This window comes from Nelumbo nucifera, chromosome 8 (genome assembly GCF_055504915.1).
Source record: "Nelumbo nucifera cultivar China Antique chromosome 8, China Antique-T2T, whole genome shotgun sequence".
Lineage (NCBI taxonomy): Eukaryota > Viridiplantae > Streptophyta > Magnoliopsida > Proteales > Nelumbonaceae > Nelumbo > Nelumbo nucifera.
Window position 1 is genome coordinate 37,675,848 of NC_142656.1, and position 144,179 is coordinate 37,820,026.

At 41.3% G+C, this 144,179-nt stretch overlaps 2 protein-coding genes across 5 annotated transcripts; one reads left to right on the forward strand and one right to left on the reverse strand.

The window, feature by feature from the left end:
- The first annotated feature begins 4,295 nt into the window (after positions 1–4,295).
- On the forward strand, positions 4,296–74,108 carry LOC104589922 (centromere protein O). Of its 4 annotated transcripts, none has more exons than XM_010248400.3 (13): positions 4,296–4,788; positions 6,527–6,574; positions 15,673–15,721; positions 15,820–15,868; positions 27,186–27,256; positions 30,446–30,504; positions 32,165–32,263; positions 38,587–38,644; positions 55,164–55,300; positions 55,429–55,485; positions 67,059–67,156; positions 73,309–73,517; positions 73,707–74,108. In XM_010248400.3, exons 1-13 carry the CDS (start codon positions 4,711–4,713, stop codon positions 73,775–73,777), a joined length of 1,083 nt encoding a protein of 360 aa, XP_010246702.1. In that variant the 5' UTR covers positions 4,296–4,710; the 3' UTR covers positions 73,778–74,108. The 4 variants fall into 4 exon arrangements, with proteins under 4 accessions (XP_010246702.1, XP_010246700.1, XP_010246701.1 ...); XM_010248398.3 differs by having other exon boundaries at positions 4,334–4,788; positions 30,434–30,504; XM_010248399.3 differs by having other exon boundaries at positions 4,334–4,788; positions 6,527–6,571; positions 30,434–30,504.
- Positions 74,109–98,368: 24,260 nt separating this feature from the next.
- Positions 98,369–100,110, reverse strand: LOC104589927 (uncharacterized). Its single transcript, XM_088893799.1, has 5 exons — positions 100,106–100,110; positions 99,154–99,386; positions 98,786–99,039; positions 98,591–98,698; positions 98,369–98,527 (listed from the first exon to the last, which is right to left on the reverse strand). Exons 1-5 carry the CDS (start codon positions 100,108–100,110, stop codon positions 98,369–98,371), a joined length of 759 nt encoding a protein of 252 aa, XP_088749925.1.
- Between the last annotated feature and the right edge of the window lie 44,069 nt (positions 100,111–144,179).

Sequence of the window (144,179 nt, forward strand, 5' to 3'; positions counted from 1 at the left end):
TCATACCTCAAGATGGCAGCGCAACAGCAAAGAATGGCCAAGTACTACAACTCTAAAGTCTGAAGAAAGTTCAAAACCAGTGACCTCGTTCTTCGCAAAGTCATAGTACCTGCGCCATTAGAGGGAAAGCTCGAACCGAACTAGGAAGGACTATATAGAGTCACCAAAGTGCTCGAACCTAGTACCTACAGGCTAGAAGACCTTGACGGAAGGCCCATATCGAGGAGTTGGAATACCAGGAACCTAAGAATGTACTACCACTAATTCCATATAAATAAAGACAATCTTCTTCATGTTCAGTTGTAAAAAACACACTACACGGCACGTGCTACACAAGCGCACATTCCACGGCACACACTGCACAACACACCACACAAAGCATGCCTCGCAACATGCATCCCCTAGCTGACCCTTAACTGCTGGCCCATCTACACATTGACTTGGCCGACCTACAACGGCCAGAGCCTGCAATGCATAGTCCCATGTTAGCCCAACAATGCATAGCAGACCAATCCAGCTGACTCGGTCATTGACGGCTAGAGCCCAAAGTAGGGAAGAACGCTCCCACCTCAGAAGGCCTGAGGGTGGTCATTGAACTCCACACTCCCTACTAACGAAGCATCAGATCAGAACTAGCTAAGGAACGAGCAGCCCATAAGAGCGCAAATCTCCTTGAGACCAAGTGCCATTGAGCATCCCCCAAGTGATGAGAGCTCGAAAAGCACTTCAGCCAGGAAATCTAAAGACTGAAGATCTCGGCTACCCCGGACCTCGGCTAGGATAAGACCGAGGCTTACAACTAGGTTCAACAAAAAAAGGGAGAATGAGATACACAAGCTCAGAACAAAAAAAAGTGTTTTTCATTAACTTCATAAATATTTACAAGTGTAAAGCTTGGCATACCAAGCTGAATACATCAACAAAAAGAAAAAGAGAAAAAAAGAAAGAACACTAACAGGGCAAGACAAGAATGAAAACAACAGCAGCAGCGGCATGCCCAATTCACTCCTCGACAGGGTGCTCCTCAACCTCCTCAGGCACTTTAAGGGCACCGACGTCGCCCTTGGTATGTGTATCAGGATTGTACAAGCTTAAACCTTGAACGACCTCAACAGTATCGGGGAGCCGACGTAGAACTTTGTCTTGGTAGAGGTAGAACCCCGTCTCCTAGGAGTGCGAGGCAAAGTCATCCATCTCGTGTTGGTATTCCTGGGAGGCCTTAAACTGGTAACCCCTCATCCTCGGCTCGAGCCACTCGCTCGGTGGCCTCCTTCTTCAGTGCCTCCCGCTTGCCCTTGAGGTCGGTGACACGACCCTTTAGCTTGCAGATAATGTTAGACCACTCCTCAATGTTGCGCTTCAGTTCGACATTCTTGCCCTTGAGCTCGACCAGTCGAGCCTTTGCAGCCTCTAGCTCGGCTGTTGAAGCCCTTGAGTGCTCCACTTCAAGCCGAATGTTCCACCGGAGTGGGTGGGCGCCCTCTGGCACATTGCCTTGCGGCAAAGGGGAGTGGGCGGCTTGAGCACTCTCCTCGGCGTCAACCACCACAACCTCCTCATCGGTCTGCCTCGACCTCTTCTGGTGTCGAGGAGCACACTTTGCAGACCTTGGCTGCACCTCTTCAGGAAGGGGTTGGGTCCCTTGAGCTCCTCTGGACCGTTTCCTATCAGCTTCGGCCCTCATGCGGCAAGTGATCTCCTCCTTGCTTGCAATTCGAGCACCTGCACAAGATAAATGACTGATCAGTACAAGTAAAAGAGCTCAAAAAAGAAGATATCGGCAAATCCAGATCAACAAACAGACCGGCCTCCTCACTCATCAACCCAACATTGATCAACTTCGAGAAGGATGTGTAATCCATCACATTGACCTCCTCGATCATCCCTATCGATGACCTCTCTTCCTTGGTGAGTTGGGCCAGCTCGAGCTGCTTCACCTTTGTCCTTGGTTTTTGGAGCCTGACCGACAGAGGCGAGCCTCCAAGACAACACACAAAAAATAACTTACCATTCTAGTGCTTCACCAAAGATGGGGTCCCAACCAACACTTTGATGCGTTGTTGAGCCGATAAGTAATAGTATCCTTGCTAGTGGTGCTTCAGGTGAAGGAAATAAGAAACCATCCCCAGGGTAATCTCGAGGCTGTGGTTGAAGTAGTAGGGCAGAAGGCCGATCAAAAACCTAAAGGAGTTTGACATCAGTTGAATAGGTAGTACCCGATACCACCTGAACATGTCGATGACCCCCTCACTCAATGGAAATCTCAACCCAACCATCAGGCTGTGCTCATACACATAGAGCTCGCCTAGGCGAGCATTTGTGGGCCTCTCACTAGTTCGGACACCTAACTTCGTACTCATTGGGAACACAGTACAGAGATTGGATCCGAGCTATGTCCCCATGTGTTAGACAACATGGCGTGGTCCTAAACCGACGACCAACACACGCAGGAAGGTCGACCTCCCTAGTTGACGGCCCCGTCTCAGCCTCCTCAGCTTCGGCCACCCACTCAGGATGGAATCCCTTAAAGTCCTCGGCCACGGCCCCTGGTCATCAGCCTCACGAACATCGAGCATGACAGCCTCGGTGAAAGACCCCGGCCCAGACTCAAAACAAGAAGATGAAGCATAGGAAGAAGCGAAAGAAGTGAAAGAACACGAAGAGTCAAAAGATGAGGAAGACATCTTACTGAACTCTGTAGTAGTGGATCGCAGAACTGAAGCAACAACTGAGCCGAAGACTACTTCTCGCTAAGCTCCGCAAGCACTTCCTTCGCAAATGACAAAGTATGAATGCTCTTCACCCCCTTTTTTAGGACTCCCAGTGATCTAGATCAAGGCAAATCAACGGCATAGATTAAGTACTATCCTCTAACAGCTTGGGAAGACAAAATGATGCCACCGCCCTTTGCATGCATGAAGCCTCAGAGAACAAAACAATGCTCTTCGAAGGCGGTATGAACATTGAACCAGCCGGTTCACTCAGAAAAATAGGTCCAACCCCTCACCACTCCGTCTAAACGACACACTAAACTAAACTTCAACTTCAAGTTCCTCAGCCAAGAACCAAAGAACTCTTCCACGCCACATCTTGACTAAGCACTACACTCCTCAACTTTGGAACTGGGGGAGTGGTGTTCGGGTTATGGTTGAGTTGGCCACGGGTGCCACATGTCATCTCTGTAGTCACCTTATCACCTCAATCATGTCGACACCACGTCATGTGGGTAAGGCACTTCGGCCACATCAGCACCACGTCACGCGAATAAGCACAACCAAGACAGGAGAAGCATCGTACGAATGAGGACAACTTCGCTAGGGATTAAGTCTTATCATGAAGACTTTGGCGGGTAACCTCATCTTGACAACCCCAGAAGCCTCATCTGATTAGGACACTGATCTTTAGCTATAAAAAAGGTAGCTCCCGCTCAAGGTAAGGGATCCAACTTTTGACTCCTGTATTGTTACTCTACTTGGACCAACGTTGTTCTCTAACTGCTTGGCCCAACCATCCATTGTTCTCGACTGACTTGAGCATCGGAGTACCTACTCAGGGATAACTCCTCGGGCCTCTAACCACTTTCTTGGTTTCAGATCTTGGAGCACGACTTCATCCTTCTACCTCGGCTCCACTCATTTGGCAGAATTATCTGATTGCAACATCGATTCAAAAACTACCTTGTCGAGCAGCATCAGTAACTAGTAAATTACTTATTTTACTATTAATTAACATTAATTATAGATTAACAATAGTTATGATTTAATTAACCTTAAATTAATAATAACTATACATTTATTATTTTATTGTGAATTACTTTCTTTCTATCTTATTATTTGGTTTTCAAGTTTTCTCATGCATCATATAGACCCGGTCCTCACTACTATTTTAAAACTTTCCTTTATTTTAAGTAAATTTATTTTTTAAATTGGGGTTGAGGATGGAAGACAACCTTTTATCCCAGCAGAGATCGAGGACAGGGATTCAAAATCGGGTTGGGAACGGGACAAAGAATATGATCCTGTCCCCGTTGCCATTAAAAATGATGGGAACATTAGGCCCCGTTGGGTATTATTCCGTCAAAACGTTTCTCGCGTAGGCATTTATGACAAAAAGTGGTTTATTCCAAGATAGGAATGCCTTCCCAAAATACGTCGTTAGGAAATGAGGCTTAACAACACGCCTTTAGAGGCTGTTTTAGGAGCCTCTGTGGAGATAAATAGATAGTGACTGTGGGCAAAATAGTATTTACACTCAACATTTTTTAGTTGAAAAGACAGATGAGGAAATGAGGAACTGAATTAGAACTTTAGAAGTGTCAAGCGTAGAGGCTCCCAAAGCAGCGCAGGGCTGTTTTTGCCAAACAGTGATCTCGTCCCGCCTACAGTTGTCCTGAAAAATGGTTCTCACTCTCATCGCCATTGTCGAGGGTTTGCCTTCAACCAAGCACATTCCAACACTGCCGTTTTGTGTTCCGATGCTTGTCGCCGTCCAGAGCCAGTCCGACTATACATCTTTGCAAAATTGATTAGACTTTTTAACCCTGCTTTTCAAGCTAAATTCTCTATTCTTCTCGATTATCTCCCTTCGTTCTTCTTTAATAAAGGAGGGCCTCTCTCTCTCTCTCTCTCTCTCTATCTCGTTCTCAGAAAAGTCTTCTTGTTCATGTTTTCTTCCCCCAGCGTTTAATCGCTGCAGATACTCTTACTGGGAATGGAGAGCGACATGGAAGAATCCTCAATGAAGAAGGGTATCAGAAAAAAGTCAGTCCCAGGCGACCATGCCCGCAAGGTAGGTCAATCCTTTCTGCTTCCCTATTCTCAATATTTACCAGAAAATTTCTGCGACTTTCGGATATTCTATTCTGAACACTATTGAAATTCCAGTAACGCTGGTTTTTGATTGTAATTCGTTATAATCCGTAGTTCAATTTGACGGTTCCATATTCTGTTAACTGATGCTAGAATTTCTGCCTATTATGTGGAGTCACTTGGTTTGTCAAGATAGATTATTGTCTTTTACTAACAAAGAAACATAAGTTTTTATTCCAAAATCTCTGAGGGACATTTATTTATCAGTTTGTTATTTTTGCCGAACTCATAGAACTTATAATTTCAAAAGTTCAACTATTGATAGGAGAATAGCACTTAGGCCAAAAGCAAAATTTTACAAATTGGTCATCAGGCCAGCAAAGAACAGAACAGAACAGAGTGTGAGAACAGGATTAATGTAATTTATCCCATATGGTTGGGACAAGGCTTATGTGATGATGATGATGATATTTTTAACTATTGATTCTGATTTCGGAATATGTTTCAGATGAACTTATAAGTGAAATTTCAGAATATTTGATGTAATTATATCTTATTATTTGGAAATTTCAATGCAATAAGGTAGTATAAAACACTTTTGGCATTTTGGCTGAAATATTATCATATATATACATATATCTCAAAAATTTTGGAGAAAATATTTAATATACACAACTTTTTGATACTAAAGACAAAACTTTATTAAATGAATATATACATAATTTAAGGGGTTCTTTTGATTTTTGTTTTGTTTTTTCGTTTTTTTGATAGGAAACAGTAATTCATTAAATTTGGAATATCTTTGAAGAATACACAGGTCCAGTCCCTTATATTAGAGATTCCGACCCCCAACAGGTTTACAATTGCAGTTCAGCCCAGAATAAATCTCCTCTATTTGTCCCTTGTTTGGCTAGATAGTCAGCCAAATCAGTTGCTGATCTTCTAACCCATCTAAACACCACTCCAAACTCTCAGAGGCTTGTAATCACCCTCAAGTTCTTTTGGATTTTGGTGAAGCGATTGCATGTTAAACATGAAAAGTGGGGCAGTATTGGTAATCTACAAATTGGGGCATGCTTGGTGGTTGGTATTTCAGAATATGGAGTCAGGTATATGTGAAACTGATGGGAGTGTTTATGTCATTGTGCATTTGTCATTAACAGTTCTCTTTTTAAGTTCTGACTAGACAGGTAATTGTAATTTCAGAAAATTGGGGTGGGTATCTGATATTGTCAGAAAACTCAAATGGGGTCACAGGTCACTGTAATTTACCCCTCAACTTTATTATGAATCAAGTCCTTTGGAGAAGTAATTATAAGGTACATAAAAGTTTGGCATGTAATGCCTTCTATGTCTCCTCCATAGACAAAACTTTCCACCTTCTAGTTCAGGGGTTTAATAGATTTTGGTTGGAGTAATTTTGTTAGCCAATGAAATAATAAAAATTTCATGGCACATTCAAATATATATTTTTTTAATCGTTGTTGTTTTGACTATCTGTAATAATCAAACTACTGCTTACAAGGTTAGTAAGGGTGTTGGTTGGGGGTATGTTTGTTTCTTTTCTTCTCTCAGGTGATTCCTTATCACCTTTCTTGTACTCTCTTTGTTTTCATTTTAATAAATTTTATTTTACTATTAAAAAAACTTTTGTTTTGTAGTTTCTAATATTATATGCTATGATGTATTGACATTTTCATATTGTATGCAACTTGCAGCAATTGGAACATCTCAAGGGACGGACATATGCAATAACAGGAGAGGTGGTAAGGAGAAATATGATCTACTTAACACTATCTGTTCAAGAAATGCTGTAGATTCTTTATATTTGTTCTTGTTTTCTACTCTAGTCACCTGTTTCTTTTTGCAATTATCGTTGTTATTGTTGCTGCTGTTATTATTATTGTTGTGAGTACTACTGTTTATTATTGCTTGTGGATCTGTTTACTTTGCAAATATCAAGTGTAAATTCTTGAATCTCAAATTTTTATTCTTATCACATGAGTTTATATCTGTTTTCTCTTTGTATCAGAGCTGATCTATATAATATTTATTCTTATCACCTGAGTTTGCAAGTCTCAAGTGTAGTGTCTTTTGACGTATTCATCTCTTTCTCCATTGCTGTCATCATTAAATGATAGCATAAAGTGCTTTCTATGAAACTTACTAGTCCAAACACCTTGAGTTCTGACCAAGTCCTCTATATTTTCTATGTTCTTCATACCAGAAATTTGACTGATTAATATTCAACCTTGAATTGCCTCAGAACATAATAACGAACAATGTAATAAGCATAGCTGTTCATAGACAATTATACCAAAGAAGAATTCAATTTGCTTAAAGGGTGATAAGGCACTGGGACTGGATGGTTTCACTTACTTTTCTACAAGAAATGTTGGGAAATTGTGAAGCTGGACGTGTTGAATATGTTAAGGGAATTTCATGAAAGGGGTGCTCTAGAAAGAAGTTTAAATCACACATTCATCACTCAAATTCCAAAGAAGAAAGGGGCAGTGGAGTTGGCTGATTTCAGATCAATCAACCTTATCAGTAGCTTATATAAGATATTAGCTAAACTGTTGGCTAATAAAATGGCTAAGGTGATGTCAAATCTGATTGCAAAATCTCAAGGGGCATTCAGAGGAAGGGTGCTAGTAGATGGGGTCCTCATAGCTAATGAGTTAGTAGATTCAAGGAGAAGAAGTGGACAAGCGGGATTATTGCGTAAGGTGGATATGCTGAAGGGATTAAACTGGAACTTATTGGACTACATGCTGAAGGGATTGAGTTCTTTGTAATCCACACAAAACCTCCAAGTACTGTCTTGCTTCGGTACCAATAAAACTGACGAAGAGAAGGGGGAGCGGCTGGGGCGGATGATCCCTTGTTTCAACATGTCCGCACACTGCTTCTCTATCTCGTCCTTTTGCAGATGTGGGTAGCGATACGGCCGGACGACGACCGGTTCTGAACCTGTTATCAGAGGAATCCGATGGTCACACGATTGGGCAGGTGGAAGTCCCTTGGGTTCTTGAAATACATCCGAGAAGTCGGTGAGGAGTCTTTCCATATCTGCTATGTGCATGGTTTTGCCTTGGAGTGTATGCACTTGCGTTTTCTTTGCCTTCACTTTGGTTCCCTGCCAAGTAACTTGTTTTCCATTCAGGTGGAATGACATTGTTAGGGCGCTGAAATCCCATAGGATAGGGCCTAGAGTAATCAACTACTTAACTCCAAGTACTATATCAAACTCGTCCAAGGGTAGCACAAATAAATCAATAGAGAAGGGTTCGGATTCGACCTGTATTTGGATGTTCTTACAGATCCCAGGGTTGTGAACTCTCTCTCCATTTGCGACGGCTACCTGTAGTTGCGGTCTACTTTCCACGGGTAGTTTCAGTTGAAGGGCAGCTTGCTCACTTACAAAATTGTGCGTGCTTCCCGAGTCTACAAGGATACGTATTGGTTTCCCTGCCACCTGTGCCCGTAGCTGCATGGTTTGAGAGGTCTTTATCTCGGTGATGGCGTGGAGGGAGATCTCGGGTTCTAGTGCTGCGGGTTCGTCCTCGTCTTCCTCCAGTTTGTCTACTAGGAGGCAGAATAGCCTCTTGCATTGGTGCCCTGCTGAATACAGCTCATCGCAGTTGAAGCATTGCCCTCTTGCCCGGCGCTCCGCCATCTCAGCTCTAGATAAGCGTTTGATGGGAGGTGCCATCATGCTGCTTCCTATGCTAGGTGCCGGTCTGGGAGTGATACCTGTGTGAAGCTTTTGTTCCCTGCTGGCTACCGAAGAAGGGGCCACCCTGGTTGGCTTCGGGGGTGTCCATGATGTCGCTGATCGTCCCATGCTGAAGGATCCTCGGCTGATCTGTAGCTTGCGCTCGAAAGCGCGAGCTAGGTTCATGGCGGTGACCAGGTTGGGAGGATGCTGCATTTTCACATCTCCTCTCAGGGGCTCATCTAATCCAGCAGTGAACATATCCACTTGCTGATCTGGGCATAACGAGGCGGCTTTGGCGAGAAGGGCTTGAAATTGGCGCTGGTATTCAGCCACGATGCTTGTCTGCTTGAGGTTGATTAACTCACCTAGTGGGTTGCTCGTCAATGGGGGTCTGAACTTGAGGAGGCAGTAGGACTTGAATTGGTCCCAGCTGAGCCCTGGTTCCTCCTTCTCTAGTCGGTAGAACCAGAGTATGCTGATTGTGAAAGAATTGTTCACAGCGGTATAGCCATCCTAGTGGATCTCCGCTGCCGCTGTACGAAGGGAACTCTAGCCTACTATACTTGGGGATGACTGCTGCTGTTGGGGCGGCGATCTGTCGTTCGCCGGATGATTCCGCCAAGTCCGGTCGACGGCTGTTGGTGGTTGCCGTCCCTTCAGGGCTCCTCTCCCTGGTGGAGAAATACGACTCTAGTAGGCGACAAATCTCCCAGACATCTTCCTTGACTTCTCGTATTTTTGTGTGGTTCTCCACGAGTCGGTGTTCCAATTCGTGGACCTTGGATGACAGTTTCTCCATATCGCCCATGACGTTCGGCTCTAGCTTCCCCTTGCCCCTCCCTTTGTGTGTAGACCCTATTGTGGCGACCTAAGGGGTGATTTGTCCAAGTGATCACCCTAACTCTCCTCAACTCTTCTCTTGACTGAAAATTGGATGCCTTTATTCTCAAATCGCAGCTCCTTAAATAGGAGATTACAAGAGGTGAGAGTCCTCCTTGTAGGAAGACTCCTTGTTGCATTCGACTGCTTACAGATAAGACTCCTACTTGGGAAGGATAAGGCCTCCCTAAGATAAATCAAACTCCTACTACTCTTCTAATAGATAAAGTAAGAACAGGTAAGAACAGATAAGAGAGACTGCTAAGGATAAGATAAGATAAGATAAGCTGCTGGCTAAGGAGCTGATAAGATAAGCTGCTGCCATGTGGGCCCCTCTTCACTGCTGTTGCCGGCGGTGGTGAAGGGTTGAGAGATCCATCGTATGGACGCCCAAAGATTGCGGAATAAGGGGGCGAATTTCAAAAATTTTTCTCTCCCTTCAACTGGGAATCACATTCCCTATTTAGAAAATCATATTTTCAAGGATCATTCTTGAACCTTAAACTGAACCAGATCTGAACCAAAGGGAGTAGGAGAGAATTATACCTGATACGGAGAAGTAGTATCTCCCAATGGAGGTGTTCACGCCCAAGGAAGGATCCAAAGACTGCTCCCACTGAAGATGGCGCAGTGCAGGATGGAGCAGAATCAATAGTGTTCTTCTCCAAGAACTTTGTCCTTCGCAAGAATCAGCAGGATGGTACGTGAGCACAGCTTCCTTTCAATCTTTTCTCAAAGAACTGATGTCAAGATCCAATCTTGACTTCTCCCACAACTGGAGATCGAACTGGCAAACAAGGCGGCAAGAACATTGAGGCGGCAAGAGAGTATTCGTAGGGTGCAGAATTCTCTCTTCTTGTTTTCAACACTAAAGGAAATCTGATGTGTGTCTTAGGCTGCCGCCCCCTTTTTTTGTTAATCTAAAAGATCAGCTCCTAATCCAATTAGGAGCAGTTTATCCAAATCATATTTGGATAAGACTTCTCTTTAGGTGATAGGGATAAACCCTTATCTTATCTGCAGATTAGATTAGCTTTCTCCTAATCTCATTAGGAGGATTCTAGATTTGAATCATATTCAGATCTGGACTCTCTGAGTGGATAGGATTAAGACCCTATCCTATCTGCTAATCCATCTCAGAATTCGCCCCTTTAATTAACTAAATGAATAGCCCAGTTCGAAATGGGCTTTTAGGCCCATTAAGCTTATGTGCTCACTTAACCTTCCTAACTGCTGCCCAGTTGGGCTTCCTTGTATGGCGTGGGACCCAAGCATTGATCTACACATCAGCCACATGGGTTCGGCCCAGCCTTTGTGACAAGGCCTGACCGAATACACCGTTAAAGACAGTGCACCCCCTGAAACCCATCGAATGGGCTCTATGGGCCCAACACTTACCCTAAGTGGTCCCTGGGCCAAGCCACCTTGTAACACCCAGGGATTGTGGGCAGATGCAAGATTAGCCCATCAGGTATTATCCTCAATGGTCTTACACTTAACCTCTCAGCCCATAATGATCATACACTACCCGACAAGAGAGGACCTCTCCTTCGGCTGCAAGGAACAGTGTTGCACTCTCTGCTTATATGGATCCCGGGAATTAAAACCCTTTTGCAAACATTTTAGAAACCATAATATATACTTTTATATCTCATATAAAATATACTTTGCAAAACAAATCTCAATGGTTGAAATCGGCTGTCGGCAGTCTTGGTTTCTATCAGTGAGAGTGCATCCCCAATCATTACCTTTGTCCGACAAAGGGGCTGATCCTGTCACTATGATCACCCACTCAGATGAATTCTCGGACTGTCCCAACTTACCCAGGTTTTGACCCCCGCTAAGGATCTCATTGATTGGTACATCAAAGACAGCCCGATCCGACACCTAGTGCAGTATTCATAATCGAGTCTAGGGGTCGGGTGTAACTTTCCAGTTTTGCCCATCAATCTCCAAGGTCCAGGGCAATACTGGAAATCTGGTCCAGTTCATAGATTCAATTAATCCTACACTGTATGTGCCTAGGGTCTCACCCTGGCAGCTGAGACAGGCCACCCCAACCGACTTGGTGGCATCACAGTGACAGCTTTGTCAGGATAGGTCTCCCCAGACCGACCCATTGGCTGTGAACATTCTAAACTAACACGAGTCTCATTAAGTGTCCAGTTTAAGGGTATTACACAGAAACATACCAAGGGAACATGAATCAAATATGCACTTTTATTCATTTACAATAAACTCATAAAGTACATCATTCTGATTGAAGCTAAGGGCATACAAAACTGTCTAACAGGTGGTTCGTCCACCCCACGAACGCATCCACAACAGAGTCCCTCAAATGACTCCTTCATCAAGAGTTTGAGGTGAAAGATCTTGGTGCACTACGATACTTTTTGGGTATTGAGGTTGCTAGATCTAAACATGGGATCTTTATTTCTCAAAGGAAGTATGTTCTAGATTTGTTAGCAGAAATTGGAAAGTTAGGTGTCAAGCCTACAGATACCCATTGAACAGAATCACAAGATCAGTGCAGAGGGTGGAGAGCCTTTTGAAGACAAAGCTATGTCCCAACGGTTGGTTGGAAAACTCCTATATCTTTGTCTCACACGACCAGACATCAGTTATGCAGTCAGTGTTGTCAGCAAGTACATGCATATTTGAAGAGAATATTAGCATATTTGAAGAGATGTCCAGGTAGAAGTATATTGTTCAAGAATAATGATCACATGAAGGTAGAGGTCTATGCAGATGCTGATTGGGCTGGGAGTGTTGATGATAGGAGGTCTACCTCTGGATATTGTGCCTTTGTAGGAGGTAACCTTGTCTCTTGGAGGAGTAAGAAACAAAGTGTTGTTTCTCGTTCTTGTGCTGAAGTTGAATACAGATCGATGGCTAATGGAGTGGCTGAAATCCTATGGCTGAAGTCACTACTTGAAGAGTTGGGTATTGATTTTGAGAAGCCCTTGATGCTGTATTGTGATAATCAGGCGGCTATTAATATAGCTCACAATCCAGTGCAGCATGAAAGAACTAAACACATCGAAGTTGATTGACATTTTGTCAGAGAAATGGTCTCATCTCAAGAAGTGTGTCTCCTGTATATTACCTCCAACATGCAGCTCGCAGATCTTCTCACCAAGGCTGTTCCAAGGAAGAAGTTAGAGGCAGACCTATGCAAGTTGGGAATGACAAATATCTATTCCCAACTTGAGGGGGAGTGTAGAGAACACTGATGTGGGCCCCATGGCTGTGGTCCCTACTGTGTTCGTATGACAGCACATGTAATCTTTGTTAGTTATATCAGTGTTAGTTGGTAGTTATTTCAGATAGCTTGTTATTTCAGCTTATTATTGTTTTATTTGCCATGTAAGCATTAAGGGCAATTCTGCCTTTTTCTACAATTAGTGAACATAACATATAAATATTAAGAGTGGGGCGGCAGATTCAATCTAACTGTCCCTTTCCTTTCTAAACCCTTGTGTACTTCTGCTTCTCCTCCTTTTCTCCTTCTTTTCTTCTTCTTCTTTTCTCCATCCGAAACCTTTTTGGATTCAAGACTGACTGTAATCTTGATCGACTACTGGATACATGCATGCTGAGGTGGAAGGGGACTCAAAAGTAGTCATTATCCTGGGCAGCAAACAACAGCAATACTCAGTGGACGTTTAAACATGTGATTAGGGAAGTGGAGACAATTGCAAAGGAGGTTGAGGCTGAATTTAATGGGTCCGAAGGAGTGCAAATGGGCTAGCTGATTGTTTTGAAAGACAAGGGGCATTGAGAAAACAATTATTTTGGGCTGCACTGAAATGAGGGATAGAAAAGAGGGATTAAAGGGATCATCAGTCCTGTCACCAAGTTGTATAAACTGTTTACAATCCGAAATTTAAATAAAATACATGCTTACTGATAAAAAAAAAAGATTCAAGTGGATAATTCAAGATATGGAAGTGCAGTTCAGTTGGGTTAAAAGAGCAGCAAATAGTTTTGCTGATGTTTTAGCAAAACAAGGGGTGGGGAGGAATCAGTTGTTTTGGTCACAGCTGTAACAGTGTTGTTGTTTGTGGAGAGTTAAGATAGTTTACCTCTCCCTATCTTGTCATTCTTAATATTTCTAATGAAATGCTGTTATTGATAAAAAGAAATCTTCCTTGCTTGGATGGAGGTGGATCCCCCGCCAATGTTCAAAGGCTGTTTGACCCTACCTTTGTTATTTGGCAAAAGAAGAGGGGAAAAACCTTATGGAGATGCTCAAGGGCTCCAGTTTGCTGGACTGTTTGGGAAGAGAGAAATCAAAGGCTGCTTGAAGGCAAAGAAAGAAGTATAGACGCCCTAATTGAAGTCATTACTCATTACAGTTAGGGTGACAAGAGCTTCAACTTGGAAGGCTATTCATGACATTCTGCCTTCTTTACTGCCTCATATCTGGTATAATCCTTGTTATGGTAACTTTGTAAAATTTGGGGATCATGTCATCCCACCTGCACCTTCTTTTCTGCCTCATATCAGGTATAATCCTTGTTTCTGGAAAAGATTACTTCTGAACTGCCATCACTCATTAATCTCCTACCTCCTGTTGTGTAGTCCTTCAAAAGAAATAAAAAAAAATCTGCCTAGGGTTGGAGGTTTCTGCTGTGAAGTGTTTCTGGAAAAGATTACTTATGACCTGCCATCACTCATTAATCTCCTACCCCTTCGTATCTTCAATTTGGGATTGGTTTCTTTCCTTGTTTGTGTGTAGGTGCAACCCCTGTCAAATATACAAAGCCTGTTTGATCCCTCCTTTGTTAGCTAGCTGAAGAAGAGGGGATGAACTTTATGGAGGTGTATTAGGGGTGTAGTGTGTTGGACAATATGGGAAGAGAGAAATTAGAGATTCTTTGTGGAAAAAGAGGACTAGGGATGCTCTAATTGAAGTCATCACGGTTAGAGTGATCAATTGGGTGAAACCTTAAAATTATTTGAGGATTTTTTTTGTTGCAGATTTGTTGAGAAGTTGGAAGGTAGTGGATGATTCTGCCCTTAATAAGGTTGTATCAACGCCAAGCTGGTCTCCTTAAACCAGTGGTTTTATTAAGCTGAATTTCAATGGCAGCAGTGAAGGAAATCTGGGCCCTTTAGGAATTAGAGGAGTTTTCAGAAATGGGGAAGGTAGAATAGTTGGCCTTTTTTCAGGACCGATTGGTGGGGGAGACTCTTTGAGGGCTGAAACTCTAGCTGCTTTGCAAGGGGCTCAAAAAGCTAAGGGGATGAATATTTGAAAACTGATAATTGAAGGGGATTCAAAGTTGGTTGTCAGCTGCAAAAGGAAGAGGATCTGGGTTGGTGGGACTACATTAATGAAAATAGAAGGTTTAAATGGTTAACAGAGGGAATGGAAGTGAATCTGATTTGGGTGAAAAGAGATGCCAACTATTTTGCCGATGTACTAGCCAAACAAGGGGTGGGAAGAAGCCAATTATTTTAGGCTATATTGTAACATTCTGAGATTGTTTGAGGAGAGTTAAGAGAGTTCATCTCTCCCTTCTCTTTGTACTTCTCTACTTTATTTTAATTAATGAATGGTTTTTCAGTTATTCATAAAAAAAGAATATAAAAAGACTAAACCATTCTTGCACCCCATTCTCTTTAGATTAACAACATTTCTAATAGTGCCATGGCCTCTCATGGGCTGGGATTCCAGTCAATCAAATTTTTGTTTCACCACATTTTCCAGGAGGCCTGCCTTCCTTTCTACCACTGATAGGAATGACAAGAGTATGCTAGTTGGTTCCAATTTCTCAGTGTGCCACATTTCTTGAATAGGTATGAATTGGTGCCCAATGTGCCACTATGACTGTAATTTCAATCAATTATTTTCTTCATTTTGAAAGAACGGAACACTTCCACATTATTTTCTTCATTTTGAAAGAACGGAACACTTCCACATTATTTTCTTCATTTTGAAAGGGCCCAATCCCAACGAAGTTAGAACTCATTCCTGTTGGCTGCAGTTATGGTTTCAGTATCATGAACTGAGTGACATTCAATATTTCAATGCATAGATAATTTCCTAACTGTCTATGTGACTCCGGGGCCAGGGAGGTGCAACCTTTCTTTCTTAACCATAGATCCTCAAAACATTATTTACATTCTTCAAAGTAGTTCCCTGGTCATAGATCGGTAAAGCACTTTTTCTTTCTCTATTACTTCTAGTATTGCAAAAGTAGTGTGTTTATTTCTTTCTCTGTTTTGATTGTAATCATGTGTCCTATTGTACTACAGAAGTTTATTCAAGAAGAAGACATCCGGTTGGAGACAACACGAACTAGATGTATGTCCTATTGGAAGTGCACCGTGTTTGTTGTTTATGTTAAATTTGTTCATTTCATTGAGACTTTTCAGAGGCTTAAAACTGCTTTATTTTCTCAGTGTCAAATGTCCTCAAAAGGCATGAAGAATTGAAGGAGCGTCTTACTAGGTAGCCTCTTCTCAAGAAACTGTTAATATCATGCAACCTACCCAATTTGTTAATTGCTTGTTAATTATATGGAGAATATATATTGTACTTGAATTAAAAACAGAAAGAACTTCTATCTTTTGAATGTAGATGGTGCTAGAAAGGGCATAGAAGGGATGATTTAGTTGTTCCTTATACTTGCTGTAGAATTATTCCTCCTGTTTTAATGTCTCCTACAAACAGTTGAACACCTGATAGCTGGTTGACATATGAAGGGTTTAATCAGGAAGAGACAACTCATGTGGATTTATTGGAGAAAGAAACAGAAGAGTTTTTGAAGGAAAGGAAACCGATTGAGCAGAAGTTACAAAGAATGCAGATGCACAACCTTTTTCATGGGTAGGAGGAGAAGCTCTAGCGTGGTGGGCTTGAGGAACAGGGGGGTTGAAAATGGAGGAAAGGATGTTTCAGCAGACTGAGGTTTGAAGAAGATCTCTAAGGGTGGAAGCAAAGCAGTTCCTATTTGAAAGTTACAAGGTGAAAGGGAAGAAAGCTTTAAAAATCAGAGAAATTAATATGGCCATGGTGTTGCTGGTAGGGGAAGAAGCATTGGTGTGGATTCAGATTTTCATGGAAGATGCTGTTCAGGTGAGTAGGAAGTCTGAATACAACAATTCTGTTAGTGTTGACTAAAGAAGGGTAGAATAGTCATTTGAGTTTTATTAATGTGGTGTTGTGTCTTTTAGTGAGTGCTGATGTGTCCCTACTTAAAAAGGGGCATAAAAGACTTTTTCTATTCATTTTAGTAATCTATATATCCTGGCCGACAAAGAGAGAATTTGAACTATTGTCTTCTCTTGGGTTCGAACAGGTTTTCTTCTTCTTTGATTTCTTCTCTTCTTCTCTACCCCCCTCTCTCTCTTTTACTTCTCTTCTACATCAAGTTAAGATCTGAAACTGAAATCGTCACATGGTATCAGAGCCAGGTTAAGCCAGTCCAGATCTGTTCTGTTCGTAATCTCTCATTTTTCTTCTCTTTTTTTTGAGTTTTGTAAAAGGGCTGAAAAGGAGTTGCCGTATCTTCATTCTGGAGTTTTTAATGTGTTTGGTTGGGTGTGAAGTTGTGGTTTCAGGTGATTGGTAGAGAACCCTCTACTCGATGGAATGAAGAGGGCTGCAACAGTAGGTTTCGTGGTAGGTGCAGATGTGTGGTTCAGATTAGTATCAGTCATATGGTGCAGATGTGTGGTAGGTGCAGCTTAGTATCAGTCTTATGGTGGCAGGTTTAGATGTGTCGTAGGTTCAGATGTATGGTACTCTTGTATGTGATGTGTTTGTGAGGTGCCGAAAGTGACAATAGTAGAGGTTAACATTACTGAAACCTGTGACAGTGTACGTTTCAGCAATGGTCAGTCGTATGGTGGTGAGTGATTAACTTGAGGAGTGAAGTACAGTGCTGTTGAAGTGCAGTGTAGTGATTACTGGGTAAGGCAGGTTGAAACAAGAAAAAAAATATTTACAGCCATGGGAGATAATGAACATAAGTCGGTTATGATCCCTCAAGACTACTTGAATGTACAAATGACCAATTAAATTAAATGGAGAAAATTATGTACCTTGGGCCAAATCTGTTGAAGTGTTTCTCAGAGCCAAGAAGAAAGCAAAGCATATAAGAGAAGAAAAACTCCCAGTTCATTCCCAGGAGTATGGTGATCGGGAGTAAGAAGATGCACAGATTATGACTTGGCTGTGGAACAGTATAGAACCTAAGATTAGTGTAAACTTTATGTTCTTAGACACAGCCAAGGAAATTTGGGATCATGCAAGGAAGCTTTATTCAGGACAGGATAACACCACCAGAGTATATCAGCTCTATCAAGAGTATTTTAGTCTGAAGCAAGGTAACCAGAGTCTTGAAGAGTATTATGCTAGTCTGAGAAATTTGAGGAATGAGTTGAGTGTGTATCACCTCCTTACATCTGATGTTAAAATTCAGCAACAACAGAGAGAGTAGCTTGATGTAACCAGATTTCTGGTGGGACTGAAGCCTAAATATGAACGGATGAGGGCTCAAATACTGGGTGGGTCTGCCCTCCCCTCTTTCGAGGAGGTGTTTGCCCGTCTCTGGAGGATTTCTGTTGACTCTCCATAGAACCCCACCATATCCGATAGAACTGCCCTTGTGGTGGCTAAAGGGGATGGCCGTGGTGGTAGAGGACTAGCTCATCAAGGCCAGCCAGGCTGTGGTGGTAGAGGTGGACACATGTATAATCATGGTGGTGGGCGTGTTGGCGGTCGAGATTCAGGGGAAGCTCGTGGTAGAGGACATAATCATGGTCTGAGAAAGTGTGCGCATTGTAATATAGATGGGCACACTATTAATTTTTGCTATGATCTACATGGCCCACCGTCATCCTGGGCAAATCATGCAGTGGCAAGTGGTGATATGGAGCAAGGGAGTCAACAGACTGGTCCGACACCTTCAGCTATAGATGCCTCCGGACAGGAGATGCTGAGTAGTTCTCGTACTAAATATGAGCTGTAGATCTAGGCTACTTCTCAGCTGAGTATAACTACGCTTGCCCCCTTAGGTATGGCTTGTCTGGCATCCAAATCCTCCCACTGGATCATTGATTCTGGAGCTTCCGATCACATGACTGGGACTCCAGGTGTGTTCTCTTCACTTTCTTCATCCTCTACAACCAACACTATCACTCTTGCTAATGGTTCCACTTCTTCCATAAGTGGTATTGGTGATGTTAAAACTGGTTCATTATCTTTGTCTTTAGTTCTGTATGTACCCAAATTTCCTTTTAATCTTATGTTTGTTAGTAAATTGACAAAGTCTCTTAATTGCTCTATCACCTTTTACCCTTCATCTTGTGTATTTCAGGATCTCAAGACGGGGATGAAGATTGGTGGAGGGCATGAAGCTGGTGGGCTGTATTACCTTGATGGTGGTGGTGGTGGTTCTTCAACAGCTCTTCAGTCGTCTCTCACCCCTCTCCAGTGGCATTGCAGACTTGGACACCCGTCTCTTAAAGCACTTAAGCTACTTGTTCCAGCATTGAGTCGTCTTTTTACTTTGGATTGTGAGTCGTGTCAGTATGGGAAACATCATCGGGTTTCCTTCAGTCCTAGAGTCGATTATCGTATGTCAAGTCCTTTTTCTTTGGTCCATTCGGACATTTGGGGTCCAAATAAAGTAGTATCACACAATGGATACAAGTACTTTGCTATTTTTGTTGATGACTATTCAAGGATGACATGGCTTTATCTTATGAAAGAAAGAAGTGAATTATTTTCTATTTTCCAAAAGTTTCATGCTGAAATCCGCACTCAATTTGGTATTCACATTAAGATCCTATGTTTAGATAATGGCCGAGAATATTTTATACACCCTTTCAGCAATATTTAGAACAACATGGTATTATTCATCAAACCTCTTGCTCTTGCACCCCCCAACAAAATGGGGTAGATGAACGGAAAAATCGCCATCCCTTAGAAACCACTTGATCCCTGTTGCACCATATGAATGTACCCAAACGTTTCTGGAGTAATGCTGTGCTTACATCTTGCTTTCTTATTAACAGAATGCCTATGTCCATCCTTGATGGTCAGTCTCCCTTCATTGTTCTGCTTCCTACGTTGTCTCCTTTTCCTCTTACTCGGGTTTTTGGGTGTGTGTGCTTTGTTCATAATCTTTGGTCCCGGACTAAATAAATTAGATGCAGGATCTACGAAGTGTGTCTTTCTTGGCTATTTTAGGACCCAAAAGGGTACAAGTGTTATAATCCCAGTTCCCAACGTTGTTTTGTGTGTCCCGATGTTAGCTTCTTTGAGTCGGTTCCGTTCTTTTTTAGCTTAGATGTCTCTTCCCCTTCTTTCCTTTCGCTTCCAGTTCCTGTTGCGGACCCCATTCCTCTTGTTCTAGTTGCGCCTAAGTCTTCACCTCCGGTGCCACTTCCTTCTACATGGCCACCTATCCATCAAGTGTATACGCATCGACATGCATCGGCCCCTCCAACTTCTTCACCGTCGACGGATCCAAAAGTGACTTTCGCAGCACCATCACCCCCTGTTTCTGACCTTGATCTTTCCATTGCCCTGCAGAAAGGTAAATGTAGTTGTACCCTTCATCCTATCTCCAATTATGTTTTTGTTTCTCACCTATCTCCTTCCCATCGACAATTTGTTTTGTTGTTACCTTCTGTTTCTGTTCCTAAGGATGTCCATGAAGCCCTTATCTCTTCAGGTTGGCATCAAGCAATGGAAGAACTCTCTGCTCTAGCTCATAATCATACATGGGACCTCACCACTCTTTCCCCGGGTAAGCATACTATAGAATGTAAGTGTGTATATATGGTCAAGCATTTGCCTGATGGTAGTGTTGAGAGATTGAAAGCTCGGTTGGTTGCCAAGGGTTATTCACAGTTATATGGTATTGACTACACAGAGACCTTCTCTCTTGTTGCCAAGATTTGCCTGATGGTAGTGTTGAGAGATTGAAAGCTCGGTTGGTTGCCAAGGGTTATTCACAGTTATATGGTATTGACTACACAGAGACCTTCTCTCTTGTTGCCAAGATTGGTTCTGTTCGTGTTTTGATCTCCCTAGCTGCTATACATGATTGGCCCTTGTTTCAGCTTAATATTAAGAACACTTTTTTGCATGGTGATCTTCTTGAAGAGGTGTATATGGAGCAACCACCCGGGTTTATTGCTCAGGGGGAGGATGGTAAGGTGTGTAGGCTCAAGAAAACTATTTATGGACTTAAATAGTCCCCTCGTGCTTGGTTTGGCAGATTCCGTGAAGTCGTAAAGAAGTTTGGCATGAAACAGTGTCAGGTTGACCATTCAGTATTCAGCTATGACTTTGATGCGGGGAAGATTTTGTTAGTGGTTTATGTTGATGATATTGTTATTACTGGTAGTGACAGGCCTGGGATTGACAGGTTGAGAACATTTCTGCATGATCATTTTCAAACAATAGACCTTGGCAAATTGAAATACTTCTTAGGGATAGAAGTGGCAAGGTCCAAGTATGGTATTAATTTGTGCCAGAGGAAATATGTTCTTGATCTATTGGAGGAGACAAGCTTATTGGGTACCAAACCAGCGGAAACACCCATGGAATTGAATGTCAAGTTGAGTAGTGATACAGGTGAGGAGTTTGAAGATCCAGGAAGGTACAGAAGGTTGGTGGGCAAGCTAAACTATTTAACTATCACTCGGCCAGATATCTCATTTGCAGTGAGTGTGGTGAGTCAATTTATGTAGAATCCTCGGGTTCTACATTGGGACGCGGCCCTAAGGATTGTAAGGTATTTGAAGGGAGCTCCTAGTCGTGGCTTGCTATATAAGAGTGGTGGACATATTGAAATAGAGGGATATACAGATGCTGATTGGGCCGGATCTATATCTGACAGAAGGTCTACTACAGGTTATTGTACTTCCCTTAGGGGTAACTTGGTGACATGGAAGAGCAAGAAGCAGACCATGGTGGCAAGAAGTAGTGCAGAAGCTGAATACAGAGCCATGACACATACAACTAGTGAACTAGTGTGGCTGAGAAATCTCCTATAGGAAAAGAGTGGATTACATATGTAACAAGTTGGGACATTATGATATATACTCTCTAGCTTGAGGGGGAGTGTTAGTGTTGACTAAAGAAGGGTAGAATAGTCATTTGAGTTTTATTAATATGGTGTTGTGTCTTTTAGTGAGGGCTGATATGTCCCAACTTAAATAGGGGCATAAAAGACTTTTTCTATTCATTTTAGTAATCTATATATCCTGGCCAACCTAAGAGAGAATTTGAACTATTCTCTTCTCTTGGGTTCGAACAGGTTTTCTTCTTCTTCGATTTCTCCTCTTCTTCTCTCCCTCTCTCTCTTTTACTTCTCTTCTACATCAAGTTAAGATCTGAAACTGAAATCATCACAGGTTCAATTGAGATTAATGGCAAGAGGTATATAGCAGAAAGAAGGGAGAATCCTAAAGGAAGGTACGTGGTGCTTATGGAATTCTTTGGGGAAGGAAAAAAGTAGATGGTCTGCTTCCCTGAAGGTAAGAAGCGGAATGGCTGGGAAGAAGTTTCAGTGATTTTGAAGGACTTCATTACATGGGAGGAAGCTAGAGAAGAAAGTAGAAGGGAGCTAGTAGATGAAACACAGGGTGTTTATGGAGACTCTACAGTGAGGGAGCAGAAGAAACTGCCAGAAGAGGTAACAGAAATGCAGCTCATGGCTCAAGCATCAAAGGACTGTAGAATGATTTGCAACATGCACAAGAATGACTGGGAGCAGAAATTTATTGTTACCTTAACAGCCCCACCAAAAGGACTGGAAGAGAATTGCTGAAGAGTTACTAAAGAAGCTGAAGTTAAACAGTACTATTATTTTAACCCCCTTTGAAAAGTGTAAGGCCCTTCTAGAGTTAGTAGAAGAGAAAATGGAACTCCAGGCTATGCATTGTCAATTGGAGTCAGCCTCTGTGACTGTTTCAAAATGGACTCCTCAATCTAAGGATTTGCACTCAAGGGACAAAGTAATTGTTTGAATCTTGGGGCTATTGTTTCACCTATGGATTTCAGATGTTTTTGTCTCAATAGCAACTTTGTGCAAAGCAAGGTTAGAGGGCTTTTTGGTTAAAAACCTCCATTCAGCTGCAGTATGTTTGAGTAATGTAAACTTGGAAGATATCCCACGTTCAGTAAAGGTACTGGTTGATGGAACCTTTTATTCAGTCTGGCTAGTTACAGCCATTGAAGTTGAGCTATGGAGGGAGGGAAGAAGGGAAGAAGATGAGAAGGTACAAGAAGAATGGTTACACGGGAGAAGTCAATTGGATGCAGGAAAGGAGAAAGGAAATTACACTGAAATGGCAAAGCAAAATCTGGGGAGAGGAAAAGATGAACTAAAAAAGGAAGAAGTTTATAAGGCAAGGAAAGAAAGGGATGAGACACACGGCTGGTCTTATGCTGAGGCTCTGACTAATGGACCTCGACGTGTGAATCAATCCCAAATTCAAATTTCAAAAGAAGGGGTGGGTTAGCCAGCTGCTGTATCAAACTTGAACATAACTGAGCTATTAGGGTCAAAGATTAATAAAACATCATGTGGCACTTCAAGTAATCACGTGATGGGTAATAAGAAAAATGGGCCTGGGCTTTTGACATAGGGCCTGGGTACCTTGAAACATACTTTGGGCCCAGCTGTTGGGCCTCAAAGGGCAGCGACACATGACATACTTAAAGGGCACGTGAGCGGTGAATCCTAAGGACAGCCCATTGATGGACGATGATTTTGGTTCATCTTCTTCCTCTTTGATCAAGTTAGTGACAAAAGGAAACTGAAAGTATCAGAGGTAGTGTTCGTTGATGATTTGGGTACAGAGTAAAGGGAAAAATCTTCTGGTTTCTCCTGAAAAGCGAAAACCAAAATTTAATAGATGCGATGGTAAAGGTAAGGAGAAGGTGCAGGACCTAGGACCTGATGGTTTCACGATGGCTTTTTATCAAGACTTCTAGGAGATAATTAAGGTTGACATTCAAAGTGTGTTCTCAGAATTCTTTGAAAGAGGGGTGATAAATCCAGGTCTAAACTTTACTTTTATTGCCTTAATCCCCAAAAGGGAGGGAGCTTTCCACCCTAAAGAGTTCAGACCCATCAGTTTGGTCAATAGCCTTTATAAGATCATTGCTAAGGTTCTTTCTCGAATAATTAGAGAGGTGCTTCCAACAATCATTTCCCCTAATCAAGGTGCCTTTGTGAAGAATAGACAAATTGTGGATCAAATCTTGATAGCAAACCAGAGTGTGGAAGATCTAAAAAGAAGTGGGAAGAAAGGGTTGGTGTGCAAATTGGATCTAGAAAAGGCTTATGACTTGGTTGATTGTTCTCTGCTGTTGGAAATTCTAGGGTCTTTTGGTTTTTGGCAGAGGTGGTGTAAGTGGATAAAAGGGTGCATCATAACATGCCACTATTCCATTCTGGTGAATGGTAGGACGGTAGATCATTTTCTAGCTACTAGAGGCATTAGGCAAGGGGACCCCCTCTCCCCCTTCCTCTTTACCCTGATTGCCGAAGTTATAGGGAGGATTATTGAGAGGGCAGATTCTAGGGGTTTGGTAAGTGGTTGGAGAATTGGGAGGGATGGGGTTTTGGTCACTCATTTACAGTTTGTGGATGACACAATTCTATTTTGTGGAGGGGATGAGATTAGGTGGGTTAGTAACTTAAAACAGGTGATTAATGTGTTTGAACAAGTGACTAACCTCAAAGTCAACTTTGATAAGAGTTGTGTGATGGCATTAGTATGAGTGCTAGAGAGGTGGAAGAAAGGGCTCAAATATTGGGATGCGAGATTGCTCAGTGGCCAGTGAAATATTTGGGGCTTCCTCTAGGGGATAATCCTAGCAAAAGAAGCTTTTGGAATCCGGTGATTGAGAGATTCACAAAAAGGTTAACCTCATGGAAGAAAAACTACCTCTCTTTGGGTGGTAGGATAACTTTGATTAAATCAACCTTGGCAAACCTCCCTGTTTACTTTTTGCCTGTGTTTAAAATTCCTGAGGGAGTGTGTAGGGTGCTGGAGAAACTTATGAGAGATTTCCTATGGGAACCAGGGGAGGAGAAAAGGGATCATAGAGTTAGGTGGGATTTGGTTACCAAAGCTAAAAGTGATGGTGGCCTTTGTTTGGGTAATTTGCAGAAGAAGAATGAAGCTCTATTGGGGAAATGGTTATGGAGACTATTCATAAAAAAATGGTTATGGAGACTGACAAAGGAAAGGGATAATCTGTGGGCTCAAGTATTCCTAAGTATTCATGGGCAAGAGACAGATGGCTGGGATACGGGTGTTTCATCTAGGGCCACAAGAGCTTTTCCCTGGAAGTCTATTCATGCTATCCTGCCTTCCTTCATCCCTTTTATCAGGTACGACCTTTGCTTTGGTAATCTGTGAAGTTTTGGGAACATATTTGGGTGGGTGACACTCTATTGAAAGAGCAGTTCCCTTCTTTGTTTTCTCTCTCAAGGTTTAAAAATGAGCCTATAGCCACCTTCCTAACTTTTTCTAATTCTGCTCCTGATTGGAATCTGGGCTTTAGAAGGGCTCTTAGAGACTCTGTATTGGACTCCATTTCTAATTTGCTTAAGATTCTGGATGAGGTAGTTATTGACCCCTCTAGATTGAACAGTAGGATCTGGGCTCCTAATCCCTCGGGTATCTTTTCTTGCTCTTCTTTTTTCAAAGAATTAACCCATTCCCACTTGGCCCTTGATTTTCCCTTCCCAGTATTGGAGCTTTGGGGTAGACCAATTTCTCCCAGAGTAGGTGCTTTCTGTTGGGAAGCTATCCTAGGAAAGTGTTACACTTGTGACATGCTTCAAAAGAAAAGGCCTAATTGGTGTTTATCCCCACACTGGTACATCTTATGCAAGAAGAATAGTGAGCGCTGTTATCACTTATTAGTTTCCTGTCCTTTTGTATCAGAAATCTAGTGTTGGTTTTCTCTCTTTTTGGTTGCAGGTGGCCCACCCCCCCAAGTGTGCACAGCTTGTTTAACTCTACTTCAGTGAGGGGTTTAAAAAAGAGAGGTAAAGTTTTGTGGAGATGTGTGAGAGCAGCTGTATGCTGGACAGTGTGAGAGGAATGAAACCAACGAACTTTCCATGAAAAAGAAAAAAACAAGGAAGCCATTATTGATTTAATCTATGTTAGGGTGGTTCATTGGGTCAAGACTATGAAGCTCTTTGAAGGTTATTCAGTAGGAGATATCATTAGAAAATGGAAAGAAGTAGTTTGGTCTGCTCGCTTGATTACTTCCCCTGTTCCAGCTTGGACTCGTCCAACTCTGGGGTTCACTAAATTGAATTTTGATGTTAGCAGTGAAGGAAACTCAGGCCCTTTAGGTTTAGGTGGAGTGTTCAGGGATGAAGAAGGTCGAATTATTGCCATGTTCTCAGGCCCTATAGGTTGGGGAGATTCTCTGAGAGCTGAAATTTTAGCAGTTTTGGAAGGGATAAAAAGAGCTCAACAGCTGAATATTAGAAAACTGCTGGTGGAGGGCGACTCTAGGTTGGCTATTAACTGGATACAGAAGGAAAATTTCAGTTTGTGGAAGTTCTTGAATGAAAAAAAGAAGATTAACCAGCTCATTCAAAACATGCAAATTCAGTTTCAGTGGTCCAAGAGGAGTGCTAATTCTTTGGCAGACTCTTTGGCCAAACAAGGCGTGGGAAGAGCTAGTTTCTTTTGGGCAATGTTGTAATTTGATGTCTACTTTTAGGGAGGGTTAAGAGATTTTACCCCTCCCTCCTGTTGTATTTTTCTACCATTTCTTTTTCTTAATAAAAGTTTCTGTTATTGATAAAAAAAGAGATACACACATGGCCCTTGCAGAAAGGGTGCTATGTTATTTTAAGGGAACTCCCGAGAAGGGCATACTCTTTGCCAAGCATGGTCATATGAAGTTAGAGACCTATATAGGTGCTGACTGGGCAAGTAATATAAATGATAGGAGATCAACATTAGGTTGTTGTGCTATGGTAGTTGGAAATATTGTTTCCTGGAGGAGTAAGAGTAGTCAGTGGTAGCTAGGTCTTCGGTTGGAGTAGAGTATAGGGCTATGGTCCATGGGGTTTCAGAGTTGTTATTGGCTCAGATATCTCCTAAATGATATGGGTATTGATTATGATAAACCCCTGGTGTTGTATTGTGATAATTAGGCTACCATTAGGCATTAGTATTGCTCATAACCCCGTTCAGCATGATAGAACTAAGCACATTGTAGTGACAGACACTTCATATGAGAGAGAGTGGCCTCAGGGGAAGTGTGTCTTCCTTTCATTGCTTTAGAAGAATAGTTACCAGATATTTTGACCAAGGGATTTCCTAAGGTTAAGCTACAACACTATGTAAGCAAGCTAGTCATGCTTGACATCTATGCTTAGCTTGAGGGGGAGGGTAGACACTAGAGAGATAGGACCGAATGGGCCTTGGTTTTATTTATTTATTAGTAGCTTTCTTCTGTAGTGGGCTTTCTTTATGGGGCTCAATACTTGTTCTCTTTTATGTTCTTTTGAGTCAGCCACCCAACTAAGGGCACTCATGTAACTTTCCATCTTTTATAATTCAGTCAGCACATATTTAATCCAATTGAGGGACACAGAGATTCGATCAGCTCGCTTACTCTTCCCTTTTCTTCCATTCTCTCTTCCTTCTTCTAAATCTCTATCAGAACTTCTCTTTCTTTCATTTTTCATTTTTCTTTATTCTATTTTTCAGATTTATTTCGGCTGTGATTTGCAACTGACTTTAAATTATTTCTCTAGGGATTCTGACAGGATGATTTTTGAGCGTCTACAGAAAGAATTTGAAGCTGCTCGTGCTGCTCAAACTGAAGGTAACTAACTTTTCTTTTACTCATTTCTTTGAACAAACTGTTTGTTACAGTTAGATTGCTTGGTGCTTCTAAGTGATTGGGCTGGACTTTGTTTTTATGCTGCATTTAGTCGTGTTGGTAAAGTTGGTTCTATCAATGTCACTCGGTTGCTAGAGATATGATGGTTACTTTTTTTTTGAAAGTTTTTGATTTCTTGCCTCAAATTTTCTGATGATAAGTTCTTTGAGTTTATGAGACATTAGCCTGGACAAAGAGAGTGATAAATTCTTTAAGTTTTTTGAGTATCTAAAAATGTTAAGAGGTTAGTTTAAGTAAAATAAATTCTGGTTATTGTTTGAGGTGCTATCCTAAAACGTTTGTAACACCAATTTTGGGATAAACCTTTTCTAGAGGTAGTGACTGACTGGATAGGGCCATGAACAGTTTATTTATTTGATACCCTGGTTGATGCTACCTTCTCTTTCCCCCTTTTGTCCAGGTTTCTCTCATATGGTTTTTGGGCATATTGTTTGAACATATTTTTGTTGTGTATCTATTGTGACTACACAGATCTATTAATGACTCATTTCTCAATATCTATGACTAGTTAGCTGGCCATATATGAATATATGATTCTGAACATGGGAGGTTAAGACTTGGAGATTATTCCTACGTTGACAAGAAAATTTATGTAGAATTCTATGTCTAGAATGTAACACTAGCCACCCTTTCTCATCATGGTTACATAGAAAAAACATTCATGTTATTAATAAAGGAGATGAAACATAATGTTTCAATGGAGGGCATATCCTTCATAAAGTTAGGTTGAGTTTGACCATATTCCTATGCTGACATAAAAATTTGAGGAATTCTATGTCTGGGATATGACACTACCGCCCCTTTCCTGTTGTTGTAGCTGCATAGAAAAAATTATTCATGTGATAAACAAAGGGAATGAAATGTAATGTTTCAGTTGAGAGCATTATCATTCATAAAATTCAGTGCTAGAATGCAACAAAAAATTAGTCAATATAATAGAGTTATCTAGTTGAAGGGATGAGGATGCTTTGATGACAGTTTCACTACAACTCAGCAGCTATAGAAGGTTTAAAATGTCAGTGTTGGTGGAAATATTGGTCATCCAAATATAATGTTGGAAATGTCGTCAATATTATAAACATTATAGACATGGTGGAAACATTGTAAAATATGTTATTATAGGATGATTTTTTATTAAATGATAAGAGAAGCAAGGCACATTTTTTAAACTAGTAAGCATGCATGCGTTTTTCACGTGGCACTTCTAGATAATGATAATCATGGTAGTAATGTATCTAAGAATTTCTATAAATATGTATTTTTATTTTCTTTTTATATTTTTTATTATTAATCGGATGCAGGTTGCAAAATCCAAATCTGATTACATAAATACCTCATCCAAATATCTGATAATCGGATCAAGTTGTGAAGTTTCAAGTATCATTGACAGGCCTACTTGCTTGGCTAGATTCTTCTTTTTGAATGTTTTATTTTTTTGGTGTATTCTTTTTTGTTCATTTATTAAATAAATATAAGATTTAAATAGAGGGAATTGAATGAGGTGAAAAGTAGTAGTTCAATTTACAATTTCAACCTCACAATTAAATAGGGACTAAATTTAAAAATGAGTATTTTAGTAAAAAGAAAGTTCTACAATCTTATTAATATTTTTTAATAGTAGTTTAAATATAGAATTATAGATATGTTCAGTTTTTTTTTTTTCTATATGTTTTGTATTTCTATGTGTAAAAATAATTTTGATATGTTACACTTATATTTTGTATAGTATGATAATTGTATGTGCTTGATTGTTTTTTTTTTGCAAAATTTATGTATTTTTTTCATTTTATATTTTACTAATTTTCATTATTTATTTATCACATTAAATGTTAATACATTTGACCCCAAAGTTGAAGTGTTGACCTTTTCCAAACAGTAAATTAATTTCATTTTGGTCAGTTCTAAATTATGTATTTAATTTTCATTATCAATAAAAATAATTCTTGTTTATTACACCTATTTTTTTTTTTTTTTTTAACTTGATTAACAAAAATATCATAAATGTGCCTAATGTTTTCTACATTTTTGTAATTTTCTATATTTATTTCTATTTTTAAAATTTTTGTTACCTAATAGGTTGATCAATTTGATTCGGATGATTAAATTGCTTAGCCATGAGTTGGATAAAAAATGGTTTTGTTTTTGAGTTAGTTATAAAATATATAGGTTTATATTGTTTAAAATATTGACATAGATCTAATTAGTAGCATTTATTAGTAAAAATAACTTTATATAGGTTTTAGTAAGAAAAAATGGGAGTTAATTCCATAAGTATAAGACTTAATGAGAGGGGATTAAATGAGGTGGAAAGTAATATTTGAAGTTATATTTTCAACTTTACAATTAGAGTTGGACTAAATAGACAAATACGAGCATTTTAGTAGCCATTAGAGCTGACATTAAAGCTGTAATAAAATGACTTTTGTACCCTTTCTCAAACAAAGAAATAGAGGGTAATTTTAGTCCAAAAAAACTTCCACTCTACATCCACACTTTTATATATAGTATAGATTATTATTTTGTTTCAAATCATTAAATAAAGCTATGAAATTAAGGTTATAGACAAAATAAAACATTGTGAATTTGTCTTGTGAACCTTGAGATTCAAAACAACATGGCAGAATGGGTTCAAATACTATTTTGTAAACCTTAGGAAGACGATAATATTGCTACTCCACATATCTACAATATTGTCACCGATTCATGTCATAATACAATCTTGTGTACTCATGGTGCTGGTAGTGTTCACTGGGAATATGCTGGTTCTAGTAAAGTTTCATGTTACTACCCATGGAAATGGAAACATGCCCTTGAAGTATTAGGAAATTTTTTGGACATCTAAACCATGATTAACAAGATAGACAAGCAAGTTTCATTGTTTTGTCAAATGAATTCCTTTGAATTTTATATTGTTGATCTTGGAATGCTTTTGGTGCATATGGTGCCTTTTTTACTTTTTAATAGACATTCATGATTGTGGGAAGGTTAATTTTCTCAAATGCTTTATCTATTTTGTTCATTTATACTTTCTAATTTTTATGCAGCTCTTTCCTATTTGCATCATTCAACTTTATTATTACATTCCTAATTAAAGATTAGCTTGTTTTGCAGAAATATGTTTGGATGGTGAACAATGGAATGATGGGCTGTTAGCTACAATTAGGGAGCGTGTATTGTTCTTTCCATTTTAAGTGATTAGTTTTCCTTTTACTGTTGTTTCTTTAGGCCAAACATTGATGTAGGGCTGCATATGGTATCCATTTGTCCAAATTCATATTTGAAGCTGATCAGGTTAAGGGTAATCCAAATTCAATATGTTTGTAATTGGATTGAATTGAATGCACCATTATCTGATCTGATCTGATAATATTTGGAAATGTATGCCCATGTATCTGCTATCTACATTAAATTTATATTGTATATCTTAGTAGAATTGTTTTAATTTTGTATGCTTACTAAATAGTCATAAGCTAACCTGTCGTAGAAGTTATTTTCAATTCATTTATATTGTATATCTTAGTAGAATTGTTTTAATTCTGAATCTGATGAATAAGGATGAATTTTTATCCAAATAATTTTTTTGACAAGTGATGGGGTAAAAATATTTGTTCCAACTCCAAGCTGCACATGGAGTATACAGACAAAAAGGTGTACAACACTGGGTCTCCCAAGAGAGGCCACTCACAAATGACAACAGAACAAAAACAAAAGACAAAAAAGCAAATGGCAACATTACAATATAGCAGCTGGTCCTGGGCAAACAATATTTCCCAACCCCAGCCTTAGCTAGAGAATCAGCGAACATGTTGGCACTCCTAGGCACCCATTTGAAAGAGTCATTCAAATCAGCACCTAGAGCTTGAGCCATTCTGACTAAAGGTCTGAAATTCCAAGGAATTTGGTCTTGCTTGGTCATCCAGCAGAAAACACTTGACAATCATCCTCAACTTCCACATTCCTTAAATCCTGCCTAACCAACAACTTCAAACCCTGAACCAAGGCCAAAAGTTCAGCTCTTGAAGAATTCCCTTGTCCCACTGGACCTGAAAAGCTTAGAATGATACTGCCCCCATGGTCTCTAACAACTCCCCCACCCCTGAGGGCCCCGGGTTTCCAAGGTTGCAACCGTCAAAGTTGAATTTGAGCACTTCTAACTCAGTAGGGGACCAATCAACCATCCTTTGTTGTCATCTCTGCTGAAATTCTGTCATCACCTGCCACTCCCTAAGCGGGTCATTGATAGAAACACCTTGAAAAGCCCCACAAATCACAGTCCAATGAGCTACCCTTACTTTTGTAAGTTCAGACGCTTCCTCCACAGGTTTGCACTTTTCTTAAAAAATCCTTGCATTTCTTTCACACCATAAGCTCCATAGCACCACCTCGCGAATACATTGTCAAGCAATCTTTTGTCTTTGTGTAGAGCCTTCAAAGACATAAGATTTGAATAGATCTATTACTGCACCTGGTGCCACCCAAGTTTTTCCAAACAGTGAGAGGAAAAGCTGCCACAAACTAGAACCATAGGGACAATGTAACAGAAGATGGTTAGTATTTTCCCCACTCTTCAAGCAAAGAACACACACATGAGGAGAGAGAGCCCAATGTTTCCATTTCCTTTGGAGCCTTTCATGGGTGTTGATGATTTGGTTAACAGCCTCCCAACAAGAAGCCTTTATACAAATATTAATGAATAAAACTTGGGTCTAGGTGCATCTGATTCAATCCGATCCATTTTCAGCCCTACTTTAGTAACTATTCTCTTTTGGATCCATATTGTATGTTGACTGCACTAAATTATGCTAATTAACCTTGAATTTCATATATCAGGTTCACATGGAAGCAGATAGAAAATCAATGCCAGGGGATACAAGCATGTTACCAGATCCTCATTTCCATGGGAAGACTACTTACAGAGTTGGAAATAAGGTACTAATTTCTCTGATGCAGTATATTTTGAGTGGGTGGACTACTGGCACATGTGAAAAACTCTTCGATGTCTCTAAGAAAATTTTCTACTCCTTATTGTTCCCTAAAACTGGTATCCATTTAATAAACTAGGAATATTTGCAGATAATACATTTTTTGTTGGTTCAGGACTATTGAACAACCTACTGCAGTGCTTTCCTTGGTATATACTGAATAACCCATAGGTTCCTCTGCCTGGCAATAGGGATCAGAATCAGGAAGTTCTGTACCTCATATATAAGTGGTTGCCTATGTAGGTCAGTTTGAGAGCTTTCCTACAGGACATACCATACTATGTGAAGGAACACTTTTCGCCAGTCCAGATTCCAGACTGCTGATCTGATAAATTGTTCATGTGTCAAATCCTAGAGCCCAAATCTGCTCTATTCCAACCTTGGATTGCAGTTTTGTTGATTTAGCAATAACCCTCTAATTTTTCAATTTCTTATTTTAAAAGTTATCTATAGAGGAAGCTTGTATCTAGAGAAAGCATATGATAGGGTTCCTAGAGAGATAATTTGGTAGGTCCTAGAAAGAAAGAGGTTCAAAACAGGTATATAGACCTAATTAAAGATATGCATGAGGATGCAACAACCATGTCGGAACACCTGTAGGGGAACATCAGATTTTATAGTTACGATGGGTTTTGACAAAGGTTCAGCGCTGAGCCATAATTTATTTGCACTGATCATAGATGAATTGACTAAATGTATTCAGGAGGAGGTTCCATGATGCATCTTGTTTACTTATGACATTGTTTTATTTGATTAAACTAATGAAGGATTAAATGCAAAATTAAGCTTATGGACAAATACTTTAGAAACGAGAGGCTTTAAAATAAGTAGTACTAAAACAGAATATATGATATTTAAGTTTAATAATAATAGAAGTGAAAATCAGGGTACACTTGGGATTGGAGACCGAGAGATAATTCAGTGTGACCTTTTCTGGTACCTTGGTTTGATAGTTCATAACTAGGGGGAGAATGAGAGATTGAGGAGGATGTTGCCCATAGAACTAGAGTTGGATGGGCAAAATGGAGGGGTACATCTGGAATTTAATGTGATAGGTGAATACCACTTATAGATGGTGCCAAGTACACAAATGCCAAGCAATTGGATGGAGCAAGAAGGTTTTAAGAGTGCAATCGGATGGAGAAGAATGCTGAAAATTGAAACCAAGACATTTGTAATTGGGGAAATGATGGTAAGAGGACTTCCAACTTTGAAGATAAGGGAGTTGAGGATGGCAACAGTTCTGCTGATAGGGGAAGCAATCAAGTGGTTTAATGGTTTTATAGATGGGGCAATTTTTTTCCAAAAGAAACCTGGACTGGAAGGAAATGCTGGAAGCAAGGGGAAGGAGGTGCTGCACTGAATGAAGAAATGGGAAAGATTGGCACCCAACTTTCATTGAGTTTTTTGGATAGGGTTCAAATGGGTTATTTGCCCCAGAAGAAAAGAAAGCACAAGGATGGTTTTAAGTGTTAAGGTTGGTTCAAAAATACCTGGTCATTGCAGCTGGAGGACTTAGAATACTTAGTTAATACGAGATAGAGATTAGAAGAGGAGTTTTGCAGGGGAAAATTCCAGAGTAGAGATAAAAGAGAATGAGGGGGCAGAAGAAGAACTTGATCAGTTTCAGATGGCTGGTTAAGTTGTTATGCAGAAACTTCAAAGCTGTCTATAATCCAGAGTAAAGGTGAATGGGAGCAATGTCTGGTGATATTGGCCAAGGAAGATGTGCAGAACTGGAGCAAAGTGGGTGAAGCTATATGGAGGAACCTAAAATTGGAAGTAACTCATGCTAATCCCTTTTGATAAAGGCAAAGCGTTGTTGGATCTACTTGGTGATTCGCTAGAGATCAATGCAGTTTTCGTGGAAACTGAAGAAGGGCAAATGTTGATATCAAGATGGGTGCCCTTTGTCAAACTTAAAGTCTTAATAACAGGGAAGGTGTAGTATAAGGATTTTATGGCTATCGTTCCATCTCTGGTCAAAGTCTACTATGAGAGTGATAGCTAACTTATGTGGAGGGGTCCTTGTGGGTCTAGTCCTGGGTGATTTGTATTCAACGACCACTAGAGTTCTAGGAGCAAGGTATGAAGGTTTACAGTGTCTTAATAAACGTGGTGCTGTAGGAATGGGGTGTTCAATTTACAGGTTTGATAAATCATGTGGGCTGGGTCCAGGATTGCAAAAGAGGGGCTTGGGCTGAACCATGTTTGAAGATTGCATGAGTCATTAAATTATATTGGGTGAATATGTGAGCAAATGCTGTTTTGATAGATAGCACACGAGCAGATGTTACATGTGATAGAGGTCTTAGGTTCACCTACTTTGCCAAAGTTTGGACTAAAAAGTTGTGGGCCTTTAGCAACTCTTGTTAGTGGATTGGTTTGAACTGATGTACTTGAACCAGTTAGGTGTGAACTGACAGATGTGATTTTAAGTAATCATGTGAGGGGGCAGGGAGGTGGGCCTAACTTAAAACAAATTGAGTTTGGTTGGGTTGGACTTTCAGATGCAGGTCCAAGAGTTATTCTTCTTAATATAAAAGTTTTTTATTAAAAATAAAGAAAAAATGAGATCCCCCCTTCCTCTTCATCCTCCTCCCCTTCCTCCTCCTACCCCTCCTCTTAAGGAGGCTTACGCCTCCTTGTGTTCGGGAGGCTTACGCCTCTTCCGTTCTAAACTATGCCTCATGCCTCTAGGTAGTGGAACGCCTCGCGTCACGCCTCCGCGTTTTAAAACATTGGTTCAAAGATTGTGTAATGCTACTAATAGATAACGAATTAATAGGCAACTTTGGAACATGTAAAACATTTGACAGAGGTAGGCCAAATGGCAAAGATATAGATATGGATCCTCGACCAACAAAGGAGGAGAATGATCCATTAGCTAACCTCACTTTATCTCTGCTAGAAAGAAGGGTGTATGATTGGAAAAAGGTTGACTTACCAGTCATGTGATTGGAAGCACCCGAATCAATAATCCATAGAGATTAGGAGGTATCTGTAGACACATGCAATGCATAAGCTAAGTTACCTGAGGAAGAAGTAAAAGAGGTGGAAGGAGTGGGTCCAAAATCTGCTTGTGTGAGAGCACTATCATATTGCTCCAACTGGTCACAAAAGGCATTGATAATATTTTCCTTGAGATCAGAACTAGGGGGGCAATCCTAGGGATTCGCAGTATTACATCCACTCTGTGGTTCATGAGAGGCCAAGTTAGCCGAGGTGAACTTCTTCAGAGTTAGTTTCTTATTCTGCTCTTGTGCTGATCTCTTGCTTAGGTCTTGTGCCCACTTCGACTTTCCATGCAATTCCCAACATGTCTCCCGTGTGTGTCGGGATTTCTGACAATGAATGCACCACAGCTTATCTTTATCATCAACCCTCTTCTGACCATCTCCCTTTCTTCCTGAATTAGTATTACCTTTTATGGCTAAAGCAATGGTCTCCCCCTTAGGAGGATCCATGGAAGATTTTCTACTTTCCTCAGATTGGACCAATGCATGCACCTCTTGGACAGATGGAAGATCCTTGCTGCCCAAAATCTGAACTCGAATGGGCTCATACATGGGATTAAGCCCTGGGAAAAACACAAGCACCCGCTGCTGTGAAACTAACTGTTTGTAAGCTTTGGCATCCTTCTCTCTCCTAGTTAATGTTTTGATAGCAATCTAACTCTTTCCAGATAGATGTGAGGGCAGAATAGTAGGTGAATAGGCTTCTTTCCCCTTGTTTACATGTTGCGGACTCGGCTTGCAGTTGATAAATTCTAGCATAGTGTCTCTGCTCGGAGTAAATTGACTTTGCTTGTTCTCATATTTCTGTAGCTGTCTCAGCCCACATAAAATTCTGCTTAGCCGGTGGTAGCATAGTAGTCAGAAGCCATGACATAATCATGCAGTTCTCCTGGTCCCACTTATCATTGTTCAGCAGTACCATCCTTAGGCTCCTTTACTTTCCCATTCATGTACCCTGCCTTTCCTCGGGCAGTGATGTACAGTTGCATCTCCTTAGACCATGTCAAATAATTTCTGCCATCTAAGGGGCTGATAGTTGTTGGAAAACTCATGGAGTCCTGATTACTATTCATTCCTCCTTGATTGAAGGAGGTTCCAGAAGTTGCAGAGTCCTCAGAGGCCATAGCAAAGAGTGGTTATCAGAAGGTTCAGACCTACAAACCTCCTCCTGTAGTCCACACACCAAAAAACACGGCCCTCACTTCAAGTGTTAAAAAATATTGTAAAACAGCACACTGTGTTTGCTGTCACAGGTTCACAAGTCTAACCGACCTCAGACGAGCTAGTTTAGGCCACATATGGCATCTACAGCACCTGCCATCACAGATTCACAGGTCTAACTGACCTCACAAAGGCTAGTTTGAGTCACATATAACATCTATAGATCTCCTGTTGTATCTTTTTATCTGAACCAGGTCATACATGACCTACACAGGTTCTTCACCCACACAGATTTGGATCACCGACCCACAGGGACCAATTTAACTACATTCGGCTGAGGCAAACTTTAGTATGTTCTTGGTAACAGTACCAAGAACCAATAAAAAAGACTTCAGTCTATATTTCTGATCAGTTAGACTGACTTCTGGAAGTTAAAGTCCAGAGAAGAATGGAAGAGATGAAGAAAGGGCAACCACCGACCTCTAAGAAGACCTCAGACAATCATCAGTTGCTGTATGGAAGTGTTTGTTCAAGAATTAATGGAACGGGATCAGCTGAACAGTTCTCACGGCAAGGTCGAAGGTATCTTCCTCATTCTCAATCCAGACATGCGATGGGAGAGCTTTGATCAGTCAAGGAAACTTTTACAAAGCCCTGTCCTGCTCTGATACCATGATATCGATCAGAAACAGAACATAGAAGAGTGGAGAAGGAGAAGGGAGAAGAGAAGAAGAAAGAAGAGAGAATTGAAAGTCCAAAAAAATCTGGGCTGGTGGTGCCAGTCCTATTTATATGTTAGGGCAACCATTATGATAAGAAAGAAGTAAAAGAGAATAGTGCCCTTGTGGCACATAACCAAGATTACATCAATATTCTTAAATTTTTTGAGATTATAATAGTAAAACATACACTATTAAACTAAAATATTCAGTCTGTGTTTAAATACTAGTCCTTTAATATTATTATCTTATTTGGTAGGGTACAATCAACATGTATGCTGTTTTGAACCTGAAGAGACTTCAAAACCTAAACTGTTATGAAAGAAAGAACTCAAAGTTTTTTTCATCCTTTTTTTCCTTCTTTTCCTGGGACAAAAATAGGGGCTCCGCCCCTCTATTTTTCTGAAATTTCCTTTCTTCCATTTTTTTGTGAATATGTTGATTTTCTATGTTTTATATGATGTTTATACATCTTTTATGAGAGTTGGCAATTACTAGTGAAAGGTGGTTGCTACTTTTTTTTGGAACATGGTAATTACCCTAGGATTCATAGTTTTTATTCAAAAAGATTCATTGCCTAGGTGACGCCCAAGTGCCTGTCTAGGTGACTAGAGTGACAAGGAGCCTCCCTGTTGCCTAGCCTTGCCTTGGCTCCTTGAAAATTATGTCCCTGGGTTTTGCAAAAAACACATTGAATCTAGGGGATTTTATTATTCAGTCCACGTCATAAATTTTCATGAGTTTGTACAGTTGGGTGCGGGTGGGGGAATCCATCACAATTCAAGGGGGGGGGGGGAGGTGGGGGTTTGGTAAAATACATATAAAATAAAAATTTCTGAGGGGGAGTAGACCATAAATTTCCTTGAATCTAAGCTTTACAGACTTGATAGAGGGCAGAATACTTGGCACACCAATCATTGCCTATTACTAGATCTTATAATGGACTAAAACCTTCCTACACATTTTATGGAGAAATCCATGAAATCATTAATTATTAGACTAACTTTGATAGTGCTTCTCAACATGATGCTTTCGTTTGTAGCAGAAGTGGAAATAAGCCAGATTCAAATGAAACTAAATCTGTTCAATTGGGGGGGGGGGGGGGGGGGGGGTATATGCTGCAGGGAGGTGAATAGGGAGCCTGGAATGGTCCTGATTCTTATTGGTGAAGCCACGAGAGATAATAAATTCTTGACTCTCTACCATGGCTTTTCATAAGATACACGTGGGGATCCATGTCTTTTTTGTTGGAGCATCTTAAAAGGTGTTGATTTTTCATCTGTATTGCTTAACAAAAATGACTAATGAAATGTATGTTGAATTATTTCTTAGCATAACAAGATGAATTATGTTTTCTTTTTTCTTGCAAACAGGTGATCTGTTGTCTAGAAGGGGCAAGGATTGGCATACAATATGAGACTTTTTTTGCTGGTAAGTGTTGACAGTGTCAGCTCTCTCTCCATCTCTCTAACAATAATCATGTTGAAGATTGCAATATGCAGAAGATATCTATAAGGAAGGTAAAGAAAGAGGAAGAAGGAGAGGCAAAACAGAAAAGAAAGAAAAAGAGGAAGAAGGCAAAGCTTCTTCAAAATGATAGCATGCAACCCTCTCTTTCCTATACAAAACTGCTAAACATTAAGACCATCCCCTTACTACACAGTTAGGTTGTGACAATAAAAAATTCAAGTCCACTCAATACAATATAAGTCACAAGCTAATTATAGAAAAATAATGTCTTCCCACAAGCAGTGCCAATGCAATTCAAGGAAATCCCCTTGCATCCCCAAGATTCTCCAGCAACAACCTTCCACAACTCACTGCAGTGTTCCCTTCTTCACAACTGACTTTTGGTTGAACCAACTTGATTACACCTTTGAAAGTGTTGATAGATGCCTGTTTATGGACACTTTCATCTTTTTTTGTTTTATTCTAATCTAGGTATTTGTGTAATCTTTTACATTAGTATAAAACCTAATGAAGTAACTCATGGTGGAATTAAATGGCTTTCTTGTTGTTGTTGTTGTTGTTCTTCTTCTTCTCTAAATGGCATTCCATCGCAATTTACACTTACAACTTGGTATCAGAGCAATATTCTGATCAAGAAATGGCTGCTGCACATCTTTCAGACTGCTGATGTCAGCATACTGCTTGGTTGGCCATTGCCAAGAACATGGAAACCCTTGAATCTGGTGAAGCTCAATTTTAGATATGTTTTGGTACAGTTTTTATCTTGTTTTGAAGCTGTTATGATATTTTTAAGGATTTTCTCTTGAAAAAATTGAAAAAAACAAGATCCAGATCGACACTAAACCTTTACTATGCTGTGTAACTGTGAGTCTTACCTAGTTTACTATTTCTAGACTTGAAGGTAGTAACTTCTTGGAGTGGACATAGTAGGTGAAGCTCTTTGTTGGAGGTCATTGGATGATGGGATCTTATGGGCAGAGAGAAGAAACCCTGGCTTGATGATCCCTCTTTTCCTATGTGGAAGCAGCAGGATCAATGGTAAGAATACTGCCGTGGTATATAATTTGCGTAGAGCCGTAGAGAGGTGAGCAGTATAAAATAGGGTGTTAGGAGAGAAGTTTGTCGCTATGTACTTTTCTTCTGTTTATACCTTGTTGCAATAAATAGACCACTTGGTGGCTATTGGGAGGAGAGATCCATTTGATGGTGAACAATATAGAAAGCACAAAGTATATGGAGATGTATTAGGGCAGCAGTTTGTGGGTCTCTAAGGGAAGAAAGAAATTTATGATTTTTCTCAGAAAAGGAGAGAACTATTGAAAACTTATTGGAATTGATACACTTAAGAGTGGTATACTGGCTGACATCCTTGGACTTATTTTCAGACTTCTCCTTAGTGACTTGCTGAGGAATTGGAAGGAGATAGCTAACTCTGCCAAGGTCAAAAGCGTTTGTAATCCCTCTTGTACCCCTCCTCTCACTGGGTTTATAAAACTAAAATTTGATGGCAGCAGCATTAGAAACCCAGGACTGTCTGGTATTGGTGGAGTTTTCAGGAATGAGGAGGGGCTTGTTTTAGCCATGTTCTCAGGTCCTATTGGGGAAGGAGACTCTCTTAGGGTTGAGATCCTTGCAGCCCTGGAAGGTGCCCAAAGAGCAAGGGAGTTGAACATCAGAAGACTAGTTATTGAGGGTGACTCAGAGGTGGTGGAGAGATGGCATAGGGAAGGCAGCTTGGGTATGTGGAATTACAACAATGAAAAGAAAAAACTTGAGTGGCTGACTAGGGACAGTGAGGTTAAATACAGTTGGGTAAAGAGAACTGCTAATTCACTTGTTGGCGGGTTATCCAAGCAAGGGGTGAATAGGGGTTCCTTTGTTTGGGCTCGTTTCTAAATTTGTTTCTTTTTTACGCTGTTGGGGGAGTTACAACAATTTACCTCCCTCTCTGTTTTGTAATTAAAGCTTTACTGTTTTAATAAAATTTGCTGTTATTGATCATAAAAAAAAGAGAAAAAGGAAAAACACAGTGTTTGGCTTTTTAGCTGGATCCAACTCTGATTTTGACTTCACGAGACAACATATTTTAAGCAATGATGTTTCTTATGCTTGCCATGGTGACAGGTGATGTACCTGGGAACTTTGCCTTGACCACTACTAATCTAAAGCAAAGTGGCAGCTCTAGAGGTACATAGGTGAGGGGGTGGATGATCTAGTGTGTCAGGGTTAGAACCTATTATAAGGACTATAGGGCTAGGGGGGCCTGCCTGCCCGGGCCTGAGCCTGACTCCGGGCCTATGATATGTGCATAAAATTTATTTTATACTATATATAATATAAAATGTTGGGATAAGGCTTGGGTGATAATGAAATGGTGATTATTTAAAATAAAATATTACATAATATGTATTTTTGTTGTCATTTTATAATATTTATATATAAAATATAAAATATAACATAAATAACATATATACATATGTATAAATAATATATGTAAATCTTGGGTCCCAAGCTGGGAACTTCTGGGCTGGGGCAGGCCAGGCTGAAAATGATCACTCCTTATTGATTATTGCGAGAAGCTGAAACACACCTGGGGGTGATGTTGGAAGCTACAACTTGAGTTGAAACCAGAAAAGCTTGAGGAAAACAAAGAAGAACAATGCTCTTGTGGTTCTCAATATTGATACAGGCCGATATGCCCCAACTGACGAATCGGCCTGTATCATTGGGTGCTTTTCTTTTTTCTTGTTTTTTTAAACCGGTTCAGGGAGGTTGGTTTAAGGCCCTGAAATACCTATTGTAGGGGTGTATTGGAGGGTCACCAATACGATACGTATTGGCTGATATGCCCCTATATGTTGTGAAATTCAAATCCTTGACTATAGCAATGTGGATGTCTTGGCAGCCAAGACTTAAGCTTCTCCCCTTAAGTCTATTCTACATGTTCCCCAGCTTCACAATAATCTTTTATCTGTAAGTTCCCTTACAAAATCCTTTCTCCATTGCATGACCTTTTATCCCGATCATTGTGTTTTTTCAGGGCTTTAACATTGGGGTGATGATTAGAAGTGGTTGGGAGGTTAATGATGTATATCTTTTGATCTAAGCACCAAGATACTTGTTGATTTGCCCTTCTCACAGCGATCATGATTATGAGTCCTTTAGCCCAATAAAATTATGGCATAGTCACCTTTGCCAGGTTTCTTTTCCTTCTTTGAAGTCCATGTTTCCACATTTTTTTCAGTTAGTGTTTGTGTCCACACTTAAGTATTCAAAGTATTATAGAGTGAATTATTTTCGAAGTAATAAAAAATATTCTGTTCCTTTCCATCTTGTACATATTGATGTGTGGGGCCCTTATTCTATGGCCTACATGGGCGGTTACAAATATTTTATATTCACCTGCTTACACAGGTAGAGAAGTTCCTCAAGTCATTAAGAATTTATAACCTAGTGGAAATGCAATTTGAAAAAAAAAGGATTAAAATATTTAGATCTTACGATGCCAAGGAGTATTTTGAAAAAACAAAACTGACATTATTGTTGGAAGAGAAAAGGGTAATTCATCAGTTTTCTTGTGTGGCTCCCTCTCTACAAAATGGTGTAGTTGAGAAAAAAATAGACATGTGGTTAAAGTTGTTAGGGAATTAATTTTTCAGATGAATGTTTCCATCTGTTTTTGTGGAGATGCTTTTATTATTTCAGTCAATTACAACAAAAAAAAATGAAAGTTATTACTGCAGTCTACTTGATTAATAGATTGCCTTCCAGTGTGCTCCAATTGAAGTCCCCATATTTAGCTATTTTACAATGATGACTCATCCTTTAAACTTGCATTCCCGGTCATTGGCTGTGTTTACTTTTCTCATGATTTAAATCTGTCCTGAATTAAATTTGATCTGAAAGCAACAAGTGTGCCTTCCTTGGGTACTTCACTACTAAATGGGGTTTAAGTGTCTTCATCCTGCCTCTAGTGAGTGAATGGTATCTAAGGATGTTACTTATTCTGAGGCCTCGTTCGTTTACCACTATCTTACTTGGGTAAATTCACTTACCCAGGTAAGTGTTTCCTAGGTAAGTTTATTTACCCATGTTCTTTTTGTTGAAATTTACCCAAGTAAATGAGGCACTCCAACTTACCCATGTTCTTTTGTCTCACCAACTTTCCTGGGTAAGAGGCCCATATATTACACTATTGCCAACATTACCCTTTTGGCCTAAATGATTTTTTTTTTTGGAGGTTTTGTTTTATAAACCTGTGTAATAGGTCCATGCCATATCAAAAGGAACCCAATCAATCACAAATCAACACTAGACACAGCCCTATGTGTCCATTACCGTTTGCCCCATCGAAATTGAGTTTCAACTCATTCACATTTGGCTTGGTCCAAATTACCATCCGATGACCATCAACATATAGATTATAAAACCCCACTTACACGTAGAGAGTGAGTGAAAATAGGGCTGAATCCATGGAAAACTCTCAGAATGAATGCATTAAATAATGAAGAAAGAGTAGATGGTCAAAGGGAAATAAAGGGAACTCAAGAAGAATCCTTATAAAGTGAGCAAATCATGTAAGTTTGCTTTCTTAATACCACTAATCATAGAAAGATCTGAACTTCAAAACAAACTAGAGGTTTATCCTGTCAAATCAATAAGTAAAACTTGCTATGTTAAAACAAAAAAAGAAGAAGAAAAGATAATATATTTTTGTTTTCTATTTATTAACTATATGTTTTATGATAATCAAAATACTAAAAACGACAACTATTGTTCTATTGAGTTACTAATCAGAGAGGAGGTAAGAGAAAATGTATGCATTTCTAAAGTCAGGTGGTAGGCTAAAAAAGTATTCAACCTCTCCCATGTCACTTATTAACTTTTTACTCACTTTGATCATCTCATCTGAACTTAAACCAGGGATCTTCTTTATCTCTTCAAACACTTTCATTCTCATCTCCCTACCCTCCTTATCCACATTCAACGCATCTGTCACTTGTGTAACCCTATCACTGTATTTCAACAAACCGTTGTTCAACCCTATCTCTTCTAAAAGCACCTTAACCAACGGGTCGTCATCCACGCAACTCCTTGACCTCTTACTTGCTCTATGAGGGCGAGAGGTTGATGAACCTATTGGAGGTTGAGTGGATGGTGGTTGTGTGGCAAATTGGGAAGTCATGTTATCCTCTTGAAAAACTCTAACCCAACTTGTTGAGCTTCTCCTTCATTAGTTAGTTCATCTTCCATGGATTGGTAACTAGATTGTTGTTCCCTATCAACAACTTCTACACTATCAGTACGGGTTCCTGCATGCTCCCTAGTGGCTTTGTCTCTTCCAAAGATGATAGAAAGTTCATCAAGAAATGGAAAATGCTTGTTCCTTAATCCTCTGGCATATGGATGGCTTTACATTTATCAAAACAAAAATATATTAATAAATTGGATGCCATGCCATGTAAAACATATGTATACATTTGTCTAAAATATAAAATACAATAATCCACAATTACCTTAACCCACCCATTGAAGACTTATTCCTCACATGTAATGCATTTCTTGATGTCATCGCACTCAAATCCTAAATAACTAGGGCCTAACATCTCACATATGGCCCCATATTGTCTCTTCATATGCTTCACCCGAGATTCTATATGAGGTGTTTCCTTCAATCCACATCCAGGGAGATTTTCTTCCATGTACTTTTCTAATTGTACCAAGTACCTTGCCTTGAATGTCCCATTATCTGCTCTCTAAATTCCAGTTTGAGCCAACATCATTAAGCCCCCAGCCAATTTTTCATCCTCTGCCTTTGTCCAAACTCTATTTTGCCTATTTGGTTGTTTCTTATCCTTATCCTTCCCAACCATTTCTAATAACAAGTAATGGATAGATACAATGAAGGCATAGACAAATAAGTAAACAGTTGTTACAAATAACTCACGTGTTATCTATTTCTAATAACAAATAATAGATGAACACAAGGAATGCAAACATAAATAAGTGAATAATTGTTACAAACAATTCAAATTTGATTGAACAACACATAAAAGTAAAATATATTATTCTCATAATAAACATAATAAAGATCTAGTAAATTTGATACAATAGCTTAAATAAGAAACTGCATTACTTAATGTCTAAATTGTTGCCACATCTGATTTGCCAAGTTGTCTCTAAATGCAGCCCATTCACTACTACTCTCTAGACTTGTGATTTGTTCATCAACCTTTGCTACACTTTGTGAACCTCCTTTAGTGGCTAAGAAATTTTCAATTCTTGATTCCATGGGGTCAATAGACATATTTTTCCTTATATAGTTGTGTAAGAGGCAACATGCACTGATGGTCCTATACTGGGTCTTTATTGGATACCAAGTTGAAGTCCTAAGTAATGCCCACCTTATTTTTAAGAGGCCAAATGTCCTCTTATCTACATTCCTAGCTGCAGAATGCCTCATGTTGAATATCTCAACTGGGGTGCTCGGTTGGTGCTTTTAAGCCATTTGCTCTAGTGTCCTAATTCTCATGGTTCATTTTTTACCTTGTGGTACTTTTAAGTCATTTCTCCTTGAAATGGAATCACGAAGGACTCTGGTGTCATGAGCAGATCCCTTCCAGCCAGGTAAGATGTAAATGAACTGCATATCCAGAGAGCAAATGTCCAATACATTTGTTGCAATTTCATTCTTCCTTGTTTGATATCTAGGCTTATCCTTTTTAGACACTCGGACCCTAATATATATTCCATCTAAAGCCACTAAACAACCCTATACAATAAAATAAAATAAGAGAGATAAAATTAAAAATTCTAACCTTTAAAGGTTTGTTATTTGTAATGAAAAAGAAAAAATAAATAAAAAATGGGCACACCTTGAACCACTTCCATTTCTCATTAGTTGAGTTTGCAGGCACAGGTTCAGGCTTTTTGAGAAGGATTTCATGTAGGCGTAACACTGCATTCAAGACTATATTGAATTTCTTGCTTAAGGTGGACCCAGACCTCCTAAAGTGCCATTTTTGCTCCCTAATCTTGACATCATGTGATAGAATGCTTAGGAAGCTTGCAACCATTTCTTCCACTCCCACATGTTTACTACCTCTTAATTTTCCTACACTCCTTAGTAACTCTAATAGCCTCAAATAACTAGTCCTATCCATTTGTATTTGTTCTATACATGATTGATTTGATTCCATGACCATAGACTTAATGTTTGAAAATCTAATTACAAGCCTTTCCTTCCATGATTCCCTACCAATCCCCTTTTCATCATAACTACTCAATATCCTAGAGACCATCATCCTTTTCCTGATTGCAATGATAATAGCAATCAAAATGAAGGGAAGGGCGACCCATCATATGGATGGCTGAACCATGCAGGGTGGCTGGGCAAAATTTCAAAAAATTTCTCTCCCTTTTGGGAATCCTATTCCCTATTTTAGAAAAGCTGCATTTTTCAATGTTTGTTCTTGAAACAAGCCGAACCAAATCTGAAACCAAGAATAAGGGAGGGTTATACCTAATACGGAATCCACACAAGTAGCTCCTAACGTAGGTGTTCACGCCCAAAGAGGGTACCAAATCCTACCTCCATTGAAAATGACACAGCTTAGGGTGAGGTAGGGTCAACAAAGCAATTCTTCAGTAAGAATTGCAATCCTTCAATGAGGATCACGCAGGGATGTGAGTTCTTTGATCCAAATCTTTATTTGGATTAGAACTCTTAAGTGGATAAGAAATATCTTATCCTCTTTTTGATCTAGAAGCAGATCTGATCTCAAATTCGCCTATAATTAATTAATCTAATTAGCCCAGTTCGAAATGGGCTTTAGGTCCATTAAGTTATCAGGCTCACTTCCCCTTTAATTTGCTAGCTAGCTTGGCTCTCTTTGTATGGCGTGGGAACTTAACATTGATCTCCACAAAAGCCATATGGGTTCAACCTAGCCTTTGTTATAAGGCGTGGCCGAATTCACTGCTAGAAACACTGAACCCCTGAGCCCATCAGTATGGGCTCTTAGTAGGCCCAACATTTACACTAAATGGTCATTGGGTCCAGCCACCTTATGAAGGCCCAAGGACTATGGACTTAAGTGAGATTAGCCCATCAGGTAAAAGCCCTAAATGGTCTTACACTTAACCTCTCAGCCCATAATGATCAAACACTATCCAATAAGAGATGACATCTCCCTTGGCTGCAAGGTATAGTGTTGCACTCTCTGCTTACATGTATCCTGGGAATTAAAACCTTTTGCAAATATTTTGTGAAACCATAATATATATGTATATCTTTATATAAATATATTTTGTAAAAACAAATCTCAACAAGTTTGAAATCAACTGCCGGAAGTTTAGGTTTCCATCAGAGAGAGTGCATTCCCCGATCTTTCACTTTGTTCGACAAAGGGGCTGATTCTGTCACTATGATTACCCTCTCAGATGAATTCTCGGACTGTCCCAACACACCCAGGTTTTGACCCCCTCTAAGGATCTCACTGATTGGCATATCAAAGACAGTCCAATCCGACACCTAGTGCAGTATCATAGTCGAGTCTAGGGGTTAGGTGTAATATTCCAGTTTTGCCCATCTATCTCCAAGGTCCAGGGCAATACTGGAATTTTGGTTCGGTTCAGGGTTTCAAGAAAACCCACACTGCATGTACCTCAGGTCTCACCTTGGCAGCTGAGACAAGCCACCCCAAACCAACTTGGTGGCACATCAGTGTCAGCCTTGGCAGGATAAATCTCCCCAGATCTATCCAACGACTATGAAGATTCTAAACTAACACGAGTTTCATAAGTGTCCAGTTTAAGGGTATTATACATAAACACAACACAATGACATGAATCAATTATGTCATTTATTCATTTACAATAAATGCGAAAATGTGCATCAATCTGATTGGAGATAAGGGCGTACACTGTCTAACACAAAATACATAAATAAGCATACTGCATCATCATTTCATAATGAATAGACATAGCAATTGCAGTCAACTTTTTCTTTTGATTCTTATTTAGTGGTGATCGAGGCATGTTAATGCAAAACATCATTACATTCAATTACATAAAATATAGTGATGACCAAGGCATGTTTTTCAAATAATACATGCAAGAAATTATTAGAATAAAAACAACTTAAGATGGAAAGAAATTCAAACTAGTTGAATTAGGTTGGAAATATATGTGCCAAAAAAAATTAAAAAAAATGCATAAATGCTAACAAAATTTCTAAAGTAAATTGCAGAGCAGCTCAAACTGAAGCTAGAACATATTGAACTATGCTTCCTAGTAGTTCATTTTCTTTTTTCAAAATATAACTTTGAGATGTAAACCAGTCCTCAAAAATAGGTGTAAACTTGAAAAATTAGAGAGAAAAAAGGAAGAAGAAAAGTAAAAGCAACAGTACAAGAGAAGAAGATGGAGAAAAGAGGAGGAAGAAGAAGAAAGGTTTTAACAATCCTTCCCTTTCTTCTCTAATCCTTTTTACTAAAAATTAATGTTAAAATAATTACAAGTATGCCCTTAAGTGTGCGGCCAGCTAGGTAGTAACATACAAAGATCAAACAAAAGGAAATAATAGGCCCATTAAGAGAGGCCCATTAGCTAACAAGAAAAATAAAAAATATTACAAGAGAAGATACTAGGACCCATTTTGCCTAGTCTCTTTACACTCCCCCTCAAGCTGAGCATAGATGTCAATCATGCCCAACTTGCTTATATAGTGTGTTATTTTCCCTCTCGGAACTCCCTTGGTCAAGATATCAGCCAATTGTTCGTCTGATGTGATGAATGGCAAACAAACTTCTCCTGAGGAAAGTCTTTCCCGTATAAAATGTCTATCATCCTTAATGTGCTTAGTTCCGTCATGTTGAACAGGATTATGTGAAATATTGATAGCTGCTTGGTTATCACAGTAGAGCATCATTGGCTTCTCATAGTCAACCCCCAATTCTTCTAAAAGGGATCGTAGCCACAGTAATTCAAACACACCATGTGCCATTGCCCTGTATTCTGCTTCAGTTGAGGATCTAGCAACTACAGACTGTTTCTTACTCCTCCATGACACAATGTTCCTAGCGACCAGAGCACAATAACTTGAGGTGGATCTCCTATCATCAATACATCCTGCCCAGTCAGCATCAGTGAAAGCTTCCAGCTTCATGTGTCCATGTTTGGCAAATAGAATACCTTTCCTTGGAGTACCTTTCAAGTAACACAGAACCCTTTCTGTAGCAGCTAAATGAGTATCTCTGGGAGAATGCATAAATTGACTAATAACACTTACTGCATAGGAAATGTCCGGCCGAGTCATGCAAAGATATAACAACTTCCCAAGCAGTCTTTGAAACACCCCCTTATCAGATAGAATGTCACCATCTATAGCAGAAAGCTTATGATTGGGATCAATAGGAGTGGAGATTGGTTTAGCTCCAAGTTTACCAGTCTCAACAAGGAGGTCAAGGACATATTTGCATTGAGAAATGAAGATACCATCCTTAGACCTAGCAACTTCAATGCCCAAAAAATACCGAAGATCTCCCAAATCCTTGATCTCAAATTCAGAGTTAAGAAATCTTTTTAGTTTACTGATCTCTTGAGTGTCATTACCCGTGACCATAATATCATCAACATAAACTATCAAAAAGGTCACCAGAGAGCCATTTCTCTTCAAGAACAGGGTATGATCAGATTGAGTTTGTGTGTAACCAAAGGAGACAAGAGCAGCCCTGAACTTCTCAAACCAAGCCTGAGGAGACTGTTTGAGACCATAAATAGATTTCTACAGTTTACACACCTTGCCTTACATTTCTCCATTCAAAAAGGCATTTTTAACACCAAACTGGTGTAGGGGCCAATCAAAAGTAGCGGCTAGAGATAACAAAATCTGGACTGAGGTTATCTTAGCTATAGGAGAAACTGTCTCAAGATAGTCAATACTATACATCTGAGTGTAGCCTTTAGCAACCAGCCTAGCCTTAAACCTCTCAATAGATCCATCGGAGTGATATTTAATGGTAAACACCCATTTACAACCCACTGGTTCCTTCTTTTCAGGCAAGTCAACAATATCCCAGGTATGTTTCTTATGCAAAGCATCCGGTTCAGCCATCATAGCATCCCTCCATTCAGGTTTAGATAAGGCTTCCGGTACGGACCTGGGTATCGCATGGAAAGAAATAGAAGCAAGAAAAGAGTAGTAGGAAGGAGAGAGAAGGCTGTAAGACAGGTGTTTGGAGATACAATGGGTTGTATACTTCCGCTTGCCCTTGCGGAGAGCAATAGGAAGGTCAAGGTCTGGGAAAGATGTAGATGGGTCAGAGGAAGGCTGACCAGTTACCTCAGTAATGATGGGAGGAGCAAGAGGCTCTTCTGTAGGAGTGGAAACAACTTGCCCATGTCTGAATCTGTGCCTTTGGTACCACCTTTGGAGAACAGGATGAGGAGGAATTATAGGAGAATGAGGTGGAGGAGGAGGAGGAACAGGAATATCGTGAAGGGATGAGAGATCCATCATATGGATGGCCGAACCTTGCAGGAAGGTTAGGCGAAATTTCAAAAATTTCTCTCTCTCCCATCTGGGAATCGCATTCTCTATTTTAGAAAACTACATTTTCAAGGATCAATCTTGAAATAAACCAGACCAGATCTGAAACAAAAGGGAGGAGAGGGATAATACTTGATACGGAGTAATAATAACTCCCAACGAAAGTATTCACGCCCAAGGAGAAAACCAAAATCTGCTCCCACTGAAAATGACACAGTGTGATGTGAAGCAGAATCAGCAGGTCGACTCTTCAGCAAGAGCTGAATTCTTCAGCAAGAATGTAGTAAAGGGCTGGTGAGCACAACTTCAGATTGCCTCTTCTAGCAAGAAGCAATATCAAGAACGGTTCTTGATCACTCCCACTGGTGGAGATCGAACTAGGTAGGGGCAGCAAGAACATGAAGAAAAGAGCAGAAGACAGGAGCAGTCAAACTATGTTGTCTTCTCTCTTAATTCAGCAGACTGTGAGTGTGTTTGGAGGTTCGCTCTGCTCTCCTATTTATAGCCTTAAAGGGAGGTTCTCCTAATTCCATTAGGTGTTTCCTAATCCAAATCTTATATTTGGATCTGGACTCTCTTTAAGAAATAAGGATAATCCCTTATCTTATCTGCAGATAAAGATCAACCTTCCTAATCTAATTAGGAGTTTCCTGATCCAAATCTTTATTTGGATTTGGACTCTTTGAGTGGATAAGGATAATCCCTTATCCCTAGAACCACCCCTTATTTAATTAATCTTATTTAAGCCAGTTCGAATGGGCTTTAGGCCCATTAAGTTTATGTGCTCACTTAACCACTTAACCTACTGCCCAGTTGGCTATCCTTGTATGGCGTGGGACCCTAACATTGATCTACACATCGGCCACATAGGTTCAGCCCAACCTTTGTTACAAGGCTTGACCGAATTCACTGTAGGAGACGGTGAACCCCTGAGTCCATCACCATGTGCTCTTAATTGGCCCAACATCTACACTAAATAGTCCTTGGGTCCAGCGACCTTATGAAATCCCAAGGACTGTGGGCAGATGCAAGATTAGCCCATCAGGTATTACCCTCAATGGTCTTACACTTAACCTCTCAGTCCTTAATGATCAAACACTACCCGACAAGAGAGGACCTCTCCCTCGGCTGCAAGGTACAGTACTGCACTCTCTACTCACATGGATCCCTGGAAATAAAACCTTTTGCAAACATTTTGAAACCATAATATATATGTATATCTTTATATAAATATATTTTGCAAAAACAAATTTCAACGGTTGAAATCAACTGCCGACAGTTTAGGTTTCAATCAGAGAGAGTGCATCCTCGATCATTCACTTTGTTCGACAAAGGAGCTGATGTTGTCACTATGATTACCCACTCAGATGAATTCTCGGACTGTCCCAACACACCCAGGTTTTGACCCCCTCTAAGGATCTCACTGATTGGCATATCAAAGACAACTCAATCCGACACCTAGTGCAGTATCATAATCGAGTCTAGGGGTTGGGTGTAACATTCCAGTTTTGCCCATCTATCTCCAAGGTCCAAGGCAATACTAGAATTTTGGTCCGGTTCAGGGTTTCAAGAAAACCCACACTGCATGTACCTCAGGTCTCACCTTGGCAGCTGAGACAAGCCACCCCAACCAACTTGGCGGCACATCAGTGTCATCTTTGGCAAGATGAATCTCCTCAGATCTATCCAACGGCTGTGAAGATTCTAAACTAACACGAGTCTCATTAACTGTCCAGTTTAAGGGTATTACACAAAAACACACCACAATGACATGAATCAATTTAGTACTTTTATTCATTTACAATAAATGTCAAAAAGGTACATCAATCTGATTGGAGCTAAAGGGCATAACTGTCTAACATATCGGAGGTAGGTCCGGTGGGAGAAGTGGACACCTCATGAGAGGACTCAAGAGGAATGGGAAGAGGAACAGCTGGAGACATAGCAAAGGGTTTTTCCGATTTCTCCCCATCAGGAGAAATACTAAAGAAAGGAGTCAACTCAGCAAATGTGACATCCCGAGATACAAAGCGGGTGCCACTAATTGGATCAAAACAACAATATCCCTTCTGTGTGGAGGCATATCCCAGAAAAACACATTTACGAGCCTTAGGTTCAAATTTGTGCCTTTGATGGCTGTGAATATGCACATAGCAAGTTTACCCAAAAACACGAAGAGGAAGAGAAAAAATATCCTCATCCGGGAAGAGAAGGCTAAAGGGGGTTTTGAAGTTAAGAACTCGGGAGGGCATACGGTTGATCAAAAAGGTAGTAGTAAGAAGAACATCTCCTCAAAATTTTATAGGAACATGGGATGCAAATAGGAGGGATTTGACAACTTCAACCACGTGTCGGTTCTTCCTTTCCGCCACTCCGTTTTGTTGTGGAGTGTAGGAACAAGAACTTTGATGAATAATCCCAAAAGTTTCAAAATAAGCGGAGAGGGTTTTCTCAAAATACTCCTTAGCATTATCAGAACGGAATATTTTGATCCGAGTGTTAAACTGGGTGAGGATGAGTTCATGAAATTTTTGCACAATAGCTGGTACTTCAACCCTGGATTTCATGAGATAAATCCAAGTGTAACGAGAGTAGTCATCAATAAAAAGGATAAAGTACCTGTAACCCCCCATAGTTGGCAAATGATATGGCAAGGAGAAAGATATCTTTTACTACTTACTGAATAAGAATGTCTACAATGCTTTGCCAGTTCACACGACTCACAATGAAGACTCGATAAAGACACTCCCTTAAACATATCTGGAAACAAATGACTCAAAGTAGAAAAAGACAAATGACCAAACCGAAAGTGACATAAAAAGACTTTGTCAATAGACTCTGACAAGACCGACTCTAAGGCAACTCCATGAGGTGGTCCAAAAGCTCTATCTAGTGTGTCTAGCAAGTATATTCTGTTCGCCTCATGGCCACTCCCAATCATCCTCTGAGATTGCAGGTCCTGAAAAACACAATGAGTGGGAAAAAATGTTATGCTACAATTCATGGATTTAGTTAATTTGTTAACAGATAAAAGGTTTGTATTAAGTTTAGGGACATGAAGGACAAAGGATAAATAAAGGGTGTCAAAGGTCTTTATATCCCCTTTACCAGAAATGGGAGCAAGAGACCCATCAGCAAGGGATATTTTCTCTTTACCAGAGAGAAGGTCGTATGAGCAGAAGAGATTAGACAGGCTGGTCATATGGTCTGATGCACTGGAATCAATAATCCAAGGGATTTTATGATTACCTGAAACTGAAGCATGATTTGCAGAAGCACAAATACCTGAGTGAGCAAATGTAGATGAAGATAATGTGTTGCTGGAAGAGTGAGATGAAGAAACGGTAGTTTCCAAGTGATTTAGCAGCCTCCCATACTTTTCAAAATCCGCCTTCATTGCTGCCAACCGCTCAATGGTTGATTTTTCTTCACTCTCCTTATTTCCTCCATGTACTATAGCAACATTAGCTGTCTTAGGCTTTCCTACTTGCCTGCCCTTCTTAGAGCTGTTGTTATTCTTAAACCTATCAAGAAGAAGATCAGGATGAAGCTTCCAACAAGTGTCCTTTGTATGCCTCAGTTTCTTGCAATATTCACATATCTGCTCCTTTTTCTCAATAGGGCCCTTTGATATTATTCCAGCATGTGCAAAGTATTCTGTAGGTGGACTCTGTAACTGAACCTTCCGCCTACTCTCCTCACTGCTTATCGTAGCGTATGCCTGGGAAAGAGTAACCTCATCTTTGACCAGGATATTTTGCCTAATGATGTCAAACTCATGGTTAAGTCCAGGTTTACACTAGATATTGACTGTTATTTTTGTCTTATATTGACCTAAAGTAGGTTTAATAGACGAATTATGATTTTCTTTGTTTCTTTTTTATTTCACTTTTTGGTTCTTTGAATGGGTTGAGTGGTCAATGTACATTATCAGATCATTGTACCTTTGACGAGCCTCAGTGTCTTGATGTTTGGTCTTGGTTTCTACCTGTGACCCAAAGGATGGGATTCAGTCATAGTTGTCAAGGCGATGCTTAGGTGACAAGGCGCCCTTTGAGGCTCGCCTCGCCTAATCGCCTAGCAGTTTTGTACTATGTATTGTAAAATACTTTTTTATTCTTTATTTTTTGACATTATAATTATAACATAGGCACTATTAAACTAAAATACTCATTTTGTGTGTTTATATACTAATTTGTTTTTATTATTTTCTTATTTGTTAGGATTTAATCAATACAAACATTGCTAAATGCTGTATTGAACCCTCAAAGACTTTAAAACCTGAACCAATAAGTAAGGAAGAACTTGAAATTTTGTCTAATCAATAAGTAAGGAAGAACTTTAAAACCTGAACCAATAACAAAAATAAGGGTTCAGACCCTATAGTTTTTGAATTTTCTTTTCCTTCTCTTTTTTCTTCTTCTCATGAATATGTTTATTTTCTATACTTTAACATGAACTCTATACTTTTCTTATGAAAACTATGAATAATTTTTAAGGAAATATGGCTATGGTACCTAGGGAACTACCCTAGGATCTATATTTTCTATATAAAAAAGTTCATCGCCTAGGCGACGCCTAGGTGCTCGCTTAGGTGCCTAGGCGACAAGGCGCCCCCCTGATGCCCAGCCTTGCCTTGGTGCCTTGAAAACTATGGATTCAGTATGGTGAGTTTGTTTCACCTTCTAATATGTAGATAAGTAGTACCCCACCCCCTCCTTGAATGCTTACTATTTGTGATAAAAGTGGTACAGTTCCCCCTTTCATGTGAATACTCATGTATCTAACCTGTGGAAAATTTTAAAATTCAATTTGATTAATCCAATGGTTTGAAGTAGTCTAATCTCTCTATTAGCGGTGACCAATTTGTATAACTGTTTTAATTGACCTCTATGTGCTTTTTTTTGTGTTTATTTTAAATTTTCACAGGAGAACCTTGTGATTTATACCACTGTGTGCTTGAGAGCAAATCATTTCTTGAAAAAATGACTGTCATTGAACACACAGTTCCTTTTTTTTTGCCAATACGTGAAGCAGAAAATGATTTTCTCTCTTCCAATGCAATGGTAATGTTGTTTGGCATCATTGGTGTATTTACTGATTTCAGTATACCTGTTTCCGTTTAAGCTTTTCACTATTAATTCATTTGGATATACTTAAGGTTATTAAACTAATGTTCAAGTGTTGTTTTCAGAAATTCATCGATTACATTGGAGAACTTTTGCAGGCCTATGTGGATAGACGGGAACAGGTACTTTATTAATGTTTATAACATAGTAAAATGAAACTAGTATTTTGTCTCGTGACTACTACACATCGGTTCTATGCTACTCATTGCACAACCTTTATCAACACAAATGTTTTTAAAATTTCATCTCCTATGGTGCATGCAATCAAGGTTCTAGAAGGGGTTGTAGCAACAGCCGTGCTCGCATGTGAACATTGGGAAAGAGTGAACTCAAGTATCAGCAACCACATGGACATGTGGTGAAGCCCTAATTTGCCCATGTGGTTTAGATCTAACAAAATGACCACTTTCTGGAGTGGGAAAGTTCCTTCCCCTATCCTGTGGGAGTTTCTATTAAATAGGGGGGTCTCCGAGGATCCCCACATGCATTCTGATAGAAGCCCTGTGTATCTGCTGAACTTAGAACTCATCCTCTTCTGTGCTATCAACCACACAGAAACCTCCCCACTCCGCCAATATCGTCTTTCAGGTAGACCTCTGTAGTGCCTTCCCTTCCTACTCACAGATGGAAGATTATGGAGGCATCGAGCATAGTGTAAAAATATCGGAAACAAAACTCGATCATATGGAAGGTACTCTTCTGTTGGTACCTCAGCTGTAAATTTGTTCTTTATTTAAATTTTTTTGAGACCATGCTTGGGAAATACATTTTCTGTTGCTAAGAGTGAGAGAGGACATTCATAAGAGAAAACTCAATTCTTTATTGCTCAAATCAGAAAACAGCACAATAAGAGTAAGGTGAATGGCAGTTTATTAGGCATATTGGTACTCTTATATAGACCAATCAGAAACTAGCAACTTACTGGTTATATTTAGGTTAAGTTTGGGAGTGCTTATTCAAATAAGCACTTATTTTGGGCCAGGACCACACCAATAAGCACTTATTTGCGTTTGAGATTTAAGTGCTTATTCCTTTCTGGCTTGTCTCGACTCACCACACCATTTTTAAAACACCCATACTACCCCTGTTTGAAATAAGTGTTTTTTCATCAAATGCTCATGAGTTCTTATTAGAATAAGCTCTTATTTTTAAGCACTTATTTTTCAAATAAGCACTCAAACTCAACCTTACTCTCTACCTCTTATATTCAAATTGAAATATTCAAACTATGACACCTTTATAAATATCTTACAATTCCACTAAAACTAACTTAATGTCAGGAACCATAAATTACTATAAATGATGGTACAGAAAATTACTATAAATAGTAAGTGTCAAAGTTGATATTATTAGTAATTTCCTTATTTACTAAGGATAATACATTTCTAGAATATTGAAACATAACTAGAAATAAACTTTAGACTAAAATCTAAATCACCTAGAAATTATGAAACTGCCTTTGGTTCATGAATATGAAAACTCTTGATTGCTTCTTTCCTGGTTTCTTTTGCATTATTGTTTACTTCTATATGTTCAGTTATCAAACTGCACTAATCAAGGTTTAAAGTTTTGCAACATATTGAGCCATATTGTTCCAACAAGGACCTGACACACACAACATGTAGAAACTAGAAATCACCTGCTGCATCCCTTTTCGTATGTATTGGGATGATTCTAGCTCATATCAGACAGGCTGATAAGCCTATTGGCCGATACTTGCCTCTCTCTCTTTCTCTTATTAATCTTTTGTTAGTTACACCTAATTTGAATTCTCATTAATTAATCCTATATTTAAAGCATATTTTCAAATTTGAATTTGAATTTTGGTAGTTTCTCAGCGTCTCAGTTTGGCAAGAGTGCAAATACAAATATATTCAGTGCAAAATCTTGTATATGGTATTTCTAGACCTCGTATTTGAATTGTACATATTTGTATTTGCACCCTTTCCACACTAAGCCTTAAACGCTCCTACATTTTTCTCTCTCATAATCTTTCCTTAATTACAAACTAGACAAACCATTCATTTTTGTGCTTATAATTATTGCAAATAGGAAAATTAATGTAATGATCATAAGTCCATTACTAGGCCATACTCCATTTCCTTGCTATAATTATATGAATTTTGATTTTTAAGTAAACTTATATTGATTTTTGGAAAGATAAGGTATATACATGCACATTTTAGTTCTTTCATCATTTTTCTATCTTTGATAATTGTGTATCGATATATCTCATACTTTATATAGACCAATGAAATATGTTTTTTTTTTTATTTTTTTATTTTTTTACGTTTAAATATATTATTTGAAGCCATTTAAAACTTGTATTTATTTGTTATTATTAATACTTTAAAGATTTATTTGAGTTTCTAAGCATATCCCAAGTGTATCTCGACACGTTTCTTAAAATTGCCTAGTACACCTTGCCTTTCTGATACTTGATTAGTGATGTTTATTTCCCATTGGCACCAAGTTATTGATGATCTTTATTTCCACTTGATTTTGACGATACAACCTCATAAGAGCATCTAGATCAATACTAAGTTCTTCTAAGAGAAGTATCAACTACAAAAATTCAGAAACATTGTTTCATACACAGACATATATATTCATATTTATGTATATACTAGTAAACATGTACGTGCATTTGCACTTGACAATATCTCCATGATAAAACTATTTACAATTCATGGGCAGATTTTGAACAGCTATAAATGGGCAGTTTCTTAATTGTTATAAGTGGGTAGTTTTTGGAGTGAGAGTAAAGGATATATATGCCCTCTTTATGCCTGTTGTATGCTGCTTAGATAAGGGGTAGTTTTTGGAGTGAGAGTAAGGATTTATATGCCCTCTTTATGCCTGTTGTATGCTACTTAGATAAGGGGTAGAAAATGTCCAATGGAAATTCCAGAAAAAAGAGGCATTCACTCTTTTATAGGTAGTATAGATATGATAATACAATTCATATATTTAAGAATATATGCTTATGAAATTTTATATATGTTAGAGTATAATTTAATTCTTTTATAGCCAATTCTTATATTTTTGTTACATTTTTATTTTTAATAAGAATCCAATATGTTTGGAATTTTATTTTGTATTTTATTTCATGTTTATAACCTTCTATTAGAAATTTTGTACTTAATTTATTCATAATTTTATATTTATTATTTTAATTTGCAATTTCTATACATTTAGGATGCAATTAATTTATTTCATAGACAAATTATATGGTTACTTTTTTATCACATATATAAATTTGTATTAATATGAATCTTTCATTTTTTAATTTTATATTTTTTATTTTACAGTTGTAACAGTTGTATATATGTATAATATTTCGCTTTTATGCTCTTATGTATCAGCTTTCATATATGGAGTGTTAAAATTTGGTTTTTGCTAAATTTGTAGTTCTACATGTATCATGATATATATTATTTATTTATTTTAGAATTGAAGAAAATCAATAGTATCATTCTTTTTGTTTGTGGATTGTATGGTCCACTGCCATGTGTCATAGGTGAATACATGAATGGAGATGATATTCACATGTGGTACATTAAGACCTGGAATGGCACATTAATATTATTTTATTTAGTAAGAGAAGCAAATAGATATTTTTTGGGTTAAAACGAATATTATGAGATTTTTTTTTTAATTTAAATTGTCTCATTTTTTAATTGTAACTAATGAAATACAGTTTTATTGAACTATATAGTGCAATATATATATAATATTTTGTATTTTTATTTCTTTTCAGAATTTTAATGCTGCCTAGAAATTCCTCGCCATGATGTGGTGAATAGTTATTGCTTGTGTATGTATGGTGTGGTTGGGTTTGGGTGGGACTCAAGGGAGGTGAGGTCATCTCATGGGGTTTGTGTTTGGATGAGGAATATGAGTTTTCATTCAGCATTCTTTACCATGTGTAAGGTTCAAAGTATTGATACACCTTGATACACTGGAGGGGGTGTATCGGTACTTCATACCTAATGTAACATTTTTTTAACTGTTTATAATTTTCCTTAACCTTAAAAGAGCTGTTTTAGGAGGAGGCCGTTATGATACAACAAACCTGATACAGGGTGATTGGGAGGTTATGTGATATTTGTCCAAAGGTTGTATAAGTTGATTTAGAAGGTCATTTCAATTGCTTAAAGTTTTGAAGTTAACCAAGGAGTTGATGTTCAGTTTCCTATTTTTAGAAGAGAATACCACTATTAGATGGGAAGGTGGAGTACATAAGGTTGTCTAAGTTACAAGCTGTTGGTGGAAGGAGTGTAGAATTGATCCATTTTCAATAAAACCCTATCACAAAATACTGGCAAGCAAGCAGGTGGAAAGTGTTGGAAGGGTTAGAATCCATCTTATGGGTAGTGGGTGCTGCTTGGGCAATCTGGGTGAATATAGTGTGGGATGAAAAAGGCATTAGTTTGTCAGGGGTGCCTGTTAGTTTGTTAGGCATTATTCGATGGCTATAATCCATGGCCTCGAGCTGATTCCACAACACAGCATAGTTGTCAAGGCGACTAGGCAGTTTTTCATGGTTGCCATGCCCAAACACCACAAGTTTTGCATATTAGGTGCCTGTCTAGAGACTCAAGTGGGCGCCTAGGCAGGTGCCTACATCCATCTAAAAAATTATTATTTTTTAAACTTTTTGATATTTTTATTGGATGTTTTATTCTTTTAAAACAAATCTGGTTACATGATATCATTTTAGTATTAAGACCAACTATATAGCCTTTTTTTCTTTATGTCAAGGGTTTTTTTTTTTGGTTCGATTGGAGAGGGAGGAGAACCGAAGACTTCAAGCCTGTAAAGACTGTTGGAATAGACCAACAGAAAGCAATTAATCAGTTTTACAAGAGGAGGCCACGTCAGCACAAATAATCATCCACTTGCAACAGCTGTAACAGAAAGAAATCAAGATTGTAAAACAATATAAATAGAAAAGCACAAGGGAAATAAGACATTGATTCTTTCAGCACTAATCTCTCTCTAGCTCTCTCTCTCTCTCTCTCTCTCTCTCTCTCTCTCTCCTTCCAAGAATTCAGGAGGTTGGCCCCTCGAAGAGCCCTGAGTTAGGCAGGTTCCTAACAAGTTGGTTTCAGAGCCAACATGATCAACACAAGAAACACGTCTGTAGACACCCGAGTGGATCAGATGGAGGTAGAGATCCATCGAATGTCTTCAGATCTCAAAGAAATGAAGGAAGGTTTCACTGCTCTCCTCATTTGACTAGAGCATGGGGGCAATGAACAACGACAGAGGAAGCCAAGAAGAGCGCAACAATGAAAACAACCGCAGAACAGGGGCGGCAACAAGAGTAGCCAAAATCGATTTCCCCATCTTCTCAGGCGGCGACCCAACTCCCTGGATTCTCAGAGCCGAACGGTATTTCGATTACCATGAGACACCTGGGCAAGACAGGGTAGCTCTCACTTCTGCGCATCTTGAAGGGGAAGCTATCCTCTGGTTTCAATGGTACCGATAGGGACACCCTCGTCAAACTTGGGCAGACTTCACGGACACCATGACTATCCATTTTGGATCGTCTGGGTTTGAAGATCATGATGAAAGTTTGGCAAAGCTGCGGCAGGTGGGATTAGTAAAAGATTACCAGATGGAGTTCGAAAGGTTGGCCGTGAGAGTCCAAGGGTGGACGGAGAAGGCATTGGTGGGAAGCTTCGTCGGCGGCCTAAAAAGAAGAACTGTGACTGGAAGTAAAGGCGAGGCAGCCCACTTCGGTCATCAATGCGACAACGCTAGCAAGATTGTATGAGGATAAGTTCGCTCGAGCAAGAAAGGTGCAACGGCCATGGGGTCTAGGAACCAGGACGACAACACCAGACAAGGAGGAAGGAATACTGGGCCCAAGCCCACTGGTTCCTTTCAAATGGATGACCTGGGCAGAGATGCAAGCCCGTAGAGGCAAAGGTCTCTATTACAACTGCGAAGAGAAATTCGGGTCGGGCCATCGCTGCAAGAAACAACAAGCATTTCTCCTCCAAACAGATGCCGAAGAGGAAGACGACCTCACCGGTTGTGGAGAATCTAACCCAGGGTGGGAAATACAATCCAATGGCACACCTGAAATATCTCTACAAGCCCTTATGGGACTTGCCTCCCCTCAAACAATGAGAGTTGCAAGACTAATCCAAGGACGCCAAGTGTCAATCCTCATAGACAGTGGCAGCTCCCTTAACTTCATAACTCAAGTCTTGGTGAATAAAATGGGACTCCCGGTTCAACCAACGACTTTTACGGTTCATGTGGTCAACGATAATAGCCTATCCTGCAATAGCATTTGCATGGGCCTACCACTAAAGGTTCAGGGTCACCAGTTTGCGATGGACCTATATCCTCTTCATCTCAGTGGAGCGGACGTGGTGCTAGGCATTCAATGGTTAAGACAGCTAGGACCCGTGATCTGTGACTGGGCCCTTCTCACCATGGACTTCACATCAGGGAACTCTACAGTCCATCTACAAGGGCAAACATGCAAGGGTCCAAGGCCCATCAGTCTTGCAACATTAACAAAGCAAATAGGAGATCCGGATCAGCCCATATTCATGCACATGGACTCAAATTGGACCAGCCCATCTTCAGCTAATAGCAGCCCAGATGGGCCTAGAGACTTCCAAAGCCGCCTACAACAACTCCTTCAGCACTATGGCAGCGTGTTCAAAGAACCCCAAGAACTTCCACCACACCGGGAGCATGACCACCGCATCCCCCTCATGCCGGGATCTGCCCCAACCAATGTAAGACCCTACTAATACCCTTACTTTCAAAAATCTGAAATCGAGAAGCAAGTTCAAGATATGCTTAAGCAAGGGATAATACAGCCTAGTCATAGCCCATTCTCTTCACCGGTATTATTAGTCAAAAAAGAGGATGGGACGTGGCGATTTTGTATTGATTACAGAGCCCTTAACAGCATCACCATTAAAGACCAATTTCCAATACCAGTCATTGATGAGTTGCTTGATGAACTCAGTCAAGCCACCATATTCTCAAAACTAGATTTACGAGCTGGGTATCATCAAATAAGGGTACATAGGGAGGATGTTCACAAAATGGCTTTTAGGACACATGATGGCCACTATGAGTTCCTGGTCATGCCATTTGGGCTGACCAATGCTCTAGCCACATTTCAAGCATTAATGAATGACATATTCCGGCCATATTTACGTAAGTTCATCCTTGTTTTCTTTGATGACATATTGGTCTATAGCCCCAATTGGGAGGAACATTTGAATCATCTACAGGTCACCCTTGCAACACTTGAGGCCCACCAGTTGTTCGCTAAAGAGTCCCAAGTGCTCCTTTGGACAAAACCAAGTTCACTACTTGGGACATATTGTAGAGAAGGGGATTGTAGCGGCTGACCCAGATAAAATCTCCAGTATAATGGGCTGGCCGCAACCCAAAAGTGTGAAAGAGTTGAGGGCCTTCTTGGGCCTGACGGGGTACTACCGCCGCTTCATCAAAAACTACGGCCTAATAGCTACCCCGTTGACCCAATTGTTGAAACAAGACGCTTTTCACTGGTCAACCCAGGCCCAACAAGCTTTTGAGCAATTGAGAGAGGCATTTGCGAGCCCTCCAACATTAGCATTGCCTGATTTCACAAAAGACTTCATCATTGAGTGTGATGCCTCCGGTCAAGGTGTTGGGGCTGTTCTCATGCAAGAGGGGTGACCACTAGCCTTTTTCAGCAAGGCCTTAACATCACAAAAGTGGGCCAAATCAGTTTATGAACGAGAATTAATAGCAATGGTCTTAGCAGTCCAACATTGGCGGTCCTACTTGCTCGGTAGACGGTTCATAATTCGGACCGACCATCAAGGTTTGAAGTTCTTATTGGATCAATCAGTTCTATCCCCGGAACAACAACGATGGATATCCAAGCTACTGGGGTACGACTACATAATTGAGTACAAAGCAGGGGCTGCTAACCGGGTGGCTGACGCCCTCTCACGGCACCCACAATCATTTCAGTTACTAGTATCTTCCCCAACTTCTCCACTCCTGGATGTACTGCGAAAAGAAGCCCAATCCCATAGGGAGTTACAGTAGTTGAAGGCCCAAGTATTGGCAAATCCTTCACTGCACCCCGGGTACACCATTAAGAATGATCTACTCTTCTTCAAAGGACATCTGGAAATTCCGGCAGATTCTGCTCATCTCAGGAAGCTCCTGGAATTATTCCATGCCTCACCCACAGGTGGCCACTCCGGCATCCTACGAACACAAAAGCGCATCACCACACAATTCCATTGGAAAAGCATGCGTACATCTATCCAGAACTTCATAGCTGGGTGTGCAGTATGCCAACAAAACAAGTCGGCCACTACAACACCAGCAGGCCTCTTGCAACCACTCCCAATACCAACCCAAGTCTGGGATGATATATCAATGGATTTCATCACGGGATTGCCCGTTTCTGCCGGCAAAACTGTTATCTTTGTGGTAGTGGATATACTGACGAAATACAGTCATTTCCTACCTCTATCACACCCATTTACAGCAGTCACAGTTGCTGAATTGTTCCTCCGGGAAATTGTGCGCCTACACGGGCTCCCCAGCTCAATTGTAGCAGACAGGGACCCTATTTTTATGAGCCGTTTCTAGGCTGAGCTTTTCTGCCTGCACGGGGTTAAACTGTTCAAGTCAACTAGCTACCACCCCCAATATGGACAGACAGAGGCGGTTAACAAGACTCTCGAAACATATCTGAGATGCTTTGCGGGAGATCGACCAAGACAATGGGTTCAGTGGATCCACTGGGCCAAATGGTGGTACACCACCACCTCCTTCCATAGTGCCGCTGGGATGACACCCTTCCGAGCTTTATATGGTCGGGACCCTCCCCCTCTACTTCGTTATGAAAAAGGGAGCACCATCGTAGCGGCCGTAGAAGAACAGCTAACGCAACGAGATGAGGTGTTAAGGGAATTGAGACATCATCTCTTACAGGCACAGCAATGGATGAAGCACACCTATGATAAACATCACAAGAATGTCCAATATGAAGTAGGTGATTGGGTGTTTCTCAAATTACAACCCTTCAGACAGATTTCAGTTGCAAGCCGACAGTGGAACAAACTCAGCCCGTGCTATTTTGGACCATTTAAAATCCTGGAGAGAATAGGATCAGTGGCCTACAAGCTGGACCTTCCGGCAACATCAAAACTGCACCCTGTATTCCATATCTCCTTACTGAAGAAAGGGCCGAAGTCAGGAGTCATTACAAGTGCGACCCTTCCCACCTTTTGAGAAGGACAAGTGCAGACTGAGCCAGCCCGCATCATTGATTTCAGATGGGTGCGCCGGGGTGGTAGAGTCATACCAGAAGCATTAGTTGTTTGGTCTAACCTCCCAGAAGAGGATGCAACCTGGGAATCCTACTTAGATCTGCAATCAAATTTTCCCACATTAGACCTTGAGGGCAAGGTCGCTCTAAAGGAAGGGGGGATTGTAAAGACTGCTGGAACAGACCAACAGAAAGCAGTTAATCAGTTTCACAAGAGGAGGCCACATCAGCACAACTAATCATCCACTTGCAACAGCTGTAACAGAAAGAAATCAAGATTGTAAAACAGTATAAGTAGAAAAGCACAAGAGAAATAAGACATTGATTCTTTCAGCATTAATCTCTCTCTAGCTCTCTCTCTCTCTCTCTGTCTCTCTCTCTCTCTCCTTCCAAGAATTCAGGAGGTTGGCCCCTCGAAGAGCCCTGAGTTAGGCAGGTTCCTAACAAAGCCCCAGCCCAACTCCATCGCACCTCAGCTCCAGCAGGTAAGTTCTTCTAGTCTTCTTCTTCTTCTTCTTCTCCAGATTTCAGACATTTTTTCCTTTTTTTTTCTAAAAAACAGGGGCTCCGTGAGTCCTCCCTTTCTGCACTCATCATCATCTTCTTCTTCTTCCCAGATTTCAGTCGAATCAGTCCTGAGTTCTCTCTTCTCAGCTCAGACATTTTTTCATTTCTTTTTTTGAAAAAACAGGGGCTTGCTCCCCTCTCGGTTGGCGTTCGCCAGCCACTAGAGCAAGTAAGAGAACCTACAGTGAATGAACTTAAAGAACCGAAGAGAGTGCTAGCGTTCATGGAGTTGCTTGTTGCGCATCCGTTTTTCATCATGCTGTTAGCGAACGGCTTGAGCGCGTCAGCGCGAAAGCATGTGAAAGCCGGAGTGCAATCCTCCCTTTCCACTCTTCTTCTTCTTCTTCTTCTTCTTCTTCTTCCGCCCCACGAGTCCATGACTGTTCTCAGTCGTCAGTAGTCACTCTCAGTCGTCCACCCCATGAGTCCATTTTTTTGCTTTTTTTTTTTGAAAAAACAGGGTCTCCACCTATACTCCTATTCTCCCTTCACTGATTCAGTCATTGTTCTCACTTCTCACTTCAGTTTTTAACAGCCGAACCTATCATTGTTATATATGACTGATTATATGGCTGAAATCTATAGATTTTATATTTATAGATTCCATTGCCTAGGGGCCTGGGCGCCCCATGGTCGCCTACCCTCACCTAGTCGCCTTGACAACTATGCAGCACAGATGGAGAAATATAACAATAGAAAGGGACCGTCAAGTTCAACTGAGGCATCCTGAACTGCTCATTCAGGTTGATCCCTAGATCGGTTAATACCCTAGCTGATAGCTTAGCTAGAGCATGAGTATTCAAGCAAAAATCAGACACCCACAACGTTGTACCTGTTTTCTTTCAGAGATGCACATAGAAAACATCAATTCTAGGCTTGAGCATAAATATTCAAGCAAAAAGAGTGTGTTATACAGGCTAAGAAATTTGTCTGGGATTAAAACTCTATATGATCAACTCGGAAAAAAGAAAACTGTCAATTGCACCAACCAGAAAACCTCAAAATGAAATTTCTGTGAACTTTCCTCAAGAAAATCTTGAAAAATTCAAAAAAAAAAAGTCAAATCACTTTTGTATCTTCATTAGAAATCTCTATAAAGAACCTTTCATCAAGCTGTAAGGTTCATATTCATTTTATATATATTGGCCTAGTAGCATAACCACTTTTTAGGCCTAGCATGCAATGCCAGCAGGCTTCCTTGATGGGTAGGATCAAGTAACCAATTGAGCAAGGCAAAGGCGACTTGGGTCAGTCTCTTTCACTTGTACAATAGAATAATACAATGACTAGAAAACCATTGGCAAGTAAACTGAAAATTACCAAAAATTCTCATTAGTTTGTCCTCTTCAACAATAGAGAGATCTTACTTTTCTACTCTGTTACTCTTTGATTCTTCTTCCCCAATTATTTAGCAGGGCAAAAGAAATCACTAGGTTTTCCATGATTGTGCGTTTATATTCATATCTAAACCATTGCTCAAGGTTTAACTGAAGATTGCTGACATTGTTAAGTTTCCAATGACATCGAAATTGAAGCTTTCCAATGCTTCCTTGTAAAAGAATTAAGAACATCAGCTCACAGAATGTAAACTGAATTTAAAATTATTTTTCTGGAACTGATAATATTGTTACCTTGGAAGATCTTCTGAAAGATTTGTACAGATATCTGTTTAGGATTTAGGTTTACACACTGTAAAATCATTTTTCTGGAACTGGTAAAATTAATTTCTATTTCTCTTGCATATTTTCTTCCATTTGGTTTACACACTGTAATTCATATTTCATCCCTGTTCTTTTTGTGCTTTAGGTTCGTCTTATTAAGGAATTGTATGGGAATCAGATTGGAGAGCTTTACCATAGCCTTCCATACCATGTAATTGAATTTGTACTGGATGATTTTGATTGGTAGGTGCATGTTTATTCTGATCTCATATGGATACTTTGATTTTTTGTTAGTCTTTCTGCCTCATAACCTCTATGATAAATGAGGCTACATGGAGAGTATCACACTATGACAGTTAGGTCATTCTAGATGTCAGATGATATAGAATCTTCTCTAATATTGAATGGATGAAAGATTTGAATGTGCAAAGGATGAATATGTTAGAAGTTCAGGGTGGCTTTAAGAATTGCAAATTTGTCCAAGGACAGTGGTAAAATTCGAAATAATCACAATAGGTTTGGTATAAGAAAATTTTAAATGGAACTTCTGTTGACAGGCTGATACATATATTTCCCTAGACATTTGGACTTGTGTCTTCTATTCTTATGTTTCTCTAGACAGGCTGGACTATTTGAAATAATCAAAATAGGTCCATGTCACTACCAAAGCACAACCTACATCTCTCATAGGTGATTCTTCTGTAGTCCTTGGACCAGCTGATTGCATAATGAATTAATAGAGCTGGCCGATCACTGATTTTCGGTGTGGGTTTTCGATATATTGGTGTCTTGGCGCTTCCCTAGGAGTAGTTTTGGAGAATTGTCCAAAATCTGACCTATATAAATCCAAAAATAAAGTAGACAAAGAAAGGAAGATGAAGAGAGAAGAAGCCGAGAAAGGAAGAAAGGGAAGAAAGAAGAGAGACTGTCGAACCTCTCTCCAGTCCCCCATAATGATCTTTTGTAATAAAATATCATTATGGGGGACTGGAGAGAGGTTCGATGGTCTCTCTACTTTCTTCCCTTTCTTCCTTTCTCTGCTGCTTCTAATTTTGCAGGATTATGAAGGGAGAAAAATGATGGCTCATAAGCCATAAAAAACATAGCCAACTTGTCATAAAATTTGTTAAGAGAGAACGGAGAGTCGAACTGAAGATTGAAGCCAAGAATATTTTGCTCGAAGAAGGTAAAATTAAAGCACAATCCTCTCTAAAACTCAGAGAACCAGGGAAAGCAATTGTCTTCTTGATGGCAGAAGCCACACATTGGCCGAAATGCTTCTTTGATGGGGTTCTCTTTTCAGTCAAGAAAGAAGGATGGAAGTGCACTTTGGAGAGGCCAAGAAGAAGTTATCAAATGGAATTAGGTGCGACCAGAACAGATGGTTCATTGTTGTGGTGGAATTCTCCGGGCAAAACAAAAACAGATGGTGTGTATCCCTGAAGGAAAACAAGGTATGGGGTGGAAGAGCTTCACAGTCTTTGGGCTCTCGTTGTGAAGAAAGAATCGGAAGCTAACAAAGAAATAAAATGTAAATAGGTGCTGCCCCATGTCGTTTTGGATGAGAAAGGTAAGGTTGAAGTAGAAGAGGTGCTTTGTCAGGATAAGCAACAAGAGGTTATAGTTTACAGTTTGGTTAAACTGCAAAGATCACTATTGGATAGTGATTTAGACAATTGAGGGCAGCACCGGGTTATTAAGGTGGCAAAGGAAGTTACTGACTGGGTGACCATCTTGAACAACATCAAATCCAAAATGGTAGTGACTGATGGAGTTTTTATTTTCCTTTTCAATAAAAAAAAAAGCGTTATTGAACACTGGGGATAGCGAGATTGATTTCCATATGATGGAGATTGGCTCAGATATAGTTCTGATTGAAGATTAGTTCCCGTCATGTAACACAAAGGATTTAGGCAATGGAGCTTTTGAAATCACCCTTCATGGCTTACCACTTTATCTTTGGAAATTGTCTTGCCAAATCCTTGGGTGCAGTTCTACTGGAAACTGATTTGCAGAGCCTTTGAGTGAAGTTATTGATTGGAGGGGTGAAACCCTGAGCTCGTTCCAATACTGATTGAAGTTGCTACTCATGGTGCTTGGTATCAGGTGTGGATTATGAAAGCATCATTGTGGATGATACGACGAGAGGTTGAAGATGATGCCAACCTGGCAAGTGCTGTGCCAAGTGAGTATTAGCAACTAGACCTGTTCATGGGCTGGGTAGCCCGATGGCCCGGCCCGGCCGGCACCCCGGTTGGGCTTGGTCATATATTTATAAAATATATAATATGTATTTTATATATTATATAAAAGATATAAATAATATAATATTTATTAAAATATATATTTATAATTTAATATATACATTTTTTTATTCTTTTCTTTATAATTTCTCTCTTTCTCTCTCTATTCAGCTGCTTCAGCAGTAGTAACAGTATGGGCTAAATTTCGGGCTCGGGCCCAGGCCTGGGCTTCGGGCTTTTTATGAGGGTCGGGCTCGGGCCCAAGTTGTAGGCCCGATGGTCGGGCCGGGCTCGAGCTTGGGCCTTAGAAAAATCTGTTAATATAGAGTGAAAGGCCGGATCAAGCCCGGCTTGGCCCGACCCATGAACAGGTCTATTAGCAACTCATTGAAAAATTCCAATAAGTTGGCTAATAAGGCATTTTCATGTGATGTTCGATTGGAGTCTAAGAACAAGTGGACTACGGACGATAATTTGGGTTTGTCATTGTCCCAAATCATGGCCAACGGTGGACAGGAGCTAGGTAACTACGAGAAGAACAACATCCAATGGATGGTCGCCCCAACCCTCGTTACTCAAGGTGTAGGGTGGAGGATGCTGATGATGTTGAGAATGGATGGGAGGATTGCGCACAGTTGGAGTATGAGAATGACTTAGAAACTGAGATTCTACCTTTCGAAGATGGTGGAGAGGAGGGAGGAACAACATGGGAATGTTGATGATTCTCTAAATACTGATATTCTATTCAGTGGGGAAAATAACAGTCCCAAGAAGACCTCGACTTTGGATCTAGTGGCAGTGAGTGGTGGTATCATGGTGGAGTACAAATTGTTTGAAGAGGTGGATAACTGAAACCTAATCAAGAGGGTGACTGAACCAAATTCCTTGAGGCAAGGTGCTTGTAAGGTAACAGTTGAGGATCTTCAGAGACTAAATAGGGGGGATCCAGATGGGGGTGGACAACAGAGTCTTGGTAGTATTCAGAGTATTAATTCTCCAGTTGGAAACCTTCCGGAGGGAACCCAAGCTAGGGTGGATGGTGTGGTTCAAATTCTGGAACTTGGAAAGTCAGACCAATTCTCTTGTATAGCTGTTTCCTCCCCTCACAAGGTGCCAGATATGCATGTCACTTCCATTGTTGATATTAAATGTTATTCTGTGGCTGCTTTTGATGTTCTAGGTCCCAGTTCAGCCGATGTCCCGCAACCTGTAAATGGGAAAGTGGAAGGTGGAGTTGGTGAGAGTGTTGAAGTAGAGGAGGTGAGGGGTAAGAAAATTTGGGAGATGATTGAGAACCTTAGTATAAATTCTAGGGGAGAACTTGAGGAGATGGAAAGGAAAAAGAAAGGATCTTGGTTGGGTGAGTCAGTGACCGATTTTGTGGAAGAAATAGGGTGTACAGTGCAAGAACCAATCGATATGAACGTTTACTTAAGAAAGATTAAGGAAGGAGGAAAAACAAGGAAAAGGATGTTCAGTGGAGTGGAAAGATTGAAAAAAGATATTGAAGGGGAAAAGGAGTAGGAAGAAGGGTTATGAAGATTATAAGGAAAAGATCCATTATAAGAGAGGTCCTTAAGAAGGAGAAACCAGATATTATTTCAATTCAGGAATCAAAGCTGGTGGATTTTGATAAGAGATGGGCTGTGGGTGTTTGGAGAGCTCAAGGGATTAAGTGGGCAATGTCCCCTTCATGGGGAGCTTGAGGCGGTATTTTGACATTATGGAATGGTGACTCCATAGTTGGAATTGAAGAATTGGTGGGTAAATTCACAGTTCCTATCAAATTTAGGAGTGTCAGATGGTTTTGAATGAGTTTTGACAAATCTGTATGGACCTAATGGGTATCGGGAACAAAATAAGCAGTGGGAAGAATTGGAGGATATCCAGGGATTGTGGGATGGAACTTTGTGCTTGGGAGGGGACTTTAATGTAATAAGATTTTTGGAAGAGACCAACAATCCGGGAAGGAGAAATAATTTGAATATGAGGAGGCTCATTTCTTTCATTGACACTTTTTGGCTTAAGGAACTTCCTCTTGCTTATAGAAACTTCACTTGGTCCAACATGCAGGCTGAATCGATCTGTTCCAAACTGGATAGGCTCTTATTTACAATTGATTGGGAGAATCACTGGAGCGGTCTTGTTTCTAGATCTTTGCCAAGAGTGACCTCGGACCATTGGTCAGTCTCTTTATCGGAGGAGGATTTAGATGGTAGAGGTCCAGCTCCTTTCAGGTTTGAAAGTATGTGGCTCTGCTCCAATGGCTTTATTGACAAGATCAAGGTGTGGTGGTAGGAAAGCAATCCAAGGGTGAAGTGGGAAGGGATGATGTTTCATTGGAAGTTGAAGGAACTTAAAGGTAAAATCAAAGAGTGGAACATTCAAGAATTTGGAAGATTGGAAGAGCAAAAGCAACACATAATAGACAAAATTGAGGATTTGGATCTTAAAGTAGCTTATGGCCACTTGTGGAGAATGATAGGAATGAGAGGTGGGTGTTAAGGAAGGAATTGGAGGATATTTTATTCAAAGAGGAAACTTGTTAGATGCAAAACTCAAGGAGCAAGTGGCTGAAAGAGGGGGTTAGAAATACTAGTTATTTTCATGCCATGGAAAATGGGAGGAGAAGAAAGAATTGTGTCAAAATTGGTGATTGATGAGGTTAGTATCCTTCAACAAAATGACATTGCCCAGGCTCTTGTGCACCATTTTAAATACGTTTTCATGGCCTCTATTTCAGCTTGATAATAAGATTACTTTCTTTAAAGGTGACCAATAAGAGGAGGTTTCTATTTGTCTTTACCACTTTGTTTTCACTGTAACATTGGTGAAGAGAATGTGTGTTGGATGAAGAAATTTTTAAATGACTTGAAGCAATCACCCAAAGCATGGTTTCATAGATTTAGAGGAGCCTAGGTTTAGTTTGGTTATATCCAGGCACAACAAATGATACATTCTTTTTTGAAAGGAAGGATTCCTTGTTGACAGCTCTCCTTGTTTATGCGGACTTGTGGCAATATTTAATGATCCAATCGAGGTAGATGTGTTAAAGAATTTTCTACTTTGGGAGTTTGAGATCAAGGATCCTGGGGAGCTTCATTAGTTTTTTTAGGGATTGAGGTTGTTTGTTCAAGACATGGGTTTTTTATTTCCCAACGTTAGCATGTTTTTGACCTTTTGGAGGAGACAATGATGTTGGGTATTAAGCCAATTGATACATCTATTGATCATGATCATAAGATTAATGGTTTTGATGGAGAGTTATTCAAGGATGTAAGGAGATACCAGAGATTGGTGGACCAGCTACTATACTTTATGCATGACTAGTCCAAATAGCTTATATGTTCCAAGTGTGGTATGTCAATACATGCATGCACCATGGAGTACTCAGCAACTGTTCATAGGATTCTTGCTTATCTTAATATGTATCCCAGGAGGTGTGTTTTATTTGGTAATCATGGCCACATGAAATTTATGGAACATGGTATTTCAGAGTTGCTTTGGATTTGATTCTTTCTTAGGGGAGCTCGAAATTAACATGGAATAGCCCTTAATGTGGTATTGTGATAATCAGGTCACCATTAATTTTTCTCAAATCCTGTTCAGCATGACAAGACTAAACATATTGAGGTGGATAAACACTTTATCAAGGATTGAGTGTTTACAAGAGAAGTTTGCTTGCCTTATGTTACATCTAGCATGAAGTTGGTAGGCATTTTTACTAAAGCGGTTGTTAATAATAAGCTAGAAAATGTTTTAAGCAAGTTGGGAATGATCAATATATTTATATGTATATATTCCCATCTTGAGGGAGAGTATTGACAATATTCAGCTGTTATTTATTTTATTAGTGGTAGCAGTATGTAGCTTTCTTGCTTTCGTTTACTATTGGGTAGCTATGTGGTGCGGCAAGTATTTTGCTCCTCTTTCATTCTTTCTCCCCTTGAATACTCTCTTCCCTTCATCTTCTCTACAACCTCTTGCTAGTTTATTGTCTTTTTATTAGATCGACTGATTCAAAGTCTTCTAAAACAAAAAAAACAAAAAAGAAAAAATAGAGAAAACTGATGTGCCTATTTATTTTATTCGAACGGCATCTTCAAAAACCATTTTTTATTAGTATACTAATGGGTTCATTTTCTTATGCAGCAAGGTCACCATCAGTCTTAGATATGCAGATCTTGGATCTGTACTACCAACTCGAATCAGAGTTTTAGCATGGCCAGTGCATCCATCTAGAAGAGTTTCAATAACAGGAACAACAAACAAGAAAGGAAATGTAGCATTGGGGACACAGCCAGTTCCAGCTCGCCTATCTTATGCTGAGGATGCTTTACGAACCATGAGCTTGCCCGAAGGTGTAACTTTATCAAAATAAAGAATTCTAGTATATGTTTTAGGTAGACCATCGGGATCTCTATCAATTACATTGAGATCTTATGGTCCCTGCACTTGGTGGCTTCAATAAAAAGCACTTAATTTTTGTGATGTTTTACTGACATCCTTTTCTGATCTTTTCTGTTTGTGTCTTAATCCCAAATGCGCAGCCTATGCAGAGATTGTGTTAAACTTGCCGCGGGCCCTTCAACAAATATTTCAGAATCTAGCAACTGCATAGAATCTTGTTTGTTTATTCTTGAGCACTTTGTTCTATGAAAGGTTGTGCTAGCGGCTTTGCAGTTGTTTCAGTCTCAACTAATATTTGATCCGTATAGGCTTGAATAGCTCCCATCGAGAACTTTCCACCTGAAAAGGTTTGCAAGAAGGTTACGTTATTGTCCCTATTGATGATTGTAAAATCATTCTGTTGCCCAAAACAGCAAAAGTTGGGAATTTTTAAGTCTATTATTTGTTCTTCCATCACTAGGCAAAATATGTCAGTTGACCACATTGTACAATGATTATGTGCAGTTTTATAATGTATATTTATGAAAATCAGAGTTGACGAATGAACTGTCCTTTTTCAGCAGATAATGATTAATGGTGTATTTCTTTGCAATGGTAGCTCAAAAGCAACAGGTAAAGACTTGCAACATCATATTCATCTTTAGCTGGCTGAAAGTTGTTCTGTGGTATGTCTCGGAGGAGGGGTAGCACCTGTAGAGCATATTCTCCATTGTGAATTGCTTTTCTTGTTGAGTTCCAAAAATAAAATAAAATTGTATGGTTTCCAAACAAATTGGTTTTCAAAATGAAAATACAAGAAAACATGTTTTATGGTTGTATGTTTTTTTTTTTTTTTTCAAAACTGAGAAAAAATGTGTTTTTGATCTTGGCATCAATATGACTAATTTTTGGGTTCTTTAAATCGTGCTCAAAATGGAACTCTCCTATAATAGTAGTTGACCTACTGGCTGTCACCTATAATAGTAGTTTTGGGGTTTAGTTTTAGTTTTTCAGTATTGTTAGAGATTTAAGTTTGGACCTTACATAAATTTTCTATTTATAGTAATTTTCAGGCTTACTATTCACAATGATTCTCATGAATTTTAATTGAAGCAATTTTTTTAATTATTCTTTATTGTAAAAGCATGAGTTACTAATTTCTAGTATTTTCTGTTTTCTTATGCTAAGTTGGAATAAGAGTTATGAAGTGCCCTAGTTTATGAAATAAGTTTTACATGTTACTATTTTTTGGGGAATTCTGAATACAAGTCAAAGGTGTTTTCTTGTAATGACATTAAATCTCAAAGATTTGTTATGTTAATGAAATGCAGACCTAGCCCCTAGGAAAATTCAAAGACAAGGTGGGGGCATAGAGATGATGTGGGGGAGTAAGCATGTGGCTGCTCTAGAGTCTAGAGGATACAATCATTAGGTTAAATCAGCCACATGATTAATTCCTCACATTGCAAAATATGTGACTCATCTTGTGCTTAACTAATGGTTCTTAGAAAGGGTTTTTCCTGAGTTGATAACTAACTTTTGTGGACATGTAAATATTAAAAAGTGCATTTCTATTTAGGTAAATCCTGGATATGTTGTCTGCTAGGGGTGAGCAAATGGGTAGTTCCAAGTTCTGCTATGGAACCAAACCGAATCGGCCCATGCTTACCCCTATTGCCCGCCACACTAATAGACTATATAACCATTTACGAGTGAACTTGATAGTTTCGTTATACATGGGCGAGCAGCACATTCCGAGTGGCATAGGTGGGATGGCTAAGAATTATACTATTTATCAAATTTTCATTGACCCGGTCTTTTTTTTACTCGACTCAACTCGACAAGGTTAAGTAGTCTATTGGGAATCAATGCCATGGAGTAAATTAAGCTAAACTTATGTTGATTTACCGAAGATGGTTAGAGAAGTAGAAGCTTGATGTTGAGATTTCTATAAGCATCCATCCCAATGTTCTTCGTTAGGTCCACGTCTTTTTATTTATTGAAAGAACCCACCCTTGAATCCTACCCAAACCGGACTTTCCCTTTTCCTTGTAATGAATGTTTTAATTAAAACTATTGTCGCTCGGATTGGCCGATGACAACATTGTAAGTTCACTTCTGAGATTCAGGACACGGTCGAGGGTTTCGAGGCTCTGAGTTGTTTGAAAAGGGAGCCGAAGCCGAGGGCAGGTTGAAGGTTGGAGGGGTGTGTCGAGGCAGACTACCTTCTCAAGTACTAGAGAGTGTTAGACAGTTGTATGCTCTTAATTCCAATCAGAATGATGTATATTATGAATTTATCTTCTCAAGTACTGATGTGCCGCCAAGTGTTGGGGTGGCCTGTCTCAGGTGCCAGGGTGAGACCCGAGGTACATGCAGTGTAAGTTTACTTGAAACCTTGAACCGAATCAGATTTTCAGTATTGCCCTAAAACTTGGTGATTAGTGGGCAAAACTGAAAATTTACACTTGACCCTTAGACTCGGTTATGATATTGCATTAGGTGTTGGATTGGGCTGTCTTTGATATGTCAATCAGTGAGATCTTTAACAGGGGTTAAAACTTGGGTATGTTGAAACAGTTCGAGAATTCATCTGAGTGGGTAATCATAGTGATAAGATCAGTCTTTTTATTGGACAAAGGTAATGATCGGGGATGCATTCTCTCTAATGAAAACCAAGACTGTTGGCAGTCGATTTAATCATTGAAATTTGTTTTGCAAAATATATTTTATATACAGATATAAATATATATTATGGTTACAAATTGTTTGCAAAAATGTTTTAATTCCCAAGATCCATGTGAGTAGAGAGTGCAACACTATTCCTTGCAGCCAATGGAGATGTCCTCTCTTGTCAGGTAGTGTTTGATCATAATGGGTTGAGAGGTTAAGTGTAAGACCATTGAGGGTAATACCTTATGGGCTAATCTTGCATCTGCCTACAGTCCTTGGGTGTTACAAGGTGACTTGGCTCAGGGAGCACTTAGTGTAAGTGTTGGGTCCATAGATTCAATGTGATGGGCTCAAGGGGTTCACTAGGCTTTCTAGTGAATTCGGTTAGACCTCTCTTGTCGGGCAGTGTTTGATCATTATGGGTTGAGAGGTTAAGTGTAAGAACATTGGGGGTAATAACTGATGGGTTAATCTTGCATCTGCTCACAGTCCTTGGGTTTTACAAGGTGGTTTGGCCCAGGGAGGACGTAGTGTAAGTGTTGGGCCCATAGAGTCCATGTGATGGGCTTAAGGGGTTCACTGGGCTTTCCAGTGAATTCGGTTAGGTCAAAGGCTGTGCCAAACCCTTGTGGCTGATGTGTAGATCAATGCTTGGGTCCCACGCCATACAAGGAAGCCCAATTGGGCAACCGTTTGGAAGCTAAGTGAGCACATATACTTATTGGGCCTAAATCCCATTTCGAACTGAGCTGATTTGATTAATTAAATAAATAAGTGGATCTTAGATTAGATTAGCAGATAGGTTAGGGTCTTACCCTATCCACTCAGAGAGTTCAGATCTGAATACAGATTATATATGAAAATCTCCCAATAAGATAGGAGAGGGCTGATCTAATCTACAGATAAGATAAATGTCTATCCTTATCATTTAAAGGGAATTCAGATCCAAATATGATTTGGATCAGCAACTCTTAATAGGATTAGGAGCTGATCCCTTTAAGGTTATAAAAGGAGGACGGGGTGACAGCCTCTTGGCATCATAACAATATCACCTACAGAGAAAGATTACAGAAGAGAGAACAACTTCCAGTAAGACTTCGCTGATTTCTCCTTGCCGCCTCCTTCCTGCCGCTGCCGCCATTCCCAGTGCATCTTCACGACAATAGGAGTGATCAAGAACAATTCTTGATATCAGTCCTTTGTGGAAGGGCTGATTGGAAGTCGTGCTCACGTTCCGTCCAACTGATTCTTGCAAAGGATCTAGTTCTTTGGAAGAACACTGTTGATTCTGCTCCATCCTACACTACGCCATTTTCAGTGGGTGTGGTCTTTGGTTCCTTCCTTGGGCGTGAACACCTCCATTGGGAGATATTGTTTCTCCATATCAGGTATATCCCTCTCCTGCTTCTAGTTTCAAATCTGGTTCGGTTTATGGTTCAAGATTGATCATTGAAAATGCAGATTTTCTAAAACAGGGAATGCGATTCCCAAATGAGGGGAGAGAAAATTTTTGAAATTTCGCCCAACCTACATGCAGGGTTCGGCCATCCATATGATGGATCTCTCATTCCTTTAGAGAGGCCGAGGCCTAGGGGCCGAAGTGGATGATCTCTGAAGAGTTGGTGTCAAAGTCGGGATGCTCGCTAGGGTGTACAAGGGGTCTAAAGGGGCCTTGAGAGTTTGCTATGCAAGGAAGTGTCAGAGGCCTCGGGTGAAGACTTGAGCCAAGGACTCCGACGGTCAAGGTAAGTAGAAGGTTCAGTGCAGAGGCACCCATACGAGGTCACTATTAAGCACTAAGTCCTCAGAAAGAAGAATACCAAGAGTCTTAAAGGTTCCAGAGAGAGTTAGTTACCTTGTGGGAGGTGCCTTGTATTATAATCGGAGTTGCCTAGGGGGTAGTTGGGCTCGAGCAGCCCAGATGCGAGCCATACGAGGGCTAACTGTGAGGATATGGCGGAGCCATGCGGTGCCCCGCGATAGGGCCTGCCTAGTCCGCATAGGGCCACCCCGCTCGCCCCACTATTGGCCTCTGCTGGCGCCTGCTAGCCGACACATTGTCACAAGTGACTCCTGAAAGGGGATGGTAGAATCCATCGTATGGATGCCAAAAATGTTGTGGAATGGGTGGGCGAATTTCAAAAATTTTCTACCTTCCAATTGGGAATCACATTCCCTGTTTTAGAATCAAGATTCAAGGATCCTACTTGAACCAGAACCGAAACAGATATGAACCAAAAGAGAAGGGAGTGATTATATTTGATCCAGAGAAATAATATATCCCAAAGTTGGTGTTCACGCCGAAAAAAGACACCAAGATCTGCTCTTGTTGAAGATGGCACAACAACCGTGGAATAGAACCAACAGAGTGCGTCCTACACACTGAATTCTTCACAAGAATCCTTTGGAAGCAATGAGTACCGAACTGAATCAGCCTTTCAGCAAAGACTGATATCAATAACTTTTCTTGATCTTTCTCTGACAAAGAAATCGAATTGCAATAGATGGTGGCGGCTGCAACAAGAGGAAGCTAGAGAAGAAGGTGGCGAACTGCTTTTCTTTTCTAGGGTTTCTGAGATCCTATCTCAAAACTACAGGGTGTGTTGAGTGTTTCCTAGGGTTCGAATTCTTGTAATTCAAATAGGGTTTCCTCCAATTGCTTAATGATTAAGAAAAATCTCTTGATCATATAAGGAGTTGCCCTTATCCAAATCTGTATTTGGATTAAGACTCTTCTTAATCCCATCTGCAGATTAGATAAGCTTTTGGGCTCATCCTAATCTTAGATCCGCCCCTTGTTAATGACTGATTAAATCAGCCCAGTTCAAAATGGGCTTTAGGCCCAATAAGAATCAAGTGCTCAAAAAGTCTTATAAACTGCTGCCTAGTTGGGCTTCTTTGTATGGCGTGGGATCCAAGCATTGATCTACACACCAGCCACATGGGTTCGGCACAGCCTCTGTTACAAAGCCTGGCCGAATTCACTGGAGAGCCTAGTGATCCCCCTGAGCCCATCACATGGACCCTATGGGCCCAACACTTACACTAAGTGGTCCCTGGGCCAAGCCATCTTATAAAAACCCAGGGACGGTGGGCAAATGCAAGATTAGCCCATCAGGTATCATTCCAAATGACCTTACAATTAAACCTCTCAGCCCATAATGATCAAGCACTGCCTCGACAAGAGAGGGCCTCTCCCTCGATTGCAAAGAACAGTGCTGCACTCTCTACTTACATGGATCCCGGGAATTAAAACCATTTGCAAATATTTTAAAACCATACTTAGGTATATATCATATATATAAATTTTGCAAAAACAACTGCCGGCAGTTTGGTTTCCATCAAAGAGAGTGCATCCCCGATCATTACCTTTGTCCGACAAAGGGGCTTATCCCGTCACTATGATCACCCACTTAGATGAATTCTTAGACTGTACCAACATACCCAGGTTTTGACTCCCGCTAAGGATCTCACTGATTGGCATATCAAAGACAACCCAATCCGACACCTAGTGCAGTACTATAATCGGGTCTAGGGGTTAGTACCATAATCTGGTTCAAGGGTTCTAATAATCCTACACTGCGTGTGCCTTGGGTGTCACCCTGGCGACTGAGACAAACTACCCCAATAGTTTGCAATACACCAGTGTCAGCCTTGGTAGGATAAATCTCCCCAGACTTATCCAACGGGTGTGAAAATTTAAAACCAACACAAGTCTCATTAAGTGTCCAGTTTTAGGGTCTTACATAGAAGTATACCAAACAACATGAATCAAACATGTACTTCATTTATTTACATTAAATATCAAAAGTACATCAGAATTGATTGAAGCTAAGGGCATACAAAAACTGAAAACTGTCCAATAGCTCCTATTTGCACTTAGGTCCAATCTGGTATAAGCCGAAATCCTATACTTTCCAGGTGTTTCTCAAACACTTTCTGTGTCAGTGGCTTAGTTAATGGGTCTGTCACATTATCAGTTGATGCTTCCTTTTGAATCAGGACGTCCCCTCTACCAACGATCTCCCGCAGTACATGGTACTTCCTTTCGATGTGCTTTGATTTCGAGTAGACCAGAGGCTCCTTAGCCTAGGCGATCACTCCATTGTTGTCACAGAACAACGGGATGGGTGATGTCCTGGACGGAACCACTCCTGATTCGTGAACGAACTTCTTCATCCACATAGCTTCCTTGGCAGCTTCACTTGCGGCAATGTACTTGGCTTCGATTTTGGAGTCTGCCGTGGACCCCTGTTTGCTGCTTTTCCAGCAAACAGCACACGATCCTATCGTGAAAACATACCTAGATGTAGACTTTCTATCATCTGTATCCGACTAGAAATCGGCATCAGTATACCCCAGAATTTGTAGTGAACTGCCATCAAACACCAGACAAAACTCTTTTGGCCTGGAATCTGCTTACTACACTCATTGCCTGAGCAATGTCAGGGCGAGTGCACAGCATGGCATACATGCTGCTTCCTACGGCTGAGGCATAGAGAACGTCTTTCATGCCCTCAATCTCCTCAGAAGTCTTGGGAGACATCTTTTCGGAGAGAGTGACTCCATGCCTGAAAGGAACGTTTCCTTTCTTGGAGTTCTCCATGTTGTACTTTTTGACAATTTTGTCAATGTAAGCAGCCTGGGATAATCCAATTATTTGCTTCGACCTATCTCTATAGAGTCGAAGACCTAGTATATAGGAAGCATCTCCAAGATCTTTCATGGAGAACTGCTACGAAAGCCACACCTTGACCGAAGTCAACATTCCTACATCATTCCCAATGACTAGGATATCGTCCACATATAACACCAAAAAGGTGACCTTATCCCCACTGGACTTCCTGTAAACACAAGGCTCATCTGGATTCTGCTCAAAGTCAAACGATTTGACGGCAGAGTCAAAACGGATGTTCCAACTCTTAGAAGTCTACTTAAGGCCATATATAGATCTATTAAGTTTACATACCATGTGTTCTTGACCAACAACAATGAAGCCTTGTGGCTGCTGCATGTAGATATCTTCATTAAGATCTCCATTCAGGAATGCGGTTTTGACATCAATTTGCCAAATCTCATAGTCATGGTACACTGCTACAACTAGCAGGATCCTAATGGATTTAAGCATGGCCACGGGCGAAAAGGTTTCCTCATAATCGATGCCAACCCTTGCGGCTGCTGCATGTAGATATCTTCATTAAGATCTCCATTCAGGAATAAGGTTTTGACATCAATTTGCCAAATCTCATAGTCATGGTACGCTGCTACAGCTAGCAGGATCCTAATGGATTTAAGAATGGCCACGGGCGAAAATGTTTCCTCATAATCGATGCCTTCGTTTTGAGTATTCCCTTTCGCCACCAAACGAGCTTTGTAGGTCTCAATCTTGCCATCGGGGCCCTTCTTCCTCTTATAGATCCATTTGTAACCAATTGCTTTTACCCCGGAGGGCGGATCTACTAGAGTCCAGACTCCATTGGCCTCCATCGAGTCTATCTCAACTCTCATTACCTCCACCCACTTCTGAGAATCTATGTCCAACATAGCTTCCGCATAAGTTACGGGATCCTCCTCACTAGTCAAGGCTTCCACCTGGTAACTATCATGATCATAACCATAACGGACTGGTGGCCTGGATACCCGGGTGGATCTTCTAGGTTGGTAACCTGGAACCTACGGAACATCTCCCATTGATCCTGAGCTCTCATCATCAAGAACTATTTCCTGACGATATGTGTTCAAGATATAATCCGTCTCTAAGAATAGGGCATTTCGACTGCAGAACACTTTCTACTCACTTGGGTCATAGAAAAGATAACCCATTAAATCCTTTAGGTAACCTACAAATAGGCAATGGCTGGTCTTGGGTTCCAACTTGTCCGCATTCGTTCTTTTAACGTGCGCAGGACAACCCCAAATCTTCAAATGTCTGGCACTTGGTTTTTTTCCAGTCCATAGTTCGTATGGGGTTTTTAGAACCGATTTGGTTGGAACCCGATTCAACACGTAAATTGCGGTATCTAACGCATATCCCCAAAAGGATGTGAGCAATTCTGAGTGTGTGAGAGGTGACCGGACCATATCTAGCAATGTCCTATTCCTCTCTAGAACACCGTTAAGCTGGGGTGTTGCAGGAGGAGCCAACTGTGAGATAATCCCATTGGCCTTCAAGTAGTCCCTGAATTCGTTAGAGAGATACTCGCCATCTCGATCTGATCGAAGAGCCTTAATTTCTCTCCCTAACTGTTTCTCGACCTCTTGTCTGAACTCTTTGAACTTTTCAAAGGATTCAGATTTATGTTTCATTAGGTACACAACCATATCGTGAAAAATCATCGGTAAAGGTGATGAAATAGACATGTTGGTTGCGGGTCATAACACTCAGGGGACCACATACATCACTACGTATAAGGTAAAGTGTGCCTGTACATCTTTTAGGCTTACTGTTAAATGACCGCTTTGTCATTTTGCCTCTAAGGCAAGGCTCACAAATGGGAAGGTTTTCTACGGTTAGAAAACCAAATGGACCATCCTTCACCAATCTTGTGATTCGGTCAGTACCGATGTGGCCAAGTCGGTAATGCCACAAGCACATGGGACTAACCATGTCACGAGTCATCTTCTTGGGGATTTTGACCGACGTAGTTTCGGTTATATTAGTTTCTAGAGAATGATGTAGAACATAGAGACCATTCTCCAGTTCCCCGCGTGCGATGAATTTGTTGTTCCTTTTGATAATAATCATATTACTAAAAGAGACAATATATCCATCAACACACAATTTTGAAACAAAAATCAAATTTCTTCTTAGATTTTGTACATAAAGACAGTCTTTCAGTACAAGAATCCCTTCTCTAAAATTTAATTCTACAGTTCCTATCGCCGTAGCTGCAACACTTGCAGAAGTCCCCAAGTAAAGTGTCACCTCTCCTTCACTCAGCCTTCTGCTTACTTTGAACCCCTGCAGTGAATTACACGCATGAGTTGAAGCCTCGGAGTCAACACACCAGGACACAGATGTTACTAATAAATTAGTTTCCATGACACAAGTTTCGTAAGTACCTTTCTTAGATTCTAGGTAGGCAGGACAATTCCTCTTCCAGTGGTCGGCTTGTTTGCAGAAGTGACAGGCATTGGATTCCTTGTCTCTCTTTTGTTTCTTAGATTTAGTGGTTTTCTTCTGAGGCTTTCTCTTTGCATTGCTTTTCTTGCTAGATTTTCCAGTTTCAACAAGCATGGCTATCGGCTCATCCTTCCTTATTAATTCCTCAGTTCTTTGCAACATATTGCTGAGCTCTTGGACGCTGACATTCAGCTTGTTCATATTGTAATTCATAATGAACAGTTTGAAGGATGGAGGCAGAGAGTTGAGAATAGCATCAATCTATGTGACCAGATCTAGCCCAGAACCAAAGGCCTCCAGCTCGTTTATGTAGCCCATCATCCGAAGACAATGGTCATGCACTTGCTGCTCCTTAGTCATCTGCGTGGTCATGAACTGTTTCAGGACCTTCTGTCGAGTAGAATGATTCTACTCTTCGTATATAGTCTTCAGACTATCTAATATGTTTTTAGCGAGTTTGATCTGATCGAACTGTCTCTGTATCGGATTGTCCAAAGATGCTATGATATAGCAGCGGGCCAGGGAGTTTTTATCTTCCCATTCTTGGTATTCTCTCCTTCGGGCCTCAGAAGCCCTATCCCCGGGACGATCCGGAGCAGGATTTTTAGCGACTTTATCCAATTTTTTTGAAGCAAGGAGCAGCATAAGGTTTTTGTACCAGTCGGCATAATTGGGTCCCTTAAGCTTGTTGTCATCAAGCAACTTAGCAAATTGTCCGTTTGCCATTTTTTGGTAAAACAACAAAACATTAGTCCACAACCTTTAGATTGATTCATGTTACCTACATAGATATGGCTTTTAATCTATGTTCCATTTCCATTTGTTCATCTCTGAGATTTCCCTCCTATCTCAGTGATGGAGATGGTGAAATGTATCTAGAAATGTGGGAATCACATAGGGTGCATGGAGCCAACTGTTTCAGTTGCATAACCCCACCACCTTTCTGCGATGGATCAAATCTTCTCATCGTATGAGTTTCCCTTTGGCCTCTATTAGACAAGGTTCAGAGCCATTTTCAGGTAAACATTTTTGTCTAGTGAGTGCTCACCCATCACATTCAGGTTATGCCAAGGTACCGTGAGAGAGTTCCCATTTTCTGGTGAAGCCCCTCCCACATCGGTCTATGACGCCCCTATCATCTTATGAAACACTCTGAAAGACCCAATAACAAATGGATAGCCCAATTTTATGGTGTGTTTCCTCATTATTGAAGGACCCATCATCGTGCTAATGATGGAAGGCCTTTAGAAAGTCCATCATATGAATCTTCCCATCACATGCACTCATATCACCGGAGAGAACAAAATTACGCCCTAGTTCTATTTTAGGTCAAACCAAAGCGACTCCCACTAACTTTCATAAAGTCAGATTTTTGGTCGGCCTAAAACGAATAGGGTTTCCGCACGCATCCATTTTTAGGGTTGTGGGGCCCACCATGCAAGGAGAGGTCATCCAATGACCGTAGGGGACACCAAGGCAATGATGTGCATTCATCCATGGTGCGCGCAAGAGCCACTAACGAATCATCATGGGCCAAGTGCTTATGGCCCATGGTCGCAGCACATCAAACATCAACACGTCACATGATATGGCAGAATTGATCCAATCAATCACTAGCTGTAAAGCCCATTAATTAGCCCAACAAAACCACAATATTAACAATTAATATCATCTAGGTACATGGGCTGAATAGCAGTCAGCAGTTCGACCCATATAGCTTTTCTCACAAAAAGGGCTTTTGTAGTTTTAACTCTTTAAAACTGGGCTTTACAGGTTGGGCCGAATTAATCCCTGCAATTGAACATCAGATTTGGGCCTGAATCGTGTGAGAAAATTGGACTGAAAATAGTCCCCTTTCGAACCCTAGATTCGGTCCAAACAGATTTGGTCCAATCTGGTCCGAGATGGTTCGAAACTGATTTTCAATTCAAGAATTAATTCAGGAAAGATCTGAAATTAATATTTCTGATTTTTAGACAATCATAAATCAGATATGGACTGTTCACACCACCTGCAAAATAGAGGTTAGTCACTAGGGTTGCGGTTTCATAAATTGCAAAACATAGAATGCGATCCCTCCATCTGCAAATCTCCAGCGTTGCCGTCTTCTTCAATCAAGAAAATAAAATAAAATTGAAATCCTATTTCTATTAATTAATTTACATCCTTAATTGAATCCTATACATTCAGTCAAGAAAAAAAAAAATTTTACAGACCGAATTGAATAAAATTACATAAGGAGAATGCGCAGACAATCTGCGCCAAATCTGCACTTCAATCTCCATGTATGAACAGTCCATTAAATCAAGAAATAAATATAGAACAATTCTAAATAAATTTTAGATTTAAACAAAATTAATTTCAGATCAATCGCCCTCAACAAGAAACAGTTTGTTGAAATAAAACAGCAATCTGCGCAATACCCGGATAGAACAGCTTCTACCGAATTTGCGTAGGTTCATATCTGATTTCTTGGTTCAAGATTCGAACCTGTGGCTTTGATACCACTGAAAGGGGATGTTAGAATCCATTGTATGTTTTAGATTGATTCTAAAACAAGAAATCCTTTGGAAGAAATGAGCACCGAACTGAATCAACATTTCAGCAAAGACTGATATCAGGAACTTTTCTTGATCTTTCTCTCACAGAGAAATCAAACTGCAATAGATGGTGGCGGCTACAACAGGAGGAAGCTAGAGAAGAAGGTGGCAAATTGCTTTTCTTCTCTAGGGTTTTTGAGATCCAATCTCAAAACTGCAGGGTATGTTGAGTGTTCCCTAGGGTTCGAATTCTTATAATTCGAATAGGATTTCAGTTGCTTAATGATTAAGAAAAATCTCCTGATCATATAAGGAGTTGCCCTTATCCAAATCTGTATTTGGATTAGGACTCTTCTTAATCCTATCTGCAGATTAGATAAGCTTTTGGGCTCATCCTAATCTCAGATCCGCCCCTTGTTAATGACTGATCAAATCAGCCCAGTTCGAAATGGGCTTTAGGCCCAATAAGAATCAAGTGCTCAAAAAGTCTTCTAAACTGCTGCCTAGTTGGGCTTCTTTGTATGGCGTGGGATCAAAGCATTGATCTACACACCAGCCACATGGGTTTGGCACAGCCTCTATTACAAGGCTTGGCCGAATTAACTGGAGAGCCCAGTGAACCCCCTAAGCCCATCACATGGACCCTATGGGCCTAACACTTACACTAAGTGGTCCCTGGGCCAAGCCATTTTATAAAAACCCAGGGATTGTGTGCAGATGCAAGATTAGCCCATCAGGTATCATTCCAAATGGCCTTACAATTAAACCTCTCAGCCCATAATGATCAAGCACTGCCCGACAAGAGAGGGCCTCTCCCTCGATTGCAAAGAACAATGTTGCACTATCTACTTACATGGATCCCGAGAATTAAAACCATTTGCAAATATTTTAAAACCATACTTAGGTTTATATCATATATATAAATTTTGCAAAAACAAAATTTCAACGATTGAAATCAACTGCCGGCAGTTTGGTTTCCATCAGAGAGAATGCATCCCCGATCATTACCTTTGTCCGACAAAGGGGATGATCTCGTCACTATGATCACCCACTTAGATGAATTCTCAGACAGTCCCAACATACCTAGTTTTTGACATCCGCTAAGGATCTCACTGATTGACATATCAAAGACAGCCCAATCTGACACCTAGTGCAGTACCATAATCGGGTGTAGGGGTCAAGTGTAACTTTCCAGTTTTTCCCATCAATCTCCAAGGTCTAGGGTAATATTGGAAATCTGGTCCGGTTCAAGGGTTCAAATAATCCTACACTGCGTGTACCTTGGGTCTCACCCTGGCGGCTGAGACAAGTCACCCCAACAGTTGGCAGCACACCAGTGTCAGCCTTGGCAGGATAAATATCCCCAAACTTATCCAACGACTGTGAACATTTAAAACCAACACAAGTCTCATTAAGTGTCCAGTTTTAGGGTATTACACAGAAGTATACCAGACAACATGAATCAAACATGTACTTCATTTATTTACATTAAATATCAAAAGTACATCCGAATTGATTGAAACTAAGGGCATACAAATACTGTCCAACAACTCCTTCACCGTGCCATCAAGCACTTTGCACCATGCAATCAACATGCCTTCATGGTGTCATCATGTGTGTCATGGGTGGGCTATGTATGTATCTTGTAAGGGGGGACTGCTAATGGCATTGTTGTAATTACTTAGTATGATTTTCCACTCTTTTGATGTTTCCTTTTGTCACTCCCCCAAAAGCTTAATGTACTCTTTGAGGGGAATTTGGTGGTCGAGTGAGTCACTAGCATGTAAAGGTTAAGCACGAGATCCCCTCAACACTGAACTGTGTGCTTGTGCTTACCATCAATTAGTGCAATACAAGTTGTCTTTTGTCTAATTCGTGTGTATTCTTGTTTTCTTTTGTGTTTTGTTGCTTGCATTGGTAGGCTTTTTCACCCCATTGAGCGCCGCATGGGGCCTCGTCGACTAGCCCCGTGATAGTTGGTATCAGAGCAGGAGCTCATTCCTAGCCATTCGACCCGCGACGCAAGCTATATTATAAAGCACAACAAGGACATCATGGAGGAAATCGAGCATGGACTCTCTACATCGCATGAGCCCGATGATGCACCTGCCGATGACATTGGCAAGGACAAGGCAACAAAGCCTAACAAATGAGAGAAATCTACCAACAAGCATGCAGCTATTGACTTGCGCATGCTATGTTGCGAAGCCATCGTAGGCAAGATGCGAGATTCGTAGACGAGCTACATCAAAACATGGAAACCATGGAGAGTACATTGGTGGAAGTGGAAGGCCGCCTAAGTGAAGTTGTGGATGAGGTCCGCGATATTCTCAATGGCACGTGATAGCTATAAATATAACCATAGCAAGTGCACTAGTTATCAAGTAGTATAAAAATATCGTTCCCACGGGGATTTAACAAAATAAGTATTAGAACTACAGTCTTCCCTAATTATTTGGACAATCGAAATTCAGATTTAAGAGTAAGAACTACTGAAAATAAAAACTAGAAAAATAAGATAAAAGCAAGGACAATCAACAACCGAATATGCAAAGGATGAAATCGCTAGGGCTTTAGGTCCGCCCAACCAATCTAATGAATATTGATGGATGTGATTAACTAAGATTAATTGTTATTCCCATAAGCTGAAGTTTTTCCCAATTTTATTTATTATTCTTTTCCCAAGATATATTAAACCTATTTCAATCAAGTAGCCCCTTGATCCCTCGACTAGAGTTCTCAATAATAGAAATGCATGAAGTGCAAGAAAAACTCATATATTTAGATGAATCATGTGTATATATCCCTATATACCATTCAATTCACACCATGAATTATGTGGTCGAGTATATAAATTCCTCTCCTGATTCATTCATATACACCGAATCAACTAAGAGATGGCCACTCCTAATCGCATTAAGCAAATAATTCATAGACTATATGGAAATCACAATCTTAGATAAATCATAATAATAAAAATATATTCATTATCATGGTTCGGTTTTCTACAGCCCTAGCTAAAAACAAATCAGTTCCTGATAAAGGAAATAAAACAAACAAGAGGAAAGAAAGAACTCATGAATTCGCCCATGGTGCTGAGATCTCCTCTTCTTCTTGCCGCCACCTCATTCTTGAAGCTTTCTTGATCTCCTTCTTGAAGTTCTTGAAGACCTTCTTGATTCACTTCAGAGAGACTTCAGGAATTCTTCCAATTGTTGATTGATGATCCATCTTCTTTATATAGCCTAAAGGGGAGGGGGTGGTCTCCTACTCTCTCTTGAAAATCTTTCAAGATTAGAAAGTCCTAGTCTAATCCTACTCTTATCTCTTTATCTAATGAACTCAATCTCTTATCTTTCTGGGATTACATCATAAATTTAGATCTGGTAGAACTCTTCTCAGTTTCTTGTTTTTGGATTCGTATTAGACTTCCTCTGCGAATTGGGCTTCAGCTAGGCTTTTCTGCAAGTTGGGCTTCAGCTGCGGATTGGGCCTTCCTACGAATTTGCCCCGACTTCGGACCCATATTTGACTTTGATACAGGCCGAATCTATGAAAGCCCAAAACACAAAAGTTGTGGAGTTTTCTCTTGTCTTTTCAGTGGGTCTTGAATCAGCCCAATCGGAGTTCGGATACGCGAGTTAGACCCAAATTACTGAACGGTGCCGAAACTATGAAAAATCATCCGAATTGCCTTTCTTTGCTCCTGATGCCTTCTTTTATGCCCTGAACCGAAATACAAGAAATATGAGTCCAATTAAGTACTAATTAAGTATGAAAAACAAAATATTTGGGGATAAAAATATGATAAATTCTACTCTCATCAGCACGCTGAAGGAAATATGCAGCACCGCGCGTTAACAAGAAGCAAGCTCATCCAGCAAGTCTGACAACATTGATTTGAGCTTTTTATTTATTTATTTCTTTGAAGAAGATAAAGTATGATCTATAGATATGTCAAAGGGTACAAAAAGTGGCAAGTCTGGCTCTCCTGTACCATCTCAACCCACTTTAGCATAAGCATGTCAGCTTAGTTTTTAGTTTGGGGACTGATATCAGTCCGAGGGATCTCCCAAGATACAATCCAATTTTTGCATGGATTGCGTTGCCCAGCTATACGAGATGAAGAGAGAATGGGCAATGTGGAGAACCATCTCCACATCAATGAAGTCAGTCGCGTGTTCCTCCTCCGACGTCCAAGCTCAAATAGAGGAACTCAAGGCTGAATGTGCAATCTTGAAGAGGGCCATCGCCAATCTAGCCAGCACCTCCTTTGTACACACTCCCTCCCACATCAAGATTAGGGAGCCAACTCCCTATTCGGGTGTAGGCAACGCATGGGAGCTCGACAACTTCTTGTGGCAAATGGAGCAGTACCTTGCCATAGCCAATGTGACTGATGAAACAACTCAGGTGCATATAGCTACTACCAAACTGGTTGGACCAAATTTAGGGTTCGATGGAGGTTGATTGTCAGCCCTAATTTCCCACTGATGGGCTTGAGGATTGATATTTAATTAAGAGTTTAATTCGGCCCAACCTGTAAGGCCCAGTTTTAAATTGTTAAAACTGCTAAAAGCACATATTTGCAGGAAAAGCTATATGGGCCGAACTACCTAACCCTATTCGGCCCATGTACCTAGATAATGTTAATTGTTAAGGTTATGGATGAAAAATGGGCTTTATTTATGGGCTTTACAGATATTTAATTGATTGGATCAATTTATCCCTGCATGTGATGTATGGATGTGTGATGTGCTACGTTCATGGGCCATAAGTACTTGGTCCATGTAGATACGATAGAGGCTCTTGCGCACACCATGGCTGAATGCACATCATTGCCATGGTGTCCCTAAAGATCATTTGATGATCTCCCTCAGTGGTGGCTCCATACCCCTGAAAAGGATACGTGCGGAACCCTAGCCATTTAGGACCCACCAAAAATTTGGCTTTATGAAAGTCAGTGGGAGCCACTCTGGTTTGACCTAAATTAAGCTAGGGTGTAATTTTGTTCCCTCCAGCAATATGAGTGCATGTGATAGAGAGATTCATATGATGAACTCTCTAAAGGCCTTCCATCATTAGCATGAAGATGGATCATTCAGTAATGAGGAAACGCACCAGAAAATGGGCTATCCATTTGCTATTGGATTTGTCGGAGTGTTTCATAAGATGATAGGGGCGTCATAGATAGGAGTGGAAGGGGCTTCACTAGAAAATGGGAACTCTCTCATGGTACCTTGGCGTTCACGAATATGATGGGTGAACACTCATTGGATAGAAAGGTTTAACCTAAAATGGCTCTGAACCTTGTCTGACAGAGGCCAAAGGGAAAACTCATATGATGAGTGGATATGATCCTTCATAGAAAGGTGGTGGGGTTTTGCAGCTAAAATTGTTGGCTCCATGCACCCTATGTGGTTTCCCACATTTCCAGAGACAACTCACTATCTCTGTCACTGAGATAGGAGGGAAATCTCAGAGATGAACAAATGGGAATGAAACATAGATTAAAAGCCATATCTATGTAATGAACATGAATCAAATTAGGTTGTGGACTGATGTTTGCTCTTTTATCAGAAAAAGATAAACGAACAATTTGCAAAGCTTCTTGACGACAACAAGCTTAAGGGCCCAAACTATGCCGACTGGTACCGTAACCTTATGCTGGTCTTAACCTCTGAAAATTTGGATAAGGTGGCTAAGAAACCTGCCTCGGATCGTCCGGGAGATAGGGCTTCTGAGGCCTGGAGAAGGGAATGCCAAGAATGAGAGGAGAAAAACTCCCTTGCCCGCTGCTATATCATTGCCTCGTTGGATAATCTAATACAGAGGCAGTTCGATCAGATCGAACTTGCCAAAGACATATTGGACAGTCTCAAGACAATGTACGAAGAGCAGAACTATTCTACTCGGCAGAAGGTCTTGAAGCAGTTCATGACCGCGCAGATTGTTAGATAGTTCTATGCCCATAGCTCCAATCAGAATGATGTACATTATGAATTTATTGTAAACGAATAAAGTACATATTTGATTTATGTTCTTGTGGTGTGTTTCTGTGTAATACCCTTAAACTGAATATTTATGAGACTCGTGTTAGTTTAGGATGTTCACAGCCGTTGGATAAGTCTAGGGAGATTTATCCTGCCAAGGTTGACACTGGTGTGCTGCCAAATGTTGGGGTGGCCTGTCTCAGTCGCCAAGGTGAGACCCAAGGCACATGTAGTGTAGGATTAATGGAATCTTTGAACTGGACCAGATTTCCAGTATTGCCCTAGACCTTGGAAATTTATGGGCAAAACTGGAAAGTTACACCTGACCCCTAGACTCGATTATGATACTTCATTAGGTGTCGGATTGGGCTATCTTTGATATGCCAATCAGTGAGATCCTTAGCGGGGGTCAAAACCTGGGTATGTTGGGACAGTCCGAGAATTCATCTGAGTGGGTGATCATTGTGATAGGATCAGCCCCTTTGTCGGACAAAGGTTATGATCGGGGGGTGCACTCTCTCTGATGAAAACCAAGACTGTCGGCAGCCGATTTCAATCGTTGAAATTTTGTTTTGCAAAATATATTTATATATTGATATACATATATATATTACGGTTTCTAAACGTTTGCAAAAGGTTTTAATTCCTGGGATCCATGTGAGTAGAGAGTGCAACACTGTTCCTTGCAGCCGAGGGAGAGGTCCTCTCTTGTCGGGCAGTGTTTGATCATTATGGGCTGAGAGGTTAAGTGTAAGACCATTGAGGGTAATACCTGATGGGCTAATCTTGCATCTGCCCACAGTCCCTGGGTGTTACAAGGTGGCTTGGCCCAGGGACCACTTAGGGAAAGTGTTGGTGTTAGACAGATTTGTATGCCCTTACCTTCAATCAGTTTTGATGTACTTTTGATATTTAGTGTAAATAAATAAAGTACATATTTGATTCATGTTGTGTGGTATACTTCTGTGTAAGACCTTTAAACTGGACACATAATGAGATTCGTGTTAGTTTAAAACATTCACGGTCGTTGGATAAGTCTAGGGAGATTTATCCTGCCCAGGCTGACATTGGTGTGCTGCCAAGTGTTGCGGTGGTTTGTCTCAGTCGCCAGGGTGAGACCCAAGGCACATGCAGTGTAGGATTACTTGAATCCTTGAACCAGACCAGATTTCCAATGTTGCCCTAGACCTTGGAAACTGATGGAAAAAATTGGAAAGTTATTCCTGACCCCTAGACCCGATAATGGTACTGCACTAGGTGTCGGATTGGGCTGTCTTTGATATGCCAATCAGTGAGATCCTTAGCGGGGGTCAAAACCTGGGCATGTTGGGACAGTCTGAGAATTCATCTGAGTGGGTGATCATAGTGACGGGATCTGCCCCTTTGTCGGACAAAGGTAATGATCGGGGATGCACTCTCTCTGATGGAAGCCAAACTGCCGGCAGTTGATTTCAATCTTTGGAATTTTGTTTTGCAAAATTTATATGATATATATTTATATATGGTTTCGAAATGTTTGCAAATGGTTTTAAATCCCGGGATCCATGTGAGTAGAGAGTGCAGCACTGTTCATTGCAGCCGAGGGAGAGGTCCTCTTTTGTCGGGCAGTGCTTGATCATTATGTGCTGAGAGGTTAAATGTAAGGTCATTTAGGATAATACCTGATGGGCTAATCTTGCATCTGCCCACAGTACCTGGGTTTTTATAAGATGGCTTGGCCCAGCGCCCGCTTAGTGTAAGTGTTGGACCCATAGGGTCCATGTGATGGGCTCAAGGGGTTCACTAGGTTTTCCAGTGAATTTGGCTAAGCCTTGTAACAAAGGCTAGGCCGAACCCATGTGGCTGATGTGGAGATCAATGCTTGGGTCCCACGCCATACAAAGAAGCCCAACTGGGCAGTAGTTTGTAAACTTATTGAGCACCATTTATATTTTGGGCCTAAAAGCCCATTTCGAACTAGGCAGATATGATCACCCACTTAAGGGAGCGAATCTCCAGATAGGATTAACCTCCAGATGAGATCAGGAATGGGCTGATCTAATCTGCAGATAGTTTTAATATTATCCCCTATCCAAATACAGATTTGGATTGTGATAACTCCTAATAGATTTAGGAGATTTCTTAATCATTAATAAAGGAGTAAACCCTAATCAAGAATTACAAGAATTCGACGTAGGGTTTTTGCAGTTAACACTCTCTGCAATCTGAGATAGGATCTCACCTCCCCTAAGCTGAAAACTGTATTCACGCCTCTTTCAGCCTTAGGAATCTCCTCCAGCCACTGCCACCTTGCTGCATAGTTCGAACTCCATTGAAGGGAAAATGAAGAAATCTGTTCTTGATATCAGTCTTTGCTGAAAGGCTGATTTGGTCCGGTGCTCTAATCCTCCAACGAGTTCTTCTGAAGAGTTCAGTACGTGAGACGTACACTGTTGGTTCTGCCCCACCATCACTGTGTCATCTTCAGCGGAGCCGATATTGGATCTTTCTTTGGGCGTGAACATCGACATTGGGAGATTTTGATTCTCTGTATTGTTAGAGAGTTTTGTATGCCCTTAGCTTCAATCATTTTGATGTACTTTTGTTATTTAGTGGAAATAAATAAAGTGCATGTTTGATTCATGTTGTTTGGTTTAATTCTGTGTAAAACCCTAAAACTAGACATTTGTAGAGACTCATGTTAGTTTTAAATGTTCACAGCCGTTGGATAAGTCTGGGGAGATTTATCCTGCCAAGGCTGATACTGGTGTGCCACCAAGTGTTGGGATGGCCTGTCTCAGCCATCAGGGTAAGACCCGAGGCACATACAGCATGGGATTACTTGAATCCTTGAACCGGACCAGATTTCCAGTCTTGCCCTGGACCTTGGAGATAGATGGGCAAAACTGGAAAGTTACACCTGACCCCTAGACTCGATTATGACACTTCACTAGGTGCTGGATCAGCCTGCCTTTGATATGCCAATCAGTGAGATCCTTAGTGGGGATCAAAACCTGGGTATGTTGGGGCAGTTTGAGAATTCATCTGAGTGGGTGGTCATAGTGACAGAATCAGCCACTTTGTCGGACAAAGGGTAATGATCGGGAAGGCACTCTCTCTGATGGAAACCAAACTGCCGGCAGTTGATTTCAATCGTTGGAATTTTGTTTTTGCAAAATTAATATATTTACATATATATGTACGGTTTCAAAATGTTTGCAAATGGTTTTAATTCCCGGGATCCATGAGAGAGGAGAGTGCGGCACTGTTCCTTGCAGCCGAGGGAGAGGTCCTCTCTTGTCGGGCAGTGCTTGATCATTAAGGGCTGAGAGGTTAAGTGTAAGACCATTTAGGATAATACCTGATGGGCTAATCTTGCACCTGCCCACAGTCCCTGGGTTTTTATAAGATGGCTTGGCCCAGGGACCACTTAATGTAAGTGTTGGGCCCATAGGGTTCATACGATGGACTCAAGGGGTTCATTGAGATTTTCAGTGAATTTGGCTGGGCCTTGTATTAAAGGCTGGGCCGAACCCATGTGGCTGGTGTGTAGATCAATGCTTGGGTCCCACGCCATACAAAGAAGCCCAACTGGGCAGCAGATTGGAAACTAATTAAACACTGAATACATAATGGGCCAAAAGCCCATTTCGAAGTGGGCTGATATGATCACCCATCAATGGGGCGAATTTGAGATTGAAGTTAGCAAAAAGGATTGGGCTCTTAGCCTTATCCACTCTTAGAAACCAAATTCAAATCAGATTTGAATCTGGTAACCTCCTGATAAGATCAGGAGTAAGCTAACTCTATCTGGGAAAGGGATTAAGATTATCCCCTATCCAAATACTGATTTGGATTGGGATAACTCCTAATTAGGAGATTTCTTAATCAAGAAGAAAAGAGAGGAGAATTTCGAATGAACCAAGACAGGGAAATCAGATTTCGATCCAAGAGGTTCTGGTAAGCAAAAAAAAAAGGTTCCTGCGAATTGAGATTAGATCTCATTCTCTCCAGAAAAGAAAACAGTTCAGCCTTTTCGTTTCTGGAAATCTCCTCCTGCCGCCGCCATCTGCATTGTTGCAAGATTTGATCTTTGCAGAAAAGAAAGTCAAGAAACCAGTTCTTGACATCAGTCTTGCAAGAAAGACTGAAAGAATTCAGTGTTTAGTACATCCAGGGGATTCTTGTGAAGGATCCAGTGTGTAGGACGCACCCTGCTGGTTCTGTTCCATCCACAGCTGTCATCTTCAGCCGGGACAGATCTTGGAGCATTCTTTGGGCGTGAACACCAACTTTGGGAGATACTGCTTCTCCGGATCAGGTATAATCCTCCCATTTATCTTTTGGTACAGATCTGGTTTGATTAGGGTTCAAGTAGATCCTTGAATATTGTATTCTAAATTCAGGGAATATGATTCCCAGTTGGGAGAAGGTAGGAAATTTTTGAAATTCGCCCCACCCATTCCGCAACCTTTATGGCGTCCATTAGATGGATCCTACCATTCCTTCATGTATCAGGTATAACCCTTCCCCTGATCTTTGGTTCAGATCTGGTCTGGTTTGGTTTGAGTAGATCCTTGAATATTTGATTCTAAAATAAGGGAATGTGATTCCCAGTTGGAAGAAAGGTAGGAAATTTTTGAAATTCACCCACCCATTCCGCAACCTTTTTGGCATCCATACGATGGATCCTACCATTCTTTTAGTGGTGTCAGAGCCACAGGTTCGAGTCTCGAACCAAGAGATCAGATCCTTAGCAGGGGTCAAAACCTGGGTATGTTGGGACAGTCTGAGAATTCATCTAAGTGGGTGATCATAGTGACAGGATCAACCTTTGTCGGACAAAGGTAATGATCGGTTATGCACTCTCATTGAGGGAAACCAAGATTGCCGGCAGCCGATTTCAATCGTTGAGATTTGTTTTGCAAAGTATATTTTATATGAGATATAAAAATATATATATTATGGTTTTAAAATGTTTGCAAAAGGTTTTAATTCCTGGGATCCATATAAGTAGAGAGTGCAACACTGTTCCTTGCAGCCGAGGGAGAGGTCCTCTCTTGTCGGGCAGTGTATGGTCATTATGGGCTAAGAGGTTAAGTGTAAGACCATTAAGGATAATCCTTGGGTGTTACAAGGTGGCTTGGCCCAGGGACCACTTAGGGTAAGTGTTGGGCCCATAGAGCCCATTTGATGGGTTTCAGGGGGTGCACTGTCCATAACAGTGTATTCGGCCAGGCCTTGTAACAAAGGCTGGGCCGAACCCATGTGGCTGATGTGTAGATCAATGCTTGGGTCCCACGCCATACAAGGAAACCCAACTGGGCAGTAGTTAGGAAGGTTAAGTGAGCACATAAGCTTAATAGGCCTAAAGCCATTTTCAAACTGGATTTATTTAATAAGTTAAATATGGGAGAATTCTGAGATGGATCAGCAGATAGGATAGGGTCTTAACCCTATCCACTCAGAGAGTCCAGATCTAAATGTGATTTGGATCTGGAAACCTCCTAATAAGATTAGGAGAAGGTTGATCCAATCTGCAGATAAGATAAGGTTTTATCCTTATCACCTAAAGAGATGTTTTGATCCAAATTAGATTTGGATCAGCAACTCCTAATTGGATTAGGAGCTGATCCTTTGGGGTTACAAAGAAGGAGGGGGTGGCAGCCTTTAGAGATGACACATAATCAGATCCTCTTCAGAGCTGAAAATCACAGAACAAAGATTTCTGCAATCCCTGCAAAGATCTTTCTTGCCGCCTCCTTCCTGCAGCCGCTAGACATCCAGCTCGATCTCCAGTTGTGGGAGACATCAAGATTCGATCTTGACATCAGTTCTTTGAGAAAGAATTGATAGGAAGTTGTGCTCACGTGCCATCCTGCTGTTTCTTGTGAAGGACAGAATAATTCTGTTGATTCTGCTCCATCCTGCACTGCGCCATCTTCAGTGGGAGCAGTCTTTGGATCCTTCCTTGGGCATGAACACCTTTGTTGGAAGATACTTTTTCTCTGTATCAGGTATAATCCTTTTCTACTCTTTTTGGTGCACATCTGGTTCAGTTTATGGTTCAAGATTGATCCTTAAAAATATGATTTTCTAAATAGGGAATGTGATTCCCAGTTGAAAGGAAGAGAAAATTTTTTTGAAATTCGCCCCTTTATTCCACAAGTTTTGGGCGTCCATACGATGGATCTCTCATCCCTTCAAAGTTTTCGAAAGTCTATTACCATTCGCCAACCACTTTGTACCCTCATGGGAATTAGTTCATTATTTTGATTTTTTACTACAGTAATCCCAATTTTTTTAGGTACAACATGAATAGGACTTACCTATTTGCTGTCTGAAATTGGATAAATTATCCCTTCATCTAACAGTTTAAGCACTTCTTTCATTACTACCTTTTCCATTACCGGGTTGAGTTTTCTTTGTGGTTCTCTAACTGGTTTGGCATCATCCTCCAAAAGGATCCTATGCATGCAAATCGAGGGGCTGACTCCCTTTATGTCGGCTAGGGTCTAGCCAATCGCCTCCTTATGGTCCTTTAGGACTTTGATGAGCCTCTCCTCTTGCTCCTCAGTCAACCCTTTTGCAATGATTATAGGCAATGTCTCTTTTTCGCCTAAGTATGCATATTTCAGGTGATTAGGTGGGGTCTTTAGTTCTAGCTCCGGAGCCTGCAAAACAGAGGGCAGCAACCTTGTGTGAGAAATTTTCATTTGAACATCAGAATTACTTACCTCTTGTTCCGGTTCCGGAGTATCATAGGATGCATCGATCTCCTCTTCCCTGTCCAATTGTGCCTTATACTCTAGCTCATCGTCCATGTCCTCCTCTCCAAAGACTTCCTGCACAATCGAATCAATGGTGTCAATAGAGCAGATCGAATGACATTCACTAGGATATTTCATTGCTTCGAAAATATTAAATTTTACAATCTCTCCATCAAATTCGATGGAGAGGGTACCCTCATCCACATCTATTTTGGTCTTGGTCGTTTTCATGAATAGCCTGCCTAATAGAAGTGGGGCTGAACTCGTGGCTGTGTATTCTTCCATCTTCAGGATGTAAAAGTCAGTTGGAAAGATCAAATCGTTAACCTGCACCAATACATCCTCAACAATCCCTTCGGGGTAGGCATTAGAACGATCAACTAATTGGATAACAACTCTAGTCTCTTTCAAAGGACCTAGTCTCAATGCACAGTAAATCGAGTATGGCATGACATTAATGGATGCACCTAAGTCTAGCATGGCATGGTCGATTCGTTTATTTCCAATCACGCAAGGTAGGATAAACATACCTGGATCAGCACGTTTTTCTGACAGGGTCCTCTTGATCACGGCTGAAACGTTCTCTCCAACTCTTACCTTTTCATCAATTCGCAGCATTCTCTTGTTAGTGCATAACTCTTTTAAAAATTTTGCATATTTTGGGATTTGTTTGATTGCATCCAACAAGGGAATGTTGATCTCCACCTTCCTGAAGGTTTCTAGCACTTCTTGCACATATTCCTCTTTCCTTGACTTGGCCAACCTGCTAGGAAAAGGTTGTACAACATTAGTAACTTTAGGGAGAGGGGGGTCAGATTTTACCTCAATGGGGCTGTCGTTTGACCCTTGTCCTTCCTCTTCCTTGGCCACCTTCGATGGTGAACTTGGTTGGGGCTGCAACTCTCTTCCACTTCTCAACACCACTGCACTTGCATTCTCTTTTGGGTTGACTACCGTTTGTGATGGTAGTTTCTCGGAGTTTTGCTCTTCCAACTTGCTAATGGAAGTGGCAAGTTGGCTGATTTGGTTCCCCAAATTCTGAATGCTGGCTCTTGTTTCTTGCTGAAATTTCTGAGTATTAGTAGCTAGAGCCTTGACTATATCATCTAATGACATACCTGAATTCGGGGGTTGGCCTTGCGCTGTGATGGGTGTTGAAAACTGGGGCTGTCAACTGAAAAACTGGGGCTGATATTTCTGCTGTCCTCCTTGGTTCCCGTAGCTTAGATTTGGATGATCTCTCCACCCCGGATTGTAGTAATTGGAGTAGGGATCATACTTTCATTGGGGCTGGCCCGAGAATCCTCCTACGGCACTTACTTGCTGCATCGATCCATCCTGTAGTGATGGACACATGTCCGTAGGATGACTAGGGATCGAACAGATACCACACACCCTGACAGTTTGTAATTGTCCTGCAACGAGTTGCCTAACCAAGGCAATTAAGTAAGAAATCTGATTTTCTAAATTTACATGGCTTACCTCATTAACCCGTCTTATGGTACCGTCTATCCTTGCATCGAACTGCTGTGAATTTTCGGCCATGTTGGAAATTAATTCCCTGGCCGCTTCGGGTGTCTTGTTCACCAAGGCTCCTCCACTGGCTGCATCAACCATACTTCTATCCATGGGCTGTAGCCCTTCATAGAAGTACTGGATTAACAATTGTTCGGGTATTTGGTGGTGTGAACAGCTAGCGACAAGTTGTTTAAACCTTTCCCAATATTCATATAGTGTCTCACCACCAAACTTCCGAACTCCACATATTTCTTTTCTTATATTTGCAGCCCGGGATACAAGAAAATATTTATCTAAAAATATCCTATTCATCTCATCCCATGTGCATATTGAACCGAGAGGAAGAATATACAACCAATCCTTTGCTTTATGTCTTAAAGAAAATGGAAAGGCTATGAGTTTTACCTGGTCCTCGGTCATACCTTGGGGCTTCATGCTCGAACAGACAGCATGGAATTCCTTTAGATGCTTATGAGGGTTCTCACCTGGAAAATCATGAAATATAGACAATAGTTGAATCAAACCAGATTTGAGTTCAAAGGCTACCTCAAGAGTGGGATACGTTATGCATAAGGGCTGTTGGTTCATAATCGATGCTGCCAACTCCCTTAATGTCCTCTCTCTGTTAGCCATTCTTTCTTCTTCTTTGAAGATGGGTAGATCACAAGTAGGTAAATCGCAATCTGAGTTCACCCTTTTAGGTGAACGATCCTTCCTTTGTTTCGCCTCCTTCCTTAAACGACGACTGGTCCTCTCAATTTCGGGGTTGTACTTGAGTTCACCTCGTTGAGAAGCATGAGTCATAAAACAAGAAGGTTAATAAAAAGAAGGTAATAGCTAAGAAATTAAAGTTGCTCCCCGACAACGGCGCCAAAATTTTGACGGGTTTGTCGAAGCCCTCAAAATTACTACTAGTCCCACAATAAAATGTTTGCAATAAAAGTGGTACTAGGTTGAATCCCACAGGGAGCTAACAGTAATATCTTAGCCGAATGGATAATTGAGTGGGAAAATTTAATAACTAAAATTAAAAGAATAAGAAAGCAATAGCAAACTAAACAAACAAGAGAAAATCAATCTTACCGAATTCTGGTTCAAGGGTTCGGGTTGAATCGATTGGCCATCGATCCTAGGTACATTTCAGCATTCTTGCAATTCGAGCATTTAACCTTAGATTTATTAGGATAGCCATAATAAACCTTGTGTTTTCCTAATTTAGTTGACTAAACCCAGTATTCGATCAACACTTATCACCACTCAACTGGGTACAATAGCGTTCCATGTTAAACAGTGATAGCATTAAGATTTGCGAAAACAGTTAAACCAAAATAACAATAATTGAGATAGCTGCAATTACTGAATTTTGTTCCATCGATTCCTTTTAGGTTGAACTATGTTAAAACATTGGTCAAAGGCTGTCACGAACAATTGACCCAAAAATATATTAACCTAATTGCTACTTGTACCATTATTCATGACAATTACGGATCACCGAAATCATGGATAGCAGTAGGAAAATCAACATTAATTCAGTTTGTCAAACTAATTAACATCAACATCCAATAAAAATATGCACAAGAATAAATGAATACTTGAATTAGAAAGCAAGAAAATAAATTAACTACAGAACCTCACAATGACACAATCGAACCTCTCCCCTTGAACCAGAAAAAGAAGCTTAGCTGCTCATGATCTGCGCAATCTCCATGCTCTGCTTCTCCATGGCCGAACTATTTTCTTGAGTTTCTTGATTTTCTTGATGATCTCTTGGATCTTGGAGTGAGTGATGTTAGAGCTGTCCGCCCCCCTCTTTATATAGCCAAAGGAGAGTGCTGTTTTCCAACTCCTTCTAGGAGATCATCCTATCTTCAGGGAGTCTTGATCTTCTTTGAACTAATCCTATCCTATCTCTTATCTAATGATCTAATCTCAATCTTCTTATCTTTCTAGGATTACATTCAAGACTTTAGATCTGATAAGACTCTCTCATTGGAGATTACATTCGAAATTGGGACTCTTGACTCTTGATTTCGAGTTGGGCTGCTTTGATAACTTGGGCTGTTTCAAGGTACTTCTACGAGTTGGGTTTCAATTGTGAAATGGGCCTGGTTGCGAACTTGCTCCGACTTAGGTCTTGTTTTCGTACATGATTCGTGCCGAATCTGTCAAAACCCAAAACATAAACGTTGTGGGCCTTCCTTTCGTCTTTCTAATGCTTCTTGAATTGTCCAATTCTGAGTGTGAATTTGAGAATTATGCCCAGATTACTGACTGTCGCCGAAACTGTGCAAAATCACCCGATTTGCCCTGTTTTCTTCCAATTGCCTTCTTTATTGCCCTGAATCGAAATACAAGAGTAATGAGTCCATTTAAGTGCTAAAGTAATGTAAAAAGATGAAAATTAGGGGACAAAAATAGGGTTTTTTTCAGTTTCATCATCTGGTCACACAGATAGACACCACTCTTAATTCCTTGCCTCCGTCCTTCAATCCGTTCATAATGAACTACAATATGAACAAGTTGAATGTCAGCGTTCAAGAGCTTAGCAATATGTTACAACGAGCTGAGGAACTGATTAGAAAGGATGAGCCGATAGCCATGCTTGTTGAAGCTGGAAAATCTGGCAAGAAGAGGAGGGCAAAGAGGAAACCCTAGTAAAAGGCCACTAAGTCTATGAAACAAAAGAAAGACAAGGCATCCGATGCCTGCCACTTCTGCAAGCAGGCCAGCCACTGGAAAAGGAACTGTCCTGCCTACTTGGAATCTAAGAAAGGTACTTTCGAAACTTATGTCATTGAGACTAATTTGTTAGTCACTTCTGTGTCTTGGTGTGTTGACTGCAAGGGTGAGTGAAGGGGAAGTGGCGCTTTTCTTGGGAACGACTGCAAGTGTTGCAGCCGCGGCAATTGGAACCGTAGAAGTAGTTTTTAGAGAAGGAATTATTGTACTTAAAGATTGTCTTTATGTACAGAACTTAAGAAGAAATTTGATTTCTGTTTCTAAACAGTGCGCTGATGGATATACTATTTACTTTAGTAATATGATTACTGTTAAACGGAATAATAAATTCATTGCATGCGGGGAACTGGAGAACGGTATCTATGTTGTATATCCTTCTCTAGAATCTAACTTAACCGAAACTACATTGGTCGAAATCCCCAAGAAAAGGACTCATGATATATTCAGTCCCACGTGCATGTGGCATTACTGACTTGGCCATATCGGTATTAAACGAATCACAAGGCTGGTAAATGATGGTCCTTTGGGTTTTCTAACCGTTGAAGATCTTTCCACTTGTGAGCCTTGCCTCCTAGGCAAGATGACAAAAGGATAATTTAATAGTAAACCTGAAAGATGTATAGGCACACTTGACCTTATACATACTGATGTATGTGGTCCCCTGAGTGTCAGGACTCGTAACCAACTCATGTACGTCATCACTTTTACCGATGATTTCTCACGATATGGTTACGTGTACCTGATGAGACAGAAGTCTGAATCCTATGAAACGTTCAAGGCATTCAGACAAGAAGTCGAGAAACAGTTAGGGAGAGAAATTAAGGCCCTTCTATCGGATCGAGGTGGCGAGTATCTCTCTGACGAATTCAGGGACTACTTGAAGGCCAACGGGATAATATCACAGTTGGCTCCTCTTGCAATACCACAGCTTAGCGGTGTTTCAGAGAGGAGGAATAGGACATTGTTAGACAAGGTCCGGTCACTTCTCACATGCTCGGAATTAGCCACATCCTTTTGGGGATATGCATTAGAGACTGCTATCTACGTTTTGAATCGGGTTCCAACCAAATCGGTTCCAAAAACTCCATACGAACTTTTGACCGGAAAGAAACCAAGTGTTAGACACTTGAAGATTTAGGGTTGTCCTGCGCATGTCAAAGGAACGAGTGCGGACAACTTGGAACCCAAGACCAGTCGTTGCCTATTTGTAGGCTACCCAAAGGATTTAGTGGGTTATCTATTCTATGACCCAAGTGAGCAGAAAGTGTTCTGCAGTCAAAATGCCTAGTTCTTAGAAACCGATTACATCCTAGACATCCTGTTAGACAGTTTTGTATGCCCTTAGCTTCAATCAGAATGATGTACTTTATAAGTTTATTGTAAATGAATAAAGATACATATTTGATTCATGTTCCCTTGATATGTTTCTGTGTAATACCCTTAAACTGGACACTTAATGAGACTCGTGTTAGTTTAGAATGTTCACAGCCAGTGGGTCGGTCTGGGGAGACCTATCCTGACAAGGCTGACACTGTGGTGCCACCAAGTCGGTTGGGGTGGCCTGTCTCAGCTTCTAGGGTGAGACCCTAGGCACATACAGTGTAGGATTAATTGAATCTTTGAACTGGACCAGATTTCCAGTATTGCCCTGGACCTTGGAGATTGATGGGCAAAACTGGAAAGTTACACCCGACCCCTAGACTCGATTATGACTGCATTAGGTGTCGAATCGGGCTATCTTTGATGTACCAATCAGTGAGATCCTTAGCGGGGGTCAAAACCTGGGTAGCGGGGGTCAAAACCTGGGTCAAAACCTGGGTATGTTGGGACAGTCAAAACCTGGGTATGTTGGGTCAAAACTGGAAAAATTTTTGAAATTCGCCCCTTATTCCGCAATCTTTTGGGCGTCCATAGGATGGATCTCTCATCCCTTCAGTGGTATCAGAGCCATGGTTCAAATCTTGAACCAGTTTGTTTCAGATCTGAACCTGCGCATTTGGGCAGAAGGTGTTCTACCCAATTTGCGCAGATATGGGTTTTGGGAAATTTGGTCCCAAAATTAATGGGCGAATAATCTGAAATTAATTTTATATAAATCTGATTATTATATAGAATCGTTCTTTATGATTTTCTTGATTTATGGGCTGTTCGTACAAGAGGAGATCGAAATCTTGGTTTGCGCAGGGAACCGGCACGATTTGCAGTTTCTTGATTTATTTATTACATTTTGTCTGTAAATAATTTTTTTTTTATTTTCTAGACTCAATGTATAGGTATTCGATCTGATGTAATTATTAATAGAAATAGGATTTCTATTTATTTTAATTATGGATCGAAGATGGCGGCGCAGAAAGGGAGATTTCGCGGAGAAGAAGATTTCGCAGATGGGAGAATCGCCATCTGCGATTTGCAGTTTGTGAAACTGTATTCTGTGATCTAACCTCTGTTTTGCAGGATGGATTGTGCGAACAGCCCTGATTTACTGATTGTTGTTTTTCTTTTATCAGTGATTAATTTCAGATTATTTTCTTGAATTAAAGATTTAATTAAAGATCAAACCCTAGACCCATTTGAACAAAGATTGGTTCAAACTGTTTGGACCAAATCTAGGGTTTAATCAAGGCTGAAAGTCAGCCCTAATTTTCCCACTAATGGGCCTAAAGATTGATATTTAATTAAATGGTTAATTCGGCCCAACCTGTAAAGGCCCAGTTTTAAATAGTTAAAACTGCTAAAAGCCCACTTAACCCTTAAAGCTATATGGGTTGAACCATTCGGCCCATATACCTGAATAATATTAATGGTTAATATTATGGATTTAAAATGGGCTTCAAATGGGCTTTACAGATAATTAATTGATTGGATCAATTTATCCCTGCATGTGATGTATGGATGTGTGATGTGCTACGTACATGGGCCATAAGTACTTGGCCCATGCTCAATCGACAGTGGCTCTTTCGCACACCATGGCTGAATGCACATCATTGCCATGGTGTCCCTTTTGGTCATTGGATGACCTCCCTCAGTGGTGGGCCCCACACCTCATCGTGAGGTCTCGTGCGGAACCCTAGCCGATTTAGGCCCACCAAAATCTGGCTTTATGAAAGTCAGTGGGAGACACTTTGGTTTGACCTAAAGATAGAACTAGTGCGTAATTATCTGTTCCCTCCAGATAATATGAGTGCTTGTGATAAGGAGATTCATATGATGAACTCTCTATAGGCCTTCTATCATTAGCACGAGGATGGGTCCTTCAGTAATGAGGAAATGCACCAGAAAATGGGCTATCCATTTGCTGTTGGGCTTGTCTAAGTGTTTCATAAGATGATAGGGGCGTCATAGACCGATGTGGGCGTCATAGACCGGCCACTAGAAAAGGAATTGTCCTGCCTACCTGGAATCCAAGAAAGGCAACTTCGAAACTTGTGTTATAGAAACCAATTTATTGGTAGCTTCTGCGTCCTGGTGTATTGACTCTGGGGCTTCAACTCATGCGTGTAACTCACTGCAGGGGTTCAAGGTAAGCAGAAGGCTGAGTGAAGGAGAAGTCACACTCTACTTGGGGACTACTGCAACTGTTGCAGCCGCGGCCATAGGAACCATGGAATTATATTTTAGAGAAGGAATAATTGTACTGAAAGATTGTCTTTATGTACAAAATTTAAGAAGAAATTTGATTTCTGTCTCAAAACTGTGTGCAGATGGTTATTCTGTCTTCTTTAGTAATACGATTACTATTAAAAGAAACAACAGATTCATCGCATACGGGGAACTGGAGAACGGTCTCTATGTTCTACATCATTCTCTGGAAACTAACATAACCGAAACTACGTCGGCTGAAATCCCCAAGAAGAGAGCCCGTGATATAGTTAATCCCACGTGTCCGTGGCATTACCGACTTGGCCACATCGGTGTTGACCGATCACAAGGTTGGTAAAGGATGGTCCTTTGGATTTTCTAGCTGTAGAAGATCTTCCCACCTGTGAGCCTTGCTTACAAGGCAAGATGACGAAACGACCATTTAACGGTAAGCCTGAAAGATGTACAAGCACACTTGACCTAATACATACTGATGTATGTGGTCCCCTGAGTATTAGGACACGAAATCAACACGTGTATTTCATCACCTTCACAGATGATTTTTCACGATATGGTTACATGTACATAATGAAACACAAGTCTGAATCCTTTGAAAAGTTCAATGAGTTTAGACAAGAGGTCGAGAAACAGTTAGGGAGAGAAATTAAAGCCCTTCGATCAGATCGAGGTGGCGAATATCTCTCTGACGAATTCAGGGACTACTTAAAGGACAATGGGATAGTATCACAATTAGCTCCTCCTGCTACACCACAACTTAACGGTGTTTCAGAGAGGATGAATAGGACCTTTTTAGATATGGTCCGGTCGCTTCTCATACACTCAGAGTTACCCACATCCTTTTGGGGTTACGCATTAGAGACTGCGATTTACGTGCTGAATCGGGTTCCAACCAAATCGGTTCCGAATACTCCATATGAACTTTGGACCGGAAAGAAACAAAGTGTCAGACACTTGAAGATTTGGGGTCGTCCAGCACAGGTTAAAAGAACGAGTGCAGACAAGTTGGAATCTAAGACCAGCCGTTGCCTATTTGTGGGCTACCCAAAAGGCTCTGTAGGTTACCTTTTCTATGACCCAAGTGAGCAGAAAGTGTTCTGCAGTCGAAATGCGCAATTCTTGGAAACCGACTATATCCTGGACACCCATCGTCAGGAAGTTGTTCTTGATGAGGAGAACTCAGGAGCAGTGGGAGATGTCCCACAAGTTCCGGGTAGTGACCAACTTAGAAGATCCCCTCGGGCATCCAGGCCACCAGTCCGTTATGGTTATGATCAGGATAGTTACCTGGTGGAAACCTTGACTAGTGAGGAGGATCCCGTGACTTACACGGAAGCTATGTTGGACATAGATTCCCAGAAGTGGGTGGAGGCCATGAGAGCAGAGATGGACTCAATGGAGGCCAATGGAGTCTGGACTCTAGTAGATCCACCCTCTGGGGTAAAAGCTATCGGTTGCAAATGGATTTACAAGAAGAAGAAGGGCATCGATGGCTGGATTGAGTCCTTCAAGGCTCGTCTAGTGGCGAAAGGGTACACTCCGAAAGAAGGCATCGATTATGAGGAAACCTTTTCGCCTGTGGCCATGCTTAAATCCATTAGGATCCTGCTAGCTGTAGCAGCATACCATGATTATGAGATTTGGCAGATGGATGTCAAAACTGCATTCCTGAATGGAGATCTTACTGAAGATATCTATATGCAGCAGCCGCAAGGCTTCATTGCTGCGGGTCAGGAAAACATGGTATGTAAACTTAATAGATCCATTTATGGACTTAAGCAAGCTTCGAGCAGAATCCAGATGAACCCTGTGTCTACAGGAAATTCAGTGGAGATAAGGTTACCTTCTTGGTTCTATATGTAGATGACATTCTACTCATTGGGAATGACGTAGGAATGTTAACTACAGTGAAAGTATGGCTTTCGCAGCAATTCTCCATGAAAGATCTTGGAGAAGCCTCCTATATACTGGGTCTTCGACTCTATAGAGATAGATCGAAGCGGATAATTGGATTATCCCAATCTACTTATATTGACAAAATAGTCAAAAGATACAGCATGGAAAACTCCAAGAAAGGAAATGTTCCTTTCAGGCACGGAGTCACTCTCTCCAAGAAGATGTCTCCCAAGACTTCTGAGGAGATTGATGGCATGAAAGACATTCCCTATGCCTCTGCCGTAGGGAGCATCATGTATGCCATGCTGTGCACTCGTCCTGACATTGCTCAGGCAGTGAGTGTAGTAAGCAGATTTCAGGCCAACCCAGGGCAGGATCACTGGACTTAAGTACCTTCAAAGGACAAAAGAGTTTTGTCTGGTGTTCGACGGTAGCTCACTACAGATCCAGGGGTTTACAGATGCCGATTTCCAGTCAGACCCAGATGATAGAAAGTCTTCATCTGGATATGTTTTCACGATAGGATCGTGTGCTGTTTGCTGGAAAAGCAGCAAATAGGGGTCCACTGCAGACTCCACGACCGAGGCCGAATACATTGCCGCAAGTGAGGCTGCCAAAGAAGCTGTGTGGATGAAGAAGTTCATTCACGAGTTGGGAGTTGTTCCGTCCAGCACATCGCCCATCCCATTGTTGTGTGACAACAATGGAGCCATTGCTCAAGCTAAGGAGCCATGAGCCCACTCGAAGTCGAAGCACATCGAGAGGAAGTACCACGTACTATGGGAGATTGTTGGTAGAGGGGACGTCCTGATTCAGAAGGTAGCGTCAGCGGAAAATGTAGCAGATCCATTGACAAAGCCACTATCACAGAAAGTGTTTGAGAAACACGTGGAAAGCATGGGACTCCGGCTAGTACCTGATTGGACCTAAGTGCAAGTGGGAGCTGTTAGACAGTTTTGTATGCCCTTCGCTTCAATCAGAATGATGTACTTTAAAAGTTTATTGTAAATGAATAAAGATACATATTTGATTCATGTTCCCTTGGTATGTTTCTATGTAATACCCTTAAACTGGACACTTGATGAGACTCATGTTAGTTTAGAATGTTCACAGCCAGTGGGTCAGTTTGGGGAGACCTATCCTGACAAGGCTGACACTGTGGTGCCACCAAGTCGGTTGGGGTGGCCTGTCTCAGCTGCCAGGGTGAGACCCTAGGCACATACAGTGTAGGATTAATTGAATCTTTGAACTGGACCAGATTTCCAGTATTGCCCTGGACCTAGGAGATTGATGGGCAAAACTGGAAAGTTACACCCGACCCCTAGACTCGATTATGATACTGTACTAGGTGTCGGATTGGGCTATCTTTGATGTACCAATCAGTGAGGTCCTTAGCGGGGGTCAAAACTTGGGTATGTTGGGACAGTCCGAGAATTCATCTGAGTGGGTGATCATAGTGACAGGATCAGCCCCTTTGTCGGACAAAGGTAATGATCGGGGATGCACTCTCACTGATGGAAACCAAGACTGCCGGCAGCCGATTTCAACCGTTGAGATTTGTTTTGCAAATGTATTTTATATAGGATATAAAAGTATATATATATTATGGTTTCTAAAATGTTTGCAAGAAGGTTTTAATTCCCAGGATCCACATGAGTGGAGAGTGCAACACTGTTCCTTGCAGCCGAGGGAGAGGTCCTCTCTTGTCGGGCAGTGTATGATCATTATGGGCTGAGAGGTTAAGTGTAAGACCATTGAGGATAATACCTGATGGGCTAATCTTGCATCTGCCCACAGTCCCTGGGTGTTACAAGGGTGGCTTGGCCCAGGGACCTCTTAGGGAAAGTGTTGGGCCCGTAGAGCCCATTTGATGGGTTTCAGGGGGTGCACTGTCTTTAACAGTGTATTCGGCCAGGCCTTGTAACAAAGGCTGGGCCGAACCCATGTGGCTGATGTGTAGATCAATGCTTGGGTCCCACGCCATACAAGGAAGCCCAACTGGGCAGCAGTTAAGAGGGTTAAGTGAGCATATAAGCTTAATGGGCCTAAAGCCCATTTCGAACTGGGCTGTTTATTTAGTTAATAAAGGGGCGAAATCTGAAGTGGATCAGCTAATAGGATTGGGCTTAGACCCTATCCACTTAGAGAGTCCAAGATCTAAATAAGATTTAGATCTAGAAACCTCCTAATCAGATTAGGAGATGGCTGATCTAATCTCCAAATAAGATAAGGATTATCCCTTATCACTTAAAGGGACTTCTAACCCAAATGTGATTTGGATTAGCAACTCCTAATCTGATTAGGAGATGATCCCTTTAAGATTATAAAAGAAGAAGGGGGCGGCAGCCTAAAACACACAGATCATCAGGTTTTCTTTAGTGCTGAAATCAAGAAGAGAGAATTCGGCTCCCTGCAAATACTCTCTTGCCGCCTCCCTGTTCTTGCCGCCCTGTTTGCCAGTTCAATCTCCACTTGTGGGAGAAGTCAAGATTGGATCTTGACATCAGTCCTTTGAGAAAGGATTGAAAGGAACCTGTGCTCACGTACCATCTTGCTGATTCTTGCGAAGGACAGAGTTCTTGGAGAAGAACACTACTGATTCTGCTCCACCTGCACTGCGCCATCTTCAGTGGGAGCAGTTTTTGGATCCTTCCTTGGGCGTGAACACTTTCCTTGGGAGATATTACTTCTCCGTATCAGGTATAATCCTTCCCACTCCTTTTTGGTTCAGATCTGGTTCAGTTTATGGTTCAGAATTGATCCTTGAAAATATGATTTTCTAAATGGGGAATACGATTCCCAGTTGAAGGGAGAGAAAAATTTTTGAAATTCGCCCCTTATTCCGCAATCTTTTGGGCGTCCATAGGATGGATCTCTCATCCCTTCACATCCATTGTTAGGAAACAGTTCTTGATGACGAGAGCTCAGGAGCAGTGGGAGATGTCCCACAAGTTCCAGGTAGTGACCAACCTAGAAGATCCACCTGGGTATCCAGGCCACCGGTCCGTTATGGTTATGACCAAGATAGTTACCTGGTGGAAGCCTTGACTATTGAGGAGGATGCCGTGACTTACGCGGAAACTATGTTGGACATAGATTCCCAGAAGTGGGTGGAGGGCATGAGAGGTGAGATGGACTCGATGGAGGCTAATGGAGTCTGGACTCTAGCAGATCCGCCCTCCGGGGTAAAAGCAATTGGTTGCAAATGGCTCTATAAGAGGAAGAAGGGCCCCGTTGGAAAGATTGAGACCTACAAAGCTCGTTTGGTGGTGAAAGGGTATACTCAAAAAGAAGGCATTGACTTTGAGGAAACCTTTTCACCCGTGGCCATGCTTAAATCCATTAGGATCCTGCTAGCTGTAGCAGCATACCATGACTATGAGATATGGCAAATGGATGTCAAACCGCGTTCCTGAATGGAGATCTTAGTGAAGATATCTACATGCAACAATCGTAAGGCTTCATTGCTGCTGGTCAGGAACACATGGTATGTAAACTTAATATATCCTATGGACTTAAGTAGGCATCTAAGAGTTGGAACATCCGTTTTGACTCTGCCATTAAATCGTTTGACTTTGAGCAGAATCCGGATGAGCCCTGTGTTTATAGGAAGTCCAGTGGGGATAAGGTCACCTTTTTGGTGTTGTATGTGGACGATATCCTACTCATTGGGAATGATGACTTCGGTCAAGGTATGGTTTTCGTAGCAATTCTCCATGAAAGATCTTGGGAAAGCTTCCTATATACTAGGTCTTCGACTCTATAGAGATAGATCAAAGCGGATAATTGGATTATCCCAGGGTGCTTACATTGGCAAAATTGTCAAAAGGTACAACATGGAGAATTCCAAGAAAGGAAACATTCCTTTCAGGCACGGAGTCACTCTCTCCAAGAATATGTCTCCCAAGACTTCTGAGGAGATTGAGGGCATGAAAGATGTTCCCTATGCCTTAGCCGTAGGGAGCATCATGTATGCCATGCTGTGCACTTGCCCTGACATTACTCAGGCGGTGAGTGTCGTAAGCAGGTTCCAGGCCAACTCAGGGCAGGAGCATTGGACTACTGTGAAGAACATACTCAAATACCTCCGAATGACAAAAGAGTTTTGTCTGGTATTTGACGGTAGGATCTAGATGATAGAAAGTCTACATCTGGGTATGTTTTCACGATAGGATCGTGTGCTCTTTGCTGGAAAAGCAGCAACAGGGGTCCACGGCTGACTCCACAACCGAAGCCGAGTACATTGCCGCAAGTGAAGCTGCCAAGGAAGCCGTGTGGATGAAGAAGTTTGTTCAAGAATTAGGAGTGGTTCCATCTTGCACAACACCAATCCCGTTGTTGTGTGACAAGAATTGAGCGATCGCCCAAGCTAAGGAGCCTCGGGCCCACTCGAAGTCAAAGCACATCGAGAGGAAGTACCATGTACTGCGGGAGATCCTTGGTAGAGGGGACGTTCTGATTCAGAAGGTATCATCTGCGGATAATGTGGCAGACCCATTAACTAAGCCACTCACATAGAAGGTGTTTGAGAAACACGTGGAAAGTATGAGACTCCGGCTTGTACCAGATTTGACCTAAGTGCAAGTGGGAACTGTTAGACAGTTTTGTATGCCCTTAGCTGCAATCAGTTTTGATGTACTTTTGATATTTAGTGTAAATAAAAAAAACACATGTTTGATTTATGTTGTGTGGTATACCTCTGTGTAAGACCCTTAAACTAGTCACTTAATGAGACTCATGTTAGGTTAGAACATTCACAGCCGTTGGATAACTCTGGGGAGATTTATCCTGCCAAGGCTGACACTAGTGTGTTGCCAAGTGTTGGGGTGGCTTGTCTCAGCCGCTAGGGTGAGACCCAAGGCATATGCAGTGTAGGATTACTTGAATCCTTGAACCGAACCAGATTTTCAATGTTGCCCTGGACTTTGGAGACTGATGGACAAAATTGGAGAATTACATCTGACCCCTAGACCCGGTTATGGTACTGCACTAGGTGTCGGATTGGGCTATCTTTGATATGCCAATCAGTGAGATCCTTAGCGGGGGTCAAAACCTAGGCATGTTGGGACAGTCTGAGAATTCATTTGAGTGGGTGATCATAGTGATGGGATTAACCCCTTTGTCGGACAAAGGTAATGATCGGGGATGCACTCTCTCTGATGGAAGCCAAACTGCCGGTAGTTGATTTCAATCGTTGGAATTTTGTTTTGCAAAATTTATATGATATATACTTATGTATGGTTTCGAAATGTTTGCAAATTGTTTTAAATCCTGGGATCCATGTGAGTAGAGAGTGCAACATTGTTCCTTGCAGCCGAGGGAGAGGTCCTCTCTTGTCGGGCAGTGCTTGACCATTATGGGCTGAGAGGTTAAGTGTAAGGCCATTTAGGATAATACCTGATGGGCTAATCTTGCATCTGCCCACAGTCCCTAGGTTTTTATAAGATGGCTTGGCCCAGGGACCACTTAGTGTAAGTGTTGGGCCCTTAGGGTCTATGTGATGGGCTCTTGGGGTTCACTAGGTTTTCCAGTGAATTTGGCTAAGCCTTGTAACAAAGGCTGGGCCGAACCCATGTAGCTGATGTAGAGATCAATGCTTGGGTCCCATGCCATACAAAGAAGCCCAACTGGGCAGCAGTTTGGAAACTTATTGAGCACCATTTATTTATTGGGCCTCAAAGCCCATTTCGAACTGGGCTGATATGATCACCCACTTGAGGGGGCGAATCTACAGATAGGATTAACCTCCTGATGAGATCAGGAATGGGCTGATCTAATCTACAGATAGGATTAAGATTATCCCTATCCAAATACAGATTTGGTTTGGGATAACTCCTAATAGGATTAGGAGATTTCTTAATCACTAAGAGAGGAGGAAACCCTAATCAAGAATTACAAGAATTCACGCCTCTTTCAGCCTTAGGGATCTCCTCCAGCCGCCGCCACCTTGCTGCATAGTTCGAACTCCATTGATGGGAAAATCAAAAATCTGTTCTTGATATCAGTCTTTGCTGAAAAGGCTGATTTGGTTCGATGCTCTAAGCCTTAAACGAATTCTTGTGAAGAGTTCGGTACGTGAAACGTACACTGTTGGTTCTGCCCCACCATCGCTGTGTCATCTTCAGCGGGAGCAGATCTTGGATCTTTCTTTGGGCGTGAACACCGACGTTGAAGGGATGAGAGATCCATCCTATGGACGCCCAAAGATTGCGGAATAAGGGGCGAATTTCAAAAATTTTATCTCTCCCTTCAATTGGGAATCGTATTCCCCATTTAGAAAATCATATTTTCAAGGATCAATCTTGAACCATAAACTGAACCAGATCTGAACCAAAAGGAGTGGGAGAGGATTATACCTGATACGGAGAAATACTATCTCCCAATGGAGGTGTTCACGCCAAAGGAAGGATCCAAAATCTGCTCCCACTGAAGATGGCGCAGTGCATGGTGGAGCAGAATCAGCAACGTTCTTCAAAAGAACTTGATCTTTCGTAAGGATCAACTGGACGACTTGAGTACAGCTCCAACCAATCTTTTCACAAAAGATTGAAATCAAGATCCAATCTTGATTGCTCCCAAGAACTGGAGATCGAACTGAAGGAATGGCAATGGCAGGAAGGTGGCGGCAGGAGAGAATTCACAGTATGCAGGAAATCTCTCAATCTCTCTTTCTTCAAGAGAAGAATGCTGTTGATGATGTAAAAGGCTGCTGCCCCCTTCCCCTTTTATAATCTCAAAGGGATCAGCTCCTAATCAGATTAGGAGATGCTAATCCAAATCATATTTGGGTTAGAAGTCCCTTAGTGATAAGGGATAACCCTTATCTTATCTGCAGATAAGATCAGCTGTCTCCTAATCTAATTAGGAGGTTTCTAGATCTAAATCCCATTTAGATCTTGGACTCTCTGAGTGGAAAGGGTCTAAGCCCAATCCTTTCAGCTGACCCTCTTTAGAATTCGCCCCCTTTAAATGACTGATCAAATCAGCCCAGTTCGAAATGGGCTTAAGGCCCATTTAAGGTTATGTACTCAAAAGGCTTCCAAATTGCTGCCCAGTTGGGCTTTCTTGTATGGCGTGGGACCCAAGCATTGATCTACACATCAGCCACATGGGTTCAGCCCAGCCTTTGTTACAAGGCCTGGCCGAATGCACTGCTGAAGACAGTGTACCCCCTGAAACCCATCAAATGAGCTCTATAGGCCCAACACTTACACTAAGTGGTCCCGGGGCCAAGCCACCTTGTAACACCCAGGGACTGTGGGCAGATGCAAGATTAGCCCATCAGGCATTATCCTCAATGGTCTTACACTTAACCTCCCAGCCCATAATGATCATACACTGCCCGACAAGAGAGGACCTCTCCCTCGGCTACAAGGAACAGTGTTGCACTCTCCACTTATATGGATCCCGGGAATTAAAACCTTTTGCAAACATTTTAGAAACCATAATATATATACTTTTATATCTTATATAAAATATATTTTGCAAAACAAATCTCAACGGTTGAAATCGGCTGCCAGCAGTCTTGGTTTCCATCAGTGAGAGTGCATCCCTGATCATTACCTTTGTCCGACAAAGGGGCTGATCCTGTCACTATGATCACCCACTCAGATGAATTCTCGGACTGTCCCAACATACCCAGGTTTTGACCCCCGCTAAGGATCTCACTGATTGGTACATCAAAGACAGCCCAATCCGACACCTAGTGTAGTATCATAATCGAGTCTAGGGGTCGGGTGTAACTTTCCAGTTTTGCCCATCAATCTCCAAGGTCCAGGGCAATACTGGAAATCTGGTCCAGTTCAAAGATTCAATTAATCCTACACTGTATGTGCTTAGGGTCTCACCCTGGCAGCTGAGACAGGCCACCCCAACCGACTTGGTGGCACCACAGTGTCAGCCTTGTCAGGATAGGTCTCCCCAGACCGACCCACTGGCTGTGAACATTCTAAACTAACACGAGTCTCATTAAGTGTCCAGTTTAAGGGTATTACACAGAAACATACCAAGGGAACATGAATCAAATATGTATCTTTATTCATTTACAATAAACTCATAAAGTACATCATTCTGATTGAAGCTAAGGGCATACAAAACTGTCAAACAGCTCCCACTTGCACTTAGGTCCAATCAGGTACTAGCCAGAGTCCCATGCTTTCCACGTGTTTCTCAAACACTTTCTGTGAAAGTGGCTTTGTCAATGGGTCTGCTACATTTTCCGCTGATGCTACCTCTTTACACTATCCTCCCGTAGGTCCAGCGTTGTCACACAACAGTGGAATGGGTGATGTGCTGAATTCCAAATTCAGGAATGAACACCTTCATTCATAAGGCAGCCTCACTTGCGGCAATGCTTTCGGCTTGGGTTGTGGACTATTAATTTGCTACTTAGGACCCCTGTTTGCTGACATTCAGGAAACAACACACGATCCTATCGTGAAACCATATCCAGATGTAGACTTTCTATCATCTGGGTCTGACTGGAAATTGGCATCTGTAAACCCTTGGATCTGTAGTGAGCTACCGTCGAACACTAGACAAAACTCTTTTGTCCTTCGAAGGTACTTAAGTATGTTTTTCACTGCAGTCCAATGCTCCTGCCCTGAGTTGGCCTGAAATCTGCTTACTACACTCACTGCCTGAGCTATGTCAGGACGAGTGCACAGCATGGCATACATGATGCTCCCTATGGCTGAGGCATAAGGAACGTCTTTCATGCCATTAATCTCCTCAGAAGTCTTGGGAGACATCTTCTTGGAGAGAGTGACTCCGTGCCTGAAAGGAACATTTCCTTTCTTGGAGTTTTCCATGCTGTATCTTTTGACTATTTTGTCAATGTAAGCAGATTGGGATAATCCTATTATCCGCTTCGATCTATCTCTATAGAGTCGAAGACCCAGTATATAGGAGGCTTCTCTAAGATCTTTCATGGAGAATTGCTGCGAAAGCCATACTTTCACCGTAGTTAACATTCCTACATCATTCCCAATGAGTAGAATGTCATCTACATACAGAACCAAGAAGGTAACCTTATCCCCACTGTACTTCCTGTAGACACAGGGTTCATCCGGATTTTGCTCGAAGTCAAACGATTTGACAGCAGAGTTAAAACGGATGTTCCAACTTCTAGAAGCTTGCTTAAGCCCATAAATGGATCTGTTAAGTTTACATACCATGTTTTCCTGACCTGCAGCAATGAAGCCTTGCGGCTGCTGCATATAGATATCTTCAGTAAGATCTCCATTCAGGAATGCAGTTTTGACATCCATCTGCCAAATCTCATAATCATGGTATGCTGCTACAGCTAGCAGGATCCTAATGGATTTAAGCATGGCCACAGGCAAAAAGGTTTCCTCATAATCGATGCCCTCTTTCTGAGTGTACCCTTTCGCCACCAGACGAGCCTTGAAGGTCTCAACTTTACCATCGGGGCCCTTCTTCCTCTTGTAAATCCATTTGCAACCGATTGCCTTTACCCCGGAGGGCGGATCTACTAGAGTCCATACTCCATTGGTCTCCATTGAGTCCATCTCTGCTCTCATGGCCTCCACCCACTTCTGGGAATCTATGTCCAACATAGCTTCCGCGTAAGTCACGGGATCCTCCTCACTTGTCAAGGTTTCCACCAGGTAATTATCCTGGTCATAACCATAACGGACTGGTGGCCTGGATGCCCGAGTGGATATTCTAAGTTGGTCACTACCTGGAACTTGTGGGACATCTCCCACTGCTCCTGAGCTCTCCTCATCAAGAACAACTTCCTGACGATGGATGTCCAGGATATAGTCGGTTTCCAAGAATTGCGCATTTCGACTGCAGAACACTTTCTGCTCACTTGGGTCATAGAAAAGGTAACCTACAGGGCCTTTTGGGTAGCCTACAAATAGGCAATGGCTGGTCTTAGATTCCAACTTGTCTGCACTCGTTCTTTTAACGTGTGTTGGACAACCCCAAATCTTCAAGTGTCTGACACTTGGTTTCTTTCCGGTCCAAAGTTCATATGGAGTATTCGGAACCGATTTGGTTGGAACCCGATTCAGCACGTAAATCGCAGTCTCTAATGCGTAACCCCAAAAGGATGTGGGTAACTCTGAGTGTATGAGAAGCGACCGAACCATATCTAATAAGGTCCTATTCCTCCTCTCTGAAACACCGTTAAGTTGTGGTGTAGCAGGAGGAGCTAATTGTGATACTATCCCATTGTCCTTTAAGTAGTCCCTGAATTCGTCAGAGAGATATTCACCACCTCGATCGGATCGAAGGGCTTTAATTTCTCTCCCTAACTGTTTCTCGACCTCTTGTCTAAACTCTTTGAACTTTTCAAAGGATTCAGACTTGTGTCTCATTAGGTACACGTAACCATATCGTGAAAAATCATCTGTGAAGGTGATGAAATACACGTGTTGATTTCGTGTCCTAACACTCAGGGGACCACATACATCAGTATGTATTAGGTCAAGTGTGCCTGTACATCTTTCAGGCTTACCATTAAATGGCCGTTTCGTCATCTTGCCTTGTAGGCAAGGCTCACAGGTGGGAAGATCTTCTACAGCTAGAAAATCCAAAGGACCATCATTTACCAACCTTGTGATTCGGTCAACACCGATGTGGCCAAGTCGGTAATGCCACAGACACGTAGGATTAACTGTATCACGGGCTCTCTTCTTGGGGTTTTCAACCGACGTAGTTTCGGTTATGTTAGTTTCTAGAGAAGGATGTAGAACATAGAGACCGTTCTCCTGTTCCCCGTATGCGATGAATCTGTTATTTCTTTTAATAGTAATCGTATTACTAAAGAAGACAGAATAACCATCTGCACACAGTTTTGAGACAAAAATCAAATTTCTTCTTAAATTTTGTACGTAAAGACAATCTTTCAGTACAATTATTCCTTCTCTAAAAAATAGTTCCACGGTTCCTATGGCCGCGCCTGCAACAATTGCAGTAGTCCCCAAGTAGAGTGTGACTTCTCCTTCACTCAGCCTTCTGCTTACCTTGAACCCCTGCAGTGAGTTACACGCATGAGTTGAAGCCCCGGAGTCAATACACTAGGACGCAGAAGCTACCAACAAATTGGTTTCTATAACACAAGTTTCGAAGTTACCTTTCTTGGATTCCAGGTAGGCAGGACAATTCCTTTTCCAGTGGCCAGTCTTCTTGCAAAAATGACAGGTATCTGATGCCTTGTCCTTCCTCTGTTTCTTGGGTTTGGCAGCCTTTTTCTGGGGCTTTCTCTTTGCCTTCATTTTCTTGCCCGATTTGCTAGTTTCAACAAGCATGGCAATGGGCTCATCCTTTTTAATCAATTCTTTGGCCCTCTGCAACATATTGCTGAGTTCCTGCAAGCTGACGTTCAGCTTGTTCATGTTGTAGTTCATGATGAATGGATTAAAGGATGGTGGCAGAGAGTTGAGAATAGCATCGATCTGAGTCACCAGATCCAGCCCGGATCCAAGAGCCTCTAGTTCGTTGATATACCCCATCATCCGGAGACAATGGACGTGAACTTGTTGGCCCTTGGTCATCTGCGCGGTCATGAACTGTTTCAAGACCTTCTGCCGAGTAGAACGATTCTGCTCTTTGTACATTGTCCTAAGACTGTCCAATACGTCTTTAGCAAGTTCGATCTGATCGAACTGCCTCTGAATTGGATTGTCTAAGGAGGCAATGATATAGCAGCGGGCAAGGGAGTTTTTCTCCTCCCATTCTTGGTATTCTCTTCTTCGGGCCTCAGAAGCCCTATCTCCCGGACGGTCCGGGGCAGGATTCTTGGCTACCTTGTCCAATCTCTCAGAGGTCAAGACCAACATAAGGTTCCTGTACCAGTCAGCATAGTTCGGGCCTTTCAACTTGTTATCATCAAGTAGCTTTGCAAATGATCCGTTTGCCATTTTCTGATAAAAAAGCAAACATCAGTCCACGACCTAATTTGATTCATGTTCATTTCATAGATATGGATTTTAATCTACGATCCATTTCCATTTATTCATCTCTGAGATTTCCCTCCTTTCTCAGCGACGGAGACTACGGGTTGTCTCTGGAAATGTGGGAAATCACATAGGGTGCATGAAGCCAACTGTTTCAGCTGCATAACCCCACCACCTTTCTGTGAAGGATCATATCCACTCATCATATGAGTTTTCCCTTTGGCCTCTGTCAGACAAGGTTCAGAGCCGTTTTCAGGTAAACCTTTCTGTCCAGTGAGTGCTTACCCATCATATTCGTGAACGCCAAGGTACCGTGAGAGAGTTCCCATTTTCTGGTGAAGCCCCTCCCACATCGGTCTATGACGCCCCTATCATCTTATGAAACACTTAGACAAGCTCAACAGCAAATGAATAGCCCATTTTCTGGTGCGTTTCCTCATTACTGAAGGACCCATCTTCGTGCTAATGATGGAAGGCCTTTAGAGAGTTCATCATATGAATCTCCCTATCACATGCACTCATATTATCTAGAGGGAACAAATAATTACGCCCTAGTTTTATCTTTAGGTCAAACCAAAGTGGCTCCCACTGACTTTCATAAAGCCAGATTTTGGTGGGCCTAAATCGGCTAGGGTTCCGCACGAGACCTCACGATGTGGTGTGGGGCCCACCATTGAGGGAGGTCATCCAATGACCAAAAGGGACACCATGGCAATGATGTGCATTCAGCCATGGTGTGCGAAAGAGCCACTGTCGATTGAGCATGGGCCAAGTACTTATGGCCCATGTACGTAGCACATCACACATCCATACATCACAGGCAGGGATAAATTGATCCAATGAATTAATTATCTGTAAAGCCCATTTGAAGCCCATTTTAAATCCATAACATTAACCATTAACATTATCTAGGTATATGGGCCGAACGGTTCAACCCATATAGCTTTAAGGGTTAAGTTGGCTTTTAGCAGTTTTAACTGTTTAAAACTGGGCCTTTACAGGTTGGGCCGAATTAACCATTCAATTAAATATCAATCCTTAGGCCCATTAGTGGGAAAATTAGGGCTGACTTTCAGCCTTGATTAAACCTTAGATTTGGTCCAAACAGTTTGAACCAATCTTGGTTCGAATGGGTCTAGGGTTTGATTTTTAATATAATCTTTAATTCAAGAAAATAATCTGAAATTAATTACTGATAAAAGAAAAACAACAATCAGTAAATCAGGGCTGTTCGCACAATCCATCCTGCAAAACAATGGTTAGATCACAGAATGCAGTTTCACAAACTGCAAATCACAGATGGCGATTCTCCCATTTGCGAAATCTTCTTCTCTGCGAAATCTCCCTTTCTGCGCCGCCATCTTCGATCCATAATTAAAATAAAGTTAAATAGAAATCCTATTTCTATTAATTATTACATCAGATCGAATGCCTATGCATTGAGTCTAGAAAATAAAAAAATTATTTACAGACCAAATGTGATAAATAAATCAAGAAACTGCAAATCTTGCAGGTTCCCTGCGCAAACCAAGATTTCGATCTCCTCTTGTACGAACAGCCCATAAATCAAGAAAATCATAAAGAACAATTCTAAATAATAATCAGATTTATATAAAATTAATTTCAGATTATTCGCCCATTAATTTTGGGAACAAAATTTCCCAAAACCCATATCTGCGCAAATCGGGTAGAACACCTTTTGCCCATTTGCGCAGGTTCAGATCTGAAACAAATTGGTTCAAGATTTAAACCATGGCACTGATACCACTGAAGGGATGAGAGATCCATCCTATGGACGCCCAAAGATTGCGGAATAAGGGGCGAATTTCAAAAATTTTATCTCTCCCTTCAACTGGGAATCGTATTCCCCATTTAGAAAATCATATTTTCAAGGATCAATCTTGAACCATAAACTGAACCAGATCTGAACCAAAAGGAGTAGGAGAGGATTATACCTGATACGGAGAAATACTATCTCCCAATGGAAGTGTTCACGCCCAAGGAAGGATCCAAAATCTGCTCCCACTGAAGATGGCGCAGTGCAGGGTGGAGCAGAATCAGCAACGTTCTTCAAAAGAACTTGATCCTTCGTAAGGATCAACTGGACGACTTGAGTACAGCTCCAACCAATATTTTCACAAAAGATTGAAATCAAGATCCAATCTTGATTGCTCCCAAGAATTGGAGATCGAACTGAAGGAATGGCAATGGCAGGAAGGTGGCGGCAGGAGAGAATTCACAGTATGCAGGAAATCTCTCAATCTCTCTTTCTTTAAGAGAAGAATGCTGTTGATGATGTAAAAGGCTGCTGCCCCCTTCCCCTTTTATAATCTCAAAGGGATCAGCTTCTAATCAGATTAGGAGCTGCTAATCCAAATCATATTTGGGTTAGAAGTCCCTTAGTGATAAGGGATAACCCTTATCTTATCTGCAGATAAGATCAGCTGTCTCCTAATCTAATTAGGAGGTTTCCAGATCTAAATCCCATTTAGATCTTGGACTCTCTGAGTGGATAGGGTCTAAGCCCAATCCTTTCAGCTGACCCTCTTTAGAATTCGCCCCCTTTAAATGACTGATCAAATCAGCCCAGTTCGAAATGGGCTTAAGGCCCATTTAAGGTTATGTACTCAAAAGGCTTCCAAATTGCTGCCCAGTTGGGCTTTCTTGTATGGCGTGGGACCCAAGCATTGATCTACACATCAGCCACATGGGTTCAGCCCAGCCTTTGTTACAAGGCCTGGCCGAATGCACTGCTGAAGACAGTGTACCCCCTGAAACCCATCAAATGAGCTCTATAGGCCAAACACTTACACTAAGTGGTCCCGGGGCCAAGCCACCTTGTAACACCCAGGGACTGTGGGCAGATGCAAGATTAGCCCATCAAGCATTATCCTTAATGGTCTTACACTTAACCTCTCAGCCCATAATGATCATACACTGCCCGACAAGAGAGGACCTCTCCCTCGGCTACAAGGAACAGTGTTGCACTCTCCACTTATATGGATCCCGGGAATTAAAACCTTTTGCAAACATTTTAGAAACCATAATATATATACTTTTATATCTTATATAAAATATATTTTGCAAAACAAATCTCAACGGTTGAAATCGGCTGCCGGCAGTCTTGGTTTCCATCAGTGAGAGTGCATCCCCGATCATTACCTTTGTCCGACAATGGGGCTGATCCTGTCACTATGATCACCCACTCAGATGAATTCTCGGACTGTCCCAACATACCCAGGTTTTGACCCCCGCTAAGGATCTCACTGATTGGTACATCAAAGACAGCCCAATCCGACACCTAGTGTAGTATCATAATCGAGTCTAGGGGTCAGGTGTAACTTTCCAGTTTTGCCCATCAATCTCCAAGGTCCAGGGCAATACTGGAAATCTGGTCCAGTTCAAAGATTCAATTAATCCTACACTGTATGTGCTTAGGGTCTCACCCTGGCAGCTGAGACAAGCCACCCCAACCGACTTGGTGGCACCACAGTGTCAGCCTTGTCAGGATAGGTCTCCCCAGACCGACCCACTGGCTGTGAACATTCTAAACTAACACGAGTCTCATTAAGTGTCCAGTTTAAGGGTATTACACAGAAACATACCAAGGGAACATGAATCAAATATGTATCTTTATTCATTTACAATAAACTCATAAAGTACATCATTCTGATTGAAGCTAAGGGCATACAAAACTGTCTAACAGACGTTGGGAGATTTTCATTCTCCGTATCAGGTATAACCCTTCCCCGAATCTTTGGTTCAGATCTGGTCTGGTTTGGTTCGAGTAGATCCTTGAATATTTGATTCTAAAATAAGGGAATGCGATTCCTAGTTGGAAGAAAGGTAGGGAATTTTTGAAATTTGCCCACCCATTCCGCAACCTTTTTGGCATCCATACGATGCATACTACCATTCTTTCAGTTGGGCCCATAGAGCCCATGTGATGGGCTTCAGGGGGTGCACTGTCCACAACAGTGTATTCGGCCTGGCCTTGTAACAATGGCTGGACTGAACCCATGTGGCTGATGTGTAGATCAATGTTTAGGTTCCACGCCATACAAGGAAGCCCAACTGGGCAGTAGTTTGGAAGGCTAAGTGAACACATATCCTTATTGGGCCTAAAGCCCATTTCGAACTGGGCTGATTTGATCAGTTAAATGAGGAGCGAATTCTGAGATTAGATTAGCAGATTTACAAACCTCCTACTGGGATTAGGAAAGGGTTGATCTAATCTGCAGATAAGATAAGGGTTTACCTTTATCACTTAAAGGGAATTCTAATTCAAATATGATTTGGATCAGCAACTCCTAATGGGATTAGAAGCTGATACCTTTAAGCTTATAAAAGGAGGAGGGGGCGGCAACCTTTTAGAGATTCATAGAAGAAAGAATTCAGCACCTTTGCGAAAATTCTTTCTTGTTGCCTCCTTCCTGCCGCCGCCTCCAGTTCGATTTCCTATTCTCAGTAGGAGTGATCAAGATTGGAATTTTGTATCAGTTCTTTGTGAAAGGACTGATTGGAAGTAGTGCTCATGTGTCATCCAGCTAATTCTTGTGAAGGATCTGGTTCTTTTGAAGAACGCTGCTGATTCTGCTCCATCCTACACTGCGCCATCTTCAGTGGGAGCAGTCTTTGGTTCCTTCCTTGGGCGTGAACACCTCCATTGGGAGATACTATTTCTTTGTATCAGGTATATCCTTCTTCTACTACTTTTGTTCAAATCTGGTTCAGTTCTTGGTTCAAGATTGATCATTGAAAAGTATGATTTTTCTAAAATAGGGAATACGATTCCCAATAGGATGGAGATAAATTTTTTGAAATTTGCCCATTCTATTCCGCAAGATTCAGGCATCCATAGGATGGATCTCTCATCCCTTCAGTGGTATCAGAGCCAGGTTCAAGTCTTGAGCCGAAAGATTCTAGAAAATTTGTTTCCAGTTGATGAGCGATTGATCTGAAATTAAATTTTATAAATATGAATATTATTTAGAATTGTTCTTTATAATTTTCTTGATTTATGGGCTGTTCGTACACATGGATATCGAAATCTTGATTGGCGCAGTGAACCTGCGATTTTGTAGTTTCTTGATTATTTTATTACATTTGGTCTGTAAAATAATTTTTTTTTTTATTTTTTAGATTGAATGTATAGGCATTTGATCTGATGTAATATTAACAAAAATTAGGTTTTCTATTTATTTTATTTTGGATCGAAGATGGCGGCGCAAGGAAGGAGATTTCACAGATTGGAGAATCGCTATCTGCGATTTGAAGTTTATGAAACTGCAAATTGTGATCTAACCTCTGTTTTGCAGGATGGATTGTGAGAACAACCCTATCTGACTGATTCTTGTCTTTCTTTTTTTAGTATTTAATTTCAGATTAATTTCTTGAATTAAATCTTTAATTAAAATCAAACCCTAGACCCATTCGAACCAGATTGGTTCAAACTGGTTGGACCAAATCTAGGGTTCAATCAAGGCTGAATGTCAGCCCTAATTCTCCCATTTATGGACCTAAGGATTGATAATTAATTGAATGTTTAATTCGGCCAAACCTATAAAGGCCCAGTTTTAAATTGTTAAAACTACTAAAAGCCCACTTCGCAGATAAAGCTATATGGGCCGAACTTATCAACCCTAATTTGGCCCATATACCTAGATAATATTAATGGTTAATATTATGGTTTAAAATGGGCTTTAAAATGGGATTTACAGATACTAATTGATTGGATCCATTCTTCCCTGCATGTCATGTATGGATGTGTGATGTGCTACGTTCATGGGCCATAAGTGCTTGGCCCATGCTGATTCGATAGTGCTCTTGCACAAACCATGGCTGAATGCACATCATTGCCATGGTGTCCCTACTGGTCATTGGATGACCTCCCTCAGTGGTGGGCCCCACACCTCCTGAAGAGGAAACGTGCAGAACCCTAGCCGATTTGGGCCCATCAAAATCTGGCTTTATGAAAGTCAGTGGGAGCTACTTTGGTTTGACCTAAATTAAACTAGGGCGTAATTTTTCGTTCCCTCCAGCAAATATGAGTGCATGTGATAGGGAGATTCATGTGATGAACTCTCTAAAGGCCTTCCATCATTAATATGAGGATGGGTCCTTCAGTAATGAGGAAATGCACCAAAAAATGGGTTATCCATTTGCTGTTGGGCTTGTTTGAGTGTTTCATAAGATGATAAGGGCGTCATAGACCGATGTGGGAGGGGCTTCACCAGATGGGAACTCTCTCACGGTACCGTGGTGTTCACGAATATGATGGGTGAGCACTCATTGGACGGAAAGGTTTACCTTAAAATGGCTATGAACCTTGTCTGACCGAGGCCAAAGGGAAAACTCATATGATGAGTGGATATGATTCTTTACAAAAAGGTGGTGGGGTTTAGCAGCTGAAACAGTTGGCTCCATGCACCCTATGTGGTTTTCCACATTTCTAGAGACAAGTCGCTGTCTCCATCACTGAGATGGGAGGGAAATCTCACACATGAACAAATGGAAATGGAACATAGATTAAAAGCCATATCAATGTAACGAACATGAATCAAATTAGTTTGTGGACTAATGTTTGCTGTTTTACCAGAAAATGGCAAATGGATAATTTGCAAAGCTTCTTGACGACAACAAGGTTAGGGGCCCAAACTATGCCGATTGGTACCATAACCTAATGCTAGTCTTAACCTTTGAAAAAATGGACAAGGTAGTTAAAAATCCTACCCCAGAGCGTCCGGGTGACTGGGCTTCTTAGTCCAGAAGGAGGGAATTCCAAGATTGGGAGGATAAAAACTCCCTAGCTCGCTGCTATGTCATTGCCTCCCTGGACATTCCAATACTGAGGCAGTTCAATCAGATCGAACTAGCCAAGGACATATTGGATAGTTTAAAGATGTTGTACGAAAAACAGAATCGTTCTACTTGGCAGAAGGACTTGAAATAGTTCATGACCGCGTAGATGTCCATGGGGCAACAACTTCACGACCATTGTCTTCGGATGATGGGTTATATCAATGAGCTTGAAACCCTTGGATCTGGGCTAGATCTTGGCACGCAAGTGGATGCCATCCTTAATTCTTTGTCTCCTTCCTTTAATCCGTTCATAATGAACTACAATATGAATAAGATGAATGTCAATGTCCAGGAACTCAACAATATGTTGCAGAAAGATGCCAAACCCAAGAAGCAGAAGAAAGATAGGGCATCGGATGCGTGTCACTTCTGTAAACAGACCGGCCACTGGAAGAGGAACTATCCTCAATACCTAGAATCCAAGAAAGGTAATTTCGAATCTTGTGTCATAGAAACCAATTTATTGGTGGCTTTTGCGTCGTGGTGTATTGACTTCGGGGCTTCAACTCATGCGTGTAACTCACTGCAGGGGTTCAAGGTAAGCAAAAGGCTGAATGAAGGTGAAGTGACGCTCTGCTTGGGGACTTCTGCAAGTGTTGCAGCACGGAAATAGGAACCGTAGAATTATTTTTTAGAGAAGTATCTATTGTACTTAAAGATTGTCTTTTTGTGCAAAATCTAAGAAGAAAATTGATTTCTGTCTCTAAACTGTGTGCGGATGTATATTCTGTCTTCTTTAGTAATACGATTACTATTAAAAGAAACAACAGATTCATCGCATACGGGGAACTGGAGAACGGTCTCTATGTTCTGCATCCTTCTCTAGAAATTAATATAGTCGAAACTACATCGGCTGATATCCCCAAGAAAAGAGTACGTGATACAGTTAATCCCACATGCCTGTGGCATTACCAACTTGGCCATATCGGTATTGACCGAATCACAAGACTGGTAAAGGATGGTCCTTTGGATTTTCTAACTGTAGAAGATCTTCCCACTTGTGAGCCTTGCCTTCAGGGTAAGATGACAAAGAGGCCATTTAACGGTAAGCCTGAAAGATGTATTGGCACGCTTGACCTTATACACACTGATGTATGTGGTCCCATGAGTGTTAGGACCCGTAACCAGCACGTGTACTTCAGTACATTTACTGATGACTATTCTCGGTATGGTTACGTGTACCTAATGAGACATAAGTCTGAGTCCTTTGAAAAGTTCATAGAGTTCAGACAAGAGGTTGGGAAACAGTTAGGGAGAGAAATTAAGACCTTTCAATCGGATCGAGGTGGCGAGTATCTCTCTGATGAATTCAAGGACTACTTGAAGGTCAACGGGATAGTAATACAGTTGGCTCCTCTTGCTACCCCATAACTGAAAGGGATGGTAGGATCCATCATATGGATGCCAAAACTGTTGTGGAATGGGTGGGCGAATTTCAAAAAAATTTCTTACATTCCTTCCAACTGGGAATCGCAATCCCTGATTTTAGAATCAAGATTCAAGGATCCAACTTGATCCAGAACCGAACCAGATCTGAACCAAAAGAGAAGGGAGTGATTATACCTGATTCAAGGAAATAATATCTCCCAAAGTTGGTGATCATGCCCAAAGAAGACACCAAGATCTGCTCCTGCTAAAGATGACACAGCAACTGTGGAACAGAACCAGCAGAGTGCGTCCTACACACTGAATCCTTCACAAGAATCCTTTGGAAACAATGAGCACTGAACTGAATCAGCCTTTCAGCAAAGACTGATATCAATAACTCTTTCTTGATCTTTTCCTCATAGAGAAATCGAACTGCAGTAGATGGCGGCAGCGGCTGAAGGAGAAGGCTAGAGAAAAATGGCGATTTGCTTTTTTCTTCTCTAGGGTTTTTGAGATCCTATCTCAAAACTATAGAGTGTTCTGCTAAGTCCCTAGGGTTTGAATTCTTGTAATTCGAATTAGGGTTTCCTCCACTTGCTTAATGATTAAGAAAACCTCCTAATCATATCAGGAGTTGCCCTTATCCAAATCTGTATTTGGATTAGGACTCTTCTTAATCTTATCTGCAGATTAGATAAGCTTTTGGGCTCATCCTAATCTCAGATCTGCCCCCTGTTAGTGACTGATCAAATCAGCCCAGTTCGAAATGGGCTTTAGGCCCAATAAGAATCAAGTGCTCAATACTCTTCCAAACTACTACCCAGTTGGGCTTCTTTGTATGGCGTGGGACCCAATCATTGATCTACACACCAGCCACATGGATTCGGCCCAGCCTCTATTACAAGGCCTAGCCGAATTTACTGGAAAGCCTAGTGAACCCCTTGAGCCCATCACATGGACCCTATGGGCCCAACTCTTACACTAAGTGCTCCTTGGGCTAAGCCATCTTATAAAAACCCAGGGACTGTGGGCAGATGCAAGATTAGCCCATCAGGTATTATTCTAAATGGCCTTACACTTAACCTCTCAGCCCATAATGATCAAGCACTGTCCGACAAGAGAGGACCTCTCCCTCGGCTGCAAGGAACAGTGCTGCATTCTCTACTCAAATGGATCCTGGGAATTAAAACCATTAGCAAATATTTTGAAACCATACTTAGGTATATATTGAAGGGATGAGAGATCCATCATATGGATGGATGCCCAAATCTTGCGGAATAAGGTGGGCGAATTTCAATAAAAATTTCTCTCCCTTTCAACTGGGAATCAAATTCCCTATTTAGAAAATCATATTTTCAAGGATCAATCTTGAACCATAAACTGAACCAAAAGGAGTAGGAGGGAGGTATACCTGATACAGAGAAATATTATCTCTCAATGAAGGTGTTCACGCCCAAGGAAGGATCCAAAGACTGCTCCCAGTGAAGATGGCACAATGTAGGATGGAGTAGAATCAGCAGTGTTCTTCTCCAAGAACTCTATCCTTCGCAAGAAACAGTAGGATGGCACGTGAGCACAACTTCTTATCAATTCTTTCTCAAAGAACTGATGACAAGATCAAATTTTGCTTTCTTCCACAGAGTTGGAGATCGAACTGGATGTTTGGTGGCTGCAGGAAGGAGGCGGCAAGAAAGATTTTCACAGGTATTGCAGAAATCTTTCTTCTGGGATTTCAGCTCTGAAGAGAATGTGAGTATCTCTCTAAAGGCTGCCGCCCCCTCCTTTTGTAATCCTAAAAGATCAACTCCTAATCCAATTAGGAGCTACTGATCCAAATCATATTTGGATCAGACATCCTTTTAGATGATAAGGATAAACCCTTATCTTATCTGCAGATTAGATCAGCCTTCTCCTAAACTCATTAGGAGGTTTCTAGATCTGAATATGATTCAGATCTGAACTCTCTGAGTGGATTGGGTTAAGACCCTATCCTATCTACTGATCCATCTAAGAATTCGCCCATATTTAACTTATTAAATTAGTCCAGTTCGAAATGGGCTTTAGGCCCATTAAGCATATGTGCTCACTTAGCCTTCCTAACTGCTGCCCAGTTGGGCTTCCTTGTATGGCGTGGGACCCAAGCATTGATCTACACATCAGCCACATGGGTTCGGCTCAGCCTTTGTTACAAGGCCTGGCCGAATACACTGTTATGGACAGTGCGCCCCCTGAAACCCATCAAATGGGCTCTATGGGCCCAACACTTACCCTAAGTGGTCCCTGGGCCAAGCCACCTTGTAACACCAGGGACTGTGGGCAGATGCAAGATTAACCCATCAGGCATTACCCTCAAGGGTCTTACACTTAACCTCTCAACCCATAATGATCAAACACTGTCCGACAAGAGAGGACCTCTCCCTCGGCTGCAAGGAACAGTGTTGCACTCTTTACTTATATGGATCCCGGGAATTAAAACCTTTTGCAAACATTTTAGAAACCATAATATATATACTTTTATATCTCATATAAAATATACTTTGCAAAACAAATCTCAACGATTGAAATCGGTTGCCGGCAGTCTTGGTTTCCATCAGTGAGAGCGCATCCCCGATCATTACCTTTTTCCAATAAAGGGGCTGATCCTATCACTATGATCTCCCACTTAGATGAATTCTCAGACTGTCCCAACATACCCAGGATTTGACCCCCGCTAAGGATCTCACTGATTGGTACATCAAAGACAGCCCAATCCGGCACCTAGTGCAGTATCATAATCGAGTCTAGGGGTCGGGTGTAACTTTCCAGTTTTGCCCATTAATCTCCAAGGTCCAGGGCAATACTGGAAATCTGGTCCAGTTCAAAGATTCAATTAATCCTACACTGTATGTGCCTAGGGTCTCAACTTGGCAGCTGAGACAGGCCACCCCAATCGACTTGGTGGCACAACAGTGTCAGCCTTATCAGGATTGGTCTCCCCAGACCGACCCACCGGCTGTGAACATTCTAAACTAACACGAGTCTCATTAAGTGTCCAGTTTAAGGGTATTACACAGAAACATACTAAGGGAACATGAATCAAATATGCATTTTTATTCATTTACAATAAACTCATAAAGTACATCATTCTGATTGAAGCTAAGGGCATACAAAACTGTCCAACATATATCATATATATAAATTTTGCAAAACAAAATTCTAACAATTGAAATCAACTGCCGACAGTTTGGTTTCCATCAGATAGAGTGCATTCCAAATCATTACCTTTTTCCGACAAAGGGTTTGATCCCGTCACTATGATCACCCACTCAGATGAATTCTCAGACTGTCTCAACATACCTAGGTTTTGACCCCCGCTAAGGATCTCACTGATTGGCATATCAAAGACTACCCAATCCGACACCTTGTGCAGCACCATAATCGGGTCTAGGGGTCATGTGTAGCTTCCCAGTTTTTCCCATCAATCTCCAAGGTCTAGGGCAATACTGAAAATCTGGTCCGGTTAAAGGGTTCAAATATTCTACACTGCGTGTTCCATGGGTCTCACCCTGGCGGCTGAGACAAGCCACCCCAATAGTTGGTAGCACACCAGTGTTAACCTTGGCAGGACAAATTTCCCCAGACTTATCCAACGGCTATGAACATTTAAAACCAACACAAGTCTCATTAAGTGTCCAGTTTTAGGGTCTTACACAGAAGCATACCACCCAACATGAGTGAAACATGTACTTCATTTATTTACATTAAATAACAAAAGTACATCAGAACTGATTGAAGCTAAGGGCATACAAAAACTGTCCAACAGACTTAACGGCGTTTCAGAGAGGAGGAATAGGACCTTATTGGATTTGGTCTGGTCACTTCTCGTCCATTCAGAGTTGCTCACATCCTTTTGGGGATACGCCTTGGAGACTGTGATATACGTGCTGAACTGGGTTCCAACCAAATCAATTCCGAAGACTCCCTATGAGCTTTGGACCGGAAAGAAACCAAGTGTACGACACTTGAAGATTTGGGGTTGTCCGACACATGTTAAAAGAACGAGTCCAGACAAGTTGGAATCCCAAACCAGCCGTTGCCTATTTGTAGGCTACCAAAAAGGCTCTGTAGGTTACCTATTCTATGACCCAAGTGAGTAGGTGTTCTGTAGTCAAAATGCACAATTCTTGGAAAATGATTACATCTTGAACAAACATCGTCAGGAAATTGTTCTTGATGAGGAGAGCTTGGATGTAGTGGGAGGTGTCCCACAAGTTCTAGGTAGTGACCAACCTAGAAGATCTACCCGAGTATCCAGGCCACTAGTCCATTTTGGTTATGACCAGGATAGTTACCTGGTGGAAGCCTTGACTAGTGAGGAGGATCCCGTGACTTATGCGGAAGCTATGTTGGACATAGACTCCCTTAAGTGGATAGATGCCATGAGATTTGAGATGGACTCAATGGAGACCAGTGGAGTCTGGACTCTAGTAGATCCGCCCCCCGAGGTAAAAGCAATTGGTTGCAAATGGATCTATAAGATGAAGAAGGGCCCCGATGGCAGGGTTGAGACCTACAAAGCTCGTCTGGTGGCGAAAGGGTACACTTAGAAAGAGGGCATCGATTATGAAAAACCTTTTCGCCTGTGGCCATGCTTAAATCCATTAGGATCCTGCTAGCTGTAGCAGCATACCATGACTATGAGATTTGGCAAATGGATGTCAAAATTGCGTTCCTGAATGGAGATCTTACTGAAGATATCTATATGCAGCAATCGCAAGGTTTCATTGTTGCGGGTCAGGAACACATGGTATGTAATCTAAATAGATCAATATATGTACTTAAGCAAGTTTCTAGGAGTTGGAACATCCAGTTTGACTCCATTGTCAAAAAGTTTGACTTTGAGCAGAACCCGGATGAGCCCTGTGTTTACAGGAAGTCCAGTGGGGATAAGGTTACGTTTCTAGTTTAGTATGTAGATGACATTCTACTCATTGGAAATGATGTAGGAATGTTGACTACGGTGAAAGTGTGGCTTTCACAACAATTCTCCATGAAAGATCTTGGAGAAGCCTCTTATATTCTGGGTCTTCGACTCTATGGAGATAGGTCGAAGTGGATAATAGGATTATCCCAATATACTTACATTGACCATATTGTCAAGAGATACAACATGTAGAACTCCAAGAAGGGAAATGTTCCTTTCAGGCACGGAGTCACTCTTCCCAAGAAAATGTCTCCCAAGACCTCTGAGGAGATTGAGGGCATGAAGGACGTTCCCTATGCCTCAGCCATAGGGAGCATCATGTATGCCATGTTGTGCACTCATCCTGACATTGCTCAAGCAGTGAGTGTGGTAAGAAGATTTCAGGCCAACCCGGGGCAGGAGCATTGGACTGTTAGACAGTCTTTGTATGCCCTTAGTTTCAATCAGAATGATGTACTTTTGACATTTATTGGAAATGAATAAAGCGCATATTTGATTCATGTTCTTGTGGTTTGTTTCTGTGTTGTACCCTTAAACTTGACACTTAATGAGACTCGTGTTAGTTTAGAATGTTCATAGCTGGTGGGTCGGTCTGGGGAGACCTATCCTGATAAGGCTAACCCTGATGTGCCACCAAGTTTGTTGGGGTGGCCTGTCTCAGCTGCCAGGGTGAGACCCAAGGCACATGCAGTGTAGGATTAATTAAATCTTTGAACTAGACCAGATTTCCAGTATTGCCCTGGACCTTGGAGATTGATGGGCAAAACTGGAAAGTTACACCTAACCCCTAGACTCGATTATAATACTATACTAGGAGTCGAATTGGGCTGTCTTTGATATGTCAATCAGTGAGATCCTTAGCGAAGGTCAAAACCTGGGTATGTTGGGATAGTTTGAGAATTCATCTGAGTGGGTGATCATAATGACAGGATCAGCCCCTTTGTCGGACAAAGGTAATGATTGGGTATGCACTCTCTCTAATGGAAACCAAGACTGCCGGCAGTCGATTTCAATCGATGAGATTTGTTTTGCAAAATATATTTTATATACTGATATATATATATATATATATTATGGTTTCTAGGCGTTTGCAAAAGGATTTAATTCCCGGGATCCATGTGAGCAGAGAGTGCAACACTGTTCCTTGCAGCCGAGGGAGAGGTCTTCTCTTGTCGGGCATTATTTGGTCATCATTGGCTGAGAGGTTAAGTGTAAGACCATTGAGGGTAATACTTGATAGGCTAATTTTGCATCTGCCCACAGTCCCTAGGTGTTACAAGGTGGCTTGGCCCTGGGACCACTTAGGGTAAGTGTTCGGCCCATAGAGCCCATGTGATGGGCTTCAAGGGGTGCACTGTCCACAACAGTGTATTCGACCAGGCCTTGTAACAAAGGCTAGGCTGAACCCATGTGGTTGATGTGTAAATCAATGTTTGGGTCCCACGCCATTCAAGGAAGCCCAACTGAGCAGCAGTTTGGAAGGCTAAGTTAGCACATATCCTTATTGGACTTAAAGTCCATTTCGAACTGGGCTGATTTGATCAGTTAAATGAGGGCCGAATTCTGAGATTAGATTAGCAGATTTAGAAACCTCCTAATGGGATTAGGAAATGGCTAATCTAATCTGCGGATAAGATAAGGGTTTACCCTTATAACTGAAAGGAAATTCTGATCCAAATATGATTTGGATCAACAACTCCTAATGGGATTAGGAGCTGATCCCTTTAAGCTTATAAAAGGAGGAGGGGGCGGCTGCCTTTTAGAGATTCATATTCACATTCTCTTCAGAGCTGAATTCATAGAAGAAAGAATTCAGAACCTCTGCGAAAATTCTTTCTTGCAACCACCTTTCTGCCGCCGCCATATCTGCCAATTCGATTTCCTATTCTCAGTAGGAGTGATCAAGATTGGATCTTGATATCATTTCTTTGTGAAAGGACTGATTGGAAGTAGTGCTCACGTGCCGTCCAGCTGATTCTACTCCATCCTGCACTGCGCTATTCTGCTCCATCCTATTCATATTTTTTGAAATTCGCCCATTCTATTCCGCAAGATTCAGGCGTCCATACGATGGATCTCTCATCCCTTCAGTTACAAGGCCTATTCGAATTCACTAGAAAGCCTAGTAAACCCCCTGAGCCCATCACATGGACTCTATGGGCCCAACACTTACACTAAGTGGTCCCTGGGCCAAGCCACCTTGTAACACCCATGGACTGTGGGCAGATGCAAGATTAGCCCATCAGGTATTACCGTCAATGGTCTTACACTTAACCTATCAGCCCATAATGATCAAACACTGCCTGACAAGAGAGGACCTCTCCCTCGGCTACAAGGAACAGTGCTGCACTATCTGCCTGACAAGAGAGGAACTCTTTGAACTTTTCAAAGGATTCAGACTTATGCCTCATTAGGTACACGTAACCATACCAAGAATAATCATCGATGATTGTAATGAAATACACGTGCTGGTTACGTGTCCATACATCACATGTATAAGGTCAAGTGTGCCTGTACATCTTTTAGGCTTACTGTTAAATGGCCGTTTTGTCATCTTACCCTGAAGGCAAGGCTCACAAGTGGGAAGATCTTCTACAGTTAGAAAATTCAAAGGACCATCCTTTACCAGCCTTGTGATACGGTCAACACCGATGCCAAGTCGGTAATGCCACAGGCACGTGGGATTAACTGTATCACGGTTTCTTTTCTTGGGGATATCAGCGGACGTAGTTTCGGCAATGTTAGTTTCTAGAGAAGGATGTAGGACATAGAGATCGTTCTCTAGTTCCCCGTATGCGATGAATCTGTCATTTCTTTTAATAGTAATCGTATTACTAAAGAAGAGAGATTAACCACCAGCACATAGTTTTGAGACAGAAATCAAATTTCTTCTTAAATACTGTACATAAAGACAATCTTTAAGTACAATTATTCCTTATCTAAAAATTAACTCTACGGTTCCTATGGCCGCAGCTGCAACACTTGCAGAAGTAAGATTAGCCCATCACATGACTCTATGGGCCCAACACTTACACGAAGTGGTCCTTGGGCCAAGCCACCTTGTAACACCCAGGGACTGTGGGCATATGCAAGATTAACCCATCAGGTATTACCCTCAATGGTCTTACACTTAACCTCTCAGCCCATAATGATCAAACACTACCCGACAAGAGAGGACCTCTCCCTCGGTTGCAAGGAACAATGCTACACTCTCTGCTTCCATGGATCCCGGGAATTAAAACCTTTTTGCAAACAATTTTGAAACCGTAATATATATATTTATATCTGTATATAAAATATATTTTGCAAAACAAATTTCAACGATTGAAATTGGCTGCCGGCAGTCTTGGTTTCCATCAGAGAGAGTGCATCCCCGATTATTACCTTTGTCCGACAAAGGGGCTGATCCTGTCACTATGATCACCCACTCAGATGAATTCTCGGACTGTCCCAACATACCCAGGTTTTGACCCCTGCTAAGGATCACACTGATTGTTATATCAAAGACAGCCCAATCTGATACCTATGCAGTATCATAATCGAGTCTAGGGGTCAGGTGTAACTTTCCAGTTTTGCCCATCAATCTCCAAGGTCCAAGGCAATACTTGAAATCTGGTCTGGTTCAGGGTTTTAAGTAAACCTACACTACATGTGCCTCGGATCTCACCCTTGCAACTGAGACAGGCCACCTCAACACTTGGCGGCACATCAGTGTTAGCCTTGGTAGAATAAATCTCCCAGACTTATCCAATGGCTGTGAACATTCTAAACTAACACGAGTCTCATTAAGTGTCCAATTTAAGGGTATTACACAAAAACACACCACAATAACATGAATCAAATATGTACTTTATTCATTTACAATAAATGTCTTAAGTACATCAATCTGATTGGAGCTATGGGCATACGACTGTCTAACACATACAACACAGAAGACTGTTGGACTGTTATGCCCTTACCTCCAATCAGATTGATATATATTTTGACATTTATTGTAAATGAATAAAGTACATAATTGATTCATGCCACTGTGGTGTGTTTCTTTGTAATACTCTTAAACTGGACACTTATGAGACTCGTGTTACTTTAGAATATTCACAGCCGTTGGACAGATCTGGGGAAATTTATCCTACCAAGGCTGACATTGATGTGCTACCAAGTTGGTTGGGGTGGCTTGTCTCAGCTACCAGGGTGAGACCTTAGGTATGTAGTGTGGGCTTTCTTGAAATCCTGAACAGGACCAAATTCCAGTATTGCCCTGGACCTTGGAAATAGATGGGAAAAACTATAATGTTACACCTGACCCCTAGACTCGATTATGGTACTACACTAGGTGTCGGATTGGGTTGTCTTTGATATACCAATCAATGAGTTCCTTAGAGGGGCTCAAAACCTGGGTATGTTGGGACAGTCCAAGAATTCACCTGAGTGGGTGATCATAGTGATAGGATCAACCCCTTTGTTAGACAAAGTGAATGGTCGAGGAATGCACTCTCTCTGATGGAAACCTAAATTGCTGGTAGTTGATATATATATATATATATATATATATATATATATATATATATATTATGGTTTCAAAATGTTTGCAAAAGGTTTTAATTCCCAGGATCCATGTGAGTAGAGAGTGCGGCATTGTTCCTTGCAGTCGAGGGAAATGTCTTCTCTTGTCGGGCAATGTTTGATCATTATGGGCTAAGAGGTTAAGTGTAAGACCATCGAGGGTAATACTTGATGGGCGAATCTTGCATTTGTCCACAATCTTTGGGTTTTCATAAGGTGGCTGGACCCAAGGACCATTTAGTGTAAATGTTGGGCCCATTAAGAGTCCATGGTGATGGACTCAGGGGTTCAGTATCTCCTACAGTGAATTCGATCAGGCCTTGTAACAAAGGCTGGCTGAACCCATGTGGCTAATGTGTAGATCAATATTTGGGTCCCACGCCATACAAAGAGATCCAACTGGGCAGCAGGTTAAGGGGTAAGCAAGCACATAAGCTTAATGGGCTTATAGCCCAATTCGAACTAGTTTTAAATTAGTTAATTAAAAAGGAGGCAAGATTTGATTTTTAATCTGATTAGGGTTAGCTAAAAGGATAAGATAAGTCTTATCAATTTAGGAGTCCAGATCCAAATATCAGATTTGGACAATAACTCTTTCCTAATTAGATTAGGAGGCTGATCCAAAGAAGACTATAAAAAGGGGCGAATTCCTCAATTTTAACACACAACAACCTATAGAATTCTCTCCTGTTCTTGCCATCCCTACCCAATTCGATCTCCTCTTGTGGAATTGATCAAGAAAGGTTCTTGATATTGTTTCTTGGTTGAAGAAACAATCTAAAGTCGTGCTCACTAGCTCCTGTTCGATTCTTGCTGAAGTATCTTGGTTCTTGCTGAAGAGCCATCCTTCTGATCCTGCTTCATCACACACTGTGTCATATTCAGTAGAAGTGGGCTTTGGTCTTCTCCTTGGGTGTGAATACCTTCATTGGGAGTTACTGCTACTTTGTATCAGGTATATCTTCTCCTCCCTTTTGGTTTCAGATCTGGTCCGGTTTTGGTTTCAAGAATGATCCTTGAAAATGTAGTTTTCTAAAATAGGGACTGCGATTCCCAGATGGGTGATGAGAGTAGAATTTATCACATTTTTATCCCCAAATATTTTGTTTTTCATAGCTAATTAGTATTTAATTGAACTCATATCTCTTGTATTTCGGTTCAGGGCCTGAAAGAAGGCATCAGGAGTAAAGAAAGGCAAATCGGATGATTTTTCATAGTTTCTGCACTGTTTAGTAATCTGGGTCTAACTCGCGTATCCGAACTCCGATTGAGCTGATTCAAGACCCATTGGACAGATAAGGGAAAAACCCACAACTTTCATGTTTTGGGATTTCGCAGATTCGGCCTGCATCAAAGACAAATCTGGGCCCGAAGTCGGGGCAAATTCGTAGGAAGGCCCAATCCGCAGCTGAAGCCCAACTTGTAGAAAAGCCTAGCTGAAGCCCAATTCGCAGAGGAGGTCTAATACGAATCCAAGAATAAGAAACTAAGAAGAGTCTTTTCAGATCTAAATTCTTGATATAATCTTAAAAGGATAAAGGGATTGAATTCATTAGATAAAGAGATAAGAGTAGGATTACAATAGGACTTTCTATTCTTGTAAGATGAACTTCAAGAGGAAGTAGGAGACCACTCCCTCCCCTTTAAGCTATATAAAGGAGGGGGTGGACCAGCTTTAGGCATCACTGAATCTTGGGGGATTGAATCAAGAAGCAAAGAGCAATCAGTCAAGAAAGGATCAAGAATTCATGAAACTTCAAGAAGAAGGTGGCGGCAAGAAGAGGAGATCTCAGCACCATGGGCGAATCCAAGAGTTCTTTCTTTCCCTATGTTTGTTTTAATTCTTCTATCATGAACTGATTTGTTTCTTGCTAGGGCTGAGGAAAGCCTAATCATGTTAATGAATATATTTTTATCTTTATGATTTATCCTAGATTGTGATTTTCATATAGTCTATGAATTATTGTGCTTAATGCATTTAAGAGTTTGACCACCTCTTAATTGATTTGAGTTATGTGAATGAATTGAGAGAGGAATTCACATAATCGACTGAATAATTCATAGTGTGAATTGAATGGTATATAGAGATATATATACATGATTCATCTGAATTTAATGGTTTTCTTGGACTTAATGCACTCCCATCTTGAGAGCTCTACTCGAGAGATCGAAGGGCTACCTGATGGGCGTAGGTTTAGTATATCTCGAGAGAGAATAATGGGAGATATAGAAATTTTTGAAATTTCACCCAACCTTCCTATAGGGTTCGACTATCCATATGATGGATCTCTCATCCCTTCAATGACAACTCAGTTTGATTGCGGCCTTCAGTTCCTTTTCTCCCTGCTCTTGCTGCCCTACCCTATTCGATCTCCCATTCTTGGAACTGATCAAGATTTGATCATGATATTGTTTCTTGCTAGAAGAAACAATTTTAAAGCTGTGCTCACTACCCCATTCGATTCTTCATGAAGAATAAGAGGTTCTTGGTGTAGAACTACCTGTTGATCCTACCTCATCCTAAGTTGTGTCATATTCAGTGGAGGGAGGATTTGGTACAATCTTTGAGTGTGAACACCTGTGTTGGGATGAGCTTTTTGCGTGGATTCCATATCAGGTATATTTCTTACTTCCTATTGGTTTCAGATCTGGTATGGTTTTGCTTCAAGAATGATCTTTGAAAATGTAGTTTTCTAAAATAGGAAATGCGATTCCCAGATGGGAGAGAGAGAAATTTTTGAAATTTCGCCCAACCTTTCTACAGGGTTCAGCCATCCATATGATGGATCTCTCCTCCCTTCAATGTTGTGGTGGCGCAGAAGGTGTGTTGACATAGAATGCAGTATGTGTGCCTTTCGTACTTGGGCTGACTTTAAGCGAGAGCTGAAGGGGTAGTTCTACCTAGAGAATGTGGAATACCTCACTCGTTAGAAGATCAAAACTCTCAAGCATGGTGACTCACTCCATGAATATGTCAAAGAATTTTTTGCCCTCACATTGGAAGTCACCAATATGTCAGACAAGGACTTATTGTTCAACTTCATGGATGGCCTAAATCCATGGGCCAAGCTCGAGATCCAACGACGTAATGTTTAGGACCTTGCCTCCGCCATGGCCATGGCTGAACAACTTGGTGAACTGAGATTGTCGGATGATGAAGGAAGCAAACCAGCCAGCCCGCATGCCACACATTTGAGTAGGGGAGATAGACAACCAAGTCCCGCAAAGGAAAAGCAACCCTTCATCCACAAACCAGTCGAGTACCACAAAGGGAAGCAGCCATGAGGAAGTCGAAGCTACTATAACAACAGATATCAAGGGAGACCAAGTCATTTTCTCACTTGCTACATTTGTTGGGAGGAGCAATTGAGCAGGAATTGCCCAAAGCGGGATAAGTTGAATACCCTCATTTCCAAACTAAGTGATGATGAGCAGAGTGATGGGGAACGGAGTACCCAAGCGCCAAGAGTGGGTGCCCTCTAGCTTTTCAATGCCATGATGAAGAACGGGGCTACCTCCAAATAGCCCACCTCAGTTAAGAGAGGACTGAGGTATGTTGATGTAAGCCTTGGTGGGAGGCCAACTAGGGCCCTAGTTGACACGGGGACCGCTCACAACTTCATATCCATTGTAAAGGCCAAGAGACTTGATGGTGTGCAATCCGGCCGGTCTTAGTTGTCAACGACCTTGCCTCTGAACTGAACTGCAAGGAACTTGAAACGGAGAAGATGAGGATGCTCCGGGGGGGAACCCGGTGTAAAGGCTCCGAAGCTCAAGTTAGAATCCTTCAAAGGCAAGATAAAACTAGATAGCGCAAAATTTGCATACCTCGTTCTTGGGGGGTAGAGAGCCTTTTATAACCACCTCGCGCACTCACTCCTAAGCTTCTGTCAGGTCGGGTATGATTACTTCTATGCTTCTACCAGTTCGGGTGTCATCACCTCTGCTGGGGCAGAACCGCCACTGCTCTTTTTGTCAGAGCCGTCTCTGTAACTGGAGATGGCGGTGGTAGGTGGCGGTGGCAGGTGGCCGTTGAAGTGCGGCTGTCAAGTGTCAGATCCCAAGTTAGTCAGGTGCGCCGCCCCTGGATACGGACTCCTTCGGTGTTAGGTACGGTGTGGTTTGTCTAGTTCGGCGTCCTGGAGGCGAAGTGCTGGAGTGGTGTGCGAGGTGAAGTCTTGAGTTCGGATAGGGGAGTGTCCCAAACTGCCATGAGGCGGGCCAGTTCGGGTCACTGCTTTGTGTGGCTCGGGGCCTAAGGGAGAGTCCGGGCTCCTCGTAGGGAGTTCGAGCTCTTAGTAGGGAGGTCGGGCTCCTTGTAGGGAGTTCGGGCTCCTCGAAGGGAGTTCGGACTCCTCGAAGGGAGTTCAGACTGTTGGTTTCTTACCTTTGGTGCTTGCGCCCTGGGTACGCTGTTTTAAGTGCCGAGCTATTCGTTTTTGCCACGTGGAGTGATTGCGAGGTCGGGACAAATCTTCCTTCATCAAGACTTAATTTGGCCATCTCCAAAGAGCTAGGTTGGCTCAAATCAGTTAACACAAGTTCCAAACCTACTAAAGGCATGGCTCGCCATGTTAAACTACAACTTGGCACCTGGGATGGAAAGATTGACCTCTCTGTTGTTCACATGGATGGCTTTGACGTTGTCTCAGAATGGACTTCATGATACAAGCAAAAGTGGCACTGGTGCCTCACCTTGACACTCTGATGATCTTGGGCGAGTAGTCACCTTGCATGGTCAACCAGATCACCATGACCCGTACCAAGAAGAAGTAAGTCTCAGCCTTGCAACTCTTGCACCAACCTCAACATCAAGGGATGGCAAAGAGATCTACAACAACCACCACTACTACAACCTGAAGTGATCGCAGTGACTCCAAGAAGAAGTCAGCGCCAGCGCCAACACCGCTACAACACCAACAATAGCATCAGTAGGAGCCACATCCGCAGCAGAAGCCGCACACGCCCTTAACTGATGGGCCCAACAAAAGACCCAAGGCCGTGTCCAAATTTTGCCCACACTTACTACCACAACCATCGAGGAGAACGAGTGCCACCCAAGCCATTTAGGGATCACTTCCGCACCATTCATCAAATTGAATGGATGGGAGATCCATCAATCCTTCCTTATAGTCAAGGTATCATTTTGACCCTTGCATTGTGCCATCAAGTACAATGCACCTTCCACTGTGCGTTGTGCCATTAGCGTGCCTTCATGGTGTTATCATGTGTGTCATGGGTGGGCTATGTATGTATCTTGTAAGGGGGAACTACCAATGGCATTATTATAATTACTTAGTATGATTTTCCAATCTTTTGATGTTTCCTTTTGTCACTCCCCCAAAAGCTTAATGTACTCTTTGAGGGTAGGTAGGTAGTCGAGTGGGTCACTTACGTGTAAAGGTTAAGCACGATATCCCCTCGACACTGGACTATGTGCTTGTGCTTACCATCAATTAGTGCAATACAAGTTGCCTTTTGTTTAATTCATGTGCATTCTTGTTGCCTTTTGTGTGTTGCTTGCATTTGTAGGCTTTCTCGACCCCATCGAGTGCCGCACGGGGCCTCGTTGAATAGCCCCATAACAATGTGTCAGCCCTGAGCTGGCCAGCCAAATGCACCTACATCACTTGCCCTCCACTCCCGAGGCCGAGGTGAAGGTCTGGATAGGGCTTCGATTTCGGCCGAAGGGAGTGTCGACATTGGTAGGCGCCATCGGGCTCATTCAGTGAAGGGTACCCTGTAGTGGTGTCGCGTTTGTCTTGCTTATGCTTCAGCCTGATCTTTATTCGTGGTGGAGGGGCAAAGATGTTAGGGCCTCAGCACCGATTGGGGAGTCCGAACAAGAGGGGCCCAAAGAGGCCGAACCCGGAGTAACCGAGCTCGGTCATAACACGGGAGCCGCGAGTTGTGGAATCGGGAATGTCCCCGATACGGGTTGTGCGCGAGGAGGGCGTTCCGTAGGCAAGATAGACGCTCTAGGTAAACCAGACCGCACGTTCGCTGGGTTAACATGCTCGAACTAGTAGGTTGCAGCGAATGGGCCTACCGGTTCGCCCGACGTCGTTTCTTGATATCAAGAAAAATTCTTGATATCAGTCTTTGTTGAAAGGCTGATTCGGTT

Bases quoted from the DNA above. Each gene is read 5' to 3' on its own strand.
- LOC104589922 (XM_010248398.3), top strand. From the start codon at position 4,711: ATGGAGAGCGACATGGAAGAATCCTCAATGAAGAAGGGTATCAGAAAA. The intron at 6,575-15,672 runs GTAAGGAGAAAT...ATTGTACTACAG, and splicing joins ATGCAATAACAGGAGAGGTG to AAGTTTATTCAAGAAGAAGA. The intron at 55,301-55,428 runs GTAATGTTGTTT...TGTTGTTTTCAG, and splicing joins TTCTCTCTTCCAATGCAATG to AAATTCATCGATTACATTGG.
- LOC104589927 (XM_088893799.1), bottom strand. The intron at 98,699-98,785 runs GTAAAATTTAAT...TCGATTGTGCAG, and splicing joins TCGAATTTGATGGAGAGATT to GAAGTCTTTGGAGAGGAGGA. The intron at 98,528-98,590 runs GTAAGTAATTCT...TCTGTTTTGCAG, and splicing joins CTCCGGAACCGGAACAAGAG to GCTCCGGAGCTAGAACTAAA.